This window comes from Schistocerca cancellata, chromosome 2 (assembly GCF_023864275.1).
Source record: "Schistocerca cancellata isolate TAMUIC-IGC-003103 chromosome 2, iqSchCanc2.1, whole genome shotgun sequence".
Taxonomy (NCBI): domain Eukaryota; kingdom Metazoa; phylum Arthropoda; class Insecta; order Orthoptera; family Acrididae; genus Schistocerca; species Schistocerca cancellata.
Window position 1 is genome coordinate 434,158,939 of NC_064627.1, and position 144,179 is coordinate 434,303,117.

Here is a 144,179-nt window from a genome sequence, read left to right on the forward strand (position 1 = left end):
CTCCTGTGAACCACGCAGGACTAGCACCTGGAAAGTCACATTATTGACAGGACTGATTGCAAGAATACCATACAATGATCCATCGTTATCTGGAGAATATTTTGTTCTTAAGCATATTAAGACCAAGGCCTGCGCAAAGATCATTCCCCCAATTGTTTTAAGAATGGCATGCCGAGTCAACATCATCATAATCATAATAATATAATCATCATCAACAACAATAACTACAACAACAAGAATTCAAGAAGAGTATATTTTGTGACTTCAGTTTATTGCAACAAACAACACAAGTGCTGCCTGTCTGCAACCTTGCTTCCCAGAGCGTAATACTACACACTTCTAGTCAAGAAACTAATTTTCTGTTCAGTTAATTACCTTAGTGTTTACTGGACTGAGGGAATAGGGCTGTTACGTTTGTTTTTGTTTTTGATGGACAATGTGAATTGTTTCATTTTGTGTATTTTTCTCCAAATAATGATGAGACTTATTTTCACCACAAGTTGTCCTCCTTACATGTTCTCCCAGAACTGATCCAAATTATCCTAATAATTCAACCAACTTTAAGAAATTCCCATTGTTGTAAGTAAAGAGTTTGAAGTTTGTCTTACTGGAAGACACTGTCAAGCCAAAAAATGAATATCCGTTATGAGACATTCGGTTACACCTTCCCATTTCTGGGATCCCACATTTAATATCCACAGAATTTGTGCCTCAACAGTACTGCCAGATTTTAATCTTCTGGAGAGCTCCGCCAAATTTTGGTGCTATTCTAAGTGCACTTGGGACCTATCAAGTCTAGCTAATGTCTCAGGAATGTGTTGCCTATTGCAGTAACCAGCTGAAGTGAGTAATATTTTAACGTTAGGGTTGCAGAAACAAAAAACCACATCTGCGCTTTCAGAATAAACTACTCATTTTTTCTGAACAACTTCAACATTGCACAATGTACAATTGTAAGTTTTAGAAGTAAAGCAATGATTGGAATCATTCCTAGTATAGCTGTCATGTCCAGTTGCTTGTTTTGTAGGGCCTCTTTTGGCTAAGGTTGTCCTAACAAAATTGCCTATTTTGTTGGGCCATTTTCTGAGATTTGAATCAACAACATAACTTTTAATCTGAGTTTGAGATATGCAGTTGCTAGACTGAGTTGGAACAGTTTTGCATTCATTAGAGGGCTTGCACTCAATGTCCAATTTACCCTCTAATACTGAAGGCACATCTTCACTTACCGAATGCTTACACTGTTTTATGTGTGCTTCTTCATTCATCCCTAGATAATTTTGATCAACACTATCTTTAGTTTGAAAAAACTTTATTTGAAGAAAATTTTATCTACATTTTTCTTTCAGTTCGTTTTTCCCTATACTGTTTGCCTGAGAGGCACTTTCTGCCATCAGACACTGTAAGGGCTTACACTATTAGCAATATAGACTAATGAAAACATGGTGTGTCACAGTGAGACAGCCTTTTCACATTACCCACTAATCCCCAGACTCTGTAAGTTGAGTCAACAAATACTAACTTTTAATGAAATCATTGCTGTTGTGTTTACTGGACAGCCACAACAGGAATGCTGCAACAGGATACAAACTTTCTTTACCTACATGATCACTGCACAAAGTTAATAATAAAAATAAACAGTGTGTGGCAAATGAAATATGTTTCTAACAAGCACAGCACATACAAATCTCTATCAGTGACATAAACCACAGTTCAACCACTTTGCCCCACCTCACTCACAACCATAATGGATGATAAAAAAAGTTTCCATTTGAAGGCTGTACAGTCCAAAATCAGTCTGGTAATCAGGCAATATACCATGAGCGTAGAGGCAATCATACCATTGGTGCACCAGGTTGAAGATACTCATTTCACAAAACACTGTGTCCTGTTGCATGAAGAAGCCTGTCACTGTCAGCTGCACAGTCTCATTTGACAGAAATCGTTGAACTTTCAATGCCTTTCAAGGGACTGAAGACATGATAACAGGATGGTAAGAATCAGGACATAGGGCAGGTGATTGAGTGTCTCCACTTTGAGATGGTATAACTTCTGCATCATGATAGTCCACAACGGTGGTTTTTGATAAACATGCTGTCTCATATACATTCTTCACCCTCTGATCGATGTCTACCAATGTTTATCATGCAGCAGCCAATAACTGAATAACAGCACATTGTTCCTGTTTGGTTGTATTTGATAATAAATTTGCCATAGTTCATGTTTCCACATTTACAACACACATCGGAAAGACATGAACACTATGCTAATCCGGTGACTACATCTTGGTGCTTATATAGCTGCATTGGAGTTGCACTACATTGCATATACACTGCAATAACACCTTCAAATGGAAACTTTTTAATCAGTGCTTGTATTAGTTGTAGACCATTAATAAACAACCGAGAAAGCAGAGTTTGCAACATGGTCATGGAGACGGAGTGGCAGTATCATGACCAGCACAATAGCAATCAGCATAGCTGAGAACTGCATTGTTGGCAGTATTACCAGAGCTTCCCCTGTAGAAAGTGGAATGACTTACACATAATGGCTTTATTTGTTGGAAAACAAGTGTATAAATTGCCAGGACCTATTTAGTGTGCCCAAAGTATACAAAGGAAAAACAGTTATGATCAAATATTGAGAAGGTCCTCACTCCGACATGCACCGAGCACAATTTATGGCTTGAAACAGGCAGTTTTGAAAGCACTTTCATCTATTGTAACAAAAAGTAACAGTCAAATACTAATAAGGTCGTTGGAATGCAAAAAGTTTGAAATACGACAAAACTGAATAAGCAGTTCATGAAGTGCACATTAGTTGCTTTAGCTCCGAAATACGGTTTGACAGGTTTTATTTATTTATTTATTTTTTTAAATGATCTGAATATCAATATCTGCTGATTATGTCTTTAAAAACTGAGAAAGAAAAGAAAATGAGGGAACGTCAAACGCAGTTACAGATGAAATAGAAAAAAAGAATTTAGAGAAGAGTGGCACAAAGAGCAATGTAAATGGTAATAACTTGCAAGTCCAAAGGAGAGGGATTGGGGGAGGGAGGGGAGGGGGGAGGGGTGGGGGTAAGGATGGCATGCATTTTTTCACTTATAAACACTGCTTGATCACAATGTCTGGGTTCAAAAGACTATGGCATATGGTGGGCAGCTCGTATTTTACTTATTCCTTACTTATTTGTCACAAAGTTTTTTCTCAGCAATACTGATACAGGTGTTTAAGGTTTCTATATAGGAAATGTTATGCTGTTATATGCCAACATTTATTCACTTGTCACCTGTTTCACAATACTGCATATAATTTACAGTAAGACACTAGATTTTATGAATAGTTCGTATTTCCAATTTATTCTCACACTTTATGAAAACTTTCACTGTCTTGAGAATGAAATTTTCACTCTGCAGTGGAGTGTGCGCTGATTTGAAACTTCCAGGCAGATTAAAAGTGTGTGCCGGACCAAGCCTCAAACTAGGGACTAGGGAGTCTCGGTCTGGCACACGGTTTTAATCTTCCAGTCCGGCACACAGTTTTAATCTGCCAGGAAGTTTCTTTCACTCTCTTGTTTAATTCATCCTTTTGGAGCCATATTAAAATATAGTATTTTGGCTTCCTCAAAAATCTGCTGCCCTGCGTGATGGCTCGATCTGTCACCCCCCCAAGCTGGCCCTGGAGTTGACAACTAATCAGTGTTGGCCATAAAAAAACACACTAACAAATACAAAATTAAATTTTTGGGTGAAATCTCTAAGGCTTTTGAAAACTGGTGTAAGAGAAGGAAATGGATTGTCCCTACTGCTGTTCAATTGCGTACTAGCAAAGGTAACCAAGGAATGGAGGAAAAGAACAGAAGAAGAAGAAGGGCTTTAAAAAGCACAACTGGAAGAAAAGGGGATAATCTGAGTACTGCTTGTTTGGCCTTTGCAGACAGTCTTGCATTCTTAGCTACAATGCAGATAAATCTCCTACATGAGACAGCTTCAATATCTTTTGATATCTATATCTTTTGAAAAAGCAGAGTATATGACAAATGTGTTGGCGGCACCAAAATACATGGAAACTGATTATGGATGAAATAAAAAGAGACTACAAAATTTAAATATTTAGGTGAAATAATACAAAAAAATGCTTTGGACAAAGAAACTAACTTAGCAAGGGCAAAGAAATTGGAGGTGGCTATTAACTTAACAAAAAACCTGTATAGCAAGGAATTTATTTCCATAAACGCACAACTCTGATGTTACAACATTGCCATTAGATCAGAATTCTTTTATGGTTCAGAACACCTTTCATTAAATACAGCCAAACTATTAGGGAAATAGAAGGAAGGGAAAATAATCAGGAAAATCTTGGGACCAACATATGAAACTGGGAAATGCAAATTAAGCAGTAATAAAGAGATTTATGAAAAAGTAGAATGAACATTAAACACGATGAGGAAGAAAAGAGTTGTGTTCTATGGACACCTAGAAAGACTAGATGAAAACAAAATAATAAAAAGAATTTTTAACTTTTTTTGACAGAAACCCAAAAACATCAATGATCTGGATCAAAGGAGTTAAAACAGACCTGAGGGAAATGTAAATAAAGCAGGAAGAAATAAGTAACAGACAAAAGTACAGAACAAAGTAAGAAGTTTCAAAGGCTTCCAGGAGAGAACAAAGAAAAATGACCTGCATAACAGAGACAGAAGAAAAAAGAGAAAAACATGTGGAAAGCGTGAAAAACTACTGGTAAGAAAGAAGACATATGTCATTTAATGTCGTCCTTAGTAGGCCAAACCAATAATAATAATAATAATAATAATAATAATAATAATAATAATAAAGACACACTTACATTTGATGTACGAGTTAAAAGAATCAGTACATATTTTTTTAAAGAAAACATTACATATAATCAAAAATGGAAATGTTAAATCTGGAAGATGCCAGAATATGTTTGGCATAGGTTTTTATTCTGTTATTGCTTCTAATAGTAAGACCATTCCAAACAGAGGATCACAGATTAAAGTCTACTGTGCTACACACGCGAACAAAGTTGACACTCGGCGCGGTGCCTGATGTGAGCGATCGCAAAGGCATTTCTCATTTGCGTCCCTCCCATCAGCCACTGCGCCAAGTGTCAACTTTGTTTGCACAAACAATAATGCCTCTTCATATGAAGGTATTCTAGTTTTTCCAACCACTGGTCCACCTGCATACAAAAAATCTTACACTAAGTTTAGTTACTGTTCTAGTAACATGGTAACAAAACACAAGGAACATATTGCACAAAAGTGGGTGTGTCATGAAGATGCTGCAACCATATTTCTAAGTTCTAACTCCTTCTGCTTATCCAACCGACTAACAGATTTGTTTCCCATTAGATAATAACGAAGTGGTTTCTTAGCCCACTCTGCACCAACAGAATCAATACCAATTCTGTGTGTTTTAACAAAAAGCTCACTTTCTGATATTTTACGACTTTCATTATCTTCCTCAATCCACATCCCTTCCCACAGACTTAAATCTTTCATGTTGCAAGTATGACGATCAATATTCATGCTAATACACAACTTCCCTGGACCATTACATAGTTCATGTGGTTTCATATTGTGGTTTTGCAATGACATTTTTACACTTCCATCGTTTTTTCTTTTCTTACTTTGCTGTCGCTGGAGACACATGTGATTCAATCCTTCAATTGGTTCCAATGCTCTTATAAGAACAGCAGCCCCATCCCCTAAAATAAAGCAACAAAAATGAGTAGGCGATTCAACAATGTCACAGGTACAGAGGTAAATGACATAATTATCAGATAGTTTATCATACAATATAAAAATAACAAAAACAATTCCAATTTATAATTAAGCTGACAAGTCGAGAATTGAAAACTACTGACCAACCTCAATCCCACCTGCATTTTTTATGGCGGTTGTGATAGTTATCTACATTAGACTAGAGAAATTTCTTAGTCAACAAAATCTGTTTCAGAATCAGAATGGTTTTATGAAAAATAAGTCAACTTCAGTAACTGCAGCACAATTACTTGGCAAAATAATAACTGCCAGAGTGAAAAGGGAATATCTTATTGAAGCATTCCTTGATTTCAGAAAAAAAACATCTGATTGTGTTAACATCACTGTATTACTTGACAAGCTATGGAATGTGAACACAATCTAATGTTTCAGAATCAGAATGGCTTCGAGAAAAATAAGTCAACTTCAGTGGCTGCAGCATAATTAATTGGCAAAATAATAACTGCCAGGGTGAAAAGGAAGTATCTTATTGAAATATTCCTTGATTTTAGAAAAAAAAATCACTGTTAACATCAATGTATTACTTGGTAAGCTATAGAATGTGGAGGTTAGAGAAACTAGCTACAAATTTATAAAAATCATACATGAGCAGCAGGAAACAATATTTGTGTAGACAGCCTAAACACATTTTGCAACAGTGTTATCAATGAAATAATTTAGTATTTCAATGAAAGCCATCTAAAATTTTACAAAGACTGCAATAATGGAATTCAAAATAAAGAAACAGAGAAATTATTTACAGGAAACAAAATTGTAAGAAAGTAAAACTGGACAAAAACCTTGAGAATCATGATCCAGGACAATCTGAAGAGGGACACATTTCCAAAACTGAGTGTGTTTGTCATTTAAAAGTAATAAGGCTTACCAAAAACAGTGATAACAAACTTAACATGTTGTTGTTGTGGTCTTCAGTCCTGAGACTGGTTTGATGCAGCTCTCCATGCTACTCTATACTGTGCAAGCTTCTTCATCTCCCAGTACCTACTGCAACCTACATCCTTCTGAATCTGCTTGGTGTATTCATCTCTTGGTCTCCCTCTATGATTTTTACCCTCCACGCTGCCTTCCAATACTAAATTGGTGATCCCTTGATGCCTCAGAACATGTCCTACCAACCGATCCCTTCTTCTAGTAAAGTTGTGCCACAAACTTCTCTTCTCCCCAATCCTATTCAACACCTCCTCATTAGTTATGTGACCTACCCATCTAATCTTCAGCATTCTTCTGTAGCACCACATTTTGAAAGCTTCTATTCTCTTCTTGTCTAAACTATTTATCGTCCATGTTTCACTTCCATACATGGCTACGCTCCATACAAATACTTTCAGAAACGACTTCCTAATAACAAATTTCTCTTCTTCAGAAACGCTTTCCTTCCCATTGCCAGTCTACATTTTATATCCTCTCTACTTCGAACATCATCAGTTATTTTGCTCCCCAAATAGCAAAACTCCTTTACTACTTTAAGTGTCTCATTTCCTAATCTAATACCCTCAACATCACCCGACTTAATTTGACTACATTCGATTATCCTCGTTTTGCTTTTGTTGATATTCATTTTATATCCTCCCTTCAAGACACCGTCCATTCCGTTCAACTGCTCTTCCAAGTCCTTTGCTGTCTCTGACAGAATTACTTAACATGTAACCAGCAATAATATAATACTAGAATAAAGTCAAAACATCACACAAATAGGCACAGAGCAACCTTACATGAAATTAAAAAAAAAAAAAGTACTCCGGGCTAAGCTGTAGCAAGTCAATGTCCTACTTAGAAATCTCACAGACTGCCCCACTACCAAATTGAAAGATCACCTTGAACAAATTCTGACTTAAAATATATTTTATTCTCCAAATGAGTTCTTTGTCTTCATACAAAATAAATAAAAATGTTATTTCTTGCAGATACTTCAGCTTCATAGTATTAAGTAAGTCACAATACACCTGAGATAATTGGAAAAAAACTGTTTTCTCTGTTCTTATAAACTAACAAAAGTGAAATATTTAGCAATATTAAAAATATAAAATGTATCATTAACTCAAAATTGTAATATTACACCTGCATATATATCACAGCCCTACTTTGGTAAACTGCAGTTCGTATATCCTAAACTTCGGTATCCTTACCTGGTGCATTCAGAAGAAAAAGCTGTACGATGTCCTGAAACCTTATTGTTACTGATTATTTGATGTAGAATAAATATTATTATTACTGTGATGTACAAGGTAGAATCCAAAATTTTCGGGACTGGTGCTACCATCTGGAAAGTAGGAGTAGTAGATCTTTGCACTGCTAGGTGGTGAGAGCTGTATATCTGATGAGTCAGTGTGCAGAGTGGCATTCGGCCAGGAAGACGTGTTGCGCGTCCACAGTGGTAATACTCTGTGTTTGGTGTGTGGTGATTTTATGATGGATCCTCAAACAGAACAGCGCGTGTGTATCAAATTCTGTGCGAACCTCGGGAAAAGTGCTATGGAGACCCTTGCAATGATTCAACAACTGTTTGGGGGACAGAGCATGAGCCGTACGCATGTGTTTGAGTGCCATGCTGCGTTTTTGGCCAGCCGTACAGCCGTCGAAGATGATGCTCACACTGGACGGCCCATTACCCGCACAACACCAGACATTATTGCAAAATTTCAACAACTGGTTCATGCAGATCAACGTCGAACCATTAAAGACCTTGCGGATGAAGTGGGTATTGGTTATGGGACATGTCAATGAATGTTGACTGATGAATTGGGCATGCATCATGTCGCCACAAAATTTGTGCCAAGGATCTTGACTGCTGATCAGAGGGCACAGTGTGTTGAAGTGTGCATGGATCTTCATCAGACCGCATCTAACCTTCTTGTCATGGGTTATCACCAGTGTTGAGAGCTGGATTTATGGTTATAACCCAGAGACAAAGCAACAATTGTCCCATTGGAAGAGCCTGGGCTCTCGAAGACCGAAAAAATCGAGACAGGTGAAGAGCAAAATGAAGAGCACGAGCATCATTTTCTTTGATACCAAGGGAACTGTGCACAAAGAATTCGTCCCACCCAACCAAACAGTGAATTCCATGTACTACTGTGACATTTTGCGACGTCTCTGTGAAAATGTGTGGCTATGATGGCCCGAACTTTGGCATTAAGGGAACTGGCTGCTGCATCACAACAATGCACCCTGTCACACGTCCTTGCTCACCAAGACCTTTTTGGCAAAAACAACATGGCGGTTGTACCCCATCCACCATACTCGGCAGATTTGGCACCTTGCAACTTCGCGCTATTCCCAAAATTGAAACTAAAGTTGAAAGGACGTCGGTTCGACACTCTAGAGAGGATTCAAGAAGCATCGCTGGTGGTGATAAACACCCTCAAAGAACAGGACTTCCAGAAAACATTTGACAAGTGGCAGAAGGGCTGGGACCAGTGTGTATGGGTGGATGGGAACTACTTTGAAGGCGATGGTGACCATTAGTCCAAAGGTAAGTTTTTCAACAGATGGCAGCACCAGTCCCAAAAATTTTGGATAGCACCTTGTATTGTACAAAAGATAATGATGAAGACCCTGCACACACACACACACCCACAAACCCACCCACACACACACACATCCTTTCTGCTTTGAAAGCATGGAATAAAACAAAAACAAATGGGAAGAGCTAGCAAAACACATACCTATTCAAATACACATTCAACTAAGGTAGGATGCCTCATACAAAATTTTGAAAGCTACATCTCATTTATGCCCTCATCAGAAACAGGGGAAGCAATTTAGTGTTCTCTCTTCAGCATAAAAACCACTTGCGGTGAAAATATGGCACACTGTTCTAATAATGTCAGACTGGCTACAATCTGGAGCTTCTGAACGATGCATTAGGTAGTCATGTGTTAAACTGTAATACATTTTATGAATGTGAGACAGTATAATCTTTTTTTCTGAGTGACTGCACAGAGAGATGCTGTAACTGAGTAGTTGTTTTAATTATTGTAAGTTTATTTTCATTAATATTCACATCCTTCCTATCACATTTGTCCACAACTGTACTCCTCACAAAAGACATCACTAACTGCACGACAATTCACAGATTTGTTCACACAGTCAACATATTACCTCTGCATCCTGATAAAAGAAGCCGGGTTTGAAATACAGGGACACATTCCGTTTTCTTCTTAATTCGCAAATTTTGGATTTATATAAAATGGTGAAACCATGCTTGTACATTGCACATACCCTGAATGGGAAACATGCACCCAGATACTCAATTTTGGGCAACAGAACTGTCCTAACTGTGAGAACACGCTATCCTTCATTGATCCTTTCATATGTTCCACATAATTTTTGTTTGGTCTTTATATTTAAAGAAATGTTTCACTGTCAGTACACTGAATTCAGGTGCTGAATTGTTATTCCAAAACAGTAACAAATAAATTTTGGTTTAACTCTCTGCCAAGCTGCTGGTCATCTAAATCTACATCTACATCCATACACCGAAAGCCACCTGATGGTGTGTGGCGGAGGGTACCTTGAGTACCTCTATCGGTTCTCCCTTCTATTCCAGTCTCATATTGTTTGTGGAAAGAAGGATTGTCGGTATGCCTTTGTGTGGGCTCTAATCTCTCTGATTTTATCCTCATAGTCTCTTCACGAGATATACGTAGGAGGGAGCAATATACTGCTCGACTCCTCGGTGAAGGTATGTTCTCAAAACTTCAACAAAAGCCCGTACCGAGCTACTGAGTGTCTCTGCTGCAGAGTCTTCCACTAGAGTTTATCTATCATCTCCGTAACGCTTTCGCGATTACTAATTGATCCTGTAACGAAGCACGCTGCTCTCCATTGGATCTTCTCTATCTCTTCTATCAACCCTATCTGGTACTGCTGAGCAGTATTCAAGCAGTGGGCGAACAAGTGTACTGTAACCTACTTCCTTTGGTTTTAGATTGCATTTCCTTAGGATTCTTCCAGAGAATCTCAGTCTGGCATCTGCTTTACCAACGATCAACTTTATATGATCATTCCATTTTAAATCACTCCTAATGCGTACTCCTATAAGGGGTCATTCTTTCTATGTATTCGCAGCACATTACACTTGTCTACATTGAGATTCAATTGCCATTCCCTGCACCAAGCATCAATTTGCTGCAGATCTTCCTGCATTTCAGTATAATTTTCCATTGTTACAACCTCTCGATATACCACAGCATCATCCGAAAAAAGCCTCAGTGAACTTCCGATGTCATCCACAAGGTCATTTATGTATATTGTGAATAGGAACGGTCCTACGACACTCCCCTGTGGCACACCTGAAATACCTCTTACTTCGGAAGACTTCTCTCCATTGAGAATGACATGCTGCATTCTGTTACCTAGGAACTCTTCAATCCAATCACACAATTGGTCTGATAGTCCATATGCTCTTACTTTGTTCATTAAACGACTGTGGGGAACTGTATCAAACGCCTTGCGGAAGTCAAGAAACACGGCATCTACCTGGGAACCCGTGTCTATGGCCCTCTGAGTCTCATGGACTAATAGCGCGAGCTGGGTTTCACACGATCGTCTTTTTCGAAACCCATGCTGATTCCTATAGAGTAGATTTCTAGTCTCCAGAAAAGTCATTATACTCGAACATAATACGTGTTCCAAAACTCTACAACTGATTGACGTTAGAGATATAGGTCTATAGTTCTGCACATCTGTTCGACGTCCCTTCTTGAAAATGGGGATGACCTGTGCCCTTTTCCAATCCTTTGGAATGCTACGCTCTTTTAGAGACCTACGGTACACCGCTGCAAGAAGGGGGGCAAGTTCCTTCGCGTACTCTGTGTAAAATCGAACTGGTATCCCATCAGGTCCAGCGGCCTTTCCTCTTTTGAGCGATTTTAATTGTTTCTCTATCCCTCTTCGTCTATTTCGATATCTACCATTTTGTCATCTGTGCGACAATCTAGAGAAGGAAGTACAGTGCAGTCTTTGTCTGTGAAACAGCTTTGGAAAAAGACATTTAGTATTTCGGCCTTTAGTCTGTCATCCTGTGTTTCAGTACCATTTTGGTCACAGAGTGTCTGGGCATTTTGTTTTTATCCACTCCCGCTTTGACATAAGACCAAAATTTCTTAGGATTTCCTGCCAAGTCAGTACATAGAACTTTACTTTCAAATTCATTGAACGCCTCTTACATAGCCCTCCTCACACTACATTTCGCTTTGCGTAATTTTTGTTTGTCTGCAAGGCTTTGGCTATGTTTATGTTTGTTGTGAAGTTCCCTTTGCTTCCGCAGCAGTTTTCTAACTTGGTTGTTGTACCACGGTGGCTCTTTTCCATCTCTTACGATCTTGCTTGGCACATACTCATCTAACGCATATTGTACGATGGTTTTGAACTTTGTCCACTGGTCCTCAACACTATCTGTACTTGAGACAAAACTTTTGTGTTGAGCTGTCAAGTACTCCGCAATCTGCTTTTTGTCACTTTTGCTAAACAGAAAAATCTTCCTACCCTTTTTAATATTTCTATTTACGGCTGAAATCATCGATGCAGTAACCGCTTTATGATCGCTGATTCCCTGTTCTGCGTTAACTGTTTCAAATAGTTCGGGTCTGCTTGTCACCAGGAGGTCTAATATGTTATCGCCACGAGTTGGTTCTCTGTTTAACTGCTCAAGATAGTTTTCAGATAAAGCACTTAAAAAAATTTCGCTGGATTCTATGTCCCTGCCACCCGTTATGAACGTTTGAGTCTCTCAGTCTATATCCGGCAAATTAAAATCTCCACCCCCCCCCCCCCCCCCCCCCCCCCCCCCCAATGAACCAGGGACCTTGCCGTTGGTGGGGAGGCTTGCGTGCCTCAGCGATATAGATAGCCGTACCGTAGGTACAACCACAACGGAGGGGTATCTGTTGAGAGGCCAGACAAACGTGTGGTTCCTGAAGAGGGGCAGCAGCCTTTTCAGTAGTTGCAGGGGCAACAGTCTGGATGATTGACTGATCTGGCCTTGTAACAATAACCAAAACGGCCTTGCTGTGCTGGTACTGCGAACGGCTGAAAGCAAGGGGAAACTACGGCCGTAATTTTTCCCGAGGGCATGCAGCTTTACTGTATGATTAAATGATGATGGCGTCTTCTTGGGTAAAATATTCCGGAGGTAAAATAGTCCCCCATTCGGATCTCCGGGCGGGGACTACCCAAGAGGATGCCGTTATCAGGAGAAAGAAAACTGGCGTTCTACGGATCGGAGCGTGGAATGTCAGATCCCTTAATCGGGCAGGTAGGTTAGAAAATTTAAAAAGGGAAATGGATAGGTTAAAGTTAGATATAGTGGGAATTAGTGAAGTTCGGTGGCAGGAGGAACAAGACTTCTGGTCAGGTGACTACAGGGTTATAAACACAAAGTCAAATAGGGGTAATGCAGGAGTAGGTTTAATAATGAATAGGAAAATTGGAATGCGGGTAAGCTACTACAAACAGCATAGTGAACGCATTATTGTGGCCAAGATAGATACGAAGCCCACATCTACTACAGTAGTACAAGTTTATATGCCAACTAGCTCTGCAGATGACGAAGAAATTGAAGAAATGTATGATGAAATAAAAGAAATTATTCAGATAGTGAAGGGAGACGAAAATTTAATAGTCATGGGTGAGTGGAATTCGAGTGTAGGAAAAGGGAGAGAAGGAAACGTAGTAGGTGAATATGGATTGGGGCTGAGAAATGAAAGAGGAAGCTGCCTGGCAGAATTTTGCACAGAGCACAACTTAATCATAGCTAACACTTGGTTTAGGAATCATGATAGAAGGTTGTATACATGGAAGAACCCTGGAGATACTAAAAGGTATCAGATAGATTATATAATGGTAAGACAGAGATTTAGGAACCAGGTTTTAAATTGTAAGACATTTCCAGGGGCTGATGTGGACTCTGACCACAATCTATTGGTTATGACCTGTAGATTAAAACTGAAGAAACTGCAAAAAGGTGGGAATTTAAGGAGATGGGACCTGGATAAACTGAAAGAACCAGAGGTTGTAGAGAGTTTCAGGGAGTGCATAAGGGAACAATTGACAAGAATGGGGGAAAGAAATACAGTAGAAGAAGAATGGGTAGCTTTGAGGGATGAAGTAGTGAAGGCAGCAGAGGATCAAGTAGGTAAAAAGACGAGGGCTAGTAGAAATCCTTGGGTAACAGAAGAAATATTGAATTTAATTGAGGAAAGGAGAAAATATAAAAATGCAGTAAATGAAGCAGGCAAAAAGGAATACAAACGTCTCAAAAATGAGATTGACAGGAAGTGCAGAATGGCTAAGCAGGGATGGCTAGAGGACAAATGTAAGGATGTAGAGGCTTATCTCACTAGGGGTAAGGTAGATACTGCCTACAGGAAAATTAAAGAGACCTTTGGAGATAAGAGAACCACTTGTATGAACATCAAGAGCTCAGATGGAAACCCAGTTCTAAGCAAAGAAGGGAAAGCAGAAAGGTGGAAGGAGTATATAGAGGGTCTATACAAGGACGATGTTCTTGAGGACAATATTATGGAAATGGAAGAGGATGTAGATGAAGATGAAATGGGAGATACGATACTGCGCGAAGAGTTTGACAGAGCACTGAAAGACCTGAGTCGAAACAAGGCCCCCGGAGTAGACAACATTCCAGTAGAACTACTGACAGCCTTAGGAGAGCCAGTCCTGACGAAACTCTACCATCTGGTGAGCAAGATGTATGAAACAGGCGAAATACCCTCAGACTTCAAGAAGAATATAATCATTCCAATCCCAAAGAAAGCAGGTGTTGACAGATGTGAAAATTACCGAACAATCAGTTTAATAAGCCACAGCTGCAAAATACTAACACGAATTCTTTACAGACGAATGGAAAAACTAGTAGAAGCTGACCTCGGGAAAGATCAGTTTGGATTCCGTAGAAATACTGGAACACGTGAGGCAATACTGACCTTACGACTTATCTTAGAAGAAAGATTAAGGAAAGGCAAACCTACGTTTTTAGCATTTGTAGACTTAGAGAAAGCTTTTGACAATGTTGACTGGAATACTCTCTTTCAAATTCTAAAGGTGGCAGGGGTAAAATACAGGGAGCGAAAGTCTATTTACAATTTGTACAGAAACCAGATGGCAGTTATAAGAGTCGAGGGGCATGAGAGGGAAGCAGCGGTTGGGAAGGGAGTGAGACAGGGTTGTAGCCTCTCCCCAATGTTATTCAATCTGTATATTGAGCAAGCAGTAAAGGAAACAAAAGAAAAATTTGGAGTAGGTATTAAAATCCATGGAGAAGAAATAAAAACTTTGAGGTTCGCCGATGACATTGTAATTCTGTCAGAGACAGCAAAGGACTTGGAAGAGCAGTTGAACGGAATGAATGGTGTCTTGAAGGGAGGATATAAGATGAACATCAACAAAAGCAAAACGAGGATAATGGAATGTAGTCGAACTAAGTCGGGTGATGCTGAGGGTATTAGATTAGGAAATGAGACACTTAAAGTAGTAAAGGAGTTTTGCTATTTGGGGAGCAAAATAACTGATGATGGTCGAAGTAGAGAGTATATAAAATGTAGACTGGCAATGGCAAGGAAAGCGTTTCTGAAGAAGAGAAATTTGTTAACATCGAGTATAGATTTAAGTGTCAGGAAGTCATTTCTGAAAGTATTTGTATGGAGTGTAGCCATGTATGGAAGTGAAACATGGACGGTAAATAGTTTGGACAAGAAGAGAATAGAAGCTTTTGAAATGTGGTGCTACAGAAGAATGTTGAAGATCAGATGGGTAGATCACATAACTAATGAGGAAGTATTGAATAGGATTGGGGAGAAGAGAAGTTTGTGGCACAACTTGACCAGAAGAAGGGATCGGTTGGTAGGACATGTTCTGAGGCATCAAGGGATCACCAATTTAGTATTGGAAGGCAGCGTGGAGGGTAAAAATCGTAGGGGGAGACCAAGAGATGAATACACTAAGCAGATTCAGAAGGATGTAGGTTGCAGTAGGTACTGGGAGATGAAGAAGCTTGCACAGGATAGAGTAGCATGGAGAGCTGCATCAAACCAGTCTCAGGACTGAAGACAACAACAACAACAACCCACAACTATAACATGGTGGGGAATTCTACTCAAAATATTTTCCAAATTATCCTTCAGGTGCTCAGCCACAACAGCTGCTGAGCTAGGGGGACTATAGAGACATCCAATTACCATGTCTGAGACTGCTTTCACCATGACCTTCACCCAAATTATTTCACATTTTGGATCTCTGTCAATTTCCTTCGATACTATTGCACTTCTTATCGCTTTGAACACGCCTCCCCCTTCACTGTCCAGCCTGTCTCTGCAGTATACATTCCAATCTGAGTTTAGGATTTCATTACTGTTTACATCTGGTTTCAGCCAACTTTCTGTCCCTAGTACTATGTGGGCATTGTGACCGTTTATTAATGAGAGCAGTTCTGGGACCTTTCTATAGACGCTCCTGCAGTTTACTATTAGCAGATTAATATTGTTATTTCCTGTTGCATTTTGCCTACTCCTACCTTGTCGCGTCTCAGGAGGCGTCTTGTCGGGCCTAGGGAGGGAATTCTCTAACCTAAAAAACCCAAATGCGCACTCCACACGTAGTCCGCTACCCTTGTAGCCACTTCCTGCGTGTAGTGCACGCCTGACCTATTCAGGGGGACCCTACATTTCTCCACCCGATAGCGGAGGTCATGAAATTTGCACCCTAGATCTCTGCAGAATTGTCTGAGCCTCTGGTTTAAGCCTTCCAATCGGCTCCAAACCAGAGGACCGCGATCGGTTCTGGGAACGATACTACAAATAGTTAGCTCAGATTCCACCGCGCGAGCGAGGCTTTATGCCTTCACCAGTTTTCAGTTTCTGACTCAGAATAAACACTGAGTCTTTCATCTCTCATCAAACTTATTTACTCACTGCAATGTGGCCCTGCACACTACGATGTAACTCCAAATACATGACAAAGTTAGAATCAACATTGCAGGCACAATACCATATGCTAGTCACCCTAGTCTTATACATTATGATGTACCTAAACTTTTGGTAATAATATGAGGGGTAGTCAAATGGAAACTGAACACCCACCACAACAGGACAATGGAATGGTTCCAATCAATGGTAATCACTGCAAGAGCTAACACATTTATCCCACTGGGACATGAGATGATCAATTCTTGTTTCATGTAATATAGTTGACTGCTGATGCATCTAGAGTCTTTCTTGAGGTTGCCGACTATGAGAAAAATCACATGATGAAACATCTGGGCTGTATCGAGACTGGGGCAGTGTTTCCCAACTAAATCGTTGAAGCATGGACTTTACTCGATTGGAAATGTTGGGGCGGACATTATCTTGCAACACGATGATTCCATCAAAAAGAATTCCTGGGCACTTTGACTTTATAGAACATCACAGTTTCTGCAAAGTGTCTTCACAGAATTGGACATTGATTTTGTTCCACGCTTAAGGAACTGGACGAGCAGAAGGCCCCTGAGTCGAAGAATAGTGTTATCATAACTGCCGATACCTTGACTTGTGCCATGGATATGTTGGCTAAAATACGCATTTAAAGCCAGCGATAGGCATGAAATGGCATCTGAAATGACATCTGAAATTGTGCTGAATACCTTGTTGGAAAATTATTTCAAACAACCAGCTCAGAAGCCCACTCAAGGACTAAATGGTTGTGAAAACATATTTGACCTCTTTGCAAGAAATAATCCTGGCCAAGAAAGGAGCATCATGAAAGATACAGGACTTACTGACCATAAAGTTGATGTAGCTAGACTGAATACCACAACATCCAAATGTACCAAAAATAAAAGCAAAATATATCTATTTTAAACAGCAGATAAACATTCGGTTGACACCTTGTTAAGAGACAGTCTCCACACCATCCAGTCTGACTATGTAAGCGTAGATCAGATACGGTTTAAATTCAAATAAATACTATTGAAGGAAACTGAGAGCTATATACCAAATAAATTAATATGAGACGCTACTCATCCCCCATGGTCCACAAAACAGTTCAGAACACTACTGCAGAAGCAATTAAAAAAAAAAAAAAGCATAACAAATTTAAAAGAATGCAAAATCTCCTTGACAAGACAACGTTTCACACAAGCTCAAAATTTAGCACAAACTTCCATGTGAGATTCTTTTAATAGTTTCCACAACAAAACTCTGTCTCGAAATCAGGTAGAAAACCCAAAGAGATTCTGGTCACACATAAAGTACACCAGTGGTAAGAAGCAATCAATACCTTCACTGTGTAATAACAATGGTGATGTTATTGATGAAAGCACCACTAAAACAAAGTTACTAAACACAGTTTTCTGAAATTCCTTCACAAAAGATGATGAAGTAAATACTCCAGAATTCAAATCAAGAACAACTGTCAACATGAGTAATTTAGGAGTAGATATTCTCATTGTAGTGAAGTAGATTAAAATACTTACAAAAAGCAAGGCTTCCAGGCCTTATTGTGTACCAGTCAGGTTCCATTAAGAGAATGCTGATACAATAGCACTATAATTGGCAATCATATACAAATGCTCACTTATAGAAAGATTCATACGCAAGTTGCACTAGTCACATCAATACCCAAGAAAGGAAATACGAGTAATCTGCTGAATTACAGACCTATATGACTAACATTGATATGCAATAGGATTTTGGATGTATACTGTACTCGAACATTATGAATCACCTCAAAGAAAATAACTTATTGACAAATAGTCAACACAGATTCAGAAAATATCATTCTTGTGAAACACAACCAACACTTTATTCTCATGAAGTAATGAGTGCTATTGACAGGGGATGTCAAATTGATGGCATATTCTCAGATTTATAGAAGGCTTTTGACACCATTCCTCACAAACGACTTCTAATTACATTGCATACCTATGGAGTATTGTCTCAGTTGTGTAACTGTATTCGCGATTTCCTGTAAGAAAGGTCACAGTTCATAATAACTGATGGAATGTCATTGAGTAAACTAAAAGTAATATTTGGAATTCCCCAAGGAACTGTTATAGGCTTTCTGTTATTCCATTTCTACACAAATGAAATAGGAGAAAATCTGAGCTGTTCTCTTACAGGGCTTGCAGATGATGCGAATTGTGGTTTACTTGTCTCATAGTGTACATAATCTAAATCATCTGATTCAGTTACAGGAGACACATCGAAATTGTGGTAAAATTTCCCCATAAACATAGAACAGCTGATGTTAACAAACGGCATAATAAGAATAATAATACAATTTTGATATAGATACACACACTAAAATTTAATACCCCTTGTTCAAATTATGTTTTCATCCTCTATGAATTCTTCTATTGAATAGTAGCATTTCTCCCATTTCTGTAACCTCGTTTTTCAAATTTCTAGCTTCATATTTAATACGTTTTTGCTCATTAACTTAACATATATTGTCATCCCTCATATACTATGGAGTCTATGCATATAAACTTCAATTGGTGTGTGGGTAGCATAAAATTATTTTTATTTCCAATGTTATATGGGTGGTTAAAATGGTTCTCCTCAAATAATTTTTGTCTGCTGTGTAGGAAGATTATAATTTCATAAATGTATATGCTGTCATTTACCATCATATAAAGTCATCAGATGACCAAAATGAACTGCAAAATGATTTAGACCAGATATGTGTATGGTGCAAAAAGTGGCAACTGACTCTAAATCATGAAAAGTGTGAAGTCATTCACATGAGCACGAAAAGGAATCCGCTAAATTTCACTTACATAATAAATTACACAAATCTAAAGGCAGTAAAATCAACTAAATACTTAGGAATTGCAATTAAAAATAACTTAAACTGGAACTATGAGATAGTTAATGTTGTGTGGAAAGCAAACCAAAGAATGTGATTTATTGGCAGAACACTTAGCAAATGTAACAGGTCTACTAAAGAGACTGCTTCTGGAGTCCTCCTGTGCAGTGTAGGATCCACTTCATATAGGACAGATGGAAGACATTGAAAAAGTTCAAAGAAGGGCAGCTTGTTTTGTATTATCACAAAATAGGGAGATATTGCCACGGATATGATACACGAATTGGGGTGGCAGTCACTATAATAAAGGTGTTTTTCACTGTGGCAGGATCTTCTCATGAAATTTCAATCACCAACATCCTCCTCCGAGTGTGAAAATACTTTGTCAGTGCCCAACAATTGCTGACGCGCTGCGATGTTGAAGGTTCTTATTTACCTTTGAAGTGAGAGGAACAAATCCTGTGGTCTTTATCAGAGCATTTTGAAATGTTTTACCTCGTACCTGGGCGTAAGCCTAGAAAATTAGATTTGTTGTTTGATACACACAGGGTGACATTCTACTATGGGCTACGGACATGGCGGAGTGTAGCCACTACTATGAACAGTTTGAGAGAGCCTTTCTGGATAAAGATTGGTCTGAGGCCATGCAAGAGAGCCTCACACATTAAGTATTCAACCCCTCTCCATTCAATAGCAAACATGGAAGTTTAAGGGGCTACTTTGAAAAATATTTGAATAAAACCATGTGTGCCCCACACAGAGAGAAATTATCATCATAATAAAATAAGAGAAATTAGAGTTTGCAGAGAAAGATTAAAGTATTCATTTTTCCCTGCATGCTGTTTGAGAGTGAAATGATACAGAAGTAGCTCAAAGGTTGTTTGATAAGCCCTGTACAAGGCACTTAATTGTGAACTGCAGAGTAATTGTGTAACTGTAGCTGCAGATGTACTGGGAATTTTGTGAGCAGCTTTGTACTACTTTGGTGGGCTAGATATGGAATATTTCCACTATTGGCTTTGCTGTTTGCTCTCGCACTGTTGGGTGGAATCACCCTGTTGTACAATAATGCCCATCCCCACACTGCCAACAGGACAAAGGGTATGCTCCACCAATTTTGTTGAGAAACTCTGCTGCATCCTCCACACAGCCCGGATCTCTCACTGTGTGATTTTCACATCTTTAGTGACCTGATGAAGGACTTGCATGGATGTTGGTTTCAGTAGGTCAATGATGTGCAAGAGTGGTTGCAGTTGTGGATCTGTCAGTGGCCACCATCGTTCTATGAACCAGGAATTGACTGTCTCATCTACCAGTGCGATACAAGCTTGTAAGTGAGCAACCATTTGTAGCTGCAGTTTATGGCGGGTCATGGCCCATTGAACATAGGCCGGTGTGAGGCGGAGCGTACACCATCAAATTAAGTAGTGGTTTTGACTTTGTACATATGTACTGTTTGTGTTTTCCTTTTTTTTCCTTTATAAATGCATAGCTATGGTGTTCTTTTAATCATTGACAAAGGTCTTCTTAGGCACTTGTGGGTTTTATTGTTGTTCTGAAGAAGGTGTAGTTATCAACATCGAAACATAGGTTAACACTAGGTGCTTTTTTCGCAATCAAGGCAGGTTTTTAGTTTTTTAATATATTAACCAACAATTGCTGACGCGCTGCGATGTTGAAGGTTCTTATTTACCTTTGAAGTGAGAGGAACAAATCCTGTGGTCTTTATCAGAGCATTTTGAAATGTTTTACCTCATACCTGGGCGTAAGCCTAGAAAATTAGATTTGTTGTTTGATACACACAGGGTGACATTCTACTATGGGCTACGGACATGGCGGAGTGTAGCCACTACTATGAACAGTTTGAGAGAGCCTTTCTGGATAAAGATTGGTCTGAGGCCATGCAAGAGAGCCTCACACATTAAGTATTCAACCCCTCTCCATTCAATAGCAAACATGGAAGTTTAAGGGGCTACTTTGAAAAATATTTGAATAAAACCAGATACTAGATGAATCCGGTATCTCAAGTAGATGGCAAAATCCGTAGAGCAAATATTTAAGAAAAACAACTATAACGAGCAAGTATTGTATGGCCAGCATGTACAATATGTACAGACACAACCTAGCAGCAATAATCAGCCGATCGCTTGGCAAACATGAAACAATACCAGACAGCCGAATAACACATAGACAGCATAATTCTGGCAGCAAAGAAAGCACATATGTCGAATAACATGCGAAGGCAAAGATAATTTCAGTTGAGAGCCTTGCAGGATACTAACTGGCGTAATCAAACACCAACAGTCCATTAGTAGAAATTACGCCTAACCCAGAGATCTATATCACCGGGACTCCAGAAAACTCGAAATGGTCATGGTAGGCCCCCATTCTGTGACCTGGAAGGAGAGTGGGGGCACAAGCTTGACTGAAACTTGCTTCATCAGATACGATGAAGGTAGTGACGTGAAAAATGATCTGTATCAAAGTAATGAGGACACACAGCAAAATTTGACAAAGGGCAAAGTACAAGCTACTATTAAAGCCAAAATATTTGACCTTGATGTACCCATTGTGCTTGACACAGGTGCTACTACTAATCTGACGTCAAAGGGAATCTTTCACAAACTGAAGAAATGTGGGTGTATACCCACACTACCAGTACAAAATTGCGAAGTACAAACTGTGACTGGTCAGAAATCGAAAGGAGTCAAAATACAAGTTTTAATTCTCATCCAATTAGGTCAGTTTTCTGTACAGTGCATTGTTTTGATAGTGGAGAAATTACTTGTTGACTGTTTAATTGGTATGGATACAGTTAGGACATACCAAGTACAAACTGATAAAGGAAATGGCCAATATCATTTCACTGTAAATAACCAATTATTTGCAATAGACCTATTCAGGGAAAGTACTGACAGATGTAAAACTGAAGTTACTCATGACTTTGAGGTTCAATTGGTAAATCCTGTAGTCATGTTTGTCAACACATACAATAACTAACAGTCCGCAGCAGAAGAGGTAAACGTTGACACAATAAACAGAGAGGTAAGTGAATCAAAGTGCTTGTCTCAAGGTCAACAAGCAGAACTTAGGAAACTGATATTTGCTTATATCCATGTGTTTGAAAAAAGACCAAGTATCATTAAGAATTTTGTGTACACAATGGAAGTATTTCCTCACAAAACTTTTTGTTCTACTTCATACCCTATAGGGCATGGACAAAGAGGGAAGCAGTAAGAAAAGAGATTAACCTTCGTAAGTAGGGGTAGGAGCTTCGAATTTCAAATGTTACTGTTTGGATTGAATGTAAGTTCAGGTGCATTTATCTCTGCCCTGGACAAGGTGCTACGACCCGAACTTTCGAGTAAGGTAACAGTATACGTGGACGACCTTTTAGCTGCCACACCCTCATGGGTAGAACACTTATGATTAATTGAGCAAGTATTGAACTGCTTTTCCGAACATGGAATAACAGAAAAATCTCAAGAAATCTAGTTTCGGAAAAGAAAAGATAAAATTTTTGGGACACACAATCTCTTCAGAAGGCATACTGCTAGATTGTAAAATACTTGACGCCATTAGGAACTGTCCTGTACCTCAAAACAAGGGACAATTTAAGGCATACTTAGGCCTAGTCTCATTTTTCAGGAAATTCATCCCTAACCAACTTATGAACACTGATGCTTTTCTCAATCTTCTCTGGAAAAGCAGACCTTGTTTATGGGACAAGCAACGTCAACCCAGTTTCAAGAACATCATGCAAGCCTTAGTAAATGCTAATATTCTATCTCAACCAGACATGAAGAAGGATGTTTGCTTACGCACTGATGCATCTTCTCAGGGTCTGGGTGCATGTCTTTTACAAATGGCAGAAGAGGAGGTAAAACTCATCCCTAAAGTAATTAGCTTTGCAGCCGCATCTTATCCTATGCCGAACGTTCATATTCAGTTATAGAGTTGAAGGGTTTGGCTGTAATATGGTCCTTTCAAAAGTTTGAATATCTCCTCTGAGGTAAAAACACAAAAGTATACTGTGACCGTCAGTCCCTATCCTAGCAGAAGTAAAGCTGTGAGTACCGGGCGTGAGTCGTGCTTCGGTAGCTCAGTTGGTAGAGCACTTGCCCGCGAAAGGCAAAGGTCCCGAGTTCGAGTCTCGGTTGGGCACACAGTTTTAATCTGCCAGGAAGTTTCCTATCATTTTTGTTAACTTGTAAATTGCTACACCAACTGATGGCCAGGTGGTGTATGTATCTTCAAGGATTTGCTTTTGAAATAGTGTACATTAAGGGAAACCAGAACATAATAGCTGATGCTCTTTCTCAACTACCACAAGGCTTAGAGGAATTTAACGATCTTTTAGAGCAGGAAGATTGAAATAAGTGGGTATGTTGATGGAAGACTAAACACTCTGACCATACTATGCCCAAATGTGTAAACACATGGAGCCATTACAGCAAGTAGACACATGATGGAGTAAGGTAAGAGTGAAACTTATGCAAAATGGTGTTGAAGAGTTAAAAAGGTTTTTCACTATTCACAAAGGTGTTCTGTTACATAGGAACCATCGTGAACAATAACAATGGCATGTGTGTTTGCCGGAGGAATATGTAGATGATTTTATCTTACACACACACACACACACACACACACACACACACACACACACACACACAATACTTGGGGCCATTATGGCACTGCTAAGTGCAATGACAAAATAGGTCAATATTGTTGTTTCCCCAACCTTAGATGAAGATTCTACAGGTGGTAAGGAAGTGTGTTGTCTGCCAGAAAACAAAATATTCTAACATCTCCCGACAGACTGAACTACATACCATTGTGGTAGAAAACCTCTAGAAAAGGTGTCTGAAAACCTCTAGAAAAGGTGTCTGTGGATGTGAATAGACCCTATCCCAGAAGTAAGGTTGGTGTAAAGTATATAGTAGGTATGTATGATATTTTCACCAAATACGTAAAATTGTATGCTGTACAGAATGCTAAAGCCAGTTCAACTATAAGACAAATCAAAGGGCATTATTTTACAGGAGTAGGACAATCAGAAGTCATGTTAACAGATAATGCCTCATATTCTGTTGGCTCCAACCACATCAAACATATTATAATATTCAAATTTCATCCTGAAGCATCCCCCATAGAAAGGGTGTTTAAGGAATTCAACAGGTTTCTCAGGCCCTATATGCCTCATAAACATACCAAGTGGATTGAATATGTCACTCCCTTCTTACAAGTTGTTAACAACCTTCCCCATACATCAACTGGATTTACACCAAGTGAGATGAAATTCAGTTGCAAACAAGTAGACGAGTAGGAGAAATCTTTGTCGAAGATACCGATACATGAATTATCACTGGAGGATAAAATATTACATGCAGTAATGAACCTTAAAGCCTGGACTAAATACTGGAAAGGGAAGCTGAAATGTACAACACAATTTTATATAGGCCAAGATGTATTACTTAGAACACATCCAAAATCCAGAAAAACTGGAAACCAGAACCATAAGTGGCAACTAATATGCACTGGACCTCACATAATTACTAAAACCATCTACCTGGGAGCATATAGAATAGTACACACGAACACGGGCAAAGACAAGGGCCTTTAATCACATAAAGACTTGAAAATGTTTGTATACTGAAAGAAGGGGGAAAGTCACATTCTAGAATTTATGTTGTTGGTTGTGATGTTCTGTGTCTTAATGACCACTGGCTCACAAAAAATGAAAGCCAGTTGTACATTCCTGATGGCTACAAAATAGCACCTGTTTACTTTAAATCTATTATGAGGAAAGGAAGTGTAGGTATACTTGTAAGAGATTGTGTAAGACTTAAATTCAGTGTAATAGATATTAAGCATTTAACTCGAGAAGAAGAATTTGAAGCTGCTGCTGTTAAGTTCCCAGAATGCCTGGTTATTGTGATTTCCATATACTGACTCAAAAGTTACAGTGGACCACACAGAAAAATTGTTATTGTTTATACTCAGATATACGACATATAAAATTCTTATCTTTGGAGTTATTAATATAGATGTGAATGTGCATAACTCTCAAACTAGCCTCCTGTTAGAGGCATTGAGATCAATTAATTTCTTCTGTCTCAACAGTAAACCCACAAGACAAAATGCATGCCTAGATCTACATCTACATCTACATGATTACTCTGCAATTCACATTTAAGTGCTTGGCAGAGGGTTCATCAAACCACAATCATACTATCTCTCTACCATTCCACCCCCGAACAGCGCACAGGAAAAACTAACACCTAAACCTTTCTGTTCGTGCTCTGATTTCTCTTATTTTATTTTGATGATCATTCTTACCTATGTAGGTTGGGCTCAACAAAATATTTTCGCATTCGGAAGAGAAAGTTGGCGACTGAAATTTTGTAAATAGATCTCGCTGCGACAAAAAACGTCTTTGCTTTAATGACTTTCATCCCAACTCGTGTATTATATCTGCCACACTCTCTTCCCTCTTACGTGATAATACAAAACGAGCTGCCCTTTTTTGTACCCTTTCGATGCCCTCCGTCAATCCCACCTGTTAAGGATCCCACACCGCCCACCAATATTCTAACAGAGGACGAATGAGTGTAGTGTAAGCTGTCTCTTTAGTGGACTTGTTGCATCTTCTAAGTGTCCTGCCAATGAAACGCAACCTTTGGCTTGCCTTCCCCACAATATTATCTATGTGGTCTTTCCAACTGAAGTTGTTCGTAATTTTAACACCCAGGTACTTAGTTGAATTGACAGCCTTGAGAATTGTACTATTTATCGAGTAATCAAATTCCAACGGATTTCATTTGGTTGGTTGGTTGGTTGGTTATTTGGGGAAGGAGACCAGACAGCGTGGTCATCGGTCTCATCGGATTAGGGAAGGATGGGGAAGGAAGTCGGCCGTGCCCTTTCAGAGGAACCATCCCAGCATTTGCCTGGAGTGATTTAGGGAAATCACGGAAAACCTAAATCAGGATGGTCGGACCCGGGATTGAACCGTCGTCCTCCCGAATGCGAGTCCAGTGTCTAACCACTGTGCCACCTCGCTCGGTTTTCATTTGGAACTCATGTGGATCACCTCACACTTTTCGTTATTTAGCGTCAACTGCCACCTGCCACACCATACAGCAATCTTTTCTAAATCGCTTTGCAACTGATACTGGTCTTCGGATGACCTTACTAGACGGTAAATTACAGCATCATCTGCAAACAACCTAAGAGAACTTCTCAGATTGTCACCCAGGTCATTTATATAGATCAGGAACAGCAGAGGTCCCACGACACTTCCCTGGGGAACACTTGATATCTCTTCAATTTTACTTGATGATTTGCCGTCTATTACTACAAACTGTGACCTTCCTGACACGAAATCACGAATCCAGTCGCACAACTGAGACGATACCCCATAGGCCTGCAGCTTGATTAGAAGTCACTTGTGAGGACCGGTGTCAAAAGCTTTCCGGAAATCTAGAAATACGAAATCAACTTGAGATCCCCTGTCGATAGCGGCCATTACTTCGTGCGAATAAAGAGCTAGCTGTGTTGCACAAGAATGATGTTTTCTGAAACCATACTGATTACGTATCAATAGATTGTTCCCTTCGAGGTGATTCATAATGTTTGAATACAATATGTGCTCCAAAACCCTACTGCAAACTGACGTCAATGATATAGGTCTGTAGTTCGATGGACTACTCCTACTACCCTTCTTAAACACTGGTTCAACCTGTGCAATTTTCCAATCTGTAGGTATAGATCTATCGGTGAGTGAGCGGTTGTATATGATTGCTAAGTAGGGAGCTATTGTATCAGCGTAATCTGAAAGGAACCTAATTGGTATACAATCTGGACCTGAAGACTTGCTCGTATCAAGCGATTTGAGTTGCTTCGCAACCCCTAAGGTATCTACTTCTAAGAAACTCATGCTAGCAGCTGTTCGTGTTTCAAATTCTGGAATATTCCATTCGTCTTCCATGGTGAAGGAATTTTGGAAAACTGTGTTCAATAACTCTGCTTTAGCGGCACAGTCGTCAGTAACAGTACCATCGGCACTGCGCAGCGAAGGTATTGACTGCATCTTGCCGCTTGTGTACTTTACATACGACCAGAATTTCTTCGGACTTTCTACCAAATTTCGAGACAATCTTCGGGATTTCGCGTTCTTCTGAACTTCGCATGCTTTTTCCGTTACCTCTGCAACAGCGTTCAGACCTGTTTTGTGTACCATGGGGGATCAGTTCCATTTCTTACCAATTTATGAGGTATGAATCTCTCAATTGCTGTTGCTACTATATCTTTGAATCTGAGCCACATCTCGTCTACATTTGCATAGTCAGTTCAGAAGGAATGGAGATTGTCTTTTAGGAAGGCTCCTAGTGACACTTGATCCGCTTTTTTAAATAAAATTATTTTGCGTTTGTTTCTGGTGGATTTGGAAGAAACGGTATTGAACCTAGCTACAATGACCTTGTGATCACTAATCCCTGTATCAGTCATGATGTTCTCTATTAGCTCTGGATTGTTTGTGGCTCAGAGGTCAAGTGTGTTTTCACAACCATTTACAATTCACGTGGGTTCGTGGACTAACTGCTCGAAATAATTTTCGGAGAAAGCATTTAGGACAATCTCGGAAGATGTTTTCTGCCTGCCACCGGTTTTGAACAAGTATTTTTGAAAAACATATCAAGGGAAGGTTGAAGTCTCCACCAACTATAACCGTATGAGTGGGGTATTTATTTGTTATGAGACTCAAATTTTCTCTGAACTGTTCAGCAACTATACCATCGGAGTCTGGGGGTCGGTAGAAGGAGCCAATTATTAACTTAGTTCGGCTGTTAAGTATAACCTCCACCCATACCAATTCACACGGAGTATCTACTTCAACTTCACTACAAGATAAATCACTACTGACAGACACAAACACTCCACCACCAAAGCTGCCTAATCTATCTTTCCTGAACACCGTCTGAGACTTCGTAAAAATTTCTGCAGAACTTATTTCAGGCTTTAGCCAGCTTTCTGTAGCTATAACGATTTCAGCTTCTGTGCTTTCTATTAGCGCTTGAAACTCAGGGACTTTCCCAGCACAACTACAACAATTTACAACTACAATTCCGACTGTTCCTTGATCCAAGCACGTCCTGTATTTGCCATGCACCCTTTGAGATTGCAGCCCACCCTGTACTTTCCTGAGGCCTTCTAACCTAAAAACCTGCCCAGTCCATGCCACAAAGCCTCCGCTACCTGTGTAGCCGTCAGCTGAGTGTAGTGAACTCCTGACCTATTCAGCGGAACCTGAAACCCCACCACCCTATGGCGCAAGTCAAGGACTCTGCAGCCAACATGGCCGCAAAACCGTCAGAGCCTCTGATTCATACCCTCCACCTGGCTCTGCACCAAAGATCCGATGTCAGTTCTGTCAACGATGCTGCAGATGGTGAGCTCTGCCTTCATCTCGTAAGCAAGACCGGCAGCCTTCACCAAATCAGATAGCCTCTGGAATCCAGAGAGAATTTCCTCATTAGTGCCGACATGTGCCACCACCTGCAGCTGGCTGCACCCTGTGTTCTTCATGGCATCCGGAAGGACCCTTTCCACATCAGGAATGACTCCACCCGGAATGCACACGGAGTGCACACCGGATTTCTTCCCCTCCTTAGCCGCCATATCCCTACGGGGCCCCATTAAGCGCCAAACATTGGAGCTCCCAACTACCAATAAGCCCACCCTCTGCGATTGCCCGGACCTTGAAGGCTGAGAATCATCCTCTGAAACAGGGCAGGCAGCTGCATCTGGCTCAGCCATTGACAGTACCTGAAACCTGTTTGTCAGACGCATCGGGGACGCTTTCTGATCAGCCTCCGTGGACGTCTTTCGCTGCCTGCCATGCCTTGGAACGACCTCCCAATCAACCACAGGCCAGGGCTCAGCCCCACTGCGGGCAGCAACCAGAGAAACCACAGCGGCAGATCGATCTGGGAACAGACGGGACGAGGTTGACATCCCCGTGATACCCAAGTCCGGCTCCCCACAGTGGTGCCCATTGGCAACAGTCTCAAGCTGCGCGACCGAAGTCAGCGCCGCCTGCAGCTGTGAGCGAAGGGATGCCAACTCACCCCTTATCCGAACACAGCAATCACAGACCCTTTCCATTCTAATCGATGTTGAACAACAGTTACCGAAACACGAGTCTGTGCCTAGATAACACAAGGAAAACACGCAAAGAATGTATGAACTAACCTGTACAAATGCCTAACGACTGCGCTACAATCTGCCTGAATTTACGATTACAGTAACTAAAACTCGAAATTACACCTCCTATACGAAACTCACACGCAATTTAAGTAAGAATCTACGAAGTAAACACAGAAAAGAAGCTATATATGTATCTTTCTGTGCTGTCGATGTGCACCAGCTGGGAGCTCAGGCCAATATCTGCAGAAATAATGTTGTCTTGAATGTTGTGAAACCCATGCTGTTTGACCATGATGGCATATTTCTAAAATTAACTGGGCTTGGCAAAGATCAAGAGCAAACAAAAGACCCTAGGGCAGTGAGACAGCTAAATCATACAAACATAATAAATATGACACATAGAATTATGAGTGTTGACTGGAATTCCACTGTGATTCAAACTGCTCAGGTACTGGAGCATTTGATTGCTTCCTATGTACAGTTGTAAATATCTTTAATGAGTGCTGCCCACTCAAAACAAAATCAAATTGGTCACATACCAAGAAGCAGAAAAGAAGTTCCAGTAACTGGTATACACCTCATCTCCATAAATTAAGGATCTTACTAAGAGTGTATTATGAAAAATTGCACAGAGACAGTCACTCTAAACACGCTTATGATAAACTAAAAAAGATATACAGGAAGCAGATTGTTGAAGCTAAGAAAAGGCCATAGCGATTGCATTCTTAATTCCGGCAACAAATGCAAAGCAGCATGAAGTGTAATTAAAACAGACACTAGGACCACCACAGAAAAATTATCCATACCCTTAAGTGCAGAAAAGCTTAATAATTACTTCATAACTGTTGGAAAATTTTCTATGACAGATGAAGTCAAGGCAAGAAATAATCACAGAAATGCAGATAGACTGCCCGTTTTATGGAAAGATGGATCCAATGCTGGTTTAGAAACTTTTCGGTGGAAAACTGTTGACCTATGGAAATAATAGTTGTCTCCAAGAAGAGCAACTCTAGAACAGAGAATGTCTATGGTCTGTCCAATTTTATCCTTAAAAAACTGAAAATACAATCTGTCACCGTATGAGTTTCCTTATAAATCTTATGTTCACAAAAGGAGCATTTCCAGACAGCTTGAAGTTAACCACCATACTGCCCGTGCATAAAAATGGAGACAGAAACACACCTAAAAACTATAGGCCTATTGCAATAGTCCCAATAATAACAAAAATTATTAAAACTATAGTAAAAAACCAACTGAATGATTTTTTTGAAATTAATAACCTCTTAAACAAGGCTCAGTATGGGTTTCAAAATTGACTGTCTACAATTAAGGCCATTCAAAATGTTGTGTTATCTGCTCTACATGGTTTTGAAGATAGACAAACATACCTATGCCACTCTGTTGGATCTTAGCAAGGCCTTTGATGCTATTTCACATAATATTTTAATAAACAAAGTAGAACATTATGGAATAAAAGGCAATGAACTGGCATTCTAACAGAAAACATGTGGTGATCATAAACCTAAAAAAAATTTAAAAAAAAATAAAAAAAGAATCTGATTTTCAGAATGTTATGTATGGGATCCCACAAGGTTCTGCGCTGGGACCCTTCCTGTTTGTTATATATGTAAATGACTTGCCAAGTATGGTGCCATGTAAAGTAGTGATGTATGCAGATGACACCTCTTTCATCACATCTCATACACATGAAAAGGTTGTGATACAAATGAATGAACTAATGATGGAAGGGACAACAGATTAAAGCTAAATGATGATAAAACAGAACACATACTTTTCTCCCACAGGAACCTTGATACTGACCTGCACAAACTCATGGAAAAGTCAGTGAAATTGTTAGGCATTCATCTTGACAGTAAGTTATGTTGGAATACCCAGACAGAAAAAGTTTTTAATAAATTATCAAGAGTAGTCTACCCGATAAGAAAATTAAAAAGCTGTGTCAATTAAGACCTCCTCCTTATGGCCTATTATGCATTTTTTCCACGCACATTTGAACTATGGGATAATACTCTGGGGGAACTCTGCTGGGGCTAATAATGTATTCTTGTGGAAGAAGAAAGTAGTAAGATGCATTTTTGGTCTACAAAATACAACTTCCTGCACAGAATACTTCACCAAATATAAAATACTTATTGTTCCCAGCTTGTACATGCTGCGAGTTCTTGTCTACACCAAAAAGAATGCTCTTATATATGAAAACCACTCCGTCTACAGGCCACAAGTGGCCCATCGGGACCATCCAACCACCGTGTCATCCTCCGAGGAGGATGCGGATAGGAGGGGCATGGAGTCAGCACACTGCTCTCCCGATCGTTATGACGGTATTCTTGAACGAGGTCGCTACTATTCGGTCGAGTAGCTCCTCAATTGGCATCACGAGGCTGAGTTCACCCCGAAAAATGGCAACAGCGCATGGCAGCCTGGATGGTCACCCATCCAAGTGCCTACCACACCCGACAGCGCTTAACTTTGGTTATCTCACGGGAACCGGTGCAGCCACTGCGGCAAGGCCATTGTCATACTCTTATGTATGAAACTAGGGCTAATGTCCATCCTTATGAAACCAGGAACAGAAACTTGATAAATGTCCCCTGGAATAGACTATCCAAGACGAAAAACAATTTTACTCACATTGGCAAGGTGTTTCTGAACAAAATACAACACAGTATTAAGGAACTGCCACACAATAAATTTAAAATGTTGATGGAATCATGGCTTAAAAGAAGGGCTTTCTGTAATGTTCAGGAATTTTTATGTAATACTATAAATCATTTAACTGTAATGTGAACTAAATTATGTATATTATAAAGTGGGTAATATAAAAGTGTAAAATGAAATTTATGTAAGTTTAATATGTAACATTGTATTCTGTTGCCCGCAAAGAAGTAACTCATACAAGTATAAATTAAAATTTATGTAAGTTATATGAAACATTATACTGTGTTGTCCACAAAGAAATAACTTGTACTTGACGATGTCTTATGCAACAGCAGTGTTGTCTTCAGACAAATAAAAGGAACTGAATTGATCTGAATTAAGTAAAATTTTTGTTTGTGTTTTTTCTTATATGTTAAATGTGTAAAGGATACGATGAGTGGTTGCAACAAAGAAGAATTTTGCTTTTATGTGTCTAGAAACGACGAGTCTCTAAATACAATGTTTTGCCCTGCGTGTAGCCCAGTTTTAAACAAATAAATGAAGTTGTGAAATGCACAGTAGCACACAATTCAATACACAACCCGTCGCGATGCAAGTACTGTCAGAACAACACAGCACATGCACATTGGGAAGCAAGCTTGTCAACAAACCGCAAGAGCGTGCGCGCCATACAGGCACAGCTGGAAGTTTTGTAGTGCTCAAAACAAACAAACCTGATGAACTACAGCCTGCACTAGCATTTGTAAAGCCTACTGAATAAACAGAAACATAGAACATTAAGGGAGAGTCTACACAATAACTATGACTATCTTACACACACACACACACACACACACACACACACACACACCCGCGCGCGCGCGCGCGCGCGCAAGGATAACCTACAGGATTATATAAACGCGAAAGGGATGCTAAATTACGAGATATATACTTAAGCTACACAATTATATACATTATATCCATATCTGTACAATATTTACAAATTTAAATATTGAAGGTGCACGCATAATCATACTTGATAGAGGAGAAAAAGCTTGCTGAAGGTAAATAAGCAAGTACAGTATTAGTGACAAATTGAATAAGAGGTTGCACCATGCCTCTAATACACTTCATCTTTCAGATTTATAAGGTAAGTAGAGACGCACACATAACATGAAATAAATTTTGTGATAGCACGACTGCACACTGAGGTGAATGAAAACATGGTTGAAAAAATGAAGAACGTATTGGTAGCCAGTGAGCCTGTATACACTTATCTATGAAAATTTAGTTTTAAGTTAGTATTAAAGTTTTTCTTCCAGGGAACGATGCATTGAAATGTCCGACAGTGAAGAAAGATAAATGCTTGTAGAGTGTTAGGTACCATGTAAACATAAGAAAGGATTGCACCACAAGTAAATATAGTTGTAAGTTTATGATACATATGCATGTGATAGTGTGAAAGTAAATGAAGAAGAAAACAGTTGCAGCACATCATGTAGAATGATGCTGAATTAACATTGAGTACTACCAAATAATCAAGGGGCTGAAACCTACCTACTGTGAGTGTCGACTACCAATGAAAGTGCCAAACAACTGAATTACATTGAAAGTTTTATGCACATTTGTTACTTATGTAAACATTGTTTTGCGTTCATTATACATAGCACATTGTATTGATGATACAACTCTGTAAACCTTAGCACATGAAATAGTTATCTTTTATACAATGAACATAACAGCTAAATATTGAGCTGCACTGAATAAGTATTTGATATGGTTGGTATCATCAGATTTGAGTTGTGCTTAGAAACAACGAACTATTTTGTTCTTGGAATCACAATTAAGTCTATTAACGAGACGTAACTGAGCACATAAATGCTTTTCAGTGGAATTCCCATGACCCTGCAGTGTGTAGATCCTTCCTGGAGAATGCTAGAGAGGTGAGGCCATGCGTAGTTATCTGAGAGGTTTACTTCTTTGATTCTTTTTGAATTGATAAATATGCTCTGACAAGGAGTCATCATAAACTGAAATGAAATTATTGTATGAATGTTATATGAAGCATGTATAACCAAACGAGAGTAAAATGTGTATTCATATAATTGGAATCGAATACTGTAACGAAAATGAAATCTGACAATATGTACTAAAACCAAATGACAAGTAATGACCCTATAAATATAAAAAGGGGAGAGAATATGTTACAGACTATGATGTATATGAGTGACGATAATGGCATGTCAGCAAATGAATAGGATAAATGTATTTTGTAATTGTATTTGTATTTTATAATGTTATGTGTAGAGTATGCGGAAAAGACACTACAAAAACTTTATGCAATGCAACTGTATGAAAGAAGCTCAAAAACAAAGTGCAAAAACATACGAAACCTGGCTACAAAGTGTTCAGTGTACATGTGGTAAAACAATATGTGGGTGTGTGTACGGTAAACTAAAAGTGACAATACTTTGTGTAACATGAATTTTCTGTGCTCAACAACATCGTAAAATCAGAAAGGAACTTACCTTGTCAATGGATGTTGGATGTATGGCTCCCCACTGAATAAGTGAGAGCAACAAGTTGAAATAAATTCCTCGAGCCGCTGATATGGAAACCAGTTGTCACCACATTAAAAATTTCACAAAGAATCACACTGCTGAACACGAGCTTCACGAATTTGTGCAGTGAAATCCACTGTAAATGCACGACATGGATACTCTGGCCTCATATGGGACATGTGAGCACGAACTGTGACGATAATGGATGTTGGGCCGCACGCGTCTACTTCGCAAGCTAAACACTGTGCAGATGCTGACTGACAACAATGGGACTATGTTACAGCATGCACTTCGTTAGGAGAGAAAATATATATGTACGTGTTAAAAGAAGCCAACATGACCACATAAATTGATAACCATTCAGGATAACTCCAATGGCTGAAAATAAAGGCTATGCCCATAATGACCAGAATCATCAAACCCCAGAAAGGAAAATAAGCTCAGGCACTGTGCACCTCCGTATGATGTCAGTGCACAGTGGGAGGGGAATTGTATTGAATCTTATTATTTTTTCATTCTTTTCTTTTCTTATATATAAGCTATATGTAAATTGAATGAGTTATAGACACCACCAAGGGTAAATTAACGAGTTTTTTTGTGGCAAGGATAATGTTTTAATATGTCGTTAAATATCTGTGTGAAACAAAGTAAGAAGCACACTCTTCAATTTATTAATTCATGTATCTTCACCCTTTTGTTTCAGGAAGTGGAGTGTGCGGACATATGCTTGGATCTGTCGTATCAGTGTTGTTAGAAATGTGTATTTTACACGTTCATTAAAAATGTTATAAGTACTTATTAGCAAAGGAATATTTATTCAAGGTTAACTCCTATCTGTTCATCATTTTGCCACCTAGATCCTGCATCAATAGGTTTGGTGCAGACGAGAATAATTTATGCAGTATCCGGAGGAGCGTTGCAGCATCGACATTGTCAGAATCAAGACTAAACACAATCGAATTAATGTGAAGATTAACAATTACAATGGGTGCGGTGGTTATTTGGTACCACACACTACTGGAAGGAGCAGTATGTAATGCAAATTATGTTTATTGACCTTGAATGTAATGATGTTAAAGGTCTGTTGATATTGCTATCAGTTAAAGTTCACCCAAGATTGTGCACAGCTTCATAAATTACCTTCAAAATTTCTTTTCAATTATTCTTTCAATCAATTTTTTTCCAATTGTTCAAGCAATTATTAATCTATTTTCATTGCCACAAACCTATTCACTGAGCAGATGAGATTTACCCTTACAACACATTCTCCATTCCTGAAATCATCCTGACCTCAAGCCTACAGTAAGCTGCTGTCCAGCACCCTCCACTCAACTGTTTCCACACCCTTCGTTCTGTCACCTCCTCACAACTTGCCTTGTCTCACCCTCATGGCATGTTTCTCTCTGCCGGTGCATTCACCACTCTTTTCTCCTTCTCCGTTTCACTCCTTTAAGCTCCTTGCCCTCTCTCTCTTTCCCTCCCACACAGCCTCCCGACACTACACCTGGCACTCCTGTCCTCCTATCATCTCTAGTCCCTGCACACTATGTCAGGTAGTGCTGATTCCTCTTTCCCCACCCATATCCTGCTATCCCTTCCCCTTCCCTGCCCCGTTCTGGAATGTTGCTCCTGTTCAACACGTCTCACTTGCATTCTGGCCAGAGCGGCCGGAGATAACAGTCGTGTGTGTGAGGTATGTTTGCTTGTGTGAATGTGTGTGTGTTTTTATCTTCTGAAGAAGCTTTGGCCAAAAGCTTATATGTAACACTTTTCAATGTGCCTGTCTGCAATTCAGTGTGTCATCTTTATGGTGAGTACCAATCCACAGTTTTCATAATAATGTTGATATTCCAATATGGACTTTCCATTATTTAAACTTATGGTAATATGCAATACAACAGATGCATGCATAAAAGTAATAACACTCATAGTAAATATACTCATAGCAAATACAAATTATGTTATACTATGCACAGATACAGTTTATTCTCTTTAGACACTGTCTTATTCTACATCCCTATATATTCCAAGTACCACTCACACTGATTCTACTAGCATAGTATGGAATGGCAGGGATAGTCTCATCACACCTCTTCATCTACATCTTACATGCAGTCGTGCGCTCAGCTCCTGGCAGTGTAATAGAGTATGGCACAACTAAAAATAACATAAGTTTGAGTACAGATAAAAACTTAGTGAATAGTTGAGGCAATAAGCTGTTAATAAGTGTATCAACAAGACTGAATGGATTGCTAGCTTTAGGACAAATCCTTATTCAGAGCTACAGAGTACACACACACATAATTGAGGTCTGTTTAAAAAGTTCCAGAACTTTGTCCACAAAATTTTTCTATGCTGTCTTTTACTTATTCTGCATGGTCTCCTTCGAAATACTCTCCTCCACAACTGATACACTGCTCCCAATGTCACTTCCATTTCTGGGAGTAGTCTTGGTATGTCTCTAACTGGATAGCACAAAGAGTGCCGTCTGTGAATTTTCTCACCTCCCCTTTTCATCCTTTCAATGGGCTTTTCAACTTTAGAAATTAAAAGAAATTCACAGGGGCCACGCCTGGAGAGTACGGAGGATGAGGTAGCGCAGTAATTTCGTTTTTTGTGCAATAGTCACACACCAACAGGGATGAATGTGCAGGTGCGTTATGGTGATGTGAGAATCATGAATTGTCTCACCACAATTCAGGCCATTTCCTACTCACATTTTCTCACATGCATTGCAATATGTCCTGATAGTACAGCAATTAACAGTTTGTCACTGTGGCATGAATTCATGATGTACTAATCTTACAATGTCAAACAAAACTATCAGCATAGCTCTGACATTTGACCTGACCTGCTGAATTTTTTTGGTCTTCAAGAACATTCGCTGACCCACTTCGAAGACTGAACTTTGGTCTCACACCATAACTGTAGCCCCACATCTCAACACCACTATGATTCTCTCAAAGAACATCTCATTCTCATTTGCGTGATCCAAAGAGGCTGTGACAGGATTTCAAGACATGAGCCAAATGAAATGTTACATTATTCTGCAATTTCTTGGTCTTCCTGACATGAGTGCCGTCAGTATATGTCAAAGATGGCCTGAACAAGGGTCATTATTAACTTCTGTTCAGTCATTTTTAAACCATGTGAACCATTCGTACCACTGAATACAGCTTAAGCATTCATCATCATAGGCTTCCAGCATCATTTGGTGTGTTTCTGTAAAGGTTTTCTTGAGTTTCGCGTAAAATTTAATTCAGATGCGTTACTCCTCTAACTCTGCCATCATAAAATTCACAAATTGTGTGACACAACGTTCTAATCAATACAGCACTGAACACTAGCAAATGGACATACAACAATGAAACTTCTGGCAGTTACACATTAAACACAGGCATGTGCAGGGATGCCAACCGCATTTCACTCCAACACACCATTGGTGTGAAATTATGAATGTTGTGGAATTTTTTGAATGTATCTCGTACATAAACCTGTATGACTACATTTTCCACACTGGGTACATGTGCCAAGACTGCAGTTCAACTGATGTTGATAGGTTGTGTCACGTGATGTGGGTGGGGGGAGAAGCAGTTGGGGAGTGGGAAGGAAGAGTGGGGAATGGTGGCTGATGGCTGGGAGGGAGTTGCAGCTGTTGCTCAGGATAGGAAGATGTCATTGATGAACTTGTTGAGCCTACAGACAGGGTGAGCTGTCCATAGCATACGATATCATGGAGGAGTGGATTGTGAGGGAGACAGAACAGAGGATGAGGGCAGCTGGACATAGGAGGACACAGGATGAGTGAAGTCATGATCATGGGACAGGTGCAGCGTTGGATGTGGGGCAAGACTAGCAGAGATTGAGGCCACAAGAATTATGAGATTGAAGGATGTTTTGTAATGACAACTTCCATCCATGCAGCTCAAAGAAGATGGTGTTGAAGGGATGGATTCAGATGACACAGGTTGTAAGGCTGCCACTGAAATTGTGCATGCTGTGCAAACCAGCAAGTTCTGCCACTGTGTGGTCAATTCTGCTCTTTTGGCACAGTTTGGCAGTGGCCATTCATTCGAGTGGACAGTGGGTTTGTGAGCACACCTACATAAAATACTGTGCAGAAATTACAACACAGCTGGTATATGACATGACTGCTTTCACATGTGGCCCTGCTTCTGGTAGGTTAGAATAAGCCTGTAATAGGCATGTAATAGTATGTACTGCGTATGTGTTTCACAGTTATTGCATCTAGGTCTTTCACTAGAGAATGACACATGTGACAAGGGGGTGTGAATAGCTGTGGTAGAGGGGTGGACTACGTTATGCTGACATGGGTAGGTGGTGGAAGACATTACTGGGAGGAGTAGGAAGGATTCTAGGCACAATAAGTAGCTGTGATGCCGAGCACAAGATTTCAATGGCTGTTCCACGACCCGAAACACTGGATCCTCCGCACCCTACTCCCTCTCCCCCACACCAGGTTCTCTGAATTATGTATATGGGAATTGTCATTACAAAAAAATGAGAACTCATCTCCTTTATTCCTAAATAATTTGTGCGACTCTGATCATGTAATCCTCTAGGTTATATTGGCACCATACCCTCATTGTATGATCCTGACTTTAACTCTTGCTGAAATCACACCCTCTTCTGCACACTCTCCATCTTCCTTGTGTCCTACTTCCCCCTCCCAACGCCCAATCCACTCCTCCATGTATTGTGCACAGTAGGCAACTCCCTCAACATCGAAGGAAACTGACGGAGATCCTAAATGTGAAATAATTTGGGTGAAGGTCACGGTTAAAGCAGGCTCAGACATGGTAATTGGATGTCTCTATAGGCCCCCTGGCTCAGCAGCTGTTGTGGCTGAGCACCTGAAGGATAATTTGGAAAATATTTCGAGTAGATTTCCCCAGCATGTTATAGTTCTGGGTGGAGATTTTAATTTGCTGGATATAGACTAGGAGACTCAAACGTTTATAACGGGTGGCAGGGACAAAGAATCCAGTGAAATTTTTTTAAATGCTGTATCTGAAAACTACCTTGAGCAGTTAAACAGAGAACCGACTCGTGGCAATAACATATTAGACCTTCTGGTGACAAACAGACCCGAACTATTTGAAACAGTTAATGCAGAACAGGTAATCAGCGATCATAAAGCTGTTACTGCATCGATGATTTCAGCCATAAATAGAAATATTAAAAAAGGTAGGAAGATTTTTCTGTTTAGCAAAAGTGACAAAAAGCAGATTACAGAGTACCTGACGGCTCAATGCAAAAGTTTTGTCTCAAGTACAGATAGTGTTGAGGATCAGTGGACAAAGCTCAAAACCATCGTAAAATATGCGTTAGATGAGTATGTGCCAAGCAAGATCATAAGAGATGGAAAAGAGCCACCGTGGTACAACAACCGAGTTAGAAAACTGCTGCAGAAGCAAAGGGAACTTCACAGCAAACATAAACATAGCCAAAGCCTTGCAGACAAACAAAAACTACGCAAAGCGAAATGTAGTGTGAGGAGGGCTATGCGAGAGGCGTTCAATGAATTTGAAAGTAAAGTTCTATGTACTGACTTGGCAGAAAATCCTAAGAAATTTTGGTCTTCTGTCAAAGCGGTAGGTGGATCAAAACAAAATGTCCAGACACTCTGTGACCAAAATTGTACTGAAACACAGGACGACAGACTAAAGGCCGAAATACTAAATGTATTTTTCCAAAGCTGTTTCACAGACAAAGACTGCACTGTACTTCCTTCTCTAGATTGTCGCACAGATGACAAAATGGTAGATATCAAAATAGACAACAGAGGGATAGAGAAACAATTAAAATCGCTCAAAAGAGGAAAGGCCGCTGGACCTGATGGGATACCAGCTCGATTTTACACAGAGTACGCGAAGGAACTTGCCCCCCTTCTTGCAGCGGTGTACTGTAGGTCTCTAGAAGAGCATAGCATTCCAAAGGATTGGAAAAGGGCACAGGTCATCCCCGTTTTCAAGAAGTGACGTCGAACAGATGTGCAAAACTATAGACCTATATCTCTAACGTTGATCAGTTGAAGAGTTTTGGAACACGTATTATGTTCGAGTATAATGACTTTTCTGGAGACTAGAAATCTACTCTGTAGGAATCACCATGGGTTTCGAAAAAGACGATCGTGTGAAACCCAGCTCGCGCTATTCGTCCACGAGACTTAGAGGGCCATAGACACAGGTTCACAGGTAGATGCCGTGTTTCTTGACTTCCGCAAGGCGTTCGATACAGTTCCTCACAGTCGTTTAATGAGCAAAGTATGAGCATATGGACTATCAGGCCAATTGTGTGATTGGATTGAAGAGTTCCTAGATAACAGAATGCAGCATGTCATTCTCAATGGAGAGAAGTCTTCCGAAGTAAGAGTGATTTCAGGTGTGACACAAGGGAGTGTCGTAGGACTGTTGCTATTCACAATATACATAAATGACCTAGGGGATGACATAGGAAGTTGACTGAGGCTTTTTGTGGGTGATGCTGTGGTATATCAAGAGGTTGTAACAATGGAAAATTGTACTGAAATGCAGGTGGATCTGCAGCGAATTGACGCATGGTGCAGGGAATGGCAATTGAATCTCAATGTAGACAAGTGTAATGTGCTGTGAATTCATAGAAAGAAATATCCTTTATCATTTAGCTACAAAACAGCAGGTCAGCAACTGGAAGCAGTTAATTCCATAAATTATCTGGGAGTACGCATTAGGAGTGATTTAAAATGGAATGACCATATAAAGTTGATCATTAGTAAAGCAGATGCCAGACTGAGATTCATTGGAAGAATCCTAAGGAAATGCAATCTGAAAACAAAGGAAGTAGGTTACAGTACACTTGTTCGCCCATTGCTTGAATACTGCTCAGCAGTGTGGGATCCGTGCCAGATAGGGTTGATAGAAGAGATAGAGAAGATCCAACGGAGAGCAGTGCACTTCGTTAAAGGATCATTTAGTAATCGCGAAAGCGTTATGGAGATGACAGATAAACTCCAGTGGAAGACTCTGCAGGAGAGACGCTCAGTAGCTCGGTAAGGACTTTTGTTGAAGTTTCGAGAACATACCTTCACCGAGGAGTTAGGCAGTATATTGCTCCCTCCTACGTATATCTCGTGGAGAGACCATGAGGATAAAATCAGAGAGATTAGAGCCCACACAGAGGCATACTGACAATCCTTCTTTCCACGAACAATATGAGACTGGAATAGAAGGGAGAACCGATAGAGGTACTCAAGGTACCCTCTGCCACACACCGTCAGGTGGCATGCGGAGTATGGATGTAGATGTAGAACATGCAGCCAGAATGAGCTCAGCAGTGCCACATTCCTACCCCAAGCATTTGCTATCTCCCTATTGACCACTCAACCTGACACAACTTCTCACCTCAGTCGAGCTGTTTTGCCAGCACACTGTAATCAGCTGAGACAATGTAGCCGTACAGGCATATGTGCACTATATAACTCTGAAGAAACGTTCATCTGAAAGCTACCAACTTTCTTAGTCTAGTTTATATGGCTATCGGCAGCTTAGCATCTCAACTATTTAATGACTTGTTATCTTTACTACATCTTAAATTACTTATATTCCAATAAAGACTTTCCATTGCCAATCAATAACAACAGTCTGCATACTATAAAAACTGCATGTGCACAAATATTAATTCTGTTGCCTTATATACTGTTATGAATGTATGCACTATGTAGCTTTGTTTCTTCCCTAAAGGTACAGCTAAGTACCAACTCATTATTTTCTGGGTTATTATCTTCCTCATTTCTACATTAGATTTCTTGCTACCTTCCCTTTTAGCATTATGTGGATACGGATAGGTACATAACTCGAGATATGTTGCCTCCCCTCTCCTCCCATCACCACCACCTCCTTGTCTCTTGCTGTCTATTAATTTAGCAATTAGGACAAAGGTTTTGTTTCAGCAAATGGCAGTGGCTGAGCTTGCAAAGTTATAATTATGTAATTCTTCCAGCTTATCAATAAATTCAAGCTGAATAATTTTTTTATATAATTTGGTACCCTATTTGTAAAGATACAAAAATTAATGTTATGTCATGCCTACCTTGACTAGAAATGTTGAAGCAATGGTACATTCCATATGTGAAATATACATAAGTTGTTCCAGGTTTCATGAACATTGGTTTGTTTCTCTCAGTAATTTTCCCATTGTAAGAATGTGAAGCTTTGTCAACACCACCAAGGTAAGATTCTGTTTCAACAATTCTAGCTTTCAAGGTCATATTATCAAATTTTCTCACAAGTACTTTCCCTATGAGGTTCCTGGCTAAGTCTTCACAGTATACATCAAAGAACTCTTCCTTTAATCTTATGCTTCCACATGTTTCCGAGATCACCAGATTGGAGTTTACAGCACCAATTTCCTTTTCAGTAGCTGCTGGAAAGTAACAACTTGTAGCTTCTGTTTCAATTCTCTTTTTTCCTTTTGATGTTTTCTCTCTTGTTCTCTTCATGGAAGATAAATGATGCTTTAATCCAAGAGTATAAAATGGAAGCCTGCAATGTGAATCAAATTTACATATTTGCCAACAATTCTATTTTCATGACATTGAGAAATTTAGGTTTAATATGCTACAAAAACAAGATTATAGCTTAACCAAATGAATGGTGTGGCTAATGGTGGTGCCATGGCTGCAAATGGTACTTTTGAAAAGTGTTAAGTATAATCTTTTACAATTTTTATAAAAAAATTACAAGACGACAGGTGAACAAAAACACACTGGGTATACTGCACAAGAAGACGTTTTGAAATACACCATTTGCCGCCGCCCCCCTCCCCCCAAAAGGCAAGGCTATAACAGCATTCTCATAATTTATGAAATAACGAACATAACAAGCTACATAACCAAAGCACTTTTCAGTTAGTTGAAAAGTATTAAGATGGCAAAGAAACAAATTGCTATTTCTTTCCTAATAGGTCTCAGGTAAAATCAACAGATGTACAATGTTTTTGTGATGTGAGACTTTACAAAGATAACAGAAGAAAAGACTAAAATAACTTTTGAAAGCAAATAGAAAGAGCAGATAAAATAATAGAATAAGGACTATTGTGGCACAACAATCACAATTACATCTTTCACTGAAAGAAGCTTTCTTTTATCTTTGTGATGTAGGTGGTTTTTTTTTTTTTATCTCCTGACTGATTTGCAACATCCTCCATTATTTGTTTGCCTTATTCCAATCTCTGTCTTCCCCTAAGTTTTTAACCATCCACAGCTCCCTCAAGTATCAAGGAACATGGAAGTTATTCCTTGATGCCTTAATACATGTCGTATCACTCCCCTTCCTCCCCCCCCCCCCTCCTCCCCCAATGAACCATGAACCTTGCTGTAGATGGGATGGCTTGTGTGCCTCAGTGATACAGATAGCTGTACCACAGGTACAACCACAGTGGAGGGGTATTTGTTGAGAGGCCAGACAAATGTGCGATTCCTGAGGGGCAGCAGCCTTTTCAGTAGTTGCAGGGGCAACAGTCTGCATGATTGACTAATCTGGCCTTGTAACACCAACCAAAAAGGCCTTGGTGTGCTGGTTGTATGATTAAAAGATGACGGCTTACTATTGGATAAAATATTCCGGAGGTAAAATAGTCACCCATCAGGATCCCTGGGTGGGGACTACTCAGGAGGATGTCGTCATCAGGAGTAACAAATCTGACATTCTACGTATCAGAGTGTGGAATGTTAACTCTCTTATCCAGGCAGGTAGGTTAGAAAATTTAAAATGGGACATGGATAGGTTAAAGCTAGATATAGTGGATGTTAGTGAAGTTCTGTGGCAGGAGGAACAGTACTTCTGGTCAGGTGAATACAGGGTTATAAATACAAAGTAATGCAGGAGTAGGATTAATCATGAAGAAGAGAATAGGAATGTGAGTAAGCTATTATGAACAGTATGGAGAATGGATTATCACAGCCAAGACAGACACGGAGCCCACACCTATCACAGAAGTACACTCTTAAGTACATGCCAACTAGATCCGCAGATGAAGAGATAAAAGTAAAAGAAATTATTCAGAGAGTTAAAGGAGATGAAAATTTAATTGTGATGAGGGACTGGAATTCGATAGTAGGAAAAGGAAGAGAAGGACAAATAGTAAGTGGATATGGACTGGGGGAAAGAAATAAAAGAGGATGCCACCTGGTAGAATTTTGTACAGAACATAATTTAATCATTGCTAAACTTGGTTTAAGAGTCATAACACAAGGCTGTATATGTGGAAGACACCTGGAGACAAAATAAGGTTTCATTCAGACTGATCATATAATTGCTAGACAGATATTTAGGAACCAGTTTTTAAATTGTAAGGCGTTTACGGGGGCAGATGTGTACTCTGACCACAGTTTATTGGTTAACTGTAGATTAAAACTGAAGAAATTAGAAAAAGGTAGGAAATTAAGGAGATGGGACCTGGATAAGTAGAAAGAACCAGAGTTTGTTGAGTGCTTCATAGCGAGTATTGGGCAATGACTGACTGCAATGGGGGAAAAGAATACAGTAGAAGACAAATGGGTAGATTTAACAGATGAAATAGTGAAGGCAGCAGAGGATCAAATAGGTAAAAAGACAAGGCCTAGTAGAAATCCTTTGATAATACAAGAGATATTGAATTTTATTGATGAAAGGCGAAAATTACAAAAAAAGAAAAAAAAATCAGAAAATGAAGCAGGTGAAAAGGAATACAAATATTTAAAAAATGAGCCAGACAGGAGGTGCAAAATTGCTAATCAGAAATGGCTAGAGGACAAATGTAAGGATTTAGAAGAATATTTCACTAGGGGAAAGACAGATACTGATACAGGAAAATTAAAGAGATATTTGGCGAAAAGAGAAGCAGCTATTTGAATATCAAGAGCTCGGGTGGAAAACCAGCCCAAAGCAAAGATGGGAAAGCTGAAAGGTGGAAGGAGTATGTAGAGGGTCTATACAAGGGAGATGAACTTCAAAGCAATATTATTAGAAACAGAAGTGGATGTACATGAAGATAAGAGACACGATACTGCCAGAAGAATTTGACAAAACTTTGAAAGATCTACATCAAAACAAGGCACCGGGAGTAGGTGATATTTTGTCAGAAATTGACAAAACTCTTCCATCTGGTGTGCAAGATGTTGAGACAGGTAAAATACCCTCAGGCTTGAATGTATTACAAAGAAAGCAGCTGCTGACAGGTGTGAAAATTACTGAACTATGGATTTAATAAGTCATGGTTGCAAAATACTAATGCAGATTCTTAAGAGAAGAATGGAAAAACTGGTAGAAGCATTGAATGGCTTGTTTGACATCAGTATTGGTGCCAAAGTGCCTTCCACCAAGGGTCTTCTTCAAAGCAGGAAACAGATAGAAGTCACTTTGTGCAAGATCTGAACTGTAAGGTGGATGGTGTAGGTGCTCCCAACCAAGAGTTGCAATATGGTTTTGCATTGCCGTCGCCAATGTGGCCCCGCATTGTAATTCATCAGCAGAATGCCAGATCTGAGAAGGCCAGGCCACTTTTTCCAAATCACCTCTTAAATTTCGACGGAGTGGCACAGTATTGCGCAGCATTGATGGTTGCATCCTCCACAAAGTCCAGCAGAAAAACTGCTTTGGTGTCCCAGAAAATGGTAAGTAGCAATTTATCTGCAGACGGAGTGCTTTTGAACTTCTTTCGGATAGGTGATGATGGATGTTTCCATTCCAGGGATGTGGCCTTTGATTCGGGCGTGTAATGATGGACCCACATTTCATTCCCCGTCACAATTCGAAACAGAAGGTCATTGCCAGATCCATGGTAACGCATGACCTGTTTTAGGCTGAACATCATGCGTTGTTCCATGTGTGTTGTGGTCAGTTGGCAGGGCACCCATCGTGCTGACACCTTTCTGTATCAAAGAATGTTGTGGATGATTTCTTGCATCCACCTTTCTGACATTTGCATCTGTGGTGGCCTTGTGCGTCTGTCCAGGTCTCGGTATGTCCTGCACTTGCTGACGTCCATCATGGAATTGCCGGCACCATATCCGTACCATTTGCCTCGACATCACACCTGACCCACACACCTCCACAAGGCAGTTATGAATTTCTGTGCCTTACCGGTATACTCACATGCCCATTCATAGCAGATAACAGCTCTCACTTCCACCTTTTACCACGACTCCAAAATGCACCTTCTCTCCATAGCTCCATAGCAGGCACTATGATGGCACCATCTGCTTGATCGCGGTTGACCTCTAATTGACCTCTACCCAATGGTGTATCGGTGTCTTGCACATGCACGTTGACTTGCCATGTTGTCTTTCGCCCATATCACACAACTCTGCCCACAGTCGACAGGGTAAACTTATTTTCCAACTCCCCCTCATATAATGAAATAAAATAAACAATTTACGTAATCGTAATTAATGTGTCACATTCACTGAAATTGCAAAGATACTGGTACTTGTAAGTAATGTTCTATAACAGTGTATAGGCGTGTCATTTTACTTCAGAACATTTCTAATAAGGACTTTGTTGATATGATATTACAATAGTGTCATCTGATCTATGGCTGACAGATTAAGGTACAGTATACTTAAATGTATAATTTTGGCTTTCAAGATCAATTATCTCAGTTTTCTAGGCATACGTGTGTAAGTCCCTGCACACTAATTTCTTCTGTGAAGAGTAGTTTCTGTCTCGCAAGCTATTGCACTTGCATAAATGGACATGGAAGACTAGATTTCAGATTTTGTAGTGCACAGTATGTTTGTTCATACCTCTAAAAATGTAAAATTTGAGTGCCACTGCTTGAAATGAAGCTCAGTTGCAGACAATTGTCAATTTCTGGTGTGCAGCAAGTAATTAGAAATTAAAAATGCAAAAGGACTTAGTTTTCTGTAGTCAGGCGTGAAAAATCATAGATGAGTTTATGAAAAAAGTGTCATGAAACATTCAACAATAGCACAGTGAAACAGTTAGTGTTACAGTGGTTAATGATGAGTTCTTATCAGTGATGTGATTATCATGTGCGAGTGTGGTGGGTTAAGTAACTGGTTTATGTTTCAAGTTTCCTCAATACAAACAAATTCACAGCTACACAACATGGATATCAGAATTTTTTTTGGTAAGTCACATACACTTTGTGATTATTAAGCCAAACTCTCATAAAGCCTATAGCTTTGCCTATTGAATATTAATGAAGATGCAGCAATTTGCCGTATCTCATACTACATGGTCTTGTACAAGATGACTGAAACTCAGGTGATTTTGAGACATAATACAATAATATCTGCCGATTTTTTTTAAAGAAAGAAATGCTGGTAGGCCTTACAACTGTGTTTATTTCTTAAATGTAACAATAAAAATAATTCATGAGACAATTTCAGTCAAAGAATTTTAAGCAAGGATTATGAGAAAAAATTTCCGTCAGTAAGTAAGGGTTTGTTTTTGGACAGCATATTGTGCGGGAGGTGGTGGTTTCTTTCTCTCTCTCTCTCTCTCTTTCCGCATTAGCTAACTGAGCACAATGTAGGGAGACAGGTGTGTGTGTGTGTGTTTTTCTCCTACAAGCTTGATAAAAGGAATTTCATTACAAAAGCTAGCAAAGGTCTGTACCTTTCGCTTGTGTATCTGTTGATGATGAAGAGTTTCTGCCTTTCGGTGAGTCACCTCCTTTATTCCTAAATAAGTTGTTAAATGGAAGGTAGGTAGACACTTCATATGGCATGCGATAATGTACTGTGGGGTGGACCAGAAGGATGACCCAGGCCAAAAGGCGTGTGAGGGAAGCAGTAAGGGGACACTACCCCAGTAAAGAATTCTAAGTATGTAGTGATTGTCTTTCGGCAATAAGTGGTGTATTTGACAGTGATTACAAGAGTAGTACAGCAATGTTAAATTTTTTAGCTTACTCCAAGCTAGCAAAGTAAACAAACTTATTCGTATTTTTTTAAGTTTGAAAAAATTAAATGAAAAGGGAGGTAGATGTTTGAGCTTTGTTATCCAATTTAGCATAAAGAGTATAAGTAAACAGGTAGCAGTAAAAGTAAGAGTCTGCAATTATCCTTCAGCATGTGACTCCTTATCCTTCAGCATGTGACTCCTCTGAGCTGAGAATACAGTGATAACGAATTTGATAATGCATACTTAAGTATATGTTACAGTGCATACCACAAAAATCATCTGGGGTCAAACCTACATCAATAACAAAGAAATATTATGTTTTATTTATGCATTGTGGAGAATATATATGTTTGATTTGGTAGACTATCTGTTATAAGTGTATTAACTGTTTGTACCTGGGAAGTTTATAGTTTCATGAAATATAAGAAGTTATCTGGTGGGGTTTATAAGTACTTTTCTCAGAGGAGGTTAGTTTTAATGTAGGATAAGTTATCTATGTATTTTCTTAACCAAATTGCTGAACAAAAGGAATGCAGTAATAAGAATTTCTAAAAGTATTGGGGGAAGAGGCAACAAAATGACTATACACAATGGTGTGCAGAATGTAAGAGTCTGGCTATATACCATCTGACCTTCGGAAAAATGTCATCCACACAATTCCGAAGATTTCAAGGGTTGACAAATGCAAGAATTGTTGACGATCAACTTAAAAGCTCATGCATCCAAGTTGCTGACAAGAATAATATACAGAAGAATGGAAAAGGAAATTGAGGATATGGTACATGACAATCAGTTTGTCTTTAGGAAGGGTAAATGCACAAGAGCAGCAGTTATGACATTGCGACTGAAGAACCAAGAGGGAACAATAGGAGTGGAAGACCAAGAATGAAGTGCTCATATTAAGAAGGGTGTAAGAAACATAACATCAGAATTGGCGATCACAAAGTAGATTACGTTAAGGAATTCTACTATCTAGGCAGCAAAATAACCTATGAGAGACAGAGAAAGAGAGAGCAAGGACGACATAAAAAGCAGACTAGAACTGACAAAAAGGCACTCTCGCAGACTAGAACTGACAAAAAGGCATTCCTGGCCAAGAGAAGTCTACCAGTATCAGACATAGGCCTTAACTTGAGCAAGAAATTCGTAGAACATATGTTTGAAGCACAGCTTTATATGGTAGTGAATCATGAACTGTGGCAAAACTGGGGAAGATGAGAATCAAAGCATTTGAGAGGTGGTGTCACAGAAAAATGTTGAAAATTAGATAGGTTGATGAGGTAAGGAGCAAAGAGGTTATCCACAGAATAGGTGTGGAAAGGAATATGAAGAAAACACTTACAAGAAGATGGGACAGGATGGTAGGACATCTGTTAAAACTTCAGGGACTAACTTCCCTGGTACTAGAGGGAGTTGTAGAGGTTAAAAAATGTATAGGAAGACAGAGGTTGGAACACATCCAGCAAATAACTGAGGACACAGGTTGCATGTGCTGCTCTGAGATGAAGAAGTTGGTTCTGGAGGGAAAGTATTTGTGGCCAGCCACACCAAACCAGTCAGAGGAGTGATGACTTAAAAAAGAGGCTCGTAGCTATACTTACCAGTTTCTTGAGTGAAAGGATAGAAATACAAAGATCGGCAAGATTCTGAAAAGGCAGTGGTGACTAAGTGGAGGCTGTAAATAATAGAATGATTGTTTTGGATGTGTGTGTGTGGTCTTCAGTCCACAGACTGGTTTGATGCAGCTCTCCATGCTATCATATCCTGCGCAAGCTTCTTCATCTCCCAGTACCTACTGCAACCTACGTCCTTCTGAATCTGTTAAGTGTACTCATCCCTTGGTCTCCCTCTACAACTTTTACCCTCCACACTGCCCTCCAATACTAAATTGGTGATCCCTTGATGCCTCAGAATATGCCCTACCAACCGATCCCTTCTTCTAGTCAAGTTGTGCCACAAATTTCTCTTCTCTCCAATTATATTCAATACCTCCTCATTAGTTATGTGACCTACCCATCTAATCTTCAGCATTCTTCTGTAGCACCACATTTCGAAAACTTCTATTCTCTTCTTGTCCAAATTATTTATCGTCCATGTTTTACTTGCATACATGGCTACACTCCATACAAATATTTTCAGAAACGACTTCCTGACACTTAAATCTATATTCAATGTTAACAAAAAGTATTGTAATAAAAGGACTTTGTGAAGAAGATACACGCATAAACAGAAAAGTTTGGAAATACTGAGAAATTATTAAGGCTTCTAACTTCCAAAGACTGAAATAAAAGTAAAAGGGTACGAGAATTAGTGTAAGCTATTTTCTCATTTTGAAAGCTATTAACTGATTTTTTGAAAGTAGCTGTAAGTAATGTCCAAGAAAGAATTATTGTCTATGATTGCCAAGTTAAGAGCGAAGTCACTTGTAAAACAGCTGAGGATTTTTTTATTTGTTTAGGTAAGTGAGTTGTCATGACCTACTCCATCTAAGTGGGTATTATGAGGGGTAACATATCACACTGGAAAAAGTGATATGTTTTTGTCTCTGTCCTTATCTGATGAAAGACAGGCATTACCTTGAGCATTATTCTTTTAGTAAATAAGTGTTTGTTTTTGGATCACATACTGTGGGGGAAATTTTCTGTTTCTTTTGCGTATGTCGTGAGAGCAGAAGCGTACACAGTGTATCTGCAAAACAGGGGTGAAGGGCACCTGGATTCCTGCAAAGGGAAACAGCTGCTGCTCAGGGTAATAATTCCAAGAAAATACCATCCCATCTCAGAGATCCACTACAGAGCACAGAACCTCGCTATGCAAGACAGTGGTCATAACATCACATGTTACGGAAACTCAGAGACCATATACAGAGCGAAATAAAAAAGGCTAATATGTATTGTGAACTTTGTTAAAACCGTATACTGTAATGTGAAATGTACATAATGGAGGTGAAATATATGCACAATAAAGAAGCAGCATGTGAATTTATTTTGTAGTGACTGGTGTTTTGAGATTTCTAGCTGCCATGGACTTGGCATCTTCAAGAAAGGAGTCTGCTGCCTCAACATATAGCTACGTGGTCCAGTCAAACAGTTAATATAGATCAGTAATGGCAAACACATAAACTTTCATATAGTCCACTTCCATGCGATGCTTGAACAATGGTACGTACATTGTATTCCGACACACATACAATCTGTGCATGTAAAGCAGGTGCTTTGTTCCCTATTTCTTCTCGAGACACAGTTGTATTCTGTACAATATGATTTGGTAGGCTTCGTGACTGTGACATTCGTTTTCCATTGCTAGCAACATCAGTGAGCTAGCAATTGCAGGACTGTAGCTGCCTGTTAAGTGTATACAGTATTATAGCTTTTTAAAGAGCTAACTCCTGTATAGTTGTTCTTCTGCCTTTTCTCGGTGTTGCCAACATTTGTGGTATAACAATATTGAGCATGGTGTAGATACACTACTGCAGTACTTGAGCTCTGTCTGTATCTATGTTGCCGGCACTACATGAAATGGTGTAAACGGCAGCGCCCCTTCTGTCTCAGCCTTCTCTGAAGGGAGCTCTTCAAAAGTTGTCGCACTATCAGTATAATTCATTGAGTTGTATCAAAGCAAATTTAATTTGATACTCATTACTACTAATAAGTAGACTAATACATTTGAATTTGAATGTCCCTACACTGCACTTTTACAAAACCTCATTATGTTCATGTATCATTTCTTTATTTGTACAATAGCAACTGATCGCTATGTGGTGCAGGTGCTGGTAGCAGTGTAAGAGATGGAGACAGGGAGGGAGGGAGGGAGGGAGGGAGGGAGGGAGGGAGGGAGGGAGGGAGGGAGGGAGGGGGGATGGAGGGGGAGGGGGATAGAGGGGGAAGGGGGAGGGTGGAGTGGGAGGGGGTGAAGGGGAGGGGGGGAGAGACCTTATGAGTAAGATGGAACTGTTCCCCTACCCCTGTTTAAACCTGAAAAACTTTGCAACCCATACCCATACCCTATTCACACTGATCTGTCACCATGTTTTTAAATTGCTGATAGGAAATTATCGAAAAGTCTAATCAGATTATTTTTCATTTCGTTGATATTCCTGACATGAGTGATGTCGAAGGGCATCCTGATTGAGGGTCATCTTTTAACTTCTGGCCAGCCATTTTTAAACCATGTGGACCATTCATAACATTGAGTATGGCTTAAGTGCTCATCATCGTAGACTTCCTACCTCATTTGATGTGTCTCTGTAAAGGTTTTCTTGAGTTACATGCAAAGTTTACTACAGACATGTTGTTTCACTAACTTTGCCATCTTGAAATTCAGAAACTGTGCAACACAACATGTTACTCAACACAGCACTGAACAATAACTAACAGACATACAACAATGAAGCTTCCGACAATTACAAATTAAAAATGCTGGTGTGTTCAGGAATGCCAGCCGCAATTCGGTCAAACACAACAATGGCAAAAAATTATGAATGTTCTGGAATTTTTTGAACAAATCAATTTACATCAAGAGGAAGTTTCAGCCAGAGATTCACATTTGCCATGTCATCTCAAACAACCTGCCTGAGGTGATAAGTAGTAGTTTTACCAAGGCGTGTAGTTTAATTACAACACAATCCTACCTTTGGATGCTGCACACTTGAGTCCAGCTGCCTGTTGGCCTACTTGTCCTTACCTGTTATGCAGTTGTTCTCACACTGTGCTCCCATATGTGAACCTGATGGAGCTTTGCATGAATACCACAATACTCCAGAAAGGGCAGGTACACATTAAAGGCCGGCCGCGGTGGCCGTGCGGTTCTGGCACTGCAGTCCGGAACCGCGGGACTGCTACGGTCGCAGGTTCGAATCCTGCCTCGGGCATGGGTGTGTGTGATGTCCTTAGGTTAGTTAGGTTTAAATAGTTCTAAGTTATAGGGGACTTATGACCTAAGATGTTGAGTCCCATAGTGCTCAGAGCCATTTGAACCATTTGAACACATTAAAGAGAGAACAAACTAGTTTGGTAAAATCAAATTATTATTAGGACGTTTGCCATTCAATTACATTGGTGTACATAACTCACAACATTTATGTAAGATTGACCATAGCACTCATTAGAATTCAAGGAGCTCGTGAGATTGAAACTAATTCCAACTGACAAGACAGTTTCAGGCTACTGAATTAGCTGCTCGCACGTACCATTACAATCAATTTTGCTGCTCTGGCACATGGGATTTAGACACAAACTGCCAGGATCATTTTGGAACTGCCTGCAATTACTCACGTGATTTTTCCATGACACAGAATATGCTGACCTCACAGTCATAGCTTGATGGCCACCAGTGACAGTCAATGGTAACAGTGAACCAGTATACAACTAAATAATTAGCATCATTCAACTACAGACATTTGGGTGTGTCATGATGTATTGAGAGCTGTAAGCCAGGTTCAGTTAACGTGTTTCTGCCTAATTCTGTAGATATTGTCACCAGCTAAAATATACTTTGGTACACTAATTAAAGGCACTGCCAATGTGACTGTACGTTTTCAGGCTTAATCAAGGTCAAATGTTCAAAAACCAGCTTATGATGTAACTAAGATGGACTGCCATCTGGTATAGGTGCAACCTCAGCCAAGCTCCCAACGTGTTTTCTCCTACACAATGGACTGTTGCTCCTACTTATAGCTTTCCTGACATCAGACAAGGCAGTTTGCCAATAATTTTTTCCATCAAACTTTTATTGTCCTATATGGCTTCCTCCAGTGGAAACACTTCCAGAACACTATCTGAAATAATTCTCCCTTAATTCTTACTCTTGTGCTCTTTGAAATTCATCTAAGTTTTAGTTTGTGCCCTTTGTATTCTTCCCGAAAACTTTCTGTCGGCATGCTCTAAGCACTGCTTACCAAAACAAGTACACGAGCAATGTCTCATACTGCCCCAATCGGTTTTGAAACACCAGGAATTTTGAACAGTAAGTACATTTCCTGATCTCTCTTCATTTTTTTCATAAAATTCTATACCATTACACTTCACAAAAATTCTTGAAAATTACTGTATTGCTCTTTTAACTACTGCTTAGTTTACTGTTTTGTATTAATTCTTTATATGGGCTTTTAGTTTTTGCAGAATGACAACAGATTTTACTCGGATGAAGAAAAATATAAACATACACAGAAAAACAATATTTCACTCTCTTATATACACACCAACAAAAGTTTTGCATCACCATGTTATTTCAAAATTTGTGATACAGAAACCAAAAATTATATCTGAGGCATGCATACACACTCATTTTGCAAAATATTTTGTCACTGCTGACATCCAAGAACAACTCTTTTAAATCAATCCCACCCAAGTTCTATGTGGCTCATGCCAGGGACCAGGCAAGCCACTACATTCTCGTTATCCTACTATGTTATAAGAACATGTTCATGACAAGAGCATAATGAGCATGCAGTTTATCATCCATCAGGATAAACACCAAAATGTTGGCTACACAGTCAGCCTTTGGGTTGCAAATTCCATCCCTGTACTACATAGGACCCCCCCCCATGAACCATGGACCTTGCCGTTGGTGGGGAGGCTTGTGTGCCTCAGCGATACAGATAAGAGGAAGCAGCCTGGTAGAATTTTGCACAGAGCACAGCTTAATCATAGCTAACACTTGGTTTAAGAATCATGATAGAAGGTTGTATACATGGAAGAACCCTGGAGATACTAAAAGGTATCAGATAGATTATGTAATGGTAAGACAGAGATTTAGGAACTAGGTTTTAAATTGTAAGACATTTCCAGGGGCAGATGTGGACTGTGACCACAATCTATTGGTTATGACCTGCAGATTAAAACTGAAGAAACTGCAAAAAGGTGGGAATTTAAGGAGATGGGATCTGGATAAACTGAAAGAACCAGAGGTTGTAAGAGTTTCAGGGAGAGCATAAGGGAACAATTGACAGGAATGGGGGAAAGAAATACAGTAGAAGAAGAATGGGTAGCTTTGAGGGATGAAGTAGTGAAGGCAGCAGAGGATCAAGTAGGTAAAAAGACGAGGGCTAGTAGAAATCTCTGGCTAACAGAAGAAATATTGAATTTAATTGATGAAAGGAGAAAATATAAAAATGCAGTAAATGAAGCAGGCAAAAAGGAATACAAACGTCTCAAAAATGAGATCGACAGGAAGTGCAAAATGGCTAAGCAGAGATGGCTAGAGGACAAATGTAATGATGCAGAGGCTTATCTCACTAGGAGTGAGATAGATACTGCCTACAGGAAAATTAAAGAGACCTTTGGAGAAAAGAGAACCACTTGTATGAATATCAAGAACTCAGATGGAAACCCAGTTCTAAGCAAAGAAGGGAAAGCGGAAAGGTGGAAGGAGTATATAGAGGTTCTATACAAGGGCGATGTACTTGAGGACAATATTATGGAAATGGAAGAGGATGTAGATGAAGATGAAATGGGAGATACGATACTGCGTGAAGAGTTTGACAGAGCACTGAAAGACCTGAGTCGAAACAAGGCCCCCGGAGTAGACAACATTCCATTGGAACTACTGACGGCCTTGGGAGAGCCAGTCATGACAAAACTCTACCATCTGGTGAGCAAGATGTATGAAACAGGCGAAATACCCTCAGACTTCAAGAAGAATATAATAATTCCAATCCCAAAGAAAGCAGGTGTTGATAGATGTGAAAATTACCGAACAATCAGTTTAATAAGCCACAGCTGCAAAATATTAACACGAATTCTTTACAGACGAATGGAAAAACTAGTAGAAGCCGACCTCGGGGAAGATCAGTTTGGATTCCGTAGAAATACTGGAACACGTGAGGCAATACTGACCTTAAGACTTATCTTAGAAGAAAGATTAAGGAAAGGCAAACCTACGTTTGTAGACTTAGAGAAAGCTTTTGACAATGTTGACTGGAATACTCTCTTTCAAATTCTAAAGGTGGCAGGGGTAAAATACAGGGAGCGAAAGGCTATTTACAATTTGTACAGAAACCAGATGGCAGTTATAAGAGTCGAGGGACATGAAAGGGAAGCAGTGGTTGGGAAGGGAGTAAAACAGGGTTGTAGCCTCTCCCCAATGTTATTCAATCTGTATATTGAGCAAGCAGTAAAGGAAACAAAAGAAAAATTCTGAGTAGGTATTAAAATCCATGGAGAAGAAATAAAAACTTTGAGGTTCGCCGATGACATTGTAATTCTGTCAGAGACAGCAAAGGACTTCGAAGAGCAGTTGAAAGGAATGGATGGTGTCTTGAAGGGAGGATATAAGATGAACATCAACAAAAGCAAAACGAGGATAATGGAATGTAGTCGAATTAAGTCGGGTGATGTTGAGGGTATTAGATTACGAAATGAGACACTTAAAGTAGTAAAGGAGTTTTGCTATTTGGGGAGCAAAATAACTGATGATGGTCGAAGTAGAGAAGATATAAAATGTAGACTGGCAATGGCAAGGAAAGTGTTTCTGGAGAAGAGAAATTTGTTAACTTCGAGTATAGATTTAAGTGTCAGGAAGTCATTTCTGAAAGTATTTGTATGGAGTGTAGCCATGTATGGAAGTGAAACATGGACGGTAAATAGTCTGGACAAGAAGAGAATAGAAGCTTTCGAAATGTGGTGCTACAGAAGAATGCTGAAGATTAGGTGGGTAGATCACATAACTAATGATGAAGTATTGAATAGGATTGGGAAGAAGAGAAGTTTGTGGCACAACTTGACCAGAAGAAGGGATCGGTTGGTAGGACATGTTCTGAGGCATCAAGGGATCACCAATTTAGTATTGGAGGGCAGCGTGGAGGGTAAAAATCGTAGAGGGAGACAAGGAGATGAATACACTAAGCAGATTCAGAAGGATGTAGGTTCAGTAGGTACTGGGAGATGAAGAAGCTTGCACAGGATAGAGTAGCATGGTGAGCTGCATCAAACCCGTCTCAGGACTGAAGACCACAACAACAACAACACTACATAGGAGTGAGATTGCATCCAACAACCAAGAGAGGTTACAATGGCCCCATGTAATGCCACCCAGAACATCACTCCAGCACACATTGTTGCCCAAGTGGAACACAGTGTTGGAGGTATTTGATACTACTGGGTTGTCTTGAAACACGTGCAGTCATCAGGGAACACACAGATCCAAGTTTATCCATTAACGACACCTGATGCCAATTCTGGGGTATTCCTCACCATGGTGTTGTGAATGGAGATTTGCATCATGCAGTCATCTCCTAACAGTTTGATGTAATACCTCTTCTCATGTCCTGTGATCTCTTTGTATACTGAATTCAGTTATGGAGCTCTCAGCTCATGGGGCTCCTACTGTACAGGGATGGCCTCCGTGGTGTTAGTCCTCAACATCACCTGCCAAATGCAACCTATTCTATGACCGCATTTTTGTCTCTATTTTCTCCTTTTTGGTTACACTCTTTGACTTCTTTTCACATGCAAAACACTATTTTAGAACACTCGTTTGCATGTTTGTCATTTGGAGATGTATGTGAGAGACTCTTGGGTTCTCCATCAACTCCTCCTCCTTCAGTAAGTAACAGTGTGGGGCAGAGGAGGTACCTACTGTTTACTGCCTTTTCTGATGTCACCTCCTGTCTTAAGTCAGCACTGTCTGTTACATCCAATAACTTATCTTTTTCTCGACTGTGGGCTACATTCACAAACTTCAGAAGATGGCCTTGCAATGGTGGCTGAAAGCCACTAACTTCCTCCCACTTGTTTTGGCCTAGACCCAGTTTAGTTTATCTGTTTTCAGTACCAGTATATCATTAACCTTCTTTTTATGACTATCATGAAAACTTTGGAAGCTTTAAATTATTGCTTTACAAAGCTTTTGCCTGACACTGAAACATAATTTTCAACCTGCTTGACTCTTTACAATCACATTTTGTGTTGACATATTTCTAGCTACTGAATTCCATACTTTTCTCTGTATTTTGTCTCTATATCTATTTTGCCACTCTCTACTGCTCTGTACTCTGGCACTCATGGCTACTCAGTCTCTTTCACCTATCTAGCTGCCATTAACACTAATATTCTTTCCTACCTCTAGTGCTCCTAGTATCACAGTGCCTGCTTTCCAACTAGTTGTGGCCCAAAAACTGGTTTGATGCAACTCTCCATGCTACTCTATCCTGTGCAAGCCCTTTCATCTCTGAATAACTACTTCAACATAAATATCCCCTTGAACTTCATCTTGTAGTCTCTCTCTATATTTTTAACCCCCCCCCCCCCCCACCCCCACACACACACACTTCCCTTCAATACTGAACTAGTGATCCCTTGATGTCCCAGAATGTGTCCTGTCAACCAACCCGTTCTTTTACGCAAGTTGTGCCACAAATTTCTGTACTCCGTAATTCTGTTAAGTATGTCCATTAGTTATGCAATCTACCCATCTAATATTCAGCATTCTTCCATAGCACCACATTTTGAAGGCTTCTATTCTCTTCTTGTTTAAACTTTTTATCATCCACACTTCACTTCCATACATGACTACACTCCAAATAAATACCTTCAGAAAAGACTTCCTAATGCTATTTGATTTCAATAAATCTCTCTTCTTCAGAAACACTTTTCTTGCCATTGCCAGTCGGCGTTTTACATCTCCTTTACTTGGGCCATCATCAGTTATTTTGCTGGCTAAATGGAAAAGCTCATCAACTACTGCAAGAACATCATTTTCTAATCTAATCTCCTCAGCACTGCCAGATTTAATTCTGCTACATTCCAATATCTTTCTTTTGTTTTTGTTGATGTTCATCTTCTATTCTTCTTAGAAGACACTGTCCATTCCCATTCTGTTCAACTGCCCTTCCATGTTCTTTGTAGTTTCTGATACAATTACAATGTAATTGGCAAGCTTTACAGTTTTTATTTTTTCTCCCAGAACTTCAATTCCCTCTCTAAATATTGATTTGGTTTTTCTACTGCTTACTCAATGTGCACAATGAATAACGTCAATCTTAGGCTACAATCCTCTCTCACTCCTCCTCAACCACTGCTTAGCTTTCAGGACCCTTTACTCTTCTAGGTGCTGTGAAAATAGGCTTTCACTCACTATATTCCACAACTGCTATCTTCAGAGTTTCGAAGAGATTATTCCAGTCAATGCTGTCAAAAGCTTTCACTAAGCCTACAAATACTATAAATGGAAGTTTGCCTGTTCTTAACCTACTTCTAAGAGAAGTCATAGGGTCGGTATTGCCCCACGTTTCTACATTTCCCTGGAATCCAAACTGATCTTCCCTGAGGTTGGCTTATTCCAGTTTTTACCTTTTTCTGTAAATAATTGTAGTTAATATTTTGCAACCATGATTTATTAATCTGGTAGTTCAGTAATACTCACATGTGCCAAACCTGCTTTCCATACAACTGGAATTATTACACTCTTGTTGAAGTCTGAGGGTATTTCACCTGTCTCATACATGTTGCACAACACGTGGAATAGATCTGTCGTGGCTGGCCCTCCCAAGGATATCAGTAGTTCTGATGGAATGTCATCTACTCCAGAGGTCCAGTTTCAACTTAGATCTTTCAGTGCTCTGTCATGTTCATCTTGCAGTATTGTATCTCCTATCTTCATCTATATCCTCTTCCATTTCTATAATACTATCTTCAAGTTCATCTCCCTCACATAGACCCCCTATACCTGTATACTCCATCCACCTTTCAGCTTTCCCTCATTTGCTTTGTACTGGTTTTCCATCTGAGCTCTTGATAATCATAGGGCTGCTACTCTCTTCTCCAAAGGCAATTCTATCTTTCCCTTAATTATATACGCTTATATGTCTCCATATTTGTCCTCTAACCCTTCCTGCTTAGCCCTTTTGCACTTCCTGTTAATCTCATTTTCTAGACATTTGTGTTTTCTTACACATTCTTCATTTGATACATTTTTATATTTTCTGCTTTCACCAACTAAATTCAATACGTTCTGTGAAGTTCAAGGTCATCTACTAGATCTTGCCTTTTTACTTACTTCATCCTTTGCTGCCTTCCCTGTTTGATATCTCAAAGCTACCCATTCATCTTCCATTGTATTCCTTTCCGTTGTTGTAGTCAATCGTTGTCTACTACAAAACTCTCAACAACCTCTGATCTTTTCAACTTATCCAGGTCCTGTCTTCTTAATTTCTGACCTTTTTGCAATTTTTTAAGTTTTACTCAACAATTAATAACAAATAAATGGTAGTCAGAGACCACATCTGCACCTGAAAATGCCTTACAGTTTGAAATCTGGTTCCAAAATCTCTGTCCTACGATTTTATAATGAATCTCAAACCTTCCGGTATCTCCAGGTTTCTTCCACATCTTCAGCCTTCTTTCATGATTCTTAAATCAAGTATTAGCAATGGTTAAACTATGCTCTGTGCAAAATGCTACCAGGAGGCTTCCTCTTTTATTCCTTTTCTACTCTATTTTCATCTATTATTTTTCCTTCTCTTCCTTTTCCTAAAATCTAATTCCATTCCCCTAACACAATTAAATTTTTGTCTTCTTTAATTATCTGAATAATTTCTTATACCTAATAATGCACTTCTTTAATCTCTTCATCATCTGCAGAGATAGCTGGAATATAAACTTGTACTACTCTGGTGGCTTTGTGTCTATATTGGCTATGATAATGTATTCACTAAGCTGTTCATAATAGTTTACCAGCATTCCTGTTTTCTTATTCAGTATTAGATCTGCTCCTGTATTACCCCTATTTGATTTTGTATTTATAACCCTGTACTCCCCTGATCAGAAGCCCTGTTCCTCCTATCCCAAACTCACTAATCCCCCCACAATGTCTTAACTTCAACCTATCCATTTCCCTTTTTAAATTTCCTAAACTACCTGCAATGTTAAGGGATGTAAACTTGCATGCTATGACCTGTAGAACGCAAGTTTTGCTTCTTCAAATGATGACATCCTCCTGAGTAGCCCCTGCCTGGAGATCTACATGAAGGACTATTTTATCACCAGAATATTTTACGCAAGAGGATGCCATCATCATTTAACGATACAGCCAAGCTTCATGCCTTGGAGAAAAATTATGGCTGTAGCTCCCCTTGATATCAATTGTTCTTTTCTATCTTACATAGTACTGTAGCGACCCAGTCTATTCTGGATCACTACACATGAGGGTGGGTGAGATAAATGGTGAGGAGACAGGTGGTCTGTGCACAGTGAAACAGTGACAGCATTAAGTGTTTATTTCCAACAGCAATGTACAGTGCAACGGCCATCCTCGAAGTAGCCCCGTGTGCGTGACAGTGCAGATGGTTGCTGAATGTGTTGATGCCCCAGCAACACCTGTGATTTTCATTGCCCTGAGTCACGGGCAGTTGCTACTGTGGCACTGTGTGGCCCGCAAGACAGTGAAGAAACAGGCGTTATCCACACAGGGCCCACAAAGGTCAGCGTGGATGTTATGCCTTACAAAACACAACACAGTTGTTGTGTGTTGTGAGGCAAACCATGAGGTGAGGTGTGGAAATAGTTGACACAGCAGCATCTAAGCAGAAGAAGGCTGAAGCCTTTCCACACCAGCAATCATAGTAGTGTTTAGTATATAAGCGCACAGCAAAGTCAAAGCAAGTACCGTCCATGTGTGTATAAATACCTACACACTTTTTTTGTACTGAAACATTCAAGTGTCAGAATCGCAACATTACCACTGCAGAGCTATGACATTTGGGGTGCCATCCATAACACTGTGCAGGATCTGCAGTTTGACATCACATTAGGACAGCCTGCCCTGAGAGACAAGACATAGTCTGCCGGCCACAGGGCTTCTCCTGTGGGTCACACTGCTGCAGTGTTGGAGACAACAGCCGTGCCTCAGCCACTCCTTCCTTGGTGCTGAAGCTGGAGGACATCACTGACGGAAGCAGTGGCATTACACCACTGCTCAGCCATGCTGCTCTTCTGTCAGCATTGTGGGACATCATGCACACATATGAGGGAGGCAACAGCCTCAGCCAGACATGCTGGCTGTTTGAACGGTATCCATGCAAAGAGCTCCAATAAAGGTATTTGAAAGCATAAAACAAATCTACTGACTCCAGTTACTGGTGTCAGTTCACTGACACTGCCTTTCTAGAGCAACATCTGTGCCTACAGCCTACGGTATGGTGAGTCCAGAAAATTTAATTGTTGTTGAATACTTAGTCATGGGAAGAGCTTGACTGCCACACTTTTTGTAAGGTGAATTTTGTTACATGTAAAAAGTCAACTAATCTGTCGCACTTCAGAGGTAATGTGGTCATGATTGGCTGGTAGCTGTTAGATGTAAACAGTATAGCTTAGAAGGTCATACAGCACCACGTACAGAATCAGACCAGTGGTATGTTTCACATGTAAACACTACAATCATATGGCTAGGCTCTGCTGAGAGTCCAAATGGTTACTGATTTGACATAAGAACTGGGGTAATATATTTTATTTTGTTTGCCCTGTGAGTACTGGTGTTTCAAAGTGAGTTCGGAAAGGACAAAGCTTCTGCAGAGTCAGTCGGAGAGGACAAAGCTTCTGCAGAGTCAGAGACACTAGGTATGTCAGAATCAGAGGCAGTTTGCATATTATCAGAAAGGTTAGTGCAGTTGACAGCATGTAACATGGACTTACGTGGAATACTGAAATCGCAATTGCCACAGCGAGGTATAGATTTGTCAGTCAAGAGTTTAGTTGCTTATTTTTTCTGAAAAATTAACTAAAGATGTGCAAAGCATTTGTGGAAGATAGAATTTGGCACAGATGGAAGGATGGTCTGACATGGACCTTTTAAGGGTAGCGAAACTGAGATTAGCAAGAGAAGTAAACACTTACCTGGGATATATGGTGGCTCGCAAGGGAGCCAGAACATATGAGGAATTTAAGAAGGGCTTATTCCACAGGTATATGAAGCAGAATGGTGTCAGAAATTTTAGAGAACAATTGGACGTGGTAACAAAGAAGCGGTGGAAGAATCTGCATACAGATCAATGGGTGTACTTATGAGTTGGGACAGAATACTGTAGTAAATGAGGTGACTTTATGATAGGCTGAGCAGAAATGTCAAGATGAGTACAGACATGAGGTCCGACATATTTCTGCAAAGCTTTCTGATTGGCAATAGAATGTGAAGGAATTGACATGTCAACCAGAGTGCAAGTTAGACAAACAGCATTCTCAACCAAAATAAGGTGTTATAGGTCTGAGAAAACGAGACATGTGAGGAGGCAATGTCACCAGCCTTGGGGCAATGAGGGTAGAGGCAGAGGTCTCAGTAGTTTCAAAGGTAGAGGACTGGGGATAAACCCTATTTCAAACATCAAACGGAACCTGACGTCCACCTATAATCATTTCTGGTAAGATGAGATACCAAAAAGCCATATGTAGAGGCGGACAGTGCAGTCACAGGAGTACCAGGAGAGGAGAACTGCAAGATACTGTTGAACATGGGTGTGCTTGTCGCTTGCCTGTGCTGATCTAGTGAAACATGAACAATGGAGCCCCTCATGGTGTAAATTACATGAGTGGGACATAAGGATGTCAGTGGACACAGATTTTTGCCTAAGAATTTTTAACATCATGCAGCCCTGTCAGCAACTGTGATAATTAAACATATAACAAGTCAGCCTCAGTTGCAAATAGAAACAAATATTTACCTAGGTTTCAGCCAAAATAATTTGGCCTCCTTCAGAAGCTACTGACACTAAACTGTTGCATGCCAAATTTTGGCCACGTTAAGTATAAAACTATAGCATCATAGTACCCAGTCATAAATCTACATTACTTAGCTGAAGAGAAACAGCACTGCTGATGGCCATGTGCATGTGCGCTTGGAAATATAGATGCATAACAGTAGCTACCTTTACGTTAGGATTGGATTTATATAACCATTAAAACTGTTGATGACATAATATGTAACCGAACTTACTTCTGAGGAGAACCAGAACCCTATAAACAGATTTGGAGCCCGTAAGAAAGACTACCTATTACTCGGCAAAATTATTCCTCAATTTTGAATACATTACTATTCGATTAAAGAAAGTGGAGTCAGGCATTAGCTACTGCAAAGGCAACATAACATCACGGCTGGTGAAGCACATGTTGAAAACCTTCGAAAAAGTTCTTATTTCTCAGTTGTAGCTGGTCATTAAGAATGTTTTCTTTATCAAGCAACAGGTGTTTAAAGATTTGCAACTCTTCAAGGATATCAAGCCTAGTGCCTTTAACCTTGCAATTTAATAGCTCTGTGTTATTTGGTGGATTGGGAGCATGTGCCAATTGAACAAGGTGCTCGGCAAAAGTCGAGCCACACGTGCCATCACCACTTTTCATGGGTATATGTTCTTTTTATCTAGCTGAGAGGGCTCTCCCTGTCTGGCCGATGTAATAACTCGGGCAATCACTACAGGTAATTTTGTACACCCTAGAATGAGATAATTTGTCATTAGTATTCTTTAACGAGTGGACCAAGTTCTTGTTGAGGCTGTTATTCATAGAATACGCAATCATAAAGCTATGGCTCTTTAAGAGTCGTCTTATTTTATAAGATGTTTTGCCAATTATGGGAATAGAAATGAAGCTAGTGGAGTTATCCTCTGGTGTGACACCTAGTGTAGATGAGGTCACAGTTTTTTTACCTGTTTTCTTGTTAAAGAGCTGTTTCACAATTTCTGGTTTATATCCATTATTATAGGTGATAATGCTGTCTGTGTGTAGAATGAGGAACGCGCGCGACATGTCAGGTGTTCGAAAAGTGCTATGGTGAGTGTCTTCAACATGAGGCAAAACCAAGCTGAAACCACGTTCAGACATCGGGGGGTTGGGCAGCTACCTCTCATTACACATGGCAAGTGTCATAGGCTGGGCAGACTGGTAAAACAGGGCAGTGGTGGACTGTGGCAGAATTGACATGAGACTTCAATGCTGAGCAGAATAAGAGTGTTTCTGAATACACGGTGCACTGAACATTCCCAACAATGGGCCTCCACAGCCTACAACTGATGCATGTGCCAATGTTAACACCACAACATCGACAACTATGACTGAAATGAGCATGTGCCCACCAATGCTGGATATTGGTGCAGTGGCAGAGCATTGCATGATCTGATGAATCCTAATACCTTCTTCATCATGTCGATGGGAGGGTGTGAATTCGTTGTCTGCCAGGAGATCAGCTCCTTGAGTCCATGGGTCCAGTGGAGCTCCTGCAAGGCACCATGATGGTCGGTCAAGGAGTATTGTATACTGGTCGCAGAATACACACGCCCGCGCCCTGTCACGAGGTCAGGAGTGTGATGGAATGGTTTGAGATACACAGTGGTGAGTTCCAATTGATGTGCTGGCTCTCCAACTCCGACTGAGCACATCTGCGATGTTATTGAACATGATGTCAGAGCTCATCACCCCTCCCCCCTCCTGGAATTTATGGGAATCAGGTGACTTGTGTGTGCAGATGCAGTGCCAATTCCCTCCAGTGACCTACCAAGGCCTCACTGGTTCTGTGCCACAACGTGCCACCACTGTTATCTGTAACAAAGCTGGCATACCAACTATTACGTAAGCAGTTGTAATGTTCTGGTTGATCAACGTAAATGAAGTATTGTATCAGGCAGAATGCTTAGTAAAGAAAAGTGTCGTACGCATAAGAGAGGTAAATGGTGAGAAAATTGTACCTATATTTGTGAATTATTTTAGTACTGAGGAGGAAGAAGAGTGGGACACAAGGTTGTCGACAAAGTCAGTCGTCAGTCACTACTGAAATTGCATTACAAGGAAAGGCAAAGCACCTAAAGGGATGTGATAGGGAATGAATGTAAGAGTTACTTTTGAAGGTTACGGATTTGTTTTTTCCTAATGGTTGGTTGCCAGCTACACATATTACGCAGTACCAGATACCAACAAGAAATGAATCACAGTTTTGCCATACACTATACAGATTTCTGAGGTACTTGCAGCTGATTCTGGAAGAAATTATCAACAGGATTACTGAGGTGACAAGTGATGGGCTCACTGAGGAGACTAATAGCCCATGGGGAGGGGGTCAGGAATTATTGTCAAACCCAAAAAATCAGCGGATGAAACACTGAAGTATAGCTTTTGTTGCGATTATTGATGTCTGAATCCTAAGACTATAACGGATGCCTACACTTCGCCAAACATTATGGAAACCATAGAGTATTTGGACTAGTGCAAGTATTTTTTAATGACGGACTTAAGGAGTGGCTACTATCAGCTAAATAGTGCTTCATAAGATCAGCCAAAAACAGCGTTTTCTCGACTGTACGGTCATCATAATTTCAGCAGGATGCCTTTCTTATTAAAGAACATACCTGTGAATTTTCAGAGATTGTTAGATAGAGTTCTCAGAGTACTGAAACCACAGCAATGCTTGGTGTATCTTGACGATATATGCGAGTGATATAGATCAGCACATACAACATTTAAGGGAAGTATTCCTGAGACTGAGGGCAGCAAATTTAATGTTGTAATTTTGTGTTGGAAGAGGTGGTGTACCTTGGACACATAATAAATAAGGATGGGGTTAAGACAGACACGTGATCGATTAAAGCTATGTATCAATTTTCCGTACCTGAGGAAGTGAAGGAGCTACAATAATTCCTCGGAGTCACAAACTATTACCAAAGATTTACAAAGACATTTGCAAATGTTGCTATACTGTTGACACAATTACTGAAGAAGAGTTCAAAATTTGTTTCGCCACAGGTTTTTCAACATGCTTCTGTTAGACTGAAAGTAGCTTTAACATCAAGTCCAACCTTAGTGTTTCCAGATTTCAATAAGGAATTCACTCTCTCATGCAATGCATAAAACCACGCACTTGGCTGTGTGCTGTTTCCAGAAATAGAGGGTGCAGAGGACCTGGCAACCTATGCATTAAGGCAACTGAACTCAGCAGAGAGGAATTATTCCAAGATGGAAAAAGAAATGTTGAGCATTATCAACGAAATCACCTACTTCAATAGTTATCTCTCTGGGAAAATGTTTCGAGTTATAACAGATCATACAGCATTGGAATTGTTACTGAGACTGAAGGACCCATTTGGTAGGTTGACATGATTGGTGATAAGACTAAGTAAGTTTGATTTTGAGGTCATACACAAGCTCGCAAAAGAAACATGGGAATACAGCTGGCTTTCACAGAAAAGTAGCAGTGTTGCAAATTGGTGGTAATGAGCTTAAGGAATGGCAGAAAATGCAGAAGACGGATGAAGAGTGTTGGCAGTTTAGTAAACAAATCACAGTTTTCTATGAAAGATGGGCTACTGTGCAGAGAAATGAAGCTGGGACCATGACCGAAGCTGAATCATAGAGTGCTACAAGAGAGACATAATCATTTGTTAGTAGGTCATGAAGGATGTTGGACAACTAACAGGAGAGTAGGACTGATATTTCAGGTCCTTTCAACAAAACACCTGCAGGGAATAAATACGTACTGACAATTATAGATCATTTTTTGAGATGTGTGGAAAAGAACACTATGACAATGACACAGAATTAGTGAACTCTTTGTATATTTTAGTTGGGGTACCTGAAACAAAAACAGATCAGGAAACCAACTTTACATTGTACTTGTTCAAGGAACCGTGTAAGCTGTTATGTGTGAAGAAATTGAGGACGAGTGCTTTACCTCCTCAAGCTAATGGGAGAACAGAAAGGGTGTACTGAACTATAGAGAAAATGTTAGTGTGCTATGTGGACACACACCATACCAATTGGGATGTCTGTTTAAAGTCTGTGGTCTCCGTGTACAACTCAAAACAGTACATAAATAAAGGACTGTCACCATATGAGGTGGTATATGGTCATAAAATGTCATCATCGTTCAACATGCTGAAAACCAAGAGTGGCAAGATGGGAGAATGCTGTTGTTGTTGTTGTTGTCGTCTTCAGTCCTGAGACTGGTTTGATGCAGCTCTCCATGCTACCCTATCCTGTGCAAGCTTCTTCATCTCCTAGTACTTACTGCAGCCACATCCTTCTGAATCTGCTTAGTGTATTCATCTCTTGGTCTCCCTCTACGATTTTTACCCTTCACGCTGCCCTCCAATGCTAAATTTGTGATCCCTTGATGCCTCAGAACATGTCATACTAACCGGTCCCTTCTTCTTGTCAAGTCGTGCCACATACTCCTCTTCTCCCCAATTCTATTCAATACTTCATCATTAGTTATGTGATCTCCCCATCTAATCTTCAGCATTCTTCTGTAGCACCACATTTCGAAAGCTTCTATTCTCTTCTTGTCCAAACTATTTATTGTCCATGTTTCACTTCCATACATGTCTACACTCCATACAAATACTTTCAGAAATGACTTCCTGACACTTAAATCTATACTCGATGTTAACAAATTTGTCTTCTTCAGAAACGCTTTCCTTGCCATTGCCAGTCTACATTTTATATCCTCTCTACTTCGACCATCATCAGTTATTTTGCTCCCAAATAGCAAAACTCCTTTGCTACTTTAAGTGTCACATTTCCTAATCTAATTCCCTCAGCATCACCTGATTTAATTCGACTACATTCCATTATCCTTGTTTTGCTTTTGCTGATGTTCATCTCATATCCTCCTTTCAAGACACTGTCCATTCCGTTCAACTGCTCTTCCAAGTCCTAGACTGTCTGTGACAGAATTACGTCTTCGGCGAACCTCAAAGTTTTTATTTCTTCTCCATGGATTTTAATACCTACTCTGAATTTTTCTTTTGTTTCCTTTACTGCTTGCTCAATATACAGATTGAATAACATCGGGGAGAGGCTACAACCCTGTCTCACTCCCTTTCCAACCATTGCTTCCCTTTCATGCCCCTCGACTCTTATAACTGCCATATGGTTTCTGCACAAATTGTAAATAGCCTTTCGCTCCCTGTATTTTACCCCTGCCACCTACAGAATTTGAAAGAGAGTATTCCAGTCAACATTGCCAAAAGCTTTTTCTAAGTCTACAAATGCTAGAAACGTAGGTTTGCCTTTCCTTAATCTTACTTCTAAGATAAGTCGTAAGGTCAGTATTGCCTCACGTGTTCCAACATTTCTACGGAATCCAAACTGATCTTCCCCGAGGTCGGCTTCTACCAGTTTTTCCATTCGTCTGTAAAGAATTCGCGTTAGTATTTTGCAGCTGTGACTTGTTAAACTGACAGTTCGTTAATTTTCACATCTGTCAACACCTGCTTTCTTTGGGATTGGAATTATTATGTTCTTCTTGAAGTCTGAGGGTATTTCGCCTGTCTCATACATCTTGCTCACCAAATGGTAGAGTTTTGTCAGGACTGGCTCTCCCAAGGCTGTCAGTAGTTCTAATGGAATGTTGTCTACTCCCGGGGCCTTGTTTCGACTCAGGTCTTTCAGTGCTCTGTCAAACTCTTCACGCAGTATCGTATCTCCCATTTCATCTTCATCTACATCCTCTTCCATTTCCATAATATTGTCCTCAAGTACATCACCCTTGTATAGACCCTCTATATACTCCTTCCACCTTCCTGCTTTCCCTTCTTTGCTTAGAACTGCGTTTCCATCTGAGCTCTTGATATTCATACAAGTGGTTCTCTTTTCTCCAAAGATCTCCCTAATTTTCCTGAAGGCAGTATCTATCTTACCCCTAGTGAGATAAGCCTCTACATCATTACATTTGTCCTCTAGCCATCCCTGCTTAGCCATTTTGCACTTCCTGTCGATCTCATTTTTGAGACGTTTGTATTCCTTTTTGCCTGCTTCATTTACTGCATTTTTATATTTTCTCCTTTCATCAATTAAGTACAATGTTTCTTCTGTTACCCAATGAGTTCTACTAGCTCTCTTCTTTTTACCTACTTGATCCTCTGCTGCCTTCACTACTTCATCCCTCAGAGCTACCCATTCTTCATCTACTGTACTTCTTTCCCCCATTCCTGTCAATTGTTCCCTTATGCTCTTCCTGAAACTCTGTACAACCTCTGGTTTAGGCAGTTTATCCAGGTCCCATCTCCTTAAATTCCCACCTTTTTGCAGTTTCTTCAGTTTTAATCTACAGTTCATAACCAATAGATTGTGGTCAGAGTCCACATCTGCCCCTGGAAATGTCTTACAATTTAAAACCTGGTTCCTAAATCTCTGTCTTACCATTATATAATCTACTGATACCTTCTAGTATCTCCAGGCTTCTTCCACGTATACAACCTTCTTTCATGATTCTTGAACCAAGTGTTAGCTATGATTAAGTTATGCTCTGTGCAAAACTCTACGAGGCGGCTTCCTCTTTCATTTCTTAGTCCCAATCCATATTCACCTACTATGTTTCCATCTCTCCCTTTTCCTACTCTCGAATTCCAGTCACTCACAACTATTAAATTTTTGTCTCCCTTCACTACCTGAATAATTTTTTTTTATCTCATCATACATTTCTTCAAATTCTTCATCATCTGCAGAGCTAGTTGGCATATAAACTTCTGCTACTGTAGTAGGCGTGGGCTTCGTATCTATCTTGGCCACAATAATGTGATCACTATGCTGTTTGTAGTAGCTTACCAGCAAACCTATTTTTTTATTCATTATTAAACCTACTCCTGCATTACTCCTATTTGATTTTGTGTTTATAACCCTGTATTCACCTGACCAAAAGTCTTGTTCCTCCTGCCACCGAACTTCGCTAATTCCCACTATATCTAACTTTAACCTATCCATTTCCCTTTTTAAATTTTCTAATCTACCTGCCCGGTTAAGGGATCTGACATTCCATGCTCCAATCTGTAGAATGCCAGTTTTCTTTTTCCTGATAACAACGTCCTCTTGAGTAGTCCCCGCCCGGAGATCCGAATGGGGGACTATTTTACCTCCGGAATATTTTACCCAAGAGGATCCCATCATCATTTATCGATACAGGAAAGCTGCATGCCTTTGGGAAAAATTACGGCTGTAGTTTCCCCTTGCTTTCAGCCGTTAGCAGTACCAGCACAGCAAGGCCGTTTTGGTTAATGCTGCAAGGCTAGGTCAGTCAATCATCCAGACTGTTGCCCCTGCAACTACTGAAAAGGCTGCTGCCCCTCTTCAGGAACCACAAGTTTGTCTGGCCTCTCAACAGATACCCCTCCATTGTGGTTGCACCTACGGTACGGCCATCTGTATCGCTGAGGCATGCAAGCCTCCCCACCAACGGCAAGGTCCATGGTTCATGGGGAAGGATGGGAGAATAAGTTAATGAATTTGCAAGGGTGATCAAAATAACTTGGAACAGGGTGTGCAGGGTGAATACATGGGCAATGGAAATACAAGAGGAAGGAGTGAGCCAAACAGCAAGAGTGCTGCAGTACTAGGTTGGCCAATGGGTGATGCTATCAACTTCATATACTCTGAAGGGAAAGATGAAGAAATTTTTAAGGGAGTGTCAAGGGCCATATCAAGTTGTGGAAACTACGTCACCAGTGAATTGTAAGATTCAGTTTCTGACAAGAACAGTTGGACATGTGGGACGTTTGAAACCTTACTGACGGAGCCTGAAGGTTATCCCAGGAATTGGAGGGGTGGACCGGAATGGGAAACTGAGAAAGAAGGTGCAGAGAAGCAAATGAGAGGTTGTAGGTGAAGCCATGATAGGAAGCCCATATGATTCAAGACCTAGGAGATAAGAATAAATAAACGTCTTTGTACGTTTAATATAGGTGTCGCATAGTATTTAGTACAGGCGAAATGAGTTGTTGCAGGGCAGTAGTGGAGTTTGCGAGGAAAGGATAATAGGTATCCCCGTCCTCATATGAGATGTGCTAGGAAACAAGATGATGTGGGTCATAACTGGACTACTGGTCGTCACCGCTGTAGAAGCATTGCGGAACCAGCACCTGGAAGGGGAAGTGTTGTTTGTGAAGCAACAAGATGTAGTGAACATTAGCGTCTTTAATGACATCACGACTGCCATGTGTTGTTGAAAGTGTGGATTTTGTAGTCCTGCTTGTTGCATGTTACTTACTGTTGTTTTGCGACTGTCAATTTTAGTGAGTGATTTCACAATGGTGTACAAGTGTTGTGAACCTCACTGTAATGGAAATTATCCAAGTGGAACTAACATCCATGTGTTTTCCTTCCCAAAAAACGGAAACCTTAATTGTAAGTGGATTGCTGTCATTCATAGGGATGCGTTTCACCAAACAAATATTCCAAAGTAAGTGAATGTTTAATGAGTTCTCATAGATCTTTGGATTCCTTTATACCCTCAGGAGTCCTGTACGATATAGTAACCAGGTACCAGTATTGATCCTGTGTCAGAAGTCTTACATGGTAAACGAATTTTGACTGCTAAGTTCAATGAATAGGAAAATAGGAATGTGGGTAAGCTACTACAAACAGCATAGTGAACACATTATTGTGGCCAAGATAGATACGAAGCCCACATCTACTACAGTAGTACAAGTTTATATGCCAACTAGCTCTGCAGATGACGAAGAAATTGAAGAAATGTATGATGAAATAAAAGAAATTATTCAGATAGTGAAGGGAGACGAAAATTTAATAGTCATGGGTGACTGGAATTCGAGTGTAGGAAAAGGGAGAGAAGGAAACGTAGTAGGTGAATATGGATTGGGGCTAAGAAATGAAAGAGGAAGCCGCCTGGTAGAATTTTGCACAGAGCACAACTTAATCATAGCTAACACTTGGTTTAAGAATCATGATAGAAGGTTGTATACATGGAAGAACCCTGGAGATACTAAAAGGTATCAGATAGATTATATAATGGTAAGACAGAGATTTAGGAACCAGGTTTCAAATTGTAAGACATTTCCAGGGGCAGATGTGGACTCTGACCACAATCTATTGGTTATGACCTGTAGATTAAAACTGAAGAAACTGCAAAAAGGTGGGAATTTAAGGAGATGGGACCTGGATAAACTGCCTAAACCAGAGGTTGTACAGAGTTTCAGGGAGAGTATAAGGGAACAATTGACAGGAATGGGGGAAAGAAATACAGTAGAAGAAGAATGGGTAGCTTTGAGGGATGAAGTAGTGAAGGCAGCAGAGGATCAAGTAGGTAAAAAGACGAGGGCTAGTAGAAATCCTTGGGTAACAGAAGAAATATTGAATTTAATTGATGAAAGGAGAAAATATAAAAATGCAGTAAATGAAGCAGGCAAAAAGGAATACAAACGTCTCAAAAATGAGATCGACAGGAAGTGCAGAATGGCTAAGCAGGGATGGCTAGAGGACAAATGTAAGGATGTAGAGGCTTATCTCACTAGGGGTAAGATAGATACTGCCTACAGGAAAATTAGGGAGATCTTTGGACATAAGAGAACCACTTGCATGAACATCAAGAGCTCAGATGGAAACCCAGTTCTAAGCAAAGAAGGGAAAGCAGAAAGGTGGAAGGAGTATATAGAGGGTCTATACATGGGTGATGTACTTGAGGTCAATATTATGGAAATGGAAGAGGATGTAGATGAAGATGAAATGGGAGATACGATACTGCGTGAAGAGTTTGACAGAGCACTGAAAGACCTGCGTCGAAACAAGGCCCCCGGAGTAGACAACATTCCAGTAGAACTACTGACGGCCTTGGGAGAGCCAGTCCTGACGAAACTCTACCATCTGGTGAGCAAGACGTATGAAACAGGCGAAATACCCTCAGACTTCAAGAAGAATATAATAATTCCAATCCCAAAGAAAGCAGGTGTTGACAGATGTGAAAATTACCAAACAATCAGTTTAATAAGCCACAGCTGCAAAATACTAACACGAATTCTTTACAGACGAATGGAAAAACTAGTGGAAGCCGACCTCGGGGAAGATCAGTTTGGATTCCGTAGAAATACTGGAACACATGAGGCAATACTGACCTTACGACCTATCTTAGAAGAAAGATTAAGGAAAGGCAAACCTACGTTTCTAGCATTTGTAGACTTAGAGAAAGCTTTTGACAATGTTGACTGGAATACTCTCTTTCAAATTCTAAAGGTGGCAGGGGTAAAATACAGGGAGCGAAAGGCTATTTACAATTTGTACAGAAACCAGATGGCAGTTATAAGAGTCGAGGGGCATGAGAGGGAAGCAGCGGTTGGGAAGGGAGTGAGACAGGGTTGTAGCCTCTCCCCAATGTTATTCAATCTGTATATTGAGCAAGCAGTAAAGGAAACAAAAGAAAAATTTGGAGTTGGTATTAAAATCCATGGAGAAGAAATAAAAACTTTGAGGTTCGCCGATGACATTGTAATTCTGTCAGAGACAGCAAAGGACTTGGAAGAGCAGTTGAACGGAATGGATGGTGTCTTGAAGGGAGGATATAAGATGAACATCAACAAAAGCAAAACGAGGATAATGGAATGTAATCGAATTAAGTCGGGTGATGCTGAGGGTATTAGATTAGGAAATGAGACACTTAAAGTAGTAAAGGAGTTTTGCTATTTGGGGAGCAAAATAACTGATGATGGTCGAAGTAGAGAGGATATAAAATGTAGACTGGCAATGGCAAGGAAAGCGTTTCTGAAGAAGAGAAATTTGTTAACATCGAGTATAGATTTAAGTGTCAGGAAGTCATTTCTGAAAGTATTTGTATGGAGTGTAGCCATGTATGGAAGTGAAACATGGACGGTAAATAGTTTGGACAAGAAGAGAATAGAAGCTTTTGAAATGTGGTGCTACAGAAGAATGCTGAAGATCAGATGGGTAGATCACATAACTAATGAGGAAGTATTGAATAGGATTGGGGAGAAGAGAAGTTTGTGGCACAACTTGACTAGAAGAAGGGATCGGTTGGTAGGACATGTTCTGAGGCATCAAGGAATCACCAATTTAGTATTGGAAGGCAGCGTGGAGGGTAAAAATCGTAGGGGGAGACCAAGAGATGAATACACTAAGCAGATTCAGAAGGATGTAGGTTGCAGTAGGTACTGGGAGATGAAGAAGCTTGCACAGGATAGAGTAGCATGGAGAGCTGCATCAAACCAGTCTCAGGACTGAAGACCACAACAACAACAACAAGTTCAGCTTGTTGTATATCACAGTTGCATAGATGCAACAACGTTTTCTATGTTACTTTTGAAGGCACTATTTATTTGACCTGTATATTGGCATTGAATGCTTTGCAGAATGATCATCATACGGTAATTAGGTGTTTAATGAAATATTATGTTAGCCTTTAGCAAGAGATTTCCCTTAAAAGCAGCAGTATGTGGTTTGGTTTCTAACTTGTGAGACATAATAAGAGCGTATTAAAAAAATCATCCAATTTGGCACGTCTATATTTCTGAAACTAATAAACATATGCAATAAATTTTGATTTTTGATGAACAGGGAAATCTTTTTATTTTTATTTTTTTTAATACCTTTTCATAGGTGTTCAGTATGTCCACCTTGAGATGCATGGCTTATGTCAATGCAGTATTCAAATTATTCCCACACTGCAGCGAGCATGTCATAAGTTCCACCTTCAACAGCTGCTGTTGTGCAATGTCTTAGCACATTCAATGTTGTTGATAATGGAGAAACATAAACAATCTTTTATAATCCCTCACAAGAAGTAGTTACATACAGTCAGGTCCGGTGACCTTGAAGGCCCAGTAATGTAAGGCTGAGAATCATTTGGTCCAGAGTGACCACTCCATCGTTCAGTAAACCATCAATTTAGTAAACCATCAATTTAGAAATTCCCACACTTCCAGATGCCAGTGTGGTGGTGCCCTATCCTGTTGGTAAATGAAGTCATTGCAATCAGTCTCCAACTATGGGAAAAGAAAGTTCTCAAGCACATCGAGATATGTGCTTCCTGTAACAATGTTCTCGGCAAAGAAAAATTGACCATGTACCTTTTCCCATGAAACTGCACAAAACACATCAAATTTTGGAGAGTCTCTCTCATGTTGTACAACTTCATGTGGTTGTTCCGTACCTCATATTCTCACATTATGACAGTTCACCTTTCCATTTAAATGGAATGTTGCCTCGTAACTGAACACTAAGCATGGAAGAAATGTCATCCTCCATTTTGCCAAGAACAAAACTACAGAACTCCACACGTTGTTGTTTGTCGCCTTCATGAAGAGCTTGCAGTAGCTGAATTTTCTATGGTTTCATGTGTAAACGTTGACGCAACACACACGAGTCGAACATCGGGGACATGTTGAGCTGTTGAGCTGCATGGTGAACGGATTTCTGCAGACAGACTTGTGACTTATGGCGGATGCGTTCAATGTCAAACAATCGAGGATGGCCCAGCGACTTGCCTTTACACAAACAACGTGTTTATCAGAATGTTCAAGGTGTCTAATGCTCTGAGCTGTAGGAGGATCCACGCCATACCTAGTACGGAAGTCACGGTGAACAGTGATTACTGACGCACACTGCATAAAATGTAAACACAAAAAACTTTCTGTTGTCCCAACGTCATTTTAGAAGAACTGAAGTGGGAGCACACAGCTGTTATCTAGAGGAAACATGTAAAACTTGAGAGTTTGCTCTTTCCAACAGTACATTTTTCATGCACATGTCTCAGATAACACAATAGTTATGATTTTTAAAAAATCAGATGATTCATTTTGATACACTCCGTACTTTTGAATGAGTCTTTAACTTCAATCATTGTTTATGAAATGATTTTCAGGTATGTGAACTACATTTTCCAAAAAGAGGATATTTTGAAACATACAGAGCGCTCCGATAAAAAATCTGGCTCCACTCTACACAGCTAAATCTATGCCATCAGTTTTTTCCAACTGCCCTCAGTACCTCACAGTGGTCAAGAAAAAATTAGAGATCCCTGAAGCAAGAAAGGTAAGGTTGGAAATAGCAATTTATCTGCTGTAATATCTTAATCTCTACGTACATATACAGTTTGAAGGAAGAAGAAGGTTCATGGAATTTAGCAAATTTGACTACTTGGAAAGGGAAAAATTTAGTGAAAGTTGGACCATAGAGATGAAAAAGTAATGTTAAGAGTACTGTTTATCCCCATACTTCACACCCTTGCTCATCCTTATTTTTTATTATTACAGTGCCCATGGGTTGAAAAGCATTAGGAAAAACAGGGTCACCCAGAAAAATTCCCTGTAGGTTCTCACAAACCCTAATTTTGAAAACATCGACAAAAATTTGCCACTAAATTAGCTTCATTTTCTACCCTTACGAAACTCCATGCCTTGGAAAGTAAATCAGTCAAAAGTACTCCTATGGCTTGAGTATGAAATCTCTCTGTCTACCAAATTTTGAAAGGCAGAATGTAACATATGCTCTAAATGTTTTCAATCCATGGGTTGAACAGGGGCTTCTGCCTTTAGGCGAGGAACAAAATCTGTATGAATATCAGAGTACTACCGATTTTATTACATTAGTTGAAAAATGGTGATCAAACAAAAAATGCAAAGATGAATGTCTGAAAGAGTCACTTAAGCATCCACTGATAGTGAAAGGAAACAAGGATAATTTCTTATTTCTGAATAAGTTTCTGAACAGGTTAGATGTTTGGGATGAGATGGGGTTAAAATAATAACTGTCTTACACAAGACACCCAGTTGGGCACTATTAAACACCACTCATAGGATAAATGAAATGGGCAAGTACTGTACAAATGAACTTGGCTTCAAGTACTTTCTGTTGGGTAAAATACAGATGAGTGCTTCTAGGCAAGATTTGGCAATTACAGAGCATATGCATGTTTACAGTACTTAGTATCCTTAAAAGTCTTTGAAACTGAATTACGATACGACATCAAGACCTTCTTCCATTACAATCCAATTTCAGAATGTGGCAGTTTCTCTGACAAGTACTGATGAAAGCAGGCTCCCTAAATTTCCAGTTGATACGAAAGCCACTAATGGATCATCCACATCAACTATTAGCGATACAATTCATATTAAATGTTCTCCTACAGGTGTGGAGGAGGTGGAGAAACTACTTCTTACTTATTTATATGGCTACTGTACTCTGACTGCTCTGAAGAGACTGAAAGCTGAATTTTGTGCTTCAGTCATGATTTTGGACACGGAAGCATTGCCTGAAGATAGTACTGATAATGATACTCTAACAGCAGGAATGGATATGGTAGGTCTGTTGTATCCTCACTTGGATATGGTGAATGCTGTCAGGTGAACTACTTAACAGTACAGAAGTTAATTGAAAGTCACAGTGAAGCTGAATTCTTGAGACATAACAATCAGAGAAAACTTTTAATTAGTTTGACAACAGTCAGAGTGAACAGGTTAGGTTCCTTCCTACTGCACTTCACTTGTGAAAATGGACATTTTAAAGAGAAAATACTAAGTGAGCTGGTAATTGTTTCAACAAATACATTTCTTAATGATATGTGAAGTAAATGTACGATAATGGTGTTAATATTAAAAAAAAGAGGAAACTACAGAGTTTGAATGAAGAAATACTGTAAATGTAATTGTAATGTCATTATTATCAATAAAAATGGAAACTTACTGTTTTAAATCAAAAATATTATCATCTAGGTCATTTATTTAAATGTGAGAACCTATATTTTCTCCTCTCCTGAAGTCCCATATTGACAGAAATATGAGAAAGAAGTGTGTGTGTGTGTGTGTGTGTGTGTGTGTGTGTGTTTAGAAAATGTTTCCCACAGATAATGAATTCTGAACATCCTCTTTAATAATGAAAATGTCTGCTTTGGATCTGCGTAGTGGAACAATGTCTGACACTGTATACAGTAAAACAAATTACTGTATTTTACATGATTACTAAATCGGTAGTTTGTTGTTCAGTATGCATATATTCTAAACTCCTACCACTTCGGGCAGTGAGAATGTATTACATGGATAGTGTGTTTCATATCTTATAGTCATTATCAGTGAAGAGTTGTAAGTAAAAATTGGCAATTAATTTGAAGTATTAGAACATTTTTGCTGCTTTCACACTCATAATACTTGTCTGCTTGGACAAGAAAATGAAAATGAAATTTGTGGTTGTCAGTGTTCAACACATGCTATTACAAGTGATTTATGCAACCAATACAGTATGTAATTCATCACATCTCTTGACAAAGCACGTAATGTCATACTTAAATAGTCCAACACCACTAGGTCGTGATGCTTTTTACATGTAATTAGTGCATTTTATGTGGAAATTAGTTTGTACTGGGTTGCTTCTTCAACAGAGTATGGGTTAGTGCTCTTCTTTATGCATCTTGATTGTTCTATGGACTGAGGAGCTGTTACATTCATAATAGCACTGCCCCCCCCCCCTTTTTCTTTCACAAGAAAACTGAAACTTGTGGTTGTAAGAGAACAACAAATATTTTTCTGAGTGATGTGTACCAACCAATTAAGTATGTAATTCATTACAGTTCTTAGCAAAGCATATACTGCTATACTTAAATTTCATAGTCCAACACTAACAGTCCTGATGTTGCTTATTAGTACATTTTATGAGAAAGTTACCCAGTACTAGGTTGATCCTGCAAACAACTATGGGCTTATTTGTGCTCTTCATGTATTTTGGTCGATCTGTAGGGGTGAGGAGGAACTTCAGATGTCAATGAAATAAGATTTCTTACAACTATACATGAGAGAAAGGTGTGGGGGGGGGGGGGGGGGCGGCACCAGAAGACAGATGAGAGAGAGAGAGAGAGAGAGAGAGAGAGAGAGAGAGAGAGAAGAGAGAGAGAGAGAGAGAGAGAGAGAAATATTTATTATATTTAATAAAATTGTGTTGGTCAAAGTTTCTCCATTTAAGCTGTAAGATGTTACTATTTATCTTTTGTAGTGGGCATTTTCTTTATAGGCTTTGTGGTGTTGTCTGTATCTTGTCTTTATCTAAACAGATAATAACTGCTTTACTGTTGCCATTCTTTCAGTTCTCTGTATTACATTTTGCATCTATTGAAATTGCTTCTGTGGTCCTGTTAAGTCATAGATTAAATTTTGGTTTCACTGCTATTAAAGTTTGAATTAATGTTTTTTTTTTTTTACTTTTCTGTGTTATTTAAATGAATCACAAACTATTTTGCAAGTGATAGCCCTGAAGATAGCTTCCACACTCATTTATTTGATTGAGGTTCAAGAAATTTCAGCACAGAAGTATTTTTGTCATAAAAAGTTGTTTTGTTCCCTGTTTACAATCATTTTCGTTGAAAATAAATCTAGTGTCTAGTGACATTATGACGTTCACAAATGTACATATATTTGACATTTGCCTTTCCAGTAAAGCAAATGACAAAACCCTGTTTTGTACTTGGAAATAAGTTTCCATAATGATTTGGAAGTAGTACGTACTGTTAGTTGACTGTCAAATTTCCGAAACTCACAGTGATGTAATGCATCTTCTCATACTGATCTATGTTACCTTCTACAGGTTGTAGTAATACATTAATGGAAAACAAATTTGCAACACCAAGAAACAAGTTATGTAGAGTAATGAAATTTCAGGAAACATTTTTCTATGTAACACATTTAAATGATTAACATTCCAAGATCACAGGTTGATGTAAGCACAAGAAAAACCATTGCAAATGTGAAATGCTGGTACATTAATAAGGTACATTAATAACTGGTGTAAATGTCAAATGTTGAATGCAAGCAAGTAAATATGGATGCACTATGTTGTGTAGGTGCCGGATGTCAGTTTGTGACATGGGGTTCCATGTCTGTTGCACTTTTTCGGTCAATACAGGAATGGTTAATGCTGGTTGTGGACAATGCTGGAGTTGTCGTCTGATGATGTCACATAGGTGCTTGACTGGAGACTTATCTAGTGATTGAGCAGGACAAGGCAACATGATGACACTCTGAAAGAGCATGCTGGGTTACAGCAGTGGCTTGTGGGTGAGTGTTATCCATTTGGAAAACACCCTCTGGGATGCTGTTCATGAAAGGCAGAAAAACAGGTTGAATCACCAGACTGACATAGAAATTTGCAGTCAGGGTGCACGGAATAACCACATGAGTGCTCCTGCTGTTATAGGAAATTGCACCCCAGAACATAACTCCAGGTGTAGGTCCAGTGTGTCCAGCACACAGATAGGTTGGTTGCAGGCCCCCAAATGGCATCCTAACTAACACACAACCATCATTGGCAATGAGGCAGAACCGGCTTTCATCAGAAACACAACAGATCTCCACTCCACCCTTCAATGAGCTCTTTCTTGACACCACTGAAGTCGCAAACGGCGGTGGCTTGGGGTCAGTGGAATGCACGTTACAGGGTGTCTGGCTTGGAGCTTCCTTGAAGTAACCAATTTGTAAAAAGTTTGTTGTCTCACTGTGGTGCTAACTGCTGCTCCAGTTGCTGCTGCTGCAGATGCAGTATAATGCACCACAGCCACATGCTGAACACAATGGTTCTCCTTGGTAGTGCCACATGATCGTCTGGAGCCTGGTCTTCTTGCTACCGTACTTTCCCCAAGACTACCGCTGCTAGCAATCACGTACAGTGGCTATGTTCCTGCCAGGTCTTTCTGCAGTATTGCGGAAAGAGCATCAAGTTTCTTGTAGCCCTCTTACACAACCCGATTCAAACTCAGTGAGTTGTTGATACTGTTGCCATCGTTATCTTAAAGGCATTCTTGACTAACATCGCCAACTCAAAGATAACTAATGTTAACGACCATCACAGCACGTATTTAAAGCCAACCTGATTTGCACCCTCATAGTGGTGCCACTCTTATCTTAATGGTGCCAAATTTCAATAGATTGTCTTTCAGATGTAGAAACATGCCAACCAACTTATCTTGCACGATACCTTGGAGTTGTGATTTTTTTTCCATCAGTGGACATTCCTATGGCCTTCAGTTGTATATTAATCATAGTAATGAAGTCGTTTCCATAAACAGAACCACAGAATAAAAATAATAATAAAAAATCTAACTCAGTCCATAGTCAAACTCATTAGTGAGCAGGAGGGACGAATGACAGGTGTTTATATGAGCTAGTGACATGCATGCTCAGATACTGGTGACCACAATGGGCCCAGCATACCTGATTGACATGATGCCACAAACGAGCATCAAGGCCTTCCATAGAGTCGATGTTGTTGTCTGTCATTGCTGGGTGATACATGTGGTAATCAATGGATGGGAGATATGGAATGAAGTGAGATGGCTAGAAGAAGCCTTCGATCATTTTCAACAAGGGACAGAAAATCACAGAATGCTTAAAGGAGTTGTTGGGGCACATAGAAGAATACATGGAACTTACTGTGTTTGGGACAGCTGATGAGGAGGACACTAGGAGAGTGAATGACATAGTAGAAGTAATGAAACAATGGGTGAAAGGAAACACAGCAGCAAAGGGAGTGGCACACAATGCAAACTGAGTGTTTGGAGAAAGATGTGTTGAATGTTACTTGGTTACTATGCCAGCTGACTGGGAAACTGACGAGTTATGCCAAAACTCCTGAAGAATCAGTGAATTGGAACGTCAAGAGGTTGAAAACTGAAGTACAAATATTGGAAAAGTTGTGGTAACAAAATGATTACAGTCCTTGGAGGACAGCATGTGGGAAGCATGAAGAGAGATAGCATAGTTGCGGGAAGCTACGCAGCAAGCAGTGCAAGGCCAGCTAGGAGTGAACTAGTTGTCACCAGAACAGTACCTGGAGGTGCTAAGGAAGATGCAAAAAGAGTGACCACCAGGGTCAGGGTTGGTCTTGGAAGCTAATCATAAAAATGTACCCTTCTAGCAGCAAGGAAGCATGCACAGTATCAATGTTATGTAGTCCATGTGTATTTCGTTAAGTGGCCTCTGCTGAAGAAGTTCGTCTGGTTAAGGGTACAATGGTTGTTAATGGTCACAGAAGATAAAAGTAAACCTATGGAAATGGAAGAAGTGGAGTTATAGAAGTGTTAAAGAGGTGTGTTTATGGTTTATCCGAACAGAGAAATGAGAAAGGGTCAGAATTCTTGCATAGAGAAATTACTAATGGGTCAAAAAGAAGAAAAGGAATGCAAGATGGGGGTGATTAAACTTAAGTTGTACTTCCAGCAGACTGAGGCACAAACTCTGCCTTCGATATAGTACTATAGTACTTCGATATAGTCCTTCACTACCAAGCTGGTGTCATCAGCAAACAGAAATATTTTTGAATCACCTGTAATACTAGAAGGCACATCATTTATATAAATAAGAAACAGCAGTGGCCCCAGCACCGACCCTTGGGGAACGCCCCACTTAACAGTGCCCCATTGGGACTGAACATTACTACCATTCTCAATATCGCGGAGAATTACCTTCTGCTTTCTGTTCTTAAAGTAAGAGGCGAACCAACTGTAAGCTACTCCCCTTACTCCATAGTGGTCCAACTTCTGCAGTGATATTTTGTGGTGAACAGAGTCAAAAACCTTCGTTAAATCAAAGAAAACACCTAACACTCGCAACCTTTTATTTAATCCATCCAAAACCTCACAGAGAAAAGAGAATATAGCATTTTCAGTTGTTAAGCCACTTCTAAAACCAAACTGTACATTTGACAGCAAATTATGTGAATTTAAATGCTCCAGTAACCTCGTATATACAACCCTCTCGAAAACTTTAGCAAACACCGATGGCATAGAAATAGGTCTATAATTGTCAACATTATTCCTGTCTCTCTTTTTATAAAGTGGCTTCACTACCGAGTACTTTAATCGGTCAGGAAACCGACCACTCCTAAAGGAAAAGTTACAGATATGCCTAAGTACTGGGCTAACATACATAGTATTCTGCTATTACGCCACACACAAACAAACCTGGCCTGCAGGCAGATCAGTGAGACTAAATCCGATGGGCAGCGGCTGAACATTAGTGGGAACTGAATGGCTTCAGGCCAGTAGGCCCAATCCATTACAGATATCCACAGAAACGGTGGTAGTCCACTCGTGTGGCCAGCTATCCATGAGCCACAGACAGGATGTTGGTGAAATGAGATCATGGTGATCAATCCATACAACAGATGACTCGTTCAAATACTCTGAGAATCAATAATAATGAGGATAGGTAGCAACTCACCATAAAGGTGATTGCTGAGTCGCAGACTGGCACATAGAAAAGACAATCACATTCTCACAATTAAATTTTCAGCCACAGCTTTTACCAGAAAATGAGAGCACACACACATTCACACAATCACTCGACACAACTCGTGCACACATGACCGGGCCACTGCGTCTACAGTCTCTGAGAATCAGATCCAATGAAACCACCCCTCATGCCTCCCTACCTCTCATCGGTAGCTGCTAGCCTAGTGGCATGAAGTGGTAACTGCACTGACTGCAAGCTGAGGGGAATGGCAGAAAGATGAGAAGCAGTAGGAATGAGGGAGTAGGGAAGTGGTGTACATACTCAGCTGCTCCCAGCCAGCAATGATGCACGACACCTCGGTGAACCAACCATTTCATCTACTTGACAAAAATTAGATTTTTTCCAGTGTTTTCATTTTTTCCAAATTTCCCTGACATGTTTGAAATTCCCTGACATTCCCTGGTTTCCAGAACCTACGGGAACCCTGTTAAAGGAATATATTGATAAAAGTAATCTCAAAAGAATGGACTGGGGCCAATTGGGCCAGCCGCCAGCTCCTATCATTCTAGTGTAAGGCTAGTCTAGTTAAGGAGACCAGAGGGATCAGGTCTTGTTAAGAAGGAGGGTACTGTGGAGCACCAACTGTGTTAGGTCAGAAACACACAAAGTAGGAAATAGATAACAGCTGAGCCAGTTGCAGGTGGATGTGGATGTTATGCCTTATGAAACGCAACACAGCCATAGCGTGATGCAAAGTGAGCCAACCAGGCAAGATGTGAAAATAGCTGGCACAGCAGCACCTAAGCAGAAGAAGACAGACGGCTTCCTACACTTGCAAAAGTGAAAGCATTTAGTGCACACACCGCAAGGCATAGCAAAGCCCAAGCAAGCCAGTTTTTAACTGAAATATTCTTGTATCAGTATTGAAGCACTATCACCACATGGCTGTGACACTTAGAGGCTATCCAGAATACTGTACAGGGCCCACAGTTCGATCTCGTGTCAGGGCAGCCTGCCCTTAGACATGAGACACAGAGCTACCAGCGCTGCAGGGCCGGCCGTGCCCTTGGACACAGCCCGCTGGCCACAACACTCCTACAGTGGGGTCACAGCCATCGCAGTGCTGAAGACATCAGCTGCACCTCGGCCACTGCTGCCTTAGCCACCGAGCCCACAGGATGTCACTGATGGAAAGAGTGGTGTTATGCCACCACTCAGTCACACTCCACTCTGTCAGCATTGTGGGACATCAAGCACACATGAGGAAGGCAGCTGGATGCCTTAGCCACATTGTCAGTGTTTGAAATGTATCCAGGCAGCAAGCTTCAATAAACAAATTTGAAAGCACAGAACAAATCTACTAACTTTAGTTCGATTTCAGTAAGTGTAGAATGGTTGCTGTATCATCTTCTAATGTCAGCTGCTACTTTTCATTCGAGAAGCACCTCAACTGGCACCCTGGTGCTGAATGGACCCCATTCCAGTACCGGATACTGAATCTGGGTCCTATGAATGGCAGTCAGACACGCTGATCACTTAGCTAGAGGTAGACAACCCAAAGATATCAACAAGAAAATAAAAATAATAAAATAAAATAATGGACCCAAGAAGATAAAAAACTGTTGCTGATATTGAAATATTAGACCAACTCGTACATTACAACTATCTGGGATGTGTAATTATATATGAATATGATACAGAGAAGAAACGAGCAAAATAGTCCAGTGTATGTGGAACAAGCCATATGTGCCTGAAAAACACAATGAGGAAGAAAAATGTTCGAAATTTTGTAAGACTATTACTTTTCCACTTAATTGTAAGTAAGTGAGTCATGTGTCACATATAAAGGATATGAAAATAGAAATCAGGCAGCAGAAATGAGAGTTCTCAGAGCAGTATAAGAATGCAGAGATGAAACAGTATGACGTTATAAATGAACTAACCATCTAAAAATGAGGTAATAAATAATATACGAAAATGGAAAAGAAATAGTATTAACACATTAACAGAATGAGTAGCCACAGATTACCTCACAAAATCATATAAACCTAAAGGGAGAAGAAAGGATAAATTCCAGCATACAACTCCACCCATCAGCTTTGACCAGTGATGTCATACCAAATCCAAAGTTGCAACACACACAAAAGATATCAAAATGGTGACCAATACTTGTAAATTTTTCCATGAACCCAAAATGTAATGATGAATTATCAAATCATGGAAATTCTTAATCTATATTAACAAAAATCAATTGCCAAATATATGAAAGATCACCACCTGAGGACAGCTTGAAAGAAAATTTTTGAAAAATCCAACAGAAAAGTCAGAAAATAACATCAATTGCCCCAAAGTATGATACATCATCAATTAAGAATGGATCGACAGATTTGGTTGATTTTTTCCCCTGTTCTGTTTGTAACTGTCAGGGCACAGTTTATATGAAAGAAAATTTTTGGAAAATCCACAGTGAAAGTCAAAAATTAAAATAAAGTGTGAAAAATCATCATCTGAGAACAGCTCAATTGATTTGGTTGACTTCTTTTGTCGTCTTCGTAATTGTGGATGGTCATGGTATTTCTTGTATAAAAAAGAAACTTTAAAAAAAATTATGCATTCAGTTTCACAGTTCCATTGTCACATATTCATTAAAAAAAATCAGTTTCACTGTTATATATATAATATATAAATACATACGTAATATATAAAGGAGGAACATTGTCGGCGAAAATCCTGAAAAATTCTTGACTGATTTTCTACAAATTTTTACACAAGACATTAATGACCATTCGGACGGACATAGGTTATATGTTTTTGTAAAATATATATATGTAGTTACCACAAATCTCAAAAAGTTCTAGACAGATTTACTTCAGATTTTTATACAATAATCTATTAAACATTCAAACAGTACGGAACAGAGAGATTTGGGGGGAGAGGGCAGGAAAAGATGTATGGAGATACTGTTCAAGATGTATGTGGAATTCCCATACATATTTAGCAATTGCAAAGCATTGCTGGATCCGATAGTCATAAATATATAAACTAAACAGATAACCATGGGAAAATAGTGTTCTGGTTGGGAATACAGTAATGTGTACTGTAAGAACCTTAGAGTCACAGTAATAGTAAAATATAGGGAACACAACAGACAGGAACAAGATATAGCTTAAAAAAAAAAAAAAAAATAAAAAATAAATAATAATAATAATAATAATAATAATAATAATAATAATAATAAAACATGGAATCAACAAAAAAGGTCCTTAAAGAAATTGTGCCATATTCAGGGAAAAACAGCAAAATATTTGTGAGAACCACAATTACAAATATGACTGTGTGCTTAAGTTCTCGTCTAATCGCACCCTCAGAAATTGCAACATATTCGGAATAAACAGGATAGTTTACATCAGTTATTTAGACCCATGGATAACATTTAACAACAGGTTGCTTACATCCTTCACATTGTAAACCTCATGATGTTGTGGTTCCAAGCTGAGAATTGGTATCACTCAGGAGAATTGATTCAACATGAATCACGGAAGACAATGGAATAGGTGGTTATCACAATGCCAGACAGTCTGAAGTGTAAAACAAGGACTACGAAACAATCACTAGTTTAATTCCCAGGAGTACTGATAGGTGGTTAGAAAGGTACCTACAACATTTCAGGAATTGGTTTCAGTGAGGAATTGAGGATTACCTTGCAAACCACTACATACCATTTGAAATGAACACATAGGCGGTGCTCTTACAACTCCATCTGCCATGTACAACATACTGCCCACTCACAATGGAAGTAGCAAGAAATTTAGTGCATGCTTGTGATATACACTCCTGGAAATGGAAAAAAGAACACATTGACACCGGTGTGTCAGACCCACCATACTTGCTCCGGACACTGCGAGAGGGCTGTACAAGCAATGATCACACTCACGGCACAGCGGACACACCAGGAACCGCGGTGTTGGCCGTCGAACGGCGCTAGCTGCGCAGCATTTGTGCACCGCCGCCGTCAGTGTCAGCCAGTTTGCCGTGGCATACGGAGCTCCATCGCAGTCTTTAACACTGGTAGCATGCCGCGACAGCGTGGACGTGAACCGTATATGCAGTTGACGGACTTTGTGCGAGGGCATATAGTGGGCATGCGGGAGGCCGGGTGGACGTACTGCCGAATTGCTCAACACGTGGGGCGTGAGGTCTCCACAGTACATCGATGTTGTCGCCAGTGGTCGGCGGAAGGTGCACGTGCCCGTCGACCTGGGACCGGACCGCAGCGACGCACGGATGCACGCCAAGACCGTAGGATCCTACGCAGTGCCGTAGGGGACCGCACCGCCACTTCCCAGCAAATTAGGGACACTGTTGCTCCTGGGGTATCGGCGAGGACCATTCGCAACCGTCTCCATGAAGCTGGGCTACGGTACCGCACACCGTTAGGCCGTCTTCCGCTCACGCCCCAACATCGTGCAGCCCGCCTCCAGTGGTGTCGCGACAGGCGTGAATGGAGGGACGAATGGAGACGTGTCGTCTTCAGCGATGAGAGTCGCTTCTGCCTTGGTGCCAATGATGGTCGTATGCGTGTTTGGCGCCGTGCAGGTGAGCACCACAATCAGGACTGCATACGACCGAGGCACACAGGGCCAACACCCGGCATCATGGTGTGGGGAGCGATCTCCTACACTGGCCGTACACCACTGGTGATCGTCGAGGGGACACTGAATAGTGCACAGTACATCCAAACCGTCATTGAACCCATCGTTCTACCATTCCTAGACCGGCAAGGGAACTTGCTGTTCCAACAGGACAATGCACGTCCGCATGTATCCCGTGCCACCCAACGTGCTCTAGAAGGTGAAAGTCAACTACCCTGGCCAGCAAGATCTCCGGATCTGTCCCCCATTGAGCATGTTTGGGACTGGATGAAGCGTCGTCTCACGCGGTCTGCACGTCCAGCACGAACGCTGGTCCAACTGAGGCGCCAGGTGGAAATGGCATGGAAAGCCGTTCCACAGGACTACATCCAGCATCTCTACGATCGTCTCCATGGGAGAATAGCAGCCTGCATTGCTGCGAAAGGTGGATATACACTGTACTAGTGCCGACATTGTGCATGCTCTGTTGCCTGTGTCTATGTGCCTGTGGTTCTGTCAGTGTGATCATGTGATGTATCTGACCCCAGGAATGTGTCAATAAAGTTTCCCCTTCCTGGGACAATGAATTCACGGTGTTCTTATTTCAATTTCCAGGAGTGTATATACATGTACACTACTGGCCATTAAAATTGCTACACCAAGAAGAAATGCAGATGATAAACGAGTATTCATTTGACAAATATATTATACTAGAACTGACATGTGATTACATTTTCACGCAATTTGAGTGCATAGATCCTGAGAAATCAGTACCCAGAACAACCATCTCTGGCCGTAATAATGGCCTTGATACGCCTGGGCATTGAGTCAAACAGAGCTTGGATGGCGTGTACAGGTACAGCTGCCCATGCAGCTTCAACACAATACGACAGTTCATCAAGAGTAGTGACTGGCGTATTGTGATGAGCCAGTTGCTCGGCCACAATTGATCAGACATTTTCAATTGGTGAGAGATCTGGAGAATGTGCTGACCAGGGCAGCAGTCGAACATTTTCTGTATCCAGAGAGGCCTGTACAGGACCTGCAACATGCGGTCTTGCACTATCCTGCTGAAATGTAGGGTTTCGCAGGGATCGAATGAAGGGTAGAGCAACGGGTGATACGCCAGTATGGCGATGACGAATACATGCTTCCAATGTGCAATCACGATAGGCTACAATCCGACGGTTATCAAGGTCTGAAACATGATGGTATGCATTTCTCCTCCTTACACGAGGCATCACAACAACGTTTCACCAGGCAACGCCGGTCAACTGCTGTTTGTGTATGAGAAATCAATTGGAAACTTTCCTCATGTCAGCACGTTGTACGTGTCGCCACGGCGCCAACCTTGTGTGAATGCTCTGAAAAGCTAATCATTTGCATATCACAGCATTTTCTTCCTGTCAGTTAAATTTTGCGTCTGCAGCATGTCATCTTCATGATGTAGCAATTTTAATGGCCAGTAGTGTATACATTAACTCAGAAACCACATAACAAAACTGAAATTACAATACTGCACATTTACGTTGGCTAGTAATACCATTGTCAGTGCATTTATGTCCCCAATCAGAACATTTATTTTCCACTGTGCCCTGAAATTTGCAGGTTTTAGTGTGTTTGAAGGTGTCAATAACAAGAAAATTCTTACCCAAATCCTCTTATTCAAAAGGATGTACTGAGAGTTTGTCAGTTTTTGTTTTGGTAATGTTTCAGAGTTAGTGCTGTCCTCTACTGGCTGTTCTTGAGGTTTGTATCTCTGCCTTGCTTATAACATCTCCAATACATCGGCACGGTATCACGCTGTTTACTACTATGATCTGCTTCTAAAATTTAAAATTAATATTGAAGAAAATGATGTTACTTGGTTATGGGGAATCAAATTTGACAATGAATTCATACTGAAAATATTGAAAGATCAGTAAATATGGCAGTTTCAAATGAGACAACTGGAAACGCCATTAGAATATCTCGAGATAGTAATGAACAAACACTGGAAAAGATATGCAGTGATTTTGCAAGTTCTATCTTTTCAGATGCATGCACACAGTATTCTGAGAAACCATCTGACTGATATGACTCTCGCAACATCAGTAGAAGTAATGATCACCACAGAACACTTAAAATCAAAAATTTTAGTGCCTACGGTAATATATCAACAAAGTTGAATTTTGTGGCATTTTAAGTTATTTGTGAAACAACCTTTTATCAGTGGAACATTTCCTGAATGGTTGAAATATGCAGAAGTTAAGCCTTTGTGTAAGAAAGGAAATAAAGGAATACCATCAAACTTCCATCCAATTTCACTTTGGCCAACATTCTCATTCTCAAAAATTTCAAAAAAGATAATATAATCATCTTCTTAACCATCTTATCACAAATAAAATATAATCCCAGTCACAATTATGATTTCCAAAGGTTCTGATACTGAGGAGGATACCTACAAATACAATGAGAATGTACGTAATTCATTAGACAATACATTACAGGCTACTGGTATATTTTACGATCTGTCAAAGGCATCTGACTGTGTAAATCACATCCTTTTAAATAAACTAGAATATTGCAGTGTAACAGGAAATGCTGCAAAATGGTTCAAATCCTATGTCTCTGACAGAAGACAAAGGAAAGAAACATGTATTAAGTTATAAAGCATCATCCACTGTGAACCAAAACATGTGGTGTCCCCCAAGGTTCCATTTTAAGCCCTTACTTTTTCTTGAGTATATCAATGATCTTTCAACTGTAACATTACCAGATGCCAAGTGTGAAACAAACATTGCAACAAATAGTAAATCAAGTATGGCCTTGGGAAGGTCATGGACATTAGTATATTGTTCCTAGCCAATTCTCTTTCACTAAACCTTGAAGAAACTTATTACACGCAGGTTGAACTTTTAGGCTTCCTGTGAGCATACACCAAAAATGTGATGACAAGTGAGAAGTTGACAGTGTCAAATTTTAGGGATTACAACTTGATAGTAAATTTAACTGGGACGAGGATAACACAGAACTGCTGAAGTACCTAAGCAAATCTCTATTTGCTGTGTTAATGTTGTCAGACACAGGTGATATACAAATAAAACGAAGCTGGTGTACTATGCTTACCTTCATTCCAAAATGTGACTTGGGATTATTTTATGGAGGGAATCATAAGGCTAACCGAAAATTTTCTGATCCCAAAACGTGCAACACAAATTATTTGTGGCATGAACTCAAGAATGTTTTGTAGAGGGCTGTTTAAGGAACTGGGGACGCCAACTACTATTTCCCAACATATTTATTCCTTAATGAAATTTGTCACTAAAAATATGTCTCTTTTTCAAACCAACAACACAGTTCATGGAATCAATATTAGAAATAAGAATAACTTTTCACAAATATTTGAAGTCACTTACTTTGATTCAGAAAGATGTCCACTATTCAACAATATACATTTTCCATAATACGTCAGCAACCATAAAAAGTTTAACTAATAATAAAGTTCAGTTTGAGAAGAGTCTTAAGGATGTATTGGTGACCAACTCCTTCTGTTTCATTGATGAATTTCTTAGCAGAACCAATTAATGCGTATATACTGTTAACAATATCCAATAATGTGAATATTGGGTACAATCTGACTTCTGCATAAATTTTGTGTGGTAATGCAGTAGATGTAAATAAGTGCTATAAAATGTTATTTCTTAATTTGCATGACTCATGGCTGCAATAGCCTAAGAATTATCATATGCACCTAAGTATACTTAATGTTTAATATTTCAAGACAAGTTTTACATCACGAAATAAATCTCGGGTGAACAGCCTGGTATGAGTGCGCACAGGACACAATATTTCGGCAATCGACCATGTTGCCATCATCAGGTGCGCTGATGTACTGACCGGCGGTGGGCCGGCGCCATGTATATATAGGACAATCCCCCTCTCGCCCCTCCCTCAGGTGCTTCCTATGAGTCGGTGCGGTCCGCGTCCCGCACGTGGTCCAAGTACAGCGTCCATTCTCTCGCCGTCTAGGTGCTTCGTCCTAGGTCTTCTTGTTCAGGAGGGTCTGCTGGCACCACTCTCATTATTTTTCCCTCATCTCCCGAAGTCGGTACACTCTGGGAAATATCCTTTTTCTTCTTAATCTGGGTGATTGCGGGTTACCGCGCCTTGCTAAAGATGTAACCACTGTCACAATTTAGGTGTGGCTCCCCTCACATCAGCGCACCTGATGAGGGCAATGTGGTCGATTGCCGAAATATTGTGTCCTATGCACACTCATACCAGGCTGTTCACCCGAGATTTATTTCGTCATAAAATACACCTGGAGAAATTGAAGAATCACATCAAGTTTTACATCCTTTTAAACTTAAATATGCATACAATAATTTTTTTTTACCAATTCCACATCCACAAGGGCAATTTTTTATGGGATCTGTGGAAAGTACATTAGCATATCTGTCCTTATTTGTAAATATTTAGTGTGCATTGTTGTTTTCTGACATTTTCCACCTCCCACAGGGTCTCTCACTATGGGTCAACTGGAATGAAAAGTATGTCTAAACTGATCTCAGCAATTCCCTTGTCGGTTGGTTGATCTGGTGCAGTGATTTAGGGAAATCATGGAAAACCTAAATCAGGATGGCCAGATGCGGGTTTAAAAGCATAATTTTTCCCAAATGTGAGTCCAGTATGCTAACCACAGTGCCAACTTGCTCGGCTATTTCCCTTGTAGAGATTGCCAACATCAGCAAACAAAGTCGTATAATGGGTAGCTGCAATCATGACACCAACAGCTTAAGTCATGTCATAGATGCCTGAAAAAATTTCAAAGGCAGCTAAGTCACAATCACAGACACTTGGCGTAATTGTACTGAATGATTTCTCAGAAAATAATTTTGAACAATGAGTTCATGGGCCCACTCAAAGCGTAAATAGTTGCAAAAGCATACTTGACCTCTTAGCAACAAATAATCCTGGACAAGTAGGGAGTATCATGACGAATACAGGGATTAGTGGCCACAAGGCAGTTGCCTTCCAGGCTGAATACCACCACAACCATCAAAAAGAAACGAAAAGTACATCTATTAAAAAAAACTGATAAAAATGTTCTTAACACCTTTTTAAAAAGTCAGTCTCCACCCATTCCGAGCTGATCACATAAGCGTAGAAAAGATGTGGAATGATTTCAAAGAGGTGGTATTGACGGCAATTGAGAGATATATACCACATAAATCAATAAGTGATGGTACTGATCCCACATGGTACACCAAAACAGGTTAGATCACTGTTGCAGAAGCAATGAAAGCATGCCAAATTTAAAAGAATGCAAAATCCCCATGACTGGCAAAGTTTTAAACATGGCACATGCTTAAATGTGAGATGCTTTCAATAAATTCCATAATGAAACTCTGTCGCTGGCCAGTGTGGCCGTGCGGTTAAAGGCGCTTCAGTCTGGAACCGCGTGACCGCTACGGTCGCGGGTTCGAATCCTGCCTCGGGCATGGATGTGTGTGATGTCCTTAGGTTAATTAGGTTTAATTAGTTCTAAGTTCTAGGCGACTGATGACCTCAGAAGTTCAGTCGCATAGTGCTCAGAGCCAATGAAACTCTGTCTCGGAATCTGGCAGAAAACCCACATAGTTTCTGGTCATATATAAAGCACACCAGTGGCAAGATGAATTTTTTTTTTTAACTTGGCTTCTGGCATACAAACTTTTTAGCCATCACAATAAATGTACTGACACATACGACAAGGTAACTTTTTTTTTCTTTGTTATACGTACTGTTTAGGGCATACATTCATATGTTTTTAGATCAAAATTATTGTAATCAGATTAGAAAACACAGTTGACTGCTAAAAAATTATTTGTTAATAAAGTTCTTTAGTTAAGTTCAATTCATTTTAGATTTTTATGTCTTCTTTCGCTAGAAACTGGGATATGGCATCATATGTACTCCTGGTTGTGTCTCTGAGAAATGGGATCGGGCAAAGCGGCTGGCAGCTCCCTTAAAAGGTCGACTCCGCTTTTCTCATAGCGTAAGATGCAATCAATACCTTCACTGCGCGATAACATCGGTGAAGTCACTGATGACAGTGCCACTAAAGCAGAGTTATTAAGCACGGTTTTCCAAAACACCTTAACCAAAGGTGACAAAGTAAATATTACTGAATTCCAATCACGAACAACTGCGAAGATAAGAAAAATAGAAGTACATATCGTCAGTGTAGCAAAGCAGCTTAAATTACTTAATAAAGGCAAGGCCTCCAGTCCAGATTGTATACCAGTCAGGTTCCTTTCAGAGTATGCTGATGCAATAGCTCCATATTTAGCAATTATATACAACAGCTTGTTCACAGGAAGTTCCGCACCAAAAGACTGGAAAATTGCTCAAGTCACACCAATACTCAAAAAGGGAAACAGGAGTAATCCACTGAATTACAGGCCCATATCACTAATGTCTATTTGCAGTAAGGTTTTGGAACATATACTGTGTTTGAACATTATGAATTACCTCAAAGAAAACGATTTATTGACACACAGTCAGCATGAATACAGGAAACACCGTTCTTGTGAAATACTGCTAGTTCTTTATAGGCATGAGGTAATGAGTGCTATTGACAGGGGATGTCAAATTGATTCCATGTTTTTAGATTTCCAGAAAGCTTTCAACACCGTTCCTCACAAGCATCTTCTAACCAAACTGTGTGCCTATGGAATATCGCCTCGGTTGTGCAACTGGAATTGTGATTTGCTGTCAGAAAGAGGTCACAGTTTGTAGTAATAGATGGAAAGTCATGGAGTGAAACAAAAGTAATATCCGGCATTCCCCAAGGAAGTGTTCATGATCTATATTAATGACATAGGAGACAAACTGAGTAGCCCTCTTAGATTATTTGCAGATGATGCTGTCATTTACTGTCTTGTAAAGTCATCAGATGACCAAAACGAATTGCAAAATGATTTAGATATCTGTGGGGTGCAAAAAGTGGCAATTGACCCTGAATAAAGAAAAATGTGAAGTTATTCACATGAGTACTAAAAGAAAGCTGCTAACTTTCAATCACGCGATAAGTCACACAAATCTGAAGGCTATAAGTTCAACTAAATACTTAGCAATTAAAATTACAAATAACCTAAATTGGAACGATCAGATAGATAATGTTGTGGGTAGAGCAAATCAAAGATTGCAATTTATTGGCTGAATACTCAGAAGGTGCAACAGATCTACTAAAGATACTGCTTAAACTACACTTTTCCGTCCTATTCTGGAGTATTGCTGCGCGGTGTGGGATCTGCATCTGGTGGGACTGGCAGATGACATCGAAAAAGTTCAAAGAAGGGCAGCTTGTTTTGTATTATCGTGAAATAGGGGAGATAGTGCCACAGACATGATACGTGAATTGCACTGGCAATCGTTAAAACAAAGGTGTTTTTCATTGCGACGGGATCTTCTCATGAAATTTCGATCACCAGTTTTCTCCTCGGATTGCGAAAACCTACAAAGGGAGAAATGATCATCACAATAAAATAAAAGAAATTAGGGCTCAGACAGAAAAGTTTAAGTGCTCGTTTTTCCCAAGGCACCATTCGAGAGTGGAACAGTAGAGAGACAGCTTGAAGGTGGTTCATTGAACCCTCTGCCAGGCACTTAATTGTGAATAGCAGAATAATCATTGCAGATGTAGAAGTCACATCACCAGCAGCTGAGGTCTCATCACCAATAACTGCAGTGAGCATCACAGCACAATCGAATAAATGATGTACAACACACAACAAGCTCACAGCGCTCAAGGATAATTACTGCATCAATGGAGTATTGTTAGGCTACCTTAAGTGAAGGCTATGATACTCAGCTTCAGCTTTAACGCAGGATGTCATCAAAATAGTGAAGACAAGCATCTCAGTTATGGCAGCCACTACACCATTTACACAGCTATAGAAAACCGTAACTTGTAGTAACACATTTACTGGCTTCACAAACACAACCGAATTATCACCGTACAACCTAACATGTCTGCTGCCACAACTTCCTTTTAATTGCTAACAGTGACACCACTCATCAAAGAAGATACATCCAATAAATTTTTCTATTGAAAATTGTGGTGGCTATGTACTGAGTTTAATTAATGAATCCTAGTAAGAAGTGCTATAACAATCAATTTTTTTTTTTCTTCAGCATATCTGGCTTATTTTGAAATGAACTTTCCAAACAAACTAGTCAGAATTCTAATATGCGAAATTATTATATCCATTACATGGGTCACAACAGGCACTGAAAACTCTTGTATGACACTAAGAATTATTTTATAAATACACTTCATATGTTAATCTTGAACTCCAAAAATCAGAAAAAATCGTGTGCAAAACCTGCCTGTAGCATGAAAAGTGTTAATGATGGTTAAAAGCTTGAACTGAATGTCAGCAGGTGTAAATAAAGCATCGGTGTCATGTAATATAAACTGTGAAGTGTTTCTCTAGAGATTACAAATTTCAAAAGGCATATTGTAACTGAAAATGGAGTCAGGAATACACTGAAAAACTATTAAAACACAGCACTATTTCTACAAAGTCAGTAAACACTTGAATGGCAACAGCCTACAGACTAGAAATTTGCATGGCTTTAAAACAGACAGGACTAACACAACATTAATTTGTGTTAGACAGAGGAAATGTAGAAAACAGCACAAGTGTGGTAGGACCAAACTTGACAGTGTCGGGAGTACCACCAGAAAGTGCAATTTAAGTTATCGTCATATTTTCTACTTGAGAAATTCAAGTAGATATGTTGGTTCTCAATAATGCTACTCTTAATTAAATACTGAGTGTATTTATACCATAATAGTACTGTTTTTACTATGTTTGTTTGCAAAAGAAAGCTTCTGTTGTTGCTTTGTATCTTATCTAGTTCTGTTCTAGATTACTGTATACATGTAGCAATTCTGTGACACAATACTAATGTGGAAAATTGCAAAATTTTGTTAATGATGAAGTGTTGGGGAAGCAGTGTGTATGTGGTGTTAATTGAATGTCAAATGGAATAAAATTGCAATATAGCTTTGCATTGCAACTGTGCACATAAGTTGTTTATGATGTAAGCTGTTCATAGTTTTAAGATATAAATTGGATACGCATTCTCGCGGTGTGCAGCAGAGAAGTATTTAAGGAACTGAACATGCATCAGAAAAGAGCAAGGTTAAAATACTTTTTTGGATTCCCTAAACACTTTAAGAAAAACGACGTGATGGTTACCTCAACAGAACTACAACCAATTTCGTATCCCATCTTTGACTTGTTCGAGCTTATACAAGTACAAACCAAAACAACTGCACAGGGGTAAAAAGTTTTGTAACTGATCATGAAATCGGGAAATATACGTCGCACCCAATTTATTGGACTACTGCAAGCCCTTACGCAAGTAATTGTTGTTCTATGTTGCTGTGGGAGAACGGCCTTGCTCTATACTTAGGATAAAAAAAGAAAAGAAAAAAAATTATGAAGTAATCAGTACACCCTTATAGTTTTGAGCAGTTGCACAAACTCTATCCAGTAATGACCATAGTTAATGGTTATCTCTATGAAGCATAGTTTTCAATTACACATAAAAAACTTTCGTTTTAAAGGATCATATCTCCAAGGCACGTAAATAACAATCGTCTTTACATTATGGACATGTTCTCTTAATTCACTTTCAATAACAAATGGGAAATAGTAATGCGCTTCTGTAAAATTATACCACTACTCACACTCTAATTAGTAATTTGTGTAAACAAAATAGGAACACCGCGCCTTATTCTAAATAATAAACACAACTAGACCAATCGATATTCGTCACACAAAAATCGAGCAGTCGATATAAGCCATTCAAATTGTGACAGATATGTAAGATCGATTCACACTTGACGGAACAGAGGATGGCGTTCAAACCACAGTCTATAATAGACTGTGGTTAAAACAGGCCGTCACAGAAACAGAACGGAATGTCAAGGCCAAGGAATCTCGGGAAGAAATTACTAATGTTACAGTTGGTGGAGGGAGCGATGTACTGTTTCGCCATCTAAGTGCGGAAACTGACCTATTTTCATCGAGCTCAGTAGTGCTTTAGTAGTCGATTTCGTCTTTTTGTTTCTTCTTAGTTTTTACATTATTTTTGCTTTCGTTTTCGTGAAATATTCCAAATATTGCTGGACTAATTGAGTATTTTTTTAACACTGTGTGTTCATACACAAAAGACGGTAGATATCTAAAACCGAAAAATTGTTTGTGTTTTAAGCAACTGAACATAGCTGACGCCTATCTATGTACAAATAAGAACATAAATTGATGGCAATGCTCCAAGTGGCCTGGCAATGAGTTATACGAGGACCTCCATATTTTTATTTCGATATACGAGATAACATAACATGAAAGCTAAGATTAACATCTCATAGATAGGTTTCACAGTCATATAAAATTTTCTAAGTTACCCTGTGGACACCTTTTGACTGCAAAATTATTTATTTGTAAAACCCGATATTGCAATTTCGACCATATGGCCATTATCGAGTGCAATTAATTCCGCTTTACCTCACGTCAAAGCCTAAAAATCATTCGATTTGACATGACACAGAATCTGGGTTCATCTCATTGTGTTACTGAATACGACTTCTTGCATTGTATGTTTGTTGTAGTTTGCTTGACTTTTGCTCACATCCGAACCATAGGACGGAGAAATTGATTGAATAATTAGTTTTGTTTCCTATAAAATAGAAGTTCTTTTCTAGCATGGTGTTCTGTGGACTCACCTACATATATATGTATTAATGCTGACAAATCTGTGTGTGAACTGCACGATTTAATTGCGTTGTATGTATATTGTTCGTATTCCACATCATTTCTGTTCATCTCTGTTTTTCGTACTTTTTCCCATTTAGTGAGGAACTTCATGTTGGCAGCTTCTGACATAATTAATATTCAACTTTATTACATTTTCTCACAGAATGAGTATGTAATTCTGCTTTGAATAGTGTGGCAAGACGGAACATCATTCAAAGCAAAATTACATACTTATCCCGTGCCAAGATGTAATGAAGTTGAATACCAATTCTGTCAAAAACTGCTAACACAGAATTTTCCATTAAATGCGAGAAAGTATGAAGCAGAATGGGCACCATATACATAAACGCATATAAATCGAGCAGTTCGCACATGGAGTCAGTAGCAATAATAAATGTATGTGAGTCCATGGAAGAACACGCTATTAAATCAGCCTGCATTTTGTGTGAAACCAAAACAAATGTGTAATCATTAACTTCGACCAATATTACAGCAGTGAGCAAAAATCAAGCAGCATATGAGCAACATACTTACATCACAATTATGAAGTAGCCTACAACACACATATGAAACCATAATCAGGAACAGAGTGATATGAAACCAGCTTTTGTTTTGTATGAAACCAAAACAAATATGGAAGACTTTATATCAATAAACAAGAAAAGAAAATGATGAAGATTTTGGCACTTCAAGTAGCCTGGCAGTGAATCAAGGTTGTTTTACTGGAAATCCGTTTACGAGTTTCACCCCTGTGATTCTAAGGTTGTCTGGAGACTGCATGCATGTGGGCAAATTACAACAGACAGGAATTGATCGCTGATTTCTTGGAATTCTCAAGTAATCTAAATAATTTCTTGATGTTTGTTGCAATATAACTGCTTGGCAAAGTGAACCACGACTTGGTTTGCAACCAGAATGCGTAGTGCACTACTCCATCTGTCTCATCTGATGTGGAAAAGTAATTTATTGCGAATCTGTATGTTCCAATAGAAATAATCGTGGCTATTGGACTAAAGTTACCAAAACAAATGAAGTGCAGGTTCCAAATAAGGCGCCGTCCTGGATCTGCACCTTCCTTATACAGACTACTTACGTGAAGTCAAGGATCACGCAAGACAACAATGGCAGGAAATGTGGAACGTTTCTCAACAGACAAAAGGCGGTTATTACACAGTGCTACAACCTCGGATTCGTTCACAGCTGTGGTTCATGAGGACACATCTGGAGCGATCCACGATTTCTACCATCATAAGATTCCGCTTCAATCATGCCTCTTTCCCACAACATCTACATTAGATCAACGTTTACAGTTCACCAGCATGTGAGTGTGATCCTGAGTCGGAAGCTGATGTCAACCACGTCTTATTTATGTGACCCAAATTTGACCCTGAACGGTTGGTCTTTCTGAAGACATTGCTGAGTATGGGCTACCATCTTCCTCAATCAGCTTCTTCTCTTTTGTGTACTAAAAACGTTCGTCTATATAAAGTGATAGTTAACTTCATCAAGAGTACTGGTTACAATCTGTAGGTTTTGATGGTGTACATAAATTATAAATATGTCTTGCTGATGAAGATATTTCAGAAGTGGTGTGAATTGTAAGCCAAGACACTTTTAATTATTTTCCAATTCAATTCAATTCAATTTTTAAAACATTATGTACAAAACTGTAACAGTTAAGCTTTTTATTCTTGTAAATATGCATTTCTGTATTTGTTTATTCAATTATGTGTACATTGTCACTATGTGTTGCCGATGGCTAAATTGAGTACACACTCAAAGGCTAAATAAAAAAATAAAAAAAAGTCACTAATAATTAATCCAAATATAAGAGTTTATTACTAAAGAGTTCGCAACAGAGAAGAGCATTGGTAGCAGCTATGTCAACACTATGTACCACACATATGCTTTCTTTATGCCAGTGACCAGGGTAAGAGTTATTCAAAAAATAACTATTTAATTAAATTCAGGTCGAAGGAGGTTTTCTATTCAGTCAAAAGCCGCAACATGCAATTGATTACAATAGGCAAATACATAGTATCTTCCAGATTCAAGACCAAAACAGAAGTGATTCATTTCATATCAGTCATGAAAATATATCTCTTACAATTCTAGCGATATTAAATAGTTAACACACAGATTAAATTATACATTCCATTGGTACCCTATGTACTTGGCAAAGATTATCATCACAGCACACAGTTCACTAAGGCAGCATAAAGTACATAGCATTTCCATATCAAGTAACATGCATTACATTCCCCCTCAACGGCGAAATGCTGGGGCTATTAGATTGTGCATGTATTGATCCTTTCAATGGTTTTAAGATCAGTGTCGTTTGTCCATTACAAGAGCGCATTACATTCACTGATTCTCATTATAGATTCGTTCGAAATCATTAGACAAACAGCAATTATACATTATATGAAAGTTGTTTGTGCATTCTGTTCTTCCTTATTATGATGATTTAGAATTATGTTATTGCAAGATTTTCAACACATTTGGTTTGGAATAACATATCAGTTTTCAAGTAATAATTTATCATTGCACCTACGTTGTTGTTACAAGATCAGTGTTTTGAGTGACTATTTATCAGTCATGAAGTTGGTTACTTTTACTGTTGCTGGAATATTCTTATACTACATCTCCACATTCAAGTGTGGTTCATAGACAACTGGTGAAAAACCACTGCAGAGACCTACAGCTTGATGACACATTTGTTCATAGTATAGGTTTATGTATTTGAATTTTACTTGATTTTCTTTATCATGATGACTGCTTAGTACATTGTTAGTAAATACTCAATCGATTACTCAATTAAAAAACATTATTACTCATGATCTACATACATGGGTTTATGTTTAAGTACAGTCTGATGTGAAAATTTCAGAGTCAAGAATGTAACTTAAGGGTAACTGTTCAATTTAAATTCGTTGGCAAATAGAGCTAAATTTTGATATAATTCTTTGTGATGTATACAGTTTATGATTTCATTTGGAATGAAAGAGTCTGAATTGACATATTATATGAATTTTCACTATTTCTCTTTCTGTACCAGTGATTGGTTACAAGTGTTAGAATAGTTCACTGACATTTATTCATCTTCTTGGTATTCATAGTGGAGACTGGCCGCAGCAGGTGGCTGAGGTTTAGGTAAGGATGATCTGCTGCTGGAAAGGCGGAGCTAACTGTAGGTACCTGCATTTGAAGCTACTTCTTGCTTGCCACTCCACACCAGATGGTGAAACCATATAAAATTCAAGGCAAGATATAATTAATTATTGATAACATTAAAAACTTCCTGTGAATAAAATACATATGGTTAGACAATAAGAATGTATAATTCGTAATTGTAGCTCATTTCATTGTTCATTGTCCCCTCTTAATCTGCCTGTGTACCTGAGTGGTAACTTGTTTGCCTACCATTAAGTGGGCTCAGGTTCGATTCCCGGCCGTGTTGGAGATTTTCTCCAGTCATGGACTGGGTGTTGTGTTGTCTTCATCATCACTTCATCATCAATGACGCGCAAGTCGCCCAAAGTGGCGTCACCTGAAAAAAGATTTGCAACCTGGCGGCCGAACTTCACCAGCTGGAGCTTGCCGGCCGAGAATGCCACATGAGCATTTCATTTTGTCCCCTTTTAATCGAGTACATGGTATATTGGTGGTATCTATGGGAATCTTTGATCTATTTCGTCTGTTTTTCTCATTTTTCCTTAGTCCATGGAATTTAATAGCGTACAGTCGCTACATGCACCAGTTAGTGCCCATATTGCCAGCAGAAAGACTAATAAAATACTTCATCTGTTGTATACCAGCAACAAAGCACAGTGAAAGTTTTTATCTCGCCACAGCCCAATCCAATTCTACTGCAGTGCACAGGGTTTGTAACATGGATCATTGTTCTACAGTTGGCACCATGACGAGTGTCCATTACAACTTACTCTGATAGATTCATCTTAAATGAAACCTAAATAATATGAAGCCATCTAGTTGCTATTGTATAATTGTCCATATGCACTTACAGCCATAACTCGCCACCTTCACTTCATCTCTGACACAGTTCACAATTTAAAGTTACCACCATGTACACTTACATTTGTTCGCCATATATAAACCTTTAATAAATCACAATATGTATCTTTGTTTAACTGTATTTCCCAAATACCACCATCTCATTCACCATTGAATTGATCTTTTGTTAGAGTACTACTCTCATTCCACATCCATGCTTTCATTATGAAATCTTCATTCTTGTCTAAAACCTTAGTTGGCAGAAATACACCCAGCGCACCTGAAAGATTGTTTTGGCATAACCACAAGCGCCAGAACGAAGATGAGGAATGCAAGAGCAGAGAAGGCGGTGAGACATCAGCCAATAGCGTGCTGACCAGGATGTCACCACGATAGGAGCCACATCCAGCCAAAGTTAATATAGGTGCCGCTCCTGCCAGCCTTGGCCGGACATTAGTGGACAGTATTTGCAGAGTATTAGCATGGCCTAGCAAGGAGTGCTACGGTATCAGTTAATACTGATCCACAAACTGTGTGTCAAACTTTCATGAACATTCCAGAATGAGATTTACACTGCAGCGGAGTGTGCGCTGATATGATATATATATATATATATATATATATATATATATATATATATATATATATATATATATATATATATATATATGACGATTTCAGTTTCGTTTACGAACAACATTTAAAGCGAGTTTTACTTCCAAGCCTTTCGTCTGCTTTCGTGTAAGCACGACGCTCAATTTGTAGTGCCAGCACTGCAACTGGTAGGCGTGCCCCCAACGGCTCCTCTCCCCTCACCAGCCAATGCTCGCTTCCTCCTCTCCCCGCACTCCCCTCACAACTCTGCCGTCATACAGTTAACACACTGTAGAAAGGCAGCAGTGCAGCTGGGAATATCCAGACGCTCCGTTCAACACATTCTTAAAAGTGACCTCCATGTGTACCCATACAAGATGACCTTTGCACAGAAGCTCACTGAAGAACACAAGCAGCAGAGACTACTGTTCGCTCAGTGGGCGGAGGATAGGGAAGAAACTCTCAACAACGTTTGGTTCTCAGACGAGGCACATTTTCATTTAAACGGTGTGCTTAACAAACAAAATGTACGCTTTTGGGCCACTGAAAACCCACAAGTGCTTCATGAACGACAACATTATGCTCCGAGGATTACAGTGTGGGCAGCAATTTCCAGTCACGGACTTATTGGACGCTTTTTCTTTGAAGAAACTGTCAACAGCGAGCGTTATTTGAGCATGCTTCGCAATAGCTTCGTACCACAGCTTTTTCTACTGCCTTGCCCTTCAACATGCAGTGGTTAATGCAAGATGGAGCAAGGCCACATACTGCAAACACTGTGTTGGAGTTTTTACACGAGCATTTCGACATGCGAAGCATTTCACTCAGGTTTCCAGGTCGCTTCAATGACGGACAAAATTGGCCCCCAATAGTTCAGACCTCAATCCATGTTACTTTTTTCTTTGGGGGGTACCTAAAGGAAAAAAATATCCCGAAACGTCCACGTGATTTAATGGAGCTCAGAAGACTTATTCTTCAAGCTTGCAGTGAAATTACGGAAGACATGTGCCGTAGGGTAATCACTAACTTCAGTGTTCGTTTGAAGGAAGTTAGGAAACGTAATATTGGACATATTGAGCATGTGCTGACTTAGAACAAATCTCCATGGACGGCTCTTCATTGTAGTAAATGTTCTTTTCAGATTGTATTGACAATAAAGTTTATATTCAAAAACAAAATGTTAACACGTTTCGTGCGCCACCCTGTATTTGCCGAGTTGAGTCCCTTGCTTGTAATCGCCCCATTCCGCTCCTTTGTCCTGCACTAGCTACCATGAGTAAACATTGCTGCACGCCGTGTAAGCAGTTCGCTAAACAGGCAGCTACACAGGCGAACAGAATTAAGTCTTGCCCTAGGTGTTATTCATGGCACAAACGCCAAGACCGCCCCTCCCCCCCCCCCCCCCCCCCCAAGCTCAGTGTTACGCTTGTGGTAGGAAAGTACATGCACAATCCATTTGTTTGCAAAGGAACAAACATCCGAATTCGGCCCACTAACAAAAATCTAGTTACAAGGCCCTTGTCATTAATGCAGTATATTCAAAGTCTGAATCAGGCATTCGCAGAACTAGCAAGCATGCAGGTTCTACCGTGATTCGCCAGTCAAACAAACTTTTTGTTCATTTACTTATTTGTGGGAAACGTGTGAAATTTCAGTTGGACTCGGGTGCCTCTGTCACATTGCTCAATCTTCACACATATGAACTGTTAGGCTCTCCACGCCTGTCTAAAACTAGCATGCAACTAATGGCTTATAATGGACAAGACATTCCCGTTTTCGGAACATGTACTTTGCCTGCCAAGTATCGCTCGCTTTTACAGTGCTAAAATCACGCGAGAGTGAGAACGTATTTGGTCTCGATTAATTTGATTTGTTTGAGCTTAAAATTGAGGACAATGTGTTGTCAGTGTTGGCATTCAATGCAAAAGGCAGTGTAGCTAGTTTGCTAAAAGAATTTCCAGAACTCTTTTCTGAAGGTTTAGACAAAGCTAACAATTTTGTTGCACATATTACGCTGAAAGACAAGGCTCAGCCGAAATTTTGCTGGGCGAGAACTGTTCCCATTGTATTACGGAGCGAAGTCGCAGCTGAACTTACAGTATTTCAAGATAACGGACTTATTGCGCCCATATCAGCTAGTCAATGAACAAGTCCACTGGTTTTGCTCCCCAGACCTTCAGATCGCATTTGCCTCTGTGTTGCCTTTAAGTCTACAGTCAACCCACAAACTATGATTGATACTTATCCGTTGCCACGCCCAGAGGATCTCACTGACAAATCAGGCGCTGGACGCTACTTTTCAAAAATTGATCTGCGTGACGCGTATCTTCAAATATCGCTCGATGAAGAATCTCAAAATGTGTGTGTAGTAAATACTCATTTGGGCTTGTTTAAATATTTGCGTTTGCCTTTTTGGCAGTGCCTCCGCACCCGCCATTTTTCACCGTTATTTGGAACAGCTGACTGTACAAGTGCCAAAATGTTCGAACTATTTGGACAATATTGTAGTAGCACGTCGTACACCTGAAGAACATATTGCAAATTTACGTGCTTTGTTTCGTGTGTTGCCTGAGTTGCAGTATCTTGGTCATGTCAAAACAGTCAAGTGTACATCCTCTTCAGTCACATTTGTTAGCCATACGAGACTCGACAGTTCCTCGCAATATCACAGAATTACAGTCAGTTTTAGGGAAAATGAACTATTATATTCGGTTCATACCGAATGCTGCACAAATCGCGCCTCCCTTGCATCGTTTGCGTCGCAAGAATATCCCCTTAATTTGGATGAGTCCCAAGTAGCTTTTCAAAAACTTAAAGATGCATTGCTCAATGATCGATGCTTAGTTCACTTTGATCCTGAAAAACCAGTTGCACTGCAAGTTAACGCTTCCTCTTACGGAATCGGTGCAGTGCTTTCGCACAGAATTGGTGATAAAGACGGGCCTACTGCTTTCGCATCAAAAGTGTTGTCCAAAGCTCAGTGTAACTATTCACAAACTGAGAAAGAGGCATTGGCTGTTGTGTATGATGTCACCAAATTCCACCACTATTTGTAAGGCAGAAAATTCTATTTAGTAACGGATCACAAGACTTTGCAGTCCTTGTTTCATCCGGCGAAGCCGATTCCTGTAGGAACTACCCAAAACTGGCAACGATGGGCTTTGTCGTTGTCTCAATACCAATACGAGATTGTGTACCGTCCAACGGTTCAACATGGTAATACGGACGCACTTTCACGTCCTCCAGTTGGCCCTGATACAGATTTTGACACTTCTGCTGCATCTTGTTACCACATCGCTGCTCAGGATTCTGAATTGCTTCAGTCTTTTCCGCTGAACTATAAGAAAATCGCACAGGCCGCGGAAGCTGGTTCAGATTTGAAATTTTGATCAATTATATTCGCACATCTTGGCCTCACTCATTGAACAGCATAAAGAACCCCGAAGTGCGCACATACTTTACACGTTGGCATAGCCTCGCTGTACAAAATGGTGTAATTCTTGCTCAAAATGACAATGGTCAGTCACGTGTATTAATTCCCAAAACTTTGCAAAAAGAAGTGTTGCAGTTACTTCACCAAGGAAACTGGAGGATTGTTCGTACGAAAATGTTAGCGCGTCGACACTGTACTTAGCAGGATATGGACGCCCATATAGAACAGATGACACCGCAGTGCCTCACATGTGCGGAAAATCAGTCCGCTCCGCCACAAAAGTTCTCTATCCGGCCTAAGTCGCAATCGCCATGACAACGTGTACACATAGAATTTGCGGGATCTTTTTGGAACACCTGCTGGTTGAGTGTGGTTGACATGTACAGTGAGTTGCCTTTTGCTGTGCCAATGAACTCGACAACGTCACGTAGTACAATTCAGGCGTTGTCATCGATTTTATGCCTAGAAGGTTAGCTCAAGAAATGGTGTTAAACAATGGCCCTCAGTTCACGTCAAATGAATTTGAAACATTTTGTGAACGCAATGGCATACAGCTAGTGCGCCGTTCCACCCACAGTCAAACGGCAAAGCGGAATGTTTTGTCAGAACCTTAAAGCAGGAGATGGCCAAACTTCGCTCCGCACACATGGGGGATCAAGCATTGCAACTGTTTCTTGCCTCATATACACTCCTGGAAATTGAAATAGGAACACCGTGAATTCATTGTCCCAGGAAGGGGAAACTTTATTGACACATTCCTGGGGTCAGATACATCACATGATCACACTGACAGAACCACAGGCACATAGACACAGGCAACAGAGCATGCACAATGTCGGCACTAGTACAGTGTATATCCACCTTTCGCAGCAATGCAGGCTGCTATTCTCCCATGGAGACGATCGTAGAGATGCTGGATGTAGTCCTGTGGAACGGCTTGCCATGCCATTTCCACCTGGCGCCTCAGTTGGACCAGCGTTCGTGCTGGACGTGCAGACCGCGTGAGACGACGCTTCATCCAGTCCCAAACATGCTCAATGGGGGACAGATCCGGAGATCTTACTGGCCAGGGTAGTTGACTTACACCTTCTAGAGCACGTTGGGTGGCACGGGATACATGCGGACGTGCACTGTCATGTTGGAACAGCAAGTTCCCTTGCCAGTCTAGGAATGGTAGAACGATGGGTTCGATGACGGTTTGGATGTACCGTGCACTATTCAGTGTCCCCTCGACGATCACCAGTGGTGTACGGCCAGTGTAGGAGATCGCTCCCCACACCATGATGCCGGGTGTTGGCCCTGTGTGCCTCGGTCGTATGTAGTCCTGATTGTGGCGCTCACCTGCACGGCGCCAAACACGCATACGACCATCATTGGCACCAAGGCAGAAGCGACTCTCATCGCTGAAGACGACACGTCTCCATTCGTCCCTCCATTCACGCCTGTCGCGACACCACTGGAGGCGGGCTGCACGATGTTGGGGCGTGAGCGGAAGACGGCCTAACGGTGTGCGGGACCGTAGCCCAGCTTCACGGAGACGGTTGCGAATGGTCCTCGCCGATACCCCAGGAGCAACAGTGTCCCTAATTTGCTGGGAAGTGGCGGTGCGGTCCCCTACGGCACTGCATAGGATCCTACGGTCTTGGCGTGCATCCGTGCGTCGCTGTGGTCCGGTCCCAGGTCGACGGGCACGTGCACCTTCCGCCGACCACAACATCGATGTACTGTGGAGACCTCACGCCCCACGTGTTGAGCAATTCGGCGGTACGTCCACCCGGCCTCCCGCATGCCCACTATACGCCATCGCTCAAAGTCCGTCAACTGCACATACGGTTCACGTCCACGCTGTCGCGGCATGCTACCAGTGTTAAAGACTGCGATGGAGCTCCGTATGCCACGGCAAACTGGCTGACACTGACGGCGGCGGTGCACAAATGCTGCGCAGCTAGCGCCATTCGACGGCCAACACCGCGGTTCCTGGTGTGTCCGCTGTGCCGTGCGTGTGATCATTGCTTGTACAGCCCTCTCGCAGTGTCCGGAGCAAGTATGGTGGGTCTGACACACCGGTGTCAATGTGTTCTTTTTTCCATTTCCAGGAGTGTATATCTGCTCTTAAAATAATGTTTCCTGGCACAGCCCTGTGCAATGCTGGCCAATAGATTTGTCATTTATGAAAGGCAGTAACTGATTTTTGTTTTGCAACAATCGGGATGATCATGGATGGGAGAAATTAGTAAATTCTTTAAATTGAAATGAATGGTTGTTAAAAGTTACTTTTTATGAGAAAAATTATTATTACGAGATTTTAAAAAACATTTACATGGGACTTGAGATGACATTACTACATATGCGCGAGGCTGCTTTTTACCTTATACAATAATTCTCAGGCTCCGGCATCGCTGCACCGCGACCGGCCACCCAACACGATACACCAGACCAGACCAGAGCAGACAGCAGACAAGCGCAGACTAGCCACAACATACTGCTACAGCTACACAGTTCGTACTGCAGTCAACACTGCTCTCTGGTCAGCGATTCTCTTATACCTAGCATATCACAGGCAGTGCATGAGCAATACATCGAAATTACATCTGCTCGGACCTCTTACATGTGTCTAATAAATTTTCCTCCATCATTACATTTGCCAAATATGGAATTGCTCCTGAGTTATGGGCTATGTTATTTGATGATGGTACAGACTGATCAATTTGCAATCACGATATTTTTCTATGCTGTGCTTCACATTCACTTCAGAGCTGCCCCTGAGACATCGAACCTGACTACTTTACTTCATTTAGATTTCTCACGGTGCTTAATTGCTTATCAACCGTTTACTGTAAGAGGAAAAGATCTTGGCTTACTTTATCTTTTACTCTCTGAACTACATCCTATGCTGGAGTGATAATCTGATTTGTACTTCAGCCACGTCTGCGAAAATCTTTCCTATAGCTTCTTGGATTTTGGTATCAGCTAGCTGCGCAATCTCTACTTGCTTAGCTGCTGATAAAGTAATAAATCCGTTAGACAATATTTTGTGTTGATTTTCTATCATTCAATAACAGTTTTATTTTCTTCAACAGTTAGATGTTCCACCTTAGAAATTCACTATTGAACAGTTTCTGACAAAATTTTTTTTGTCTTCCCTAAGACTGTTAACCACTAATGAAAGCCGAGCGAGGTGGAGCAGTGATTAGAACTCTGGACTCGCGTTCGGGAGGACGATGGTTCAAAGCCGTGGCCAGCCATGCTGATTTAGGTTTTCCGTGATTTCCCTAAATGCCTCAGGCAAATGCCGAGATGGTTCCTTTGAAAGGGCATGGCGGACTTCTTTCCCAATCCTTCCCTAATCCGATGGGACCGATGACCTTGCTATTTGATCCGCTCCCCCAAACCAACCAACTCTAATGAAAGTTTTTGGATGGACTCTGGCAAACGAACATACTCTCACTTTAGTGCAATCATGACATTCCTCGATTTTCTAGCATCTGTGTTCTGTTGCACAACAAGTTGAAAAACTGTAGATGCGATGGCCTTCTACTTTTTTTAAGCTAAATCAGATGCTGTAGCACACTCTATTTCGCCTACTGCAGCACAATTGTATCTTGTTTTTTAACTAAATCAGAAGCAATCATGTCTTGTTTCTTCATTAAATCAGAAGCAGTTGCATCTTGATTTTTAGCAAAACCATCTCGTTTCTTAACTAACTTAGAATTAATTGCCTCTCGTTTTTTAAATAAGTCTTCTTCAATTTGTTTGAATTTTCGTTATACAGTAGTGAACTGATCTAATGTCAGACTAGACAGTACTACTTGAGTTTGCATAACTGTAGCTATTCCAGTCAATTTCTTTGCACTAACCTGTCTATTTGTCTCTTTCTGTGAGGGGTCTTGACCATCACCATAAACTACTACCAATTCGATAAACTATCTTTCCCTTAATAGTGCTAAATAGTACACTGCTTAACATTAAAGGTTATACCAAGCAGTAATGTCACTGATGTCACAATCGATATACATTGACAAAAAACAATCTCATAGCGTTTCTGTTACTCTTATGATTGGACGTAATAACTTTACAGTCACGAAATAAAAAAGCCCCTCAAGCTTACTAAATTGAATCACACTGCTGCGACTCTAAGATAGTGTGCTGCCTGAGGCAAGCAAGTAATCTGAACATGCAGTCTAACGCACGGCTTTCCGGATTGGGAATGAGCGCCTGGACCCTGGCACGATTCCGCCCGGCGGACTTGTGTCGAGGTCCGGTGAGCCGGCTGGTCTGTGGATTGTTTTTAGGCGGTTCTCCATCTGCCTCAGCGAATGTGGGCTGGTGCCCCTTATTACGCCTCAGCTTCACTATCTCGGCAATTGGTCTCCACGTACGCAAACACCACCATTACCATGCAACCATAGAGGTTACACTCATCTGGTGTGAGATGTTCCCAGGGGAGGAGGGGGGGGGGGCAAACCGCACAATAACCCTGAAAGAGTGGTTCGGTGTGGGGCGATGGCGGGCTGAAGTGGACTGCGGTAGTCGTCGTGGGGTTGTGGACCACTGCGGCTGCGGTGGGGATGGAACCTCTCCATCGTTTCTAGGCCCCCAGTTAACATACAGTACAATACAAGTCATCTGAAAGTTGTGTCCAGCTGTTTCACTGATGCCGACCTCCTTGGCTCTCAGTGGATTTGTTTTTCCCGATAATTCTTCAATGCCATATTTATTACATTCACTTACATGAAACAGAAATTGAATTGGTATAAATATACATGAATTAGTGATATATACAGATTTCAATCGTCCTTGAGCAGGCGTCAAGTTATAGTGAACCCCAACTTATTTTGCAACTGTGTAGTGTAGTGATACGTCCTTCTCGTCTGGTGTGGAGAATTAATTTATTCCAAATCTTTTTTCAAATCGAAATAACCGGCGCTATGGGACTTAAGTTCCCTAAACAAACGAAGTGCAGGTTCTATGTACAGCATGACTCAAAAGTCCGTTAACTTTTGAAAATTCAATAGTTTACAGAACAGTGTAAGTAGAGAGGTAAGAATTGATGCACATGCTTGATATGACACAGGGATTAATTGAAACAGAAAAAGTGCACAAAATGAACAACAGCTGGAGCTTTATATGATAAAAAAGCAATAATTGGTGTAACAATTGATTTTTAGTGAAGATGGTGTTCTCTATAACAAATGCTCAACATGATGACTGTCATTAATCAGTAATACCTGTAGTCAAGGATCAATACTGTGGACATTATTGTTCAGCACATAAGTAGGTATGGTGAGAAACTGACATTGGATGTTATCTTTAAGCGTCCGTAATGAGGGTGGACGATCGCGGTAGGCTTGCAGTTTCAGGTAAGCCCACAGCTAGTAATCACATGGATTGAGGTCTGGGGCCTGGAAGGCCAAGCATGACAGAAGTGGAAGTTCAGCACACTATCCTCACCAGATGATGTGTGCAAGAGATCCTTCACATGTTTAACAATATTGGGTGCAATGCCATCCTGCATCAAAGGCATACTTGCCAGCAAGTGTTTATGCTAGGCTAGGGCTGATGCGACTCTGTAACATATCAGCCTACCTCCCACCCATCACGATACTCATGCTGCATCACTGACTTCTTACTGTCCAGCGCCATCTGTTGGCCAGTTTTTACACTCGTTTTTAGTTTCAATAAAACCCCATGTAATTTCAGGCATGTGTGTCAAGTTTTACCTTCATGCCTTCATTATTCCGTGAATAAACGCATTTTCAAACGTTAGCAGACTTTTGTATCATCCAGTATGTCACTAATAATTAATCCAAACCCAAGATTTCATTACTAAAGAGTTTGCACCAGACAAGAGCATAAGTAGGAGATAATTTAATGCTATATAACACAGAGAAGCTTTCCTTAAATATTTCAATGATCCATCTGAGAGTGGAGATATTCCAAAAATAACAGATTAAATAATTTCAAGTTCAAGGAGGTTTCTATTCTATAGTCAAATGAAAGCAGTTTCAGTTTGGCTCTGGTATTGTGAGGCTGTATTATCTCTTTTGTGGTGTACTAATTTATGTTGCTTTTGACATAAAGCAACGCTGTATACCGAGCGAGGTGGCGCAGTGGCTAGCACACTGGACTCGCATTCGGGAGGACGACGGTTCAATCCCGCGTCCGGCCATCTTGATTTAGGTTTTCCGTGATTTCCCTAAATCGTTCCAAGCAAATGCCGGGATGGTTCCTTTGAAAGGGCACGGCCGACTTCCTTCCCCGTCCTTCCCCAATCCGATGAGACCGATGACCTCACTGTCTGGTCTCCTTCCCCAAACAACCCAACCCAACGCTGTGTATATGTATAGATTAACAACAGTTAATATCTGGAGCTTGATAAAGAGAGGATGGCAGTGTTCCTTAGGTGTTATAACTTTGCTCATTATTCTGATTATTTCTTTTTTAATTTTCAGAATTTCACTGACATAGGTGGAATGTTCCCATAGCAGAATGCCATAGGAAATGTGCGATTGAAATAGGCCAAAATATGCTACCTTCAGATACTCACCAGTGACTGCATCTGTCAATTTTCACATGAGATAGCTTAGTCTTGCTATTAGGTAGCAGACATGACTAATATGTTCCTTCCAGTTTAATTTCGAGTCAATGTGAAAGGTTAACAGCTTTACTGATTTACTTTCCACACCTGTAGACAGACCGAGGATTAGATCTTCTGTTTTATCAGGATTGTTCACTGGAAGAAAACCAATTCATTTCACTTTGCCCTTGTTGTGCAAGGACTTTACAATACAATTTATACTTATTCCTGGACCATGAACCACACTGAGAAGTGAAGCTGAGACCAGAGTCGCCATTTATATTAAGAAGCAGTACAGAATACACTCTCTGATTTTTCAGTGACAAGCATTTTTAAGATTATGCAGTAGAAGTGATGGGAAGTTCATAATACTAGTCATGATACACTGGCCTCCATCTGATGATTTTGAGTTACTTATGAAACACCTACATGTATTATTAATGTCTCTAACTTCTAAACAGAATGACATAATGAAATATTACGTGGATGTTTGAATTTAAATGTCCAGGCAAATATGTGATATAATTATACTGAAGTCCTTCGATATTTCGTATAATATAACTCTCCCTCATACAATCAACAACAAGAATTATGGTTTTTAAACACAGTGTGATACCATAATATCAAGTGAACAATTTAATTGAAATGTTCAGAGAAAATGTGAGATACAGCCACACTCAAGTTCTTTGTAATTTTATATAATTTAACTCTGCATCACACAGTTTATAGCAAGAGTTATGGTAATCAGTAGTGTTGCTTTTGAAAACATTTCTCTAAACACCTCCATCTCGAGATTGCAAAACAAATTGGGTAAATACTTGCAACTGAACTATAAGACTAATGAATGAAAAAGGAATTGGGGACTAATAAATGAAAGATAAATTGTATTGCCATACTGGAAAGATGTACACAACCGCTTGGCATAAGTGAAAATGTAATATGTTCTGTAAAGTGACAATTTATAATTCCCATTTCTTAAAATTTGTATCTTGTTAGTACTCATTGGGATTCAGAGATCAACTAACACTGCTGCTAAGTATAGCAGTTTCTTTTCCATAGCAAAACTTCTTTACACAGTGGAATTTGTAATACTGGTGGGAACTGCTTGGCAAATAAATTTCTCATGTGCAGCAGGGACGAGGCGAGTGACCAACTGCAGTGGTTCACTTGCGATGGATTGTTCTCATCCAACACTTAAGTGTAGGGCCCTTATGTCAGGTTTCCACGTACAACAACGGCAAAGGATAGAAACTTGGATTTGGAGAAGGTGTACACATCAATTAAGAGGCGATTTTTTGAAATGTCAACCCTAAGGGGGTGAAATAGGGGATGAAAGTTATTTTTGGAAAAATGCCACTATTAAGGCAATTTTGAAGCTAGATCTACGAAAACTGGTATTTGGTTCCTCAGTCAGAAATAAAGAAATACACATTTCAGAATTTCTGTAAATTTAACCTAATGGGGGTGGAATAGTGAGTGAAAGCTTTTTTAAAAAATATATCGTTATTAAAAGAACTACTGAAGTATCTTTAAAACTATATCTATGAACACTGGAATTTGACTTCTCAGTTACAAAAAAAAAATGTTTCAGTGTTTTTTGAAACTGAACTCCTAAAGCGATGTAATAGGGGATGAGATTTTTTATGAAAACATTTTAGTTTGTAAGTATTTTTAAAGCTAAATTTATGAAATTTTAAATTTGGCTTTTCAGTTAGATAAAAAAATATGTTTCACTATTTTTGGAAATTAAACTCCTATGGATATGAAACGAGGGATGAAAGTTTTTATGAAAATATTTCATTATGCCAGCATTTTTGAAGCTAAATCTATGAAAATTTGCATCTGGCTTCTTTGTTAGAAATGCAACATATGTATGTTACTGTTTTAGGAATCTCAACCCCTAAGGCCATGAAATAGGGCCAGAGTGATTCACTGACTCATCATCACCCCACTCAAACCAATAAGAATAGAAGCTTGAAGTTTGGAGGTGTGTATCTTATACTGTAGGCGGCGTTTAAGGAGGGATTGTCCGAAATTCCGCTCCAAAGGGGTGACATAGGGGATGAAAACCTTTTTGAAAGTATGTCGCTATTATGGAAATTTTCAAGTTGGAACCACAGAAACTGGTATTTGGTTTCTCACACGGAAAACAATCATATATGTTTCAGTATTTCTGGAAATTCAACCACTAGTGGGTGAAAGTTTTTTGAAAATAAATAATTATTAAAGAACTACTAAAGAATTTTAAAGTGACATCTATGACAACTGGTATTTCACTCCTCAGTTACAAATAAAACAAAACATGTTTCAGTGTTTTTAGAAATTTAAATTCTATGGGAGTGCAATACAGGATGAAAATTTTTAAGAAAGTGTTTCCTTACGCTAAAAAAAAATTTTACAGCTAAATTTATGAAACCTGGTATTTCACTTCACGTTTAGATATAAAGAGACATTTGGTAGGGGATAAAAGTTACTGTGGAAATACCACCACAAGAACGCAAAAGGCATGATTAACAAAACTTTTTATTCTAGCTACCAGAATCGCTTTTTGGTGAGAAGTACAGTCGGAAAAGACCAGGCTTATATGTCCTTAATTAGCGTCAAAAGCTTAGAATGTGTTGCAATTTGCGAAAAACATAAAGATTCGATTAAATAAAAACAAAATATCTCTGCAGGGCATACAATCTAAGTGAGCGAGGCAACAGGTGCTAAGCTAGTATTTGGTAATTTGTCTTTGTAGCACTCGTTGTTGTGTTTCTGAAATGGCGTTGCTCCTCATACATTTCAATAAACTGTACAGTTGTTGCTAACAACCACAGGTACTGTGAAACACGCACGCAGTGAAATTATTAATACGAATAGCAAGACTAGTGATGGTGCTTCGATATTTAAACAGAGGATGACAGTCGAAATATGCTAATTGTTGGAGGGGGGAGGAAAGTGGAATTGCAAATTTAAAGCAACTTTAATTTTGGACACGGATAAAAGTGGGAACACTTGGGTGGCACCATGGAACATGAGCATTTCCGCACACAGTGCAGTGATGTCTCTCGAGTGGAGGCCAAGTGACGTCACTTTTATTGCATGTGGGTACTCTGCTTTACACACGTAACGAAAATACGCCAAAAGCAGGGGTAAACTGCAGTTGTAATACAATCATGAAACACTCACCACTCATAACTACACTGTCACAGATCGTGCTAAACATACTTGGTGAAAAAGAAAACTCCCGTTCACGTCGCTGACTGCCGGGTCAATCGCACTGCACCGTGCACACCATCGGTCAGGGACCACCGCAGCTGCAGGACCACGCTAATGCTCCGTAAATAAAGTATCAGGTAGCGGCATAACTTTGAAATTTGTTACCAGACTCACTTCCTGCCTCTCTCTCTCTCCATTGGTCTATCTCTCTCTTTCTTCTTCTGTCGCAAGTGATTGCTTGATGTTTGTGTGTACCAACGTATGCAAACACACACAGACCAAGATGTCCTCTCCATTTCTTCTATCCCCCCTCCCCTACCCCTCGCCGCTCATGCAGAGTTGGCGTTGGTAGTAGTACATCCCTTTATCCTCACACTTTCATTGCAATGGAAACCTGTAGCGGATGGAACAAAGACATTCAAGAAGAAGTAGGTGGCGTCTGTCATGTGCCACACTAACGCCGCTTTTGTCCTGAACAAAGTAGTGCATACCTGATAAAACGTCAACTGTGTATGTCTTGGAAATATTCCCTCACTGCCGGCCGGGGTGGCTGCGCGGTTCTAGGCGCTACAGTCTGGAACCGCGCGACCGCTACGGTCGCAGGTTCGAATCCTGCCTCGGGCATGGATGTGTGTGATGTCCTTAGGTTAGTTAGGTTTAAGTAGTTCTAAGTTCTAGGGGACTGATGACCTCAGAAGTTAAGTCCCATAGTGCTCAGAGTCATTTGAACCATATTCCCTCACTCTATCAAATTGATTGACTTATTAATTAAATCGATACCCTCTGTGTGCGGGCAGTTTCTCCTTGCATCCTATTGGTGTATTCTAGTACTGGTATATATGGTGGGATTCGATCCCTCAGCTGCCTGGTTTCGAAACCCTTCTCGAAATTTTTCCTTTGCCTCCTGCTGGAGGTAGGAAGACCATTACGCTGAAGATAGCTAAAAATTTCAAATTTCAGCTGAGATGCATGCAGTGTGCTTAAACAATCTGCAGAGAGGTTGGATTGGTCTATGTCCTTGCAGTACCATTACTGGAAACTATAAATTGATCAATCGGGAAATTTACGTTGCAATTGCTTTTTTAAAGCAGTATGTAGACCTTAAGTTGGTTCTCTCAGCTACACCAGGATGAAGAAAGACGAGTAATGTTCTACCACGTGATAGGATAGTAACAATAACGAATACCAGTCCCATCTTTCCGCTGCAAGACAGAGTCCACTGGACTGTATTGACAAGCAGTAAACACCACACACTTAAACCATTTTCCATTACATAGTAGTGCTAGTAGTTACCACTGTTAGATGTCGGAGTTCGCTGGAGCACTCGTACATCCTACGTGCTCCTATGCTGATGTCCACATGTAGTGCCCCTGGCCAGAGAGTCGTGCAGCGTTCATTGCCGCCATGAAAGCGCTTCTCAGCGATCGCGCCAGGTCACCAGACGGAGGGTGTCCAGGATGGGTGGAGTGGTAGGAATTCAGACGATGTCAATACATCCAGCACTAACACTTGGCAGTGATCGGTACTGTATTGCTTAATTTTCACCGAGAATACATGCAATATACGCGATCGCAGAGACAGCCCAGTGCATACTGAGTATTAGTTCACTATTCAGCTGTCCAGGGAGCGCTGCAAGGGCCACTGCAAGGATTTTTCCATGTTGCTGTGGGCGAGAAACAACTAGCCGTCGGCAGGAACTTTTCTTTGAACCCACCACTCGCGACAACCTTAAGCCAGGAATGTCAATTCGTTCCAATTACCGGTTACGTCCGCAATGCGCCCCGCACATAAGTAGTGTCGTCCTAGGAAACCAATCACATACTTAGCAGTGTAATTACAGTTAAATATTACGACTGCAGAGCCAATATGGTGACATTCAACATGAGTGAAGTATCGCAAAGACCTCCTCGTGATGGCTGTGGCTCTGGAAGTAAAAAAAAAAAATGTTCAAAAGTGTGTGAAATCTTATGGGACTTAACTGCCAAGGTCATCAGTCCCTAAGCCTCCACACTACTTAACCTAAATTATCCTAAGGACAGACACACACACCCATGCCCGAGGGAGGACTCGAACCTCCGCTGGGACCAGCCGCACAGTCCATGACTGCAGCGCCCTAGGCCGCTCGGCTAACCCCGCGCGGCTCTCTGGAAGTATCAACTGCCCATGTAAATCTATTTTCTTCTTACGAATAAATATAACTTTCCACATAAAATCTTCCATCCATTTTATGGCTATCGATGGACTGAAGTCACAATTTTCGACGTCAAATCCATACCTCCCTTATGACCAGACATAATCATTTTCTTTTTGCATACGTCGGAATAATGGCCACAGCAACCTTACGCATCATGACATAAAAAAATGGTTCAAATGGCTCTGAGCACTATGGGACTTAACACCTATGGTCATCAGTCACCTAGAACTGAGAACTACTTAAACCTAACTAACCTAAGGACAGCACACAACACCCAGCCATCACGAGGCAGAGAAAATCCCTAACCCCGCCGGGAATCGAACCCGGGAACCCGGGCGTGGGAAGCGAGAACGCTACCGCACGACCACGAGATACAGACACATCATGACATCCTTTATAAGCCTGCTGATCACAGCGAATCTATCACACATCCCGTACTACGTATAATGCCTCGTCAATAACTGAATGCTGTTGGCACCAAACAATATTGAGCGAAAATTTCTGGATGGATGGATATGCTCCGTTTTTCTTGCGAGTGGTACCGGTGTGTCTAATTAAAAACAATGTCACTCTCAGCCTGCATAGAAAGCAGTCTTGGTTCTTCAGGCACACTCATGTATTGCTAACAATATCCACCTTAAAAATTATGTGTGCTTTATAAGTCGAGGCATATTATAGCTTCCAAATGAAGAGGTCTTCCACACAAATACTGTGACACTGAATATAGACGGTGATTGTTGATTGTTGGGGTGTGCATTAAGAGACCGAAAGTTGGATGCTCGTCACCACCAGTGTAAGCCAGTAATAAAATCACTCTTCTCACCGAATTAAGAAAATGATTCGGTTATGGAACGTGTTATTAAGCCGATATTTACAACTACCTCATGACGCTGCTAGATATTTCTCACACCAGCAAACACTATTTGTCGCCCATATCTCAGTTCCATGTGGGCAATGTAGCAGAGGTTGTGCGATACATCCACGGTGTTACAGGTGAGGGAGGGTGATGGTTAACTGAAAACGATGACATACAGTAGATGGTGTGGTATGTTAGCAATCACTTAAAAACGCATCGCTACACTGAAGTAGTAGGAAATGCACAGAATCCTATGATCAGTACACTGGCTTTTCATTTATGTAGTGTTACGCTTTCTGGTAGAAATTCCGTCTGCGGTTTGGAATCAAATCTCTCCATTCAACACACTCTTACGTCAGATCATATGGAGACATCTTTTAATGATAGCCGGCCGCGGTGGCCGTGCGGTTCTGGCGCTGCAGTCCAGAACCGCGGGACTGCTCCGGTCGCATGTTCGAATCCTGCCTCGGGCATGGGTGTGTGTGATGTCCTTAGGTTAGTTAGGTTTAAGTAGTTCTAAGTTCTAGGGGACTTATGACCTAAGATGTTGAGTCCCATAGTGATCAGAGCCATTTGAACCATTTTTTTAATGATAACAGCCACTGGTGAATCATATTTTAGGCACTCTCATATCTCGAACAAGTCGCCTTCCATACAGCAAAATTCCAGAGTGGTTTTGGACAGTCTGTCGGTATGTTGTAACTGTTCCTCAGTTTCTTTCCTACACTCCCAACAGCTATGTCTATGTAATCGTTCCAGTTTAAGTAGGAACTTGGCGTGCACATGGTTTTTTTTAGGCTAGGCAGTAGCGCGAGTTGTCCTGATGAACACTCACCAGTCGACGTGCAGGCAGGGAAATCAGGACGCCCTCAGTGTAAAGACACTTCAGCTATCAAGATATTATCAGTAAATTTTCAGAGTGTGCGGAATAAAGTTTCCGAATTTACTGTCCTCCAGGAAGCGTGTGGCGCGCAAATTATTCTCGGGACTGAGACCTGGCTGAACCCTGAGATAAGAAGTTCTGAAATATTTAGTGACGGTTGGAACGTGTATCGGAAAGACAGATTAGACACCGTAGGAGGTGGTGTCTTCATTGCAGTTGGCAAAAATATTGTGTCTACTGAGGTCGAAGTAGAGTGTGATTGTGAAGTTATCTGGACACGTTTAACAGGGCTAGGAGAAATAAAGTTAATTGTTGGGTGTTATTACCGGCCACCAGGTTCCACCGTGACAGTTCTAGAATCATTCAAAGGGAGTCTACACTCTGTATCGAAGAAGTTCCCGGATCATGCTATATTAGTCGGAGGCGACTTCAACTTACCTAGTGTAGACTGGAATGTCTATGGATTCATTACAGGTGATACAGACAAGCCGTCGTGTGAATTACTTTTGAACACATTATCCGAAACCTGTCTTGAGCAGCTAAATCGACAGCCAACGCGTAATGGAAATATTTTAGATTTGGTAGCCACGAACAGACCAGACCTCATCGACGGTGTCAGTGTTGAGACAGGGATTAGTGATCATGATGTTGTCATTACGACTATGGTTACGCAAGTTAAAAAGTCGGTCGAGAAGGCTAGGAGAGTATTCTTACTAGAAAGAGCACATAAGCAGTTGTTAGCATCCCACTTAGTAAATGAATCGACTTCATTTACCTTCGGTACAATGGACGTGGAAGAATTATGGGAAAATTTTAAACACGTTGTAAATCACGCATTGGACAAGTATGTGCCGAAAAAGTGTGTTACGGACGGAAAAGACCTACCGTGGTTTAACAGCGCAATTCAGAGAATGCTCAAGAAGCAAAGACAGTTGCACTCGCGGTACAAGAAAGATCGGGAGAATGAGGACAGGAAAAAGTTAGTAGAGATTCGTGGTGCTGTAAAAAGAGCGATGCGCGAAGCATTCAACCACTACGACCGTCATATCTTAGCAAAATATCTGGCTGAATTGGTTCAAATGGCTCTAAGCACTATGGGACTTAACATCTATGGTCATCAGTCCCCTAGAACTTAGAACTAATTAAACCTAACTAACATAAGGACAGCACACAACACCCAGCCATCACGAGGCAGAGAAAATCCCTGACCCCGCCGGGAATCGAACCCGGGAACCCGGGGTATATCTGGCTGAAAACCCAAGGAAATTCTGGTCTTACGTAAATTCGGTAAGCGGGTCGAAGGCTTCCATCCAGTCACTCACTGATCAGTCTGGCCTGGCAACGGAAGACAGCAAAACGAAAGCTGAAATACTAAATTTAGCATTTGAGAAATCTTTCACGCAGGAGGATCGTACAAACATACCGCCGTTTGAGACTCGTACAGATTCCCGTATGGAGGACATAGTGATAGACATCCCTGGTGTTGTGAAGCAGCTGAATGGGTTGAAAATAAATAAATCGCCAGGTCCTGATGGGATTCCAGTTCGGTTTTACAGAGAGTACTTTACTGCATTGGCTCCTTACTTAGCTTGCATTTATCGCGAATCTCTTGCCCAACGTAAAGTCCCGAGCGACTGGAAAAAAAGTGCAGGTGACGCCCGTATATAAGAAGGGTAGAAGGACGGATCCTCAAAATTACAGACCAATATCCTAAACATCGCTTTGTTCAGGATTCTCGAACATATTCTCAGTTCGAATATAATGAATTTCCTTGAGACAGCGAAGTTGCTGTCCATGCATCAGCACGGCTTTAGAAAGCATCGCTCCTGCGAAACGCAGCTCGCCCTTTTTTCACATGATATCTTGCGAACCATGGATGAAGGGTATCAGACGGATGCCGTATTCCTTGACTTCCGGAAAGCGTTTGATTCGGTGCCCCACTGCAGACTCCTAACTAAGGTACGAGCATATGGGATTGGTTCCCAAGTATGTGAGTGGCTCGAAGACTTCTTAAGTAATAGAACCCAGCACGTTGTTCTCGATGGTGAGTGTTCATCGGAGGTGAGGGTATCATCTGGAGTGCCCCAGAGAAGTGTGGTAGGTCCGCTGTTGCTTTCTATCTACATAAATGATCTTTTGGATAGGGTGGATAGCAATGTGCGGCTGTTTGCTGATGATGCTGTAGTGTACGGGTAGGTGTCGTCGTTGAGTGACTGTAGGAGGATACAAGATGAGTTGGGCAGGATTTGTGATTGGTGTGAAGAATGGCAGCTAACTCCAAATATACATAAATGTAAATTAATGCAGATGAATAGGAAAAAGAATCCCGTAATGTTTGAATACTCCATTAGTAGCGTAGCGCTTGACACAGTCACGTCGATTAAATATTTGGGCGTAACATTGCAGAGCGATATGAAGTGGGACAAGCATGTAATGGCAGTTGTGGGGAAGGCGGATAGTCGTCTTCGGTTCATTGGTAGAATTTTGGGAAGATGTAGTTCGTCTGTAAAGGAGACCGCTTATAAAACACTAACACGATCTATTCTTGAGTACTGCTCGAGCGTTTGGGATCCCTATCAGGTCGGATTGAGGGAGGACATAGAAGCAATTCAGATGCGGGCTGCTAGATTTGTTACTGGTAGGTTTGATCATCACGCGAGTGTTACGGAAATGCTTCAGGAACTCGGGTGGGAGTCTCTAGAGGAAAGGAGGCGTTCTTTTCGTGAATCGCAACGTAGGAAATTTAGAGAACCAGCATTTGAGGCTGACTGTAGTACAATTTTACTGCCGCCAACTTACATTTCACGGAAAGACCACAAAGATAAATAAGAGAGATTAGGACTGGTACAGGGGCGTATAGGCAGTCATTTTTCCCTCGTTCTGTTTGGGAGTGGAATAGGGAGAGGAGATGCTAGTTGTGTTACGAGGTACCCTCCGCCACGCGCCGTATGGTGGATTGCGGAGTATGTATGTAGATGTAGATGTAGATTAGCGGAAGTCGAAGAGCACTATATTTATACTCCGTTCAGAGCAAGATGGTTCAAATGGCTCTAAGCACTATGGGACTTAACATCTGAGGTCATCAGTGCCCTAGACTTACAACTACTTAAGCCTAATCTAAGGACATCACACACATCCATGCCCGAGCAGGATTCGAACCTACGACCGTAGCAGCATCGTGGTTCCGACTGAAGCGCCTAGAGCCGCTCGGCCACAGCGGCCGGCCGTTCAGCATAAGAATAAACCTCATGTAAATATTACACTATGTATTCTTACGCATTTGCTGGATTCCATTTCACGTAGAGTGGAAGCCGGGCTGGCCCGAGTATAGTCAAGTACATGTTTTTCCTGTGCGTTAAGCGTACATCGAGTCGGCGATAATATCGGGCAATAGCTTTACCGGTGCATTTAACTTGGACAGTACTGACCAGGCAAGTGATCCAACTACCCTGCAGTGATGTGAACAGCTGCAGTAAAGACACAAAAAGAGGCTAGGTGAGAACAATGTAGCTTTGAATGTCATTTAATTTTTAAACGGAAGGAAGTAATATCTGGTAAAACTCAGGCAATACTCTTCTCAGGTGACTGGACGGAAAACATAACATGCTCTTGATCTTAGCTAACATAGCGCTATAACTAAAAACGAGAATGATGAGAATTCCTGACTTTAACAAAGACAATTTTTCTGCGTGAGCATTGCTGATTTCCCACGTAGTAAATACTGAAGGCACTGAAGGTATTGCTGTCAGTCGTCTGGTAATCTCTGAACTCCTTCCATATTGGACTATGAGGAACACAATTCAGTACTGCTACGTTGATAACGAGACGGTCAGCAACAGAATCCCAAACCACCAAAAAAATTGTCATTTCCTCCTCTTTTACGAAGGACTGTTCTGCAATTACCCACCGTTCGGCAGCGACGTGTAACAAAGCTTCTTGCGTTAGTTCCAGTATATTCAGTAGCTTTAATGTCTTGTTATTTCTCGTGGCAAATCCCTTAACTTGGCTCCAGATCAGATCTATTGGGTTGAGATTGCAGTGGTCCAGAGACAACTGTAGAAACGCGGCACTTGTACAGTGTGCTCGATGCCATGAAAATTGTTGTTTTCTATGTTTCTATGACGCTTATCACTCCGGCTCGTGTGAGACCAAATCTGTTCCACAAAACAATGGGCACATTCAAATAAAGTGTTGTGATTTTTCATTTTTTTCCAAAAAAATTAATTGTGTAATGTTTTCCTAACAACAACAATTTTTAAAAATCTTTTTAAAATATCGATAGTTAAGAATTTATATTTTCAATGACAACCAGAATTTTGCATGCAATATGTAATAAGAAACTAGAAAACGTGCATTTTTCTTGAAAAATGATGGTTAAGTATCAGTTAATTAACTGTATTTGATGAATTTCATATTTAAATGATTTAGGTATTGAAACTGAACAAAAATTTATAGATCACAACGAGATTCAATCAGCCGCCTCACAGCATACACATTTATCATTCTACTACCCTATCGATTATGCCACACATGTACCTGGAATCCGAGCGTTTATTTATTACATAGTGTTTCTCGAAAAATGTCAAAGCTGATTTTTCTCTGTGATTTTGTGAAGAACATTGAGAACAATTTGTTTCTCCCCATTAACGGTGTTCCACACGTATGTTTCACTACAAAGCAGGCAGCGGTGTCATCCATTTTCACAGTACTACTAACAGCAAGACAATCAGAGCACAAGTAGCATTTACAGAGACTGTGACTGTAAACGATTTTTGAAATAAAAACTTCGTAGCTAAAATATGACTAAGAAAAACTTTGATGGCTGTTAATGCATCAGAATATCTTAAAGTTTCATTTATAGTGACATAGTAATAGGATATCTAATACAGGGTGGGGCACGAAATGTGTTACCAATTGTTTCTTTCACAATTTACGACGCACATTAGATATCCCGCTGGGATCTCTACAGCAGTACCAGAAGAGCTTGGAAAAACAAATGAGTTACGCAATGACGTGTAATTCACGATACTGCCGCTAGGAGACTAATAAGCAGCAATGGCTGACAGTGGAAGACTGACGACACAGCAACGATCGGCAATTGTGTTACTTTTTAATGAAACGAAAAGCCTTGTTGTGACTCAGAGGCGTTTTCGACAACAGTTTAACACACAATGGATCCCTTGCAAGAAGACCATCCACAGGTTGTACGATAATTTGGTCCAGGAAGGAACAGTATTGGAAGCGAAGCGGCCTCGGCCTAAGCCTGTTTGTTCGCCGGAGAATATTGAAGCGGTACGAGTTGCAGTACAGAAAAGTCCCGGGAAATCGTGTAGAAAGGCAGCGGTGCAACTGGGAATATCCAGACACTCCGTTCAACGCATTCTTAAAAGTGACCTCCATATGTACCCATAAAAGATGACCTGTGCACAGAAGCTCACTGAGAACACAAGCAGCAGAGACTACTGTTTGCTCAGTGGGCGGAGGACAGGGATGAAACTCTCAACAACGTTTGGTTTTCAGACGAGGCGCATTTTCATTTAGATGGTGTGGTTAACAAACAAAATATGCGCTTTTGGGTCACTGAAAACCCACAAGTGCTTCATGAACGACAACATTAATTTCCGAGGATTACAGCGTGCGTAGCAGTTTCCAGTCACAGACTTATTGGACCCTTTTTCTTTGAAGAAACTGTGAACAGCGAGCGTTATTTGAGCATGCTTCGCAGTAACTTCATTCCACAGCTTCTTGCTACTGCCTTGCCCTTCAACATGCAGTGGTTAATGCAAGATGGAGCAAGGCCACATACTGCAAACACTGTGTTGGAGTTTTTAGACGAGCATTTCGACATGCGGATCATTTCACTCATGTTTCCAGGTCGCTTCAATGACGAATAAAATTGGCCCCCCAATAGTCCAGACCCCAATCCATGTGACTTTTTTCTTTGGGGGTACCTCAAGGAAAAAATTTTCCCGAAACGTCCACGTGATTTAATGGAGCTCAGAAGACTTATTCTTCAAGCTTGCAGTGAAATTACAGAAGACATGCTCCGTAGGGTAATCACTAACTTCAGTGTTCGTTTGAAGGAAGTTAGGAAACGAAATGGTGGACATATTGAGCATGTGCTGAGTTAGAACAAATTTCCGTGGACGGCTCTTCATTGTAGTATATGTTCCTTTCAGCTTGTATTGACAATAAACTCTATATTCAAAAACAAAATGGTAACACATTTCGTGCGTCACCCTGTACATAAGTTGGACCTACTTCCAAGAGCGGAACATCAGTGTACGAGACTTATGGCTGCTGATGAACCATCACGTTTGTGTTTGTTTGCATCAGGTTTATTGTTTTGATGAATGAAGTATACCACCTTCTACATCCCTTGGAAAAATAGGGTAAGCTGAGTTAATGGAACCATGTTTGGACTAATTGGTGGAAATAGAAAGATTTCGTTTAGCTCCGCCAACTGTGAACAATGTGTAAGGTCATCGCCAAGGAAGCTTTCTCCTGCAACATGAGGTAGTAGAAAAGACAGTACGAGCAGTTACAGTGGTGGTTCTTATCGAGAAAATTAGGAAGACCTCATGCCTCATGTCATATGGAAACTGGAAGAAGGACAAGGATTTTGCTACTGCATTGTGGTGCATTTCCAAACTACATAAAGGTACTGCAATACGAAAGAGATCTACGCCTCTCAGGGTTCTTTCATGTCTGTCAGCCAAAAATCCTCTCCTTCCTCGTTATTTTGTGCCATTGTGAGATATTTTGATTTTGTAAGTTATCGATGAGCATGTCAGAGAGAGAACAAGTTACATTACTGTTAAACACTCATTGTTCTTGTTGTAGCACAGTCTTCGGCACTGCACAGTCTGGTACACTCTTATTTGAACTGTGGTAGGTGTCGGACGTATTCAGTAGTGCTGTGTTGACTAGTGATTGTATCTGTTGGATGAAGAATGTTTTATTGTAAAGGACAGCGAGAATAAATATAATGTATATATTGAAAGACGAAAGGAATCTAAATTTTGAATAATGCCTTTTTTTAGTTTTTTTTTTTTTTAAGAGAAGAAGTTTGAAGTAAGACTACATCACTGTGCGCCTGGCTTGTAGAAATGATTATTGACAGCTAATTAACTTTGTTCATTTGCTCAGAGCCGAGAGAAAAAACCACCCTACTCCCTGAGTCGTGCATTAACATATCAACTGATCAAACCGTTTGATTCTTATAGAAATTGACATTATACCTTTTTAAAATTGTTGTTCACTTAATTAAGCACAGAATTTTTCAGATCAATGTTATGTGTGGAGATCATGCGAAGTCTTACTGTGTCTTTTTCAGTACATACTTCATTCTAAAATCGTTGTCTTGGAATATCATTTCATATTCTACCCATACCACTATTTATCATTACACACTACCACATTGCACCATGTACTATGCAACAGTTTGAGTATAGTTCGAGAATTTTGTTTAGAAATATAAATCTAGCTTCGTCGCTGCCTGCTTGCTGTGTGCTGTTTTGCTTTCGAGAAATCTGCAAAAATGTTGTCAAGATGTGAGATTAGTGCAAAGTTTGATTAGGCGCAGATAACTATTTTACTTCAGTTGTGCATCTAACATAAAGAGAAGTTGTATTCACATCAGTTACAGTTCAGTTCAAATAGCGTTTTGTTTACCCAACGGTTAGCATACTAGTTTAAGTTGGATAACAGTTTGTGGCTACATAGTTTTGGTAATACATGGATTTTTATAGAGTGGGAGGTAAAGTTGGGCAAAATTTCCCACAGTAACAAACAAAGTGGGGAGGTTACACCATCCAACAGAGAAAAATGGTTCAAATGGCTCTGAGCACTAAGGGACCTAACTTCTGAGGTCATCAGTCCCCCAACAGAGAAAAACTACGTACTATAAAAACTTCACTAACTTCACCCAGTAGAGAACTCAATAAGATGATAACATTCCTCTCTTCTGATACATCGATAACAAATACCCTGTGCAAACTGACATCAAGCATGTGTGGCGACCCTATTAAATACTCAGATAATGGTCCACTGGCGTAGGTGGTCAGCGATCAAAGTCGCTAGCACAGACCAGTGTAAAGTTTCGTCACTCGTACTGTAGGAGGACCATATACACACAGACTGTCAATCACAAGGGAGGGTCCTTGTGCTGTTCTTTCACACGCAGTTTGACACATTGTTTTTTCTACTGTAACATATCTAGGAAGTGTATGACTACAGGTTTGTACACCGCCATAAATTTTGTTTCTCTACCACGACTTTGAGGTCAGTGTCAGATGCTAAACCGACATTAACACTTTTCAATCCATTGGCTCTCACATCGGTTATACTATCCTGCTCCCACAACACACAACATAGTTGAAGTAAAAGACAGAGATGGTGTTTCTTATCGACAAAAAATGTGGAGGAAGTCATAACATACGGAAACTGGAAGAGTTTGTGACATTGTGGTGCATTTTCAAACATCTGTCCAAAGGTGATAACTCCTACATTTAATATAATCTTCCACAGGACAGGGTAGCAGATGTCTCGGAATTGCATTTTTCAACGAGGCCCTGAGCATTGATTCATCATGTTTGTGGAGCATATTGCACCCAGGTATCCGACCGCTGTTTCATTGTTCTAAGTGGTAGTCATCCTATTCTACAAATCTTTGGATACAGCGACTTCCTTTTTTATTGCTTGCAGTGCTTAACTTCATGTGGAATAAAGGATATTCTGCAAGACTTAAACCCATACAGCATCAGTTACCTACCTATCACACTGTTGGAGGGAGGGAATGGTTTTCATACACACAGGCGACCACTTAAGTACCCTCATCCCTCCACATTTTCTGCCATATTTTCATCAGTTTTACGCATTTTTCATCAATTTTCGTAATTTTACCAGGTTTTCCGTAATTTCAAAGCATTTTACTCAATTATTCAAGGTCCAAACCACCACTCTCGATGAGTTGTCCAACAAAAGTCTCATCATGTCGATCTCGTGATGCTATCAGCCAGTCATGTTAAAGCATGGTTTTCAATTTTTGTATCATTACTAAAGCGCCCCCTCCATTACTCTGTGAGGGTCATATACATATGGACATATCACGAAACCTGTTACACAGCCTACATCACATTACACAAATACTGTTTCTTAGTATTGTAAATAGCCATCAGCAGAGAGGAGGTGCAAAAATCACTCTCCTTTGCCGAAACACTTCATAAATTCGGTAAGATTTTATTACGATTTGGCCGATTTGGCATCGTCCGCTATTTGGATGGAGTCACAAAGGGTCGGAGATTCAGAGCTCTAGCACTCAGCCCTCTATTTCAGAAAGAACTACCCTATCATTTGCTCTGCAGACTAAGGACCCTGAGTAAAATTGTATATGGCGTCTATCTATGCATTTCGTAACTGTTCCTCTGTCTTTAACCAACACTGTGTCCGATTCGATTTGAAAGTGATGGGAAGTGGGAAGGTAATCTTTGCACTACATTCGACATCTCGTGAATGAACAGAACGAGATGAGTTCCATGTAATACATACACTTTCGTATTTTTCTTTCACAATGGGTATAACACCTGTCCATACATGTACTGACCGACGTTAATGATATAGTCCAGTTTCCCCATTCCAATATTGTAACTGCCATTCTGCAAAGACTGTTCCACACCAACATTACGCTTATAATCTGTCCAGTTCCACATGAGCTCTCTAGATGCTAGCATGCTGAGGAAGTTATCACTCCTTATTGGTGATATAACACGCGCTTAAGAAGAAGAAGAAACGTTTGCTAATGCGTGATGGAGCTCCAGACAGAAGGAGATTGAAACAGTTTATGCGAATCACTTGTGGTATCAGTTCTGTAGATCTGGTGTAGTGTCTGGATTCCATACCATGAATTTCTGGGAATAGAGAAATGACCGTAGACGATAAACACAAACGCTTAGCAGCAGTGTTTTATAAATGAAATTACATGCCTTGCAGCAATAAGTCCCTGAACAGAACTTTCTTGTGACCAGCCGTATATAAATTTATTACTCTTCATTTGGTGGTCATTGCCGTTAAAGAATCTATCCCAGCCACATTACTGTTGTCCACGTAAAATGACTTTTGCCTGGTTCCCAGTGCTGCCATGTTAACTTTTTCTCCTATTCCTCTTGCTGTCCCATACTCATTCCCAAGTACAAGAATTTTTCTGTACCAAGCAGAAGACATGCACGTACTCATCATTCCCCCTCAATTTCCCCGCATTTTGGTGTATTTTCCCTCAATTTATACTTTTTTCCGTCGTAATTTTATCGATTTTATCTCACTTCTGCCCATACCATCATGACATCACTTCTCGCCACGTATTCTAAAACTGCTTGTAAATGTAGTACAGTTGTCAACACGTAGCACAAATGCAGTGTTTTTCTGTATGTATGTGCCTGTATCAGTTTCAGGTGGGGCCCTCCCTTCAGACCTTACTCAGAACTTACTGGCTGTGAACACACATTCAGAAACCGCCCTGGACATATAGCAAGTGGATTCACTTCTGCCTATACCATCATGACATCACTTCTCGCCACGTATTCTAAAACTGCTTGTAAATGTAGTACAGTTGTCAACACGTAGCACAAATGCAGTGTTTTTTTGTATGTATGTGCCTGTATCAGTTTCAGGTGGGGCCCTCCCTTCAGACCTTACTCAGAACCTACTGGCTGTGAATACACATTCAGAAACCGCCCTGTACATATAGCAAGTGGATTCACCTCCAAACCCTGTCCTGGCCATAACACGTGGCAGATCCACCTCTGAACCCTATCCATGGCCATAATGCATGATGGATCCACCATCGAATCCTATCCCACCATTAAGAGTAGTGGATCCACTTTCGAACACTATCCCAGTCCCCGTAATTTTTGGTGGATCCACCTCCGAACCCTATCCGCAGCCATAATGCGTGCTGGATTCTCCCTCAGCCCCTATCCCTAACGTAACATGTTGTTGATCCACCTAAGAGCTCTATCCTGATCTTGCCCTGCACTTACCCTGTGCCATACGTGCCTCCATGTGAAACCAATGCAGGCACTCACATACAGAAAAATAGTGCATTTGCTCTAGGTGTTGACTACTGTAGTACATTTACAAGCATTTTTAGAATATGTAGTGAGAAGTGATGTCATGACTGCATGGACAATAGTGACATAAAATCGATAAAATTACGAAAACTGACGGAAAACACGTTTAAATTGAGGGAAAATAGGCCAAAACGTCGGGGAGTCGAGAGGGAATGAGGGGGTAGTTGCATGTCTTGCACTTGGTGCACAGAAGGTCTTCTATGTGGGAACGAATATGTCACAAAAAGAGGAATACGAGAAAAAGTTTACATGGAAGCACTGGGAATCAGGGAAACATTTTTCGTGGACAACAAAAACACGACTGGAATAGATTGTTTAACGTCGATGACCACCAAATGTAGAGAAATAAATTTATATATATCGGATCACATGCCCAAGTGTGACCAGAAAGTTACTGGCGACCACCTTGCAGATTTTTATAAAGTGTTCTTACCTAAATTGCATTGTATTACTGGCTGGTCAACTGCAACATACAACTACAGAATGGATCACGGGTTTGACCCTGTGTGAGATTATTTAGGTGTTTTAATCTCTAACAAACAATATTTACAATGTGCTTCTCTGTACTCTCTACCAATCAAACCATGTGTTATTAGCTAACAAATACGTTACAGAACAGCAGCTGCATGATTTTTTACAACATTCTGCTGTATGCCTATTGAGGTAACGGGGATACATGCACGTTGACTGCTGCCTTTGACGCTTTCCTGGAAAAGAGAACCATCTGCCTCTAAATTAACATGGATCTACATTAAAGGATTATAGAAAGTAGATGGAGTGATCGGTGGAGAGGGGTTGTAATGAGGTATGATTTAATGGTAGACTGATGATGCAGCAGAGGGAGATGTTTCAGCAGGTCATTGTTTCCCATTGTTCTCCCAGGGTGCATCAGTTGTGTGGTATAGTTTGCATTCAATTCGTATACAATAGTATGTTCTGTGTGCGACTTAGAGCGCTATCTATCTGCAGTTATTAACAACAAACCTCTCCATACCACATTCAGCAGAGCACTTCCAACATATGTGTGATAAATCACGTCCATCGATGGAAAACCTACTTCTGCACTCTCCACTTGGTGAACGAAGATGTGTGTGAAGTACTCCTTTTCTCTGCCACATCATGGACATAAGTTGAGCTTTGACTTTCATAACTGCAGTGATTCTATATTAGGGTTCTGTGAGGTACTGCAGTCCCTGTTAGTACCTTTGCTTGACAAGTGTTATGTGTGTGGAAGTGGCACCGCTGCTATGCATTTGTGTTTATTTTCTACAGTCATTTCTCTTTTCCCAGCATCTTCATGGTATGGAATTCAGACACTACACCAGTTCTACAGAACTGATACCATAAATGATTTGAATAAAATGTTTCAGTCTCCTTCTGTCTGGAGCTCCATCAAGCATTAATCAAACATTTCTTCTTCTTCATAAGCGCGTGCTATATCACCAAAACACTTTGAAATGTGTTAGGCTCGTATCTATTATACACCAATAAGGATCCTAACATCCTCTGCATGCTAGCACCTAGAGAGCTCATGTGAAATTGGATAGATTACATTAGTAAGACTGGTATGGAACAGTCTCTGCAGAATGGCAGTTACAATATTGGAATGGGGAAACTGGACTATATCATTGGTGTCGGTCAGTACATGTTGGGAACAGGTGTTATACTCCTTGTGAAAGGAAAATATGAAAGTGTATTAAATGTATGGAACTCAGGTCGTTCTGTTCGTTCAAGAGATGTCGAATGTAGTGCAAAGATTACCTTCCCACTTCCCATCACTTTCAAATCGAATCGGACACAGTGTTTTGGGGAGGGTTGGTTAAAGACAGAGGAACAGTTACGAAATGCATAGAGAGACCCCATATACATTTTTACTCAGGGTCCTTAGTCTACAGGTTCAATGAAAGGGTAGCTCTTTTGGAAATAGAAGTCTGAGTACTAGAGCTTTATCCCATGAATTCGAGAACACTTTGTGACACCATCCAAATAGGGGGCGATGCCAAATAGTAATAAAATGTTACCGAATTTATGAAGTGTTTCGGCTAAGGAGCGTGATTTTTGCACCTCCTCTCTGCTGATGGCTGTTTCCAATACTAAGAAGCAGCATTTGTGTCACGTGATGTAGGCTGTGTAACAGGATTCATGATATGCCCATATGTATATGACCCTCGCAGCGTAATGGAGAGGGTGGTTTAGCAATGATACAGAAATTGAAAACCATGAAGTGATGTGATTGGCTGATAGCATCACAAGATCGACATGATGAGACGTTTTGTTGAGGTGACAACTCATCGAGATGGGTGGTTTGGACCTTGAATGATCGAGTAAAATGCTTTGAAATTACGGAAATCCTGGTAAAATTACGAAAATTGATGGAAAATGAGTAAAACTGATGAAAATATGTCAGAAAATGTGGAGAGATGAGGGTACTTACGTGCTCGCCTGGTTGTATGAAAATCATTCCTTCCCTCCACCAGTGTGATAGGTAATTGATGATGCATACTATCCATGCCGTATGGGTTTAAAGAAATACGCTGTATCCAAAGATTTGTAGGTTAGGATGACTACCACCTAGAACAATGAAACAGCGATCATATACCTGGGTGCAGTATGCACCACAAATATGATGAATCAATGCTCAGGGCGTCTTTGAAAAATGCAACATGACATCTGCTACCCTGCCCTGTGGAAGATTAGATTAAATGTAGGAATGATCACATTTGGGCAGCTGTTTGCAAATGCACCACAATGCCACAGTCTCTTCCAGTTTCCGTATGTTATGATGTCCTCCACAGTTTTGTCAATAAGAAACACCATCTCTGTCTTTTAGCTCAACTATCTTGTGTGTTGTGGGAATGGTATAGTTTAACCTATGCGATGTCCAGCTTTCTGTGAGAGCTAATGGATTGAAAAGTTTTAATGTTGGTTTAACACCTGACACTGACCTCGAAGTCGTGGTGGAAAAACAAAATCTAGCTAACCTAAGGACATCACACACAGCCATGCCCGAGGCAGGATTCAAACCTGCGACCGTAACGGTAGCGCGGTTCCGGGCTGTAGCGCCAGAACCGCTCGGCCACACCGGCCGGCCCTTGTTAACTAAACCTCTGAAAATTTACGTGGTTCCCGCCAGTCTGGACACGTGCTCTTGAGTACCTTAATGGAAAACGTAGTTGTTGGCAATGGCTGAATTATTTATTATCTGACTCCGGCGGTTTTCTGCCACTGGTACCCTTGCAGTAAATATTGTAATATGCCGTACTACTACAGAAATAAGTGAACATGCGTTTTAGCATTTGCCCACTTACATGAGGTATGAACTTTTACAGAAATGCGGGGTACCACCAGCCTAAGCCTTTCTTTACACATTAAAGATCAGACTGTACTGTAAAATTTTGTATGGCTGGATAATTAAAATTACACAGATTTACGTTACTCACTAAAATTACACAAAATCGAATCATGAAATCACACGATAAATAAGTCGTAAATTAGTAAAGTATGGGATATGCACTCCACTGGTGAAAACTGTCTCTCAAATACGATAACTACGAACTGAAGTCACCAACAGCCAACAGCAGAGACTGGACCGATCTCAACAAGAGCCAGCAACAGAGTGCCTCTCTAGTGATAGCACCCAGAGAACCACTCACGTGAAACGGAAATGCCGGCCGGAGTGGCCGTGCGTTTCTAGGCGCTACAGTCTGGAACCGCGTGGCCGCTACGGTCGCAGGTTCGAATCCTGCCTCGGGCATGGATGTGTGTGATGTCCTTAGGTTAGTTAGGTTTAAGTAGTTCTAAGTTCTAGGGGACTGATGACCACAGCAGTTAAGTCCCATAGTGCTCAGAGCCATTTGAACCATTTTTTGAAACGGAAATAGCAGAGGGATCGCTTCGGCACTAACATAACAAAGAAGACACGAACAATGAGGATAGACCTCTTTGTCCCGGTAAAAGGAACACTAATTTGCTTACTCCGTAGCTCGCCTCCTCCTTCCCACAGCAGACGGAGAGCAACTAGTCTGCCAGCTGCCTTATAAACCCAGAGACACACATATACTCTCTCATTCTTCCTCACAAATGGTAAGGTATAGGAGGAAACATGATAGTATAGGATGTCATTATAAAAACATTGGTGTGGATTATGCAGAATGAGTAATGGAAATATTTATAAGTATATAAGATTTCTGATACAAAGCGCAGCTCACTTGCATCTAAATGTCAGGTAGTTTATATCAGTCCCACTGCTCAGTGCTTCTGGGCAAGTTTAAAGAAGTACATCGCGGATAAGCGGTGCAGCAAATGTGATGGGAAAAAGATAAATTTGGTCAAATGCAACGATTCTATAGAGACGTTTCTGTATTACGAATGTTGAATAATGGTGTGTCTGTTTTCTAATAGTCGGAATACCTGTTTTATGCTTAGAATTTATCTCCGTGTGGCATCGTAGGTGAAGTATCAAACAGTCACAGTTAGAAGAGTGTTGGACTGTGTAACACTGGCCCTCTTCGGTGCTAATACCGTCCTTCGCTACTGAAACTACTGAAATTAGCGTTAGCACAATAACGGTGGTGAAGAGTTTTGTTTTGATGCTAACATACTGGGTGATTTGCTTCAAGAAGTTGATAAAGACACAGACAATGGAGGATTTTGTGAAGAGGAAGATTTTATTCAAGAAGGTAATGTTCTTTGTATAGATTCAGTGACGTGAGCCCAGACGTTGAAGCGGCAAATGAAGAATCAGATGAGGAATCCCTGAACAAACCTGTAAGAAGGCAGAACACTCTCTATTCATTTTGTATGTGAAATGCTCTTGGAGTCATAATAATTGTTATAATTTGTAACTAGTGCATAGTGTAAATTATTACTTCTTTTCCCATAACATTTTGAGCAGTAAAATTGTCATTATAAGGTATGAAAAAACATTTTGAGCAGTAAAATTGTCATTATAAGATATGAAAAAGGACATTTTGATCTTATTCTGTATGTAACATACCTCTGGAGATCTAATAATTGTACTTAACTAGAACATAACCTACAAAGTATGACTTACTGTGAATAGAATTTTGTGTAGTAAGATTTACGATGGTTTAATATTAATCTAACAATTCCCCTCTTCAGTCCTTTACGGTTAAAAGGCCCACGAGAAGGCGACAGGTCTCGATACCAGTAGAAATTTTTTACGAACGCGGTTTGTGTCAAATTAAATATGAGTAAACATATTTCAGAATCGTGCAAGCAAAGGGCGACGATGAAGATTTCAGGTCATTCAAAGGCGAAATAATGAAGGTAAATGTCTTTCCCATGCAGGATTAGGCTTGAGGTTAGTCTGAGGATTTGAAATAGAACACACCAAAATAGTACAAGTTCTTTCACCACGGGACAGTGTTACAGCTTGAGTCAAAGAAACAGTTCAATAATGCAGATACTTGAATGTGGCCAACACGGTAAAGGCCGTCAAAATAGACCTTGAACAACACATACTGTCGAATATCACGATATAGGGCTTCGGGGAAGTAATAATCGATGGGGACAGCCGAGAACATGTGAGAAGCGTTGTTCTACGGAACATTTAAAGCAACATGCCATTTTAACAGGCAAATTCAGGGAAACTCACAAAGTAGAAGCTATAAGGAACCCGAAAATAGATAAACCTTTCAGACGTATGCACAAAAGACCAGTGTAGGTCTCCAAGGGCAAAACAATCCACTCATGTTCAAGAGAAGAGTCAATACCACCAGAAAAAATCAAACAAACGATTCCGAACAGAGGGAACGTGCAGTATTGTTAACGTTTAAGCATGACATTTCGAACACAGTCCTCACGGTTTTGAAGAATAGTGCCAAACCGAATACCGAGACAATGTTATCGGAATAGGAGCGCGAACCCATTTCAAAACGAGACACGCCTACTAACTCCAAAAGTGAGCCGCCCCCCCCCCCTCCCCCAGATAAACACACGAAAATTTAAAAATTTCACAACAAATGGAGATATCCATTAGCTCCACCGTAGCAGCAGATAAAGAGTTACCACCAGAATCTAAGATCGTCCACAAAAGGGAACCCAAAGACTTCCACATTATGGAAATAAACATGTACTGATACATTGGAGTCACCACAACAGATCATTAGGGAAGTTCTGCATATTACTTTGATTTCAAAACATTTCTGTATAAGATAACATTCTACTAATAAGTAGCGAAATTAGTCTTCTTCACGATACATTACTGAAAACACAAAATGCTGTTTTATTATATGTACATATATGTACATCAATGAGGCAGCCTACTACAGTTTACAAACGACAAACTATACCAGAATGTTCAGGAATATTGAAGAGCAAAAAAATTTCCCATATCACTCCTTACATTATTTACATTACTTTTACAAAATACAGAAAAAGAAAAGCAGAAATAGGGCAGATGAAGGAAAATCTTTGAGTGATGGATCTAAAATGAGAAAAAAAATCAGATATTGAGCCCAATGTCTATATTTACACCCCTCATATTTAGCAGACATATCGTTATAAAACCTAAAACTGTAGCGTATATTCATAAAAGCTGCATCTTAATGATAGGCAATTCCCTGAAGATTATTTTTGTGCGTATTATGTAAATAAAGCATGAAAAATGCAAATGGTGCGAGTACGTAATTTCTACCTTCATCACAACCCCCAGTGTTTTACATTACTAAGTTTAGTAAAGGAAGTTTTCCTTTACTGTGCATGGTAATGTAAAGCGCGTCTTAAAAGTAGTTCTAATCAAAGTTTTTAAGAAACCAATTAATCACTTTTTAACAACTATAATTCACGAACAGAAATAAAATAGCCTCGAGTGAGTTGGACATGAAATTGGCATACGATTGTAAGCGATAAAACGAACTTTCTACACTTGTGATAGTGACAAATCGGAATATTCGTACTTACAAAAGCAAAAATAAATACTTATTTGTTGAGCTCACTGCGTTGGCCACAGCTGCCCATCCTTAGACAGTTATATGTCTATTGTGATAGTTTTACTACCTTACATCCCACAAACAGCGGTGCTTACTTACTTTCGATATTAAAATCTCGACGAAATCCGTTGACATGCTGTGTGTTGTCACGCTGTATAATTTCGCCAATGTCTGTCGCTGCCGCATGTGCTACAAGCTACGAGATTCAAACACATTTGAATTCAAACCTTTCAAGCTTCCAACTTTCAATTGTAATCAAGACTTTAATGAGAAGTGGAAAAGGTAATGTTAATCAGAACATTGGGAGGAGTTGTGGTCTAAATAACAAAAGATTTATTCATTCCTAACTACACAACACCAAAAAAAAAGGCTAAAGAAACGTCACACAAACATTTTTATTTGACAAATGCTTTCAGTAATATGAGGTCTATGGTTAACAAAGTGATTAGCTGGGGATCAGCACGCGACGCTAACCGGAACTAATCACTTTACCGTACTTCATACATGTGAATCCGTGGTATGGCCCAAAAACTTCGCTACTGTGAAGCATCTGTACTCTACTATTCCATAAAGAAAAATATGGTTCTAAAGCACAGGGTGCTATGAAGCATATTTTTGGGCCCTACGCCATAGCAGCGAATACTTTACCCTTCTGCAGGTCAGGACAGCATACCACGATCCACTCGGCGACTGGAGTCATGGACGGCAGCAATCTGTTATTAATAGTGCACTCCCGAAAAATGCAAGTATGCAGTCTCGCGTTTGGCTAATTCGCAATGCAGGTACTTCCCTGTGACCCTCTGAAATCCCGTTGGATTCTAGTATGCAGGTGGACCTGTTTGCTGGTCTGCCAAACCAATTTCACTCCGTGCCACGACTATGCGTGACGGAATACGTCAAATGTTTAGATGGCCGACTCAAGACAAATAAGTACACCCACACATCACTCATTGTGCGCGTGATGCTAGAAGCAGTACCTCTGACGATTCAGATGGTGACTGGCACAGGCTCTAAGTGGCACAGTAGCAAAGGACACAAGCCTCGCCGTTTAGGTAAAGATGATGATGATGATGATGATGTTTGGTTTGTGGGGCGCTCAACTGCGTGGTTATCAGCGCCCGTACAATTACCCAATCTTTTGTTCAGTCCAATTTCGCCACTTTCCTGGATGATGATGAAATGATGAGGACAACACAAACACCCAGTCATCTCGAGGCAGGTGAAAATCCCTGACTCCGCCGGGAATCGAACCCGGGACCCCGTGCTCGGGAAGCGAGAACGGTTTAGGTAAAGACCTGCAGTTCTTTACTAGCGAAGCGCCAGTACAAGAGTAACCTCTTGTCTTTCTCTCAGCTTCCTCGCCAGCTCGGTAGCATAGCACTTTCACATGCTTCGACTACAACCACTTTAGCCCAAGCCAATCATGAGCTGGAGTGCGGCATTCGAAGCTTGGAGACCGCCCCTTGTTCTGGAAACAAAGTTTCGATCAACCAGCGACTTTAAAACTTAATTGGGAGAAAAGGAAAAAAAAAGAAGATTCAGATTCGTGGCCACTTTCCCACACATTTACGCTGTGTCTTTGCTAAAAGCATGACCTGGATGGAACCACAGCCGTCCATAAAAAGATTGTTACCTTCCCTGTTGCGTCCATTGCGAACTTTCCAAAGAACGGCCATAAACTCCCTGATAGACTCGTGCCTTCACAAATATGTTTTGTACCAGAGTCTGGACGTCTGGACGTCTGGGCGCCACTGATCTGTCCCACGGAAATTCGCAGAAACACACATTCACCTCATCGGCTTCGTGCCTAACGAGGGCCCATCTTCTGCTTTATTGCCAGTCATCAATGCTCTGCCCATGGCAGCAGCTAGTCAGACTACCTCCCTGCCGCCGCTGGATAAGCAGCTGCAGCAGCAAGTCGTATACTCCTAGCTCACTCATTTGTTACATAGTTTAATTCTTAATTTCTTTGCGTGTTTTTGGTACTTGCATTGTTTAATTCATAAATTTCGGGCGTATTATAGTATTTGAGAGTTGTAGCATCGCGTTTTAGTACCTGAATAGTGTAAATTCGCGTAGTCGTCTGTCATCTGTTTTTGTTTTGAACGGCCAGTGTCGGTTGGTCACAGTCAGTGTGCTCCCTGCCGCCGTTGGATAAGCAGCTGCAGCAGCAAGTCGTATACTCCTAGCTCACTCATTTGTTACATAGTTTAATTCTTAATTTCTTTGCGTGTTTTTGGTACTTGCATTGTTTAATTCATAAATTTCGGGCGTATTATAGTTTTTGAGAGTTGTAGCATCGCGTTTTAGTACCTGAATAGTGTAAATTCGCGTAGTCGTCTGTCATCTGTTTTTGTTTTGAACGGCCAGTGTCGGTTGGTCACAGTCAGTGTGCTCCCTGCCGCCGTTGGATAAGCAGCTGCAGCAGCAAGTCGTATACTCCTAGCTCACTCATTTGTTACATAGTTTAATTCTTAATTTCTTTGCGTGTTTTTGGTACTTGCATTGTTTAATTCATAAATTTCGGGCGTATTATAGTATTTGAGAGTTGTAGCATCACGTTTTAGTACTCGAATAGTGTTAAATCGCGTAGTCTCCTTCCGCCGCCGAGCAGTGTGTCAGCAGTGCACAAGTGGCAGCATTACTGCATTTACTAGGCAATCTTGTATTTTAATAACCGCTTCAATTTTGTGTCGTTTTGTTTGCGCTCTCTGTAGATTAGTTCAGACGTTCTTTGCACAAGTTTTTAGCATGGATAGGGACTGCAACTGCTGTGTTCGGATGCAGGCTGAGTTGGCATCCCTTCGCTCCCAGCTTCAGGCAGTGTTGGCTTCGGTCACACAGCTTGAGGCTGTTGCCAATGGGCATCACTGTGGGGGTCCGGATGGGGGTTTGTCGGGGACGGCCAGCTCGTCCCACGCATCCCCCGATCGGACTACGACTGTGGTTGCCCGGGATACTGCCCGCATTGAGGCTGCTCCCTCACCTGTGGTAGAGTGGGAGGTCGTCTCAAGGTTTGGCAGGGGGCGAAAGACATTCCGGAGGGCTGAACGGAAGGCCTCTCCAGTTTGTCTGACGAACCGGTTTCGGGCTCTGTCTCAGGCTGATACTGATCTTCAGCCTGACATGGCTGCTTGTCCCAGAGGTGGCCCCTCAGTCTGCAAGATCCGGGCAGTCGCAGAGGGTGGGCTTACTGGTAGTTGGGAGCTCCAACGTCAGGCGCGTAATGGGGCCCCTTAGGGATATGGCAGCAAGGGAGGGGAAGAAAACCAAAGTGCACTCCGTGTGCATACCGGGGGGAGTCATTCCAGATGTGGAAAGGGTCCTTCCGGATGCCATGAAGGGTACAGGGTGCACCCATCTGCAGGTGGTCGCTCATGTCGGCACCAATGATGTGTGTCGCTATGGATCGGAGGAAATCCTCTCTGGCTTCCGGCGGCTATCTGATTTGGTGAAGACTGCCAGTCTCGCTAGCGGGATGAAAGCAGAGCTCACCATCTGCAGCATCGTCGACAGGACTGACTGCGGACCTTTGGTACAGAGCCGAGTGGAGGGTCTGAATCAGAGGTTGAGACGGTTCTGCGACCATGTGGGCTGCAGATTCCTCGACTTGCGCCATAGGGTGGTGGGGTTTCGGGTTCCGCTGGATAGGTCAGGAGTCCACTACACGCAACAAGTGGCTACACGGGTAGCAGGGGTTGTGTGGCGTGGGCTGGGCAGTTTTTTAGGTTAGATGGCCTCGGGCAAGTACAGAAAGGACAACAGCCTCAACGGGTGTGGGGCAAAGTCAGAACATGCGGGGACCAAACAGCAATCGGTATTGTAATTGTAAACTGTCGAAGCTGCGTTGGTAAAGTACCGGAACTTCAAGCGCTGATAAAAAGCACCGAAGCTGGAATCGTTATAGGTACAGAAAGCTGGCTGAAGCCAGAGATAAATTCTGCTGAAATTTTTACAAAGGCACAGACGGTGTTTAGAAAGGATAGATTGCATGCAACCGGTGGTGGAGTGTTCGTCGCTGTTAGTAGTAGTTTATCCTGTAGTGAAGTAGA

The 144,179-nt window shown here is 40.4% G+C and overlaps 1 protein-coding gene across 2 annotated transcripts; it reads right to left on the reverse strand.

Annotated features, from left to right (window-relative positions):
• Nucleotides 1–3,079: 3,079 nt before the first annotated feature.
• On the reverse strand, nt 3,080–99,312 carry LOC126161914 (uncharacterized). 2 transcript variants are annotated; one of them, XM_049918075.1, is made up of 4 exons: nt 99,228–99,312; nt 91,152–91,326; nt 43,131–43,582; nt 3,080–5,735 (listed from the first exon to the last, which is right to left on the reverse strand). In XM_049918075.1, the coding sequence occupies exons 3-4, from the start codon at nt 43,537–43,539 to the stop codon at nt 5,299–5,301; spliced, it is 846 nt and encodes a 281-aa protein (XP_049774032.1). In that variant the 5' UTR covers nt 43,540–43,582; nt 91,152–91,326; nt 99,228–99,312; the 3' UTR covers nt 3,080–5,298. The 2 variants fall into 2 exon arrangements, with proteins under 2 accessions (XP_049774032.1, XP_049774033.1); XM_049918076.1 differs by lacking the exon at nt 91,152–91,326 and having other exon boundaries at nt 3,084–5,735; nt 99,228–99,308.
• Between the last annotated feature and the right edge of the window lie 44,867 nt (nt 99,313–144,179).

Bases quoted from the DNA above. Each gene is read 5' to 3' on its own strand.
- LOC126161914 (XM_049918075.1), bottom strand. From the start codon at position 43,539: ATGAAGAGAACAAGAGAGAAAACATCAAAAGGAAAAAAGAGAATTGAA. The intron at 5,736-43,130 runs GTAGGCATGACA...GCTTTATTTTAG, and splicing joins CTTCAACATTTCTAGTCAAG to GGGATGGGGCTGCTGTTCTT.